The sequence below is a fragment of the Benincasa hispida genome, chromosome 4 (genome assembly GCF_027475165.1).
Source record: "Benincasa hispida cultivar pf3 chromosome 4, pf3_genome.v1.1, whole genome shotgun sequence".
Taxonomy (NCBI): domain Eukaryota; kingdom Viridiplantae; phylum Streptophyta; class Magnoliopsida; order Cucurbitales; family Cucurbitaceae; genus Benincasa; species Benincasa hispida.
In genome coordinates, this window is record NC_143481.1 from 48,467,980 (window position 1) to 48,612,158 (window position 144,179).

General features: G+C 34.4%; 4 protein-coding genes across 7 annotated transcripts; 2 read left to right on the forward strand and 2 right to left on the reverse strand.

Annotated features, from left to right (window-relative positions):
* Positions 1–20,981: 20,981 nt before the first annotated feature.
* LOC120075206 (two-component response regulator ARR17-like) lies at positions 20,982–24,989 on the reverse strand. 2 transcript variants are annotated; one of them, XM_090312588.1, is made up of 5 exons: positions 24,559–24,989; positions 24,336–24,457; positions 23,465–23,542; positions 21,605–21,672; positions 20,982–21,464 (listed from the first exon to the last, which is right to left on the reverse strand). In XM_090312588.1, the coding sequence occupies exons 1-5, from the start codon at positions 24,668–24,670 to the stop codon at positions 21,164–21,166; spliced, it is 681 nt and encodes a 226-aa protein (XP_090168714.1). In that variant the 5' UTR covers positions 24,671–24,989; the 3' UTR covers positions 20,982–21,163. The 2 variants fall into 2 exon arrangements, with proteins under 2 accessions (XP_090168714.1, XP_090168713.1); XM_090312587.1 differs by having other exon boundaries at positions 24,336–24,460; positions 24,559–24,807.
* Positions 24,990–46,584: 21,595 nt separating this feature from the next.
* LOC150036773 (uncharacterized) lies at positions 46,585–50,471 on the forward strand. Its single transcript, XM_090313230.1, has 2 exons — positions 46,585–47,197; positions 50,383–50,471. The coding sequence occupies exons 1-2, from the start codon at positions 46,585–46,587 to the stop codon at positions 50,469–50,471; spliced, it is 702 nt and encodes a 233-aa protein (XP_090169356.1).
* Positions 50,472–78,525: 28,054 nt separating this feature from the next.
* HEMB2 (Aldolase superfamily protein) lies at positions 78,526–85,598 on the forward strand. 3 transcript variants are annotated; one of them, XR_016529301.1, is made up of 5 exons: positions 78,554–78,767; positions 79,731–79,891; positions 81,881–82,045; positions 84,737–85,063; positions 85,130–85,598. XR_016529301.1 is itself a non-coding variant. In XM_039029286.2 (3 exons), exons 1-3 carry the CDS (start codon positions 78,648–78,650, stop codon positions 84,812–84,814), a joined length of 363 nt encoding a protein of 120 aa, XP_038885214.1. In that variant the 5' UTR covers positions 78,526–78,647; the 3' UTR covers positions 84,815–84,876. The 3 variants fall into 3 exon arrangements, 1 of the variants encoding a protein (XP_038885214.1); XR_005481381.2 differs by lacking the exons at positions 84,737–85,063; positions 85,130–85,598 and adding an exon at positions 83,276–83,774; XM_039029286.2 differs by lacking the exons at positions 79,731–79,891; positions 85,130–85,598 and having other exon boundaries at positions 78,526–78,767; positions 84,737–84,876.
* Positions 82,931–90,269, reverse strand: ILL6 (IAA-amino acid hydrolase ILR1-like 6). The gene is made up of 5 exons (XM_039029285.2): positions 89,525–90,269; positions 87,578–87,703; positions 85,000–85,380; positions 84,779–84,907; positions 82,931–83,623 (listed from the first exon to the last, which is right to left on the reverse strand). The coding sequence occupies exons 1-5, from the start codon at positions 89,996–89,998 to the stop codon at positions 83,255–83,257; spliced, it is 1,479 nt and encodes a 492-aa protein (XP_038885213.2). The 5' UTR covers positions 89,999–90,269; the 3' UTR covers positions 82,931–83,254.
* Positions 90,270–144,179: the final 53,910 nt, after the last annotated feature.

Sequence of the window (144,179 nt, forward strand, 5' to 3'; positions counted from 1 at the left end):
ATCGTTTACATGATTGTTCCTGCGGTCTTGTCCTCTAACCAAGTCCACACATAACCCATATTTTTGGATTCTCACACCGAAAATACCAAGGTAGCCATTGTAGTGGTGTCGTACTCAACTCTACATTGTCGAGGTTTTGTGGAGGCCGTTCGTTGAGTTCGCGGTGTTCATGTGGTGGTTGCTGATTGATCGTGATCTTGAAGATCGTTATATTCGTGGTTGCTGTGATTGTGCAGTGTAGCGGTCGTAGTGTTCAAGCGTTTGTGATTGCCATCTTGCTGTGAACGAGCATTCGTGATCAAGGGTGTTGAAGATGAGTCTTCAAATGTATGATAATTCTATCCCTTAATCTATATAAAGGCATGCTGTAATTTTGTTTCATGCATGACAGCTTAGTTTCCATTTCTTTATTATAATTGTTAATATTCATATACGAATAAAATTTGGAACGATCCTTCCGTTACTCATGGAAATCCTCATTTTTTATTTCTTTCAATTGGTATCAGAGCCAGGTTGTTCTGATATTCCAAATTTCACTTCTATTTTGAAACTCTTTTACAGCCGTGGTGGGTCTTTCTGCATTGCGTTTAATTGTTAAATGCGTTTGTGGATGCCGTTGATGAATGTTTACGGGTTAATTGCCTCTGTTTAAAGCTTTCTTTAAATTACAAAGTGTTAATTTGTAAGGGCCCCTGTTTTTTTGGGCATAATTAACATGCTATCAAGTCTGTAATTCAGAGAGTTTGAGTTAGTCGAGTTGTTCGTGATGAAGTTTTGAACCATGGTGATGCGGTTTTCAACGAAGAAGAAGACCAAGAGTTGGTCATGTCGTATAGCCTCAGGTAAACGATCGTTGGGATTTGACTAAACAATCGTGTAGATATTTCTACGTGATCGTGTAGTATTTACTAAATGATCGTTTAGTTAATGCTAAACGATGGGGTAAATCGTTACTCTATCACGTAGCGTTGGTTGCCCGATCGCGTAGACACTGGAGGTAGACGATTGAGTGGGAGCATTTGATGCTCATCATTTAGAAGAATGTGCACGTTAAACGATCGTGTAGTCAGCATGCTCATCGCATAGTCACTGACTACATGATCACGCGATATACGATACAAAGGAACTCGCTCAGCGATCGTTTAGACAATATTGCTTCACCGCATTGTTGTCGTTTAGACGATCGTATAAAGCTTGCGTTGTGGAGCACGCTGCACAATCGCGTACCTCGTGCTTCATCGCATAGTAAAAGCTACACGATGGTTGCTAAACGATCGTTTAGCTTTGGAAGCATAGGTAAACGATTGAGTAAAGCGTTTACTCTTTTGTATAGACGATCGCAAAGAATTTTTTGTACATGATGAGTGGAGACACGGAGTTCGCTCAGACAATTCAAGATCCGGTTCGCCTGTTTGAACTGGTGACTCTTTGCTTTTGTAATAGTTAGCTTTTAGTTTTGAGGATTTGAGGCAATTCTTCCCCGTTCATTAACATTTGTTTTATATACATGAGATGTTTGACATATAGATTTTAAACCCACCTTAGGTTGTGCAATTATTCATGCATCATGTATTATAAATGTTATAATATGGCATGAAGAAATTACATAAAAGCATGCGCATGCATCATGAAATATAAGAGTTATATTTTTGCATAGCAATAAGCATGCGAAAATTGGTCAAAGACTCCTTAAAGAGTTTAATGGATGATGATCAAAAGTTGTTTAACTATCCAAGGTAATAGTTACACTTAGGCAAACCTAAACAACCACTTAGTTAAAATTCTTAGCCGTGTTTTTTCTAAGTAAACTAAACCCTAGGTTATAAAACACTCAATGGGAGAAAGAGATGTATCTAATATATCAATGATTCCACTCACTTTTCTCCCTGAATGTTCATGCCTGAGATTCATGCTTGGCCTCGTGGTGCCCTAGGAGCATCCCCCTTCGTGGGTCAATATCAAGGTGGATGGAGAGAGTGTTTATAGTAAGTAGATGAAGGGTCTGTGTCAACAAGTCTTGCGATCTCTTTCATTAGTTCGCACCGTGAGATCATTCTTGCATTCCTTCGTGGCGTCCTGGGAGCGTCTCCACTTCGGATGGGTATTGTGCAGTTGGTCAATATCAAGGTGAACTCTAGAAATGGATAGGGTCACTTTAGTTTTTGCCCCAATCGGATTTTTTCCCTTTAGATTAGCTGTTTAGGGCGGATCTCTAGGGCCTAAAATGGCGGGTCACACTTACAGGAGATTGTTAAGTTAATGATCTCTTGACCAAATCAATGATGGCTAGTTGTTATAGGAGCAAGAGTTGTTCTAGTATTAATGACTGGTTGAGAATTTCTCAATTTAGATGAGGGATAATTGACCTCTATTCGGCAACTTTTGTCCTAAACCTTTGAAACGTCATGTCCCATGGGGTTCATGTTAGTTTTGCTAAACCTTATTGGATGTTGTATGTTTTTTCAATAGGTATTTGCTTAAAACCTAACGTAGGTAAATGTGTTTTTATTTTCAGCAACGTGTATGTATTTCCGTGTAATGCCTCTAATTTGACCAATTACATATAGTGGAAAGAGTCTTGTAAAACGTATTTCGTAGTAAACGACCTCGATTTTGTCATGGTTGAGGAATGTCCTCAAGTCTCGATCCTTGATGCACCGCGAAGTGTTCACAATGCATATGAGATGTAGATGAAGGCTAATTCATTGGCTCGACTTCACATATTAGCTAGCATACCTGATGTTTTGGCCAAAAGGGTTGAGAACATGGTCATTGCATGCGAGATCATAGACTCGTTGCAAGAATTGTTTGAACGTCAGTTCTTACTTTTTAAGCACAAAGGGATGGATGACAAAACCAGTAATGTCAGTTCCCAAGTTAAACTCCAGGAAGAGGAAGCAATTGTTGCTGTCTTTGTTGAAGTTCATAGAAGAGAAGTGTTCTCTGACATGGAACTTGGAGATTATTTAGGTTCTGATATAAATCCCACTACTCTCCAAAAGAGGAGGATGTCTAAAGACAGTAAATATGATTTATTGGTTTGAGAGACTTGTTTGGTAGAGAATGATAATTCTGCCTAGATGATTCGAGTGCTAAGTTTCTCTTACCAAGGATTCAGTTCCTGGAAAACGTTGCCACAGGGAGAGATGACTCTTCGAGTCAGTACTTGTTACTAGATAATGTTTTCATAGTTTCTCATATCAAGAGGAACTTAATCTCGGTTTCTTGTCTCATTGAACAGGGTTATACCATCTTCTTTTCTGAGAATAAAGTTTTTATTTTCAAGAATGGAATGGGGATTGGTTTTGGTTCAATGGAAAGTAACTTATATGTACTAAGGTTGTTAGTCATAAAAGCCTTGTTTAATACTAAAATGTTTAGTACGACAACAATAGTTAAAAGACCAAAGGTTTCTCCTAAGGAAAATGCCCATCTTTGGCATCTAAGGTGTTAAGGTTGATGCCCTAAAATCTCGTGTCTTGTAGTTTGTAAACAGTTTGTATGAATGCTTTTGTTGTATAATATATGATATTTACTTCACATCTTGTTTTTTGCTCAGTTGCATGTTTTATTTACTTTACCACAAACCAATAAACATAAAATCTCTGGTTATATGTATGTAACTTAAGCATATATGTGGTGGCATACAAGTGGATCATATCTTGAGGGATAACCAAAATGGTCTGTAGTATATGGATATAGAAGGAAAACCTTATCCTGGTAACGTTAAGGATGCAGCCCGCTTTGTGGAATGGTCACAAGTGTTGTGGCTTGTCACAGATGGTCTGATCCTAATCATTCGTGTAAGGGACATGCGAGTAGGGGCGTCCTCTACAAAGAGTTTGTATAAGACCTGACCACAAAGTGTTAACGTCTCATTATATAACACCGTTCATGGCAGAGACTTCACTTCACTAGGATGACCATAGGTAACATGATCTCAATCCTGAGTGAGTTGGGAACTCCTGCCACTAAGGGCGATCCTTTGATTTGTATGGGTGCGAGTGGCCAGGTCGCCGATTCAAACCTACCATTTTGGGAATTTGTCTGATTTAGGAGCTGGGAACTCAGCTATACAAGATGAAATTCACTCCTTCCCCGAAGTAGGGGTAAGTAAATAGATAGCTCTCTTAAGGACTGATTCTAGGGCTTGAATGATGTGGCGCCACACACCTTCTCTTGGCTCAAGAGGTGTTCACACATAGTTGGACTATGTTGTATTGTTCATTAGAGGAATCAGTGGTACTTAAGAAGTGAGATGTAACTACAAGGGCAAAATGGTAAATTGGCTCAACTGTACTTATGAGCATCTGTAAAGTGTCATCGTACTCATGATTGGTTATATCCGATGGACACAGAAGTATATCTGTGGTAAGAAGAGTTCAACTGTTGGTCTTTAGTAGAATGCCTAACAGGTAACAGATGGTGGATCTCGTGGCTAAAGAGTTTAATCAGCTATTCACATACCATTGAGGCTTCGAGCCACAGGTCCATTAGGTCCCTTGGGTAGCTTGGATAAAGTTGAGAATCAGTGTTTGGGTCAGTTTGAAATGTTCAAATTGACAAGAGGGAGTTCAATTATATATGATATAATTGAACTGGTTAATTATATATGATATAATTGAATAAATGTATGAGATACATTATTATGGAGAAAATTAGATACAAATATGATTTATATGAAGTAGAGGAGAAATTACTATAGTAGATATATGATATCAAACTATAGGGTAAGAATATAGTATGATTATATTCATTAATTATTAAATTGGTTAATTATATGATAATTGGCCTAAGACTTCTCTCGGTCGTGCGTTAGTGGGTGCAGTCGCATTCAGTTATGGTAACCGATGAATAAAATGAAATTTTGTTTCATTTTGCAATGGTTTGAAAAAATTGGCATCAGTGTGAAAACGAACAATCGCATAGTTTGAGAGCCTATACGATAGTCGCTCATCGCCAAAACAATCGCACGCTAGTCTCTAAACGATCGCTTAGCTTTCTTAAACAATCGCATAGTGTGCTGCGTTTTTTAAACGATCGTCTACCATTTACTAAACGATTGCTTAATAAAACCTACACGATCGTGTAGCTTCTTCTAGACGATAAGTAAGTGGTAAAGCAAATAAAACATGCAACTGAGCAAAAAACAAGATGTGAAGTAAATATCATATATTATACAACATAAGCGTTTGTACAAACTGTTTACAAACTACAGGACACAAGACTTTAGGGCATCAACTCTAATAATCTCCCACTTGTCCTAAAGTAAAGTGGGGTGAACATAAAACTAGTACAAAACAATAAACTAGGGCATAAAAGCCTAGTACAAGAAAATTGGTAAGGTTAGGTCACATCAACCTCAATAGGATTGAGCAATTAGTGAAAAGTGGACTTTTAAAGAGTTTAGAAGAAAAATCCTTGTCAGTGTGTGAATCATGCCTCGAAGTCAAGATTACCAAACGACCTTTTACTGGAAAAGGTTACAGAGCCAAGGAAGCCTTGGAGCTTGTATATTCAGACCTCTAAGGTCCGATGACTATTAGGGCTCGAGGTGGACATGAATATTTCATCTCTTTCATAGATTATTATTCAAAGTATAGGTATCTATACCTAATGCAACGTAATTCTGAAGCCCTTGACAAGTTCAAGGAGTATAAGGCTGAAGTTGAAAACTTATTAGGTAAGAAGATAAAAACACTACGATCTGATTGTGGTAGAGAGTATATAGACTTCCAATTCTAGAACTATATGATAGAACATGGGATTACATTCCAACTCTCGGCCCTAGGTACACCTCAAGAGAATGATGTATCAGAAAGGAGAAATAGAACCTTGTTGGGCATGGTTCGGTCTATGATGAGTTATGCTCATCTTTCAGACTCGTTTTAGGGTTTTATAGTTGAGACTGCATGCTACATTCTAAACAACGTCCCCTCAAAAAGCATTTCTGAAACACCTAAAGGTAGTTTATGCCACTTAAGGATTTGGGGATTTTCGGCCCATGTGTTTTTGACTAACCCAAAGAAGTTGGAGCTGCATTCGAAACCTTGCCCTTTTGTAGGCTACCCCAAGGAAACAAGGGGCGGATACTTCTATGATCCGAGTGATAACAAAGTGTTTGTTTCTATAAATGTTATCTTCTTGAAAGAAGACCACATAAGGGATCATAAGCCACGAAGTAAGCTCGTTTTACGTGAGTTTTCTAGTGAGACTAAGACTATTGAGGGTTTAACAAGAGTTGTTGAACAGACTGACAGATCAACAGGAGTTGTTGGGGTTGGTACATCTAGTCAACCAGCTCAAGAGTTGAGAATTTCTCGACATAGTGGGAGGGTTATGAACCCACCGGATCATTACATGGGTTTGAATGAAGCCCAAAACATCATTTCTAATGATGGGGTCAAGTATCCATTGTCTTTTAAGAAAGCAATGGAGGATGTTGACAAGGATGAATGGATTAAAGCCATGAACCATGAGATGGAGTCTATGTATTTTAATAACATATGAGAGCTTGTGGATCCGCCTGATGGGGTAAGACCTATAGGGTGTAAGTGGATCTATAAGCGAAAGAGAGGTGTAGATGGAAAGGTGCAAACCTTTAAGGATAGACTCGTAGCAAAGGGTTATACCCAGGTTGAGAGAGTTGACTATGAGGAAACTTTCTCACCTGTTGTCATGCTGAAGTCTATCAGGATACTCTTGTCCATAGCCACATTTTATGATTATGAGATATGGCAAATGGACGTCAAGACTGCGTTTCTTAATGTTAATCTTGAGGAGACCATCTACATGGCTCAACCAGAGGGGTTCGTAGTTCCAAATCAAGAGCAAAGAGTTTACAAGCTTAATAGGTCCATTTATGGGCTGAAACAAGCGTCTAAATCATGGAACATTAGATTTGACACTACGATCAAGTTGTTTGGCTTTGATCAGAACGTTGATGAGCCTTGTGTTTACAAGAAGGTCATCAACAACTTAGTAGCTTTCCTGGTACTGTATGTGGATGATATCCTACTTATTGGGAATGATGTAGGGTTGACTAACATTAAAATGTGGCTAGCTACCCAGTTCCAAATGAAAGATTTGAGTGAGGCACAGTATGTTCTAGGGATCCAGATCATTCAGGATTGTAAGAACAAAAGGTTAGCCCTATCTTGGACATCATACAATGATCAAATGTTGATCAGGTAAAGGATGCAAGATTCCAAGAGGGGTTTGGTACCCTTCAGGAATGGAATCGTTTTGTTTAAGGATCAATGTCCTAAGACACCTCAAGAGATTGAAGAGATGAGATGTATTTCTTATGCCTCAGCTGTTGAAAGCTTAATGTATGCAATGTTGTATACCAGACCCAACATTTGCTATGCAGTAATGATTGTCAGTCATTATCAATCCAATCCAGAATTTGATCACTAGATGGCGGTCAAGACGATCCTCAAGTATCTTCGAAGAACGAGGGACTATATGCTCGTGTATGGAGATAAGGATCTGATCCTTACAGGATACACAGACTCTGACTTTCAAACTGATAGAGATTCTCACAAATCGACATCGGGGTTAGTGTTCACTCTGAATGGAGGGGCTGTAGTGTGGCAAAGCATAAAGCAAGAATGCATCGCAGACTCCACTATGGAAGCCGAATATGTAGCCACTTGTGAAGCAGCTAATGAGGCTGTTTAGCTAAGAAAATTCTTTACAGATTTAGAAGTTGTTCCAAATATGGATTTGCCGATCACTCTTTATTGTGATAACAGTGGGGCTGTAGCAAATTCGAAGAAACTCGGAGTCATCGTCAAGGCAAGCATATAGAGCGAAAATACCACTTGATCAGGGAAATTGTGCATCGCAGTGATGTGATAGTCACGAAGATTGCATCGGAGCACAATGTTGTTGATCCCTTTACAAAGACTCTCACGACTAAAGTGTTCGATACCTAGAGAGTCTGGGTCTGCGGGACATGCGACATCTTATCTAAGGCAAGTAGGAGATGATGTTGGGGTATGCCCTAGTTTATTGTATATTGTACATGTCTTTATCATGTATTGTACATTAGTCTCCCGAGTCATTAGAACAAGTGAGAGATTGTTGGGATTGGTGTCCTAATTCTCCCGGAGTCTCGTTGTTTTTAATATATACACGTTGTTATGAATAAAATAAGAGTTATTTTATCTGGCATTTACTCATATCCAATAAACAACGCTCTATGGTTATCGTATGTATATGAGATATACAAGTGGATCATGCCTTAAGTGATAACCTAAATAGATCTGTAGTATAAGGATTAAAGAGGAATTCCTGATCCTGGTGACACTATAGATATGACTCGCTTTGTAAAGGTTTGCAAGTGTTGTGAACTACTACATATGGTAGATCCTGACCATTCATGTGGAAACATGCAAGCGGAGGTGTCCTATACAAAGAGTTTGCATGGGAACCTCGTGATAATACTTGTGATCTGTAAAAGACTTGTGTTTGTAATACCATTCACTGAGCTTTGAAAAGCTCATGGTTTGTTTCTGTGTTTTTCTTGCAGGTAGCTGAATAGTCTAGGTTGCGGTGTTGGTCAAGGTCTGCCACAAGTTTAGAAGTAGTATTAAATGAGATGGGTAGTCGGGGTAGTGTCTCCCTTGTAAATGTAACTTGAATGTGTAAACTAGTTTTAAATAAAGCATGTAAGACATTTCCGCTGCTGTATGTAAATAGGGTTATAAAAAGAAACCAGTAAGATAATGTCAATAAGTGGTAGCTTTAGTTAATATCATTCCTCTCCTCAGGCTCGGTGGTGCGGGTCCGGCACAGGTGTGACAATACCGTCGCACTTTATTATCTAAACGATCATTTACCTTTTTCCTAAATGATCGTTTAACTCCCGGTATTTACTAAACGATCGCTTAGCTTTTCCTACGCGATCGTTCGGACGATCGCTCACCCTTTTCCTACACAATCATTTATAGGATCGCGGACCTTTTCCTACACGATCGTTTAGACGATCACTTACTTTTCCTACACGATCGTATACTTCGCCTAAACGATCAAGCATCCTGTCTATGTGATAGATGACCTCTTCTCCCACTTGCTTGATCATTGTGTACGGTCTCTCTTCCTCCTTCCCTCTACCAAATCTGAACAACACCACACTTTGGATTCTCACTCGAAGAATACTGAGGGCTCTGAATGGTTTTGTCTTCTCCGTTTCCTTCTATTCGAGTGGTGATTGTTCGAGGTAGACTGTTAGTTTTCAGACTCGCTATGAAGGAGAAATCCTCATCTGGTATGATTTCTTGATCTCTTTAGCATTATGAATGCATATTAGTATGTTTTGAATGTATATGCGATAATTCTGTCACAATGAATTGGAAAGATCCACTTCTGCTCGTAGGTACTCTTGAATAAGAGTTCCTTCAAATAGACCTAAGAATATATTTCTAATAAGATTAGAAATCTTAGTTTAATCTTTTAGTCGGTTTAATAGGATTAAATTGGTTCTTAATAAAAGATTAAATATGTAACAAATGTATCTATAAGGGACATTTTGTCTAAGGCGGGTTCTTATTGAGTTGGTGTCCTAATTCTCCCTGAGTCTCGTTGTTTTGTAAAGATACACATTGTTTATGAGTAAAATAAGTGTTATTTAATTCTAGTATTTACTCATATCCAATAAACAAAGCTCCTTGGTTATCTTATGTGAACTTAAGCATGTATATGTGATATACAAGTGGATCATGTCTTAAGTGATAACCTAAATAGGTCTGTAGTATAAGGATTAAGGTGGGATACCTGATCCTAGTGACACTACGGATACGGCCCGCTTTGTAGAGGTTTGCAAATCTTGTAAACTACTATAGATGGTAGACCCTGACCATTCGTGTGGAGACGTGCGAGCGGGGGTGTCCTATACAAAGAGTTTGTATAAGACCAGACCATGAGATGATTTTTCTCTGTATATAATGTCATTGATACTGGAGACTTACATCTCACCTAAACGACCATAGGTGACATGAACTCAATCTTAAGTGTTTTATGAACTCCTACCTTTGAGGGCGGTCCTTTGATTAGTATGGGTGAGAGTGGCCAGATTGCCAACTCAACATGCCTACCTTTTTAGGGATTCGTCTAATTTAGGAGCTGGGAGCTCAGTTATACAAGATGGAATTCACTTCTTCCCCGAAGCAGGGGTAAGTAAATTGATTTCTCCCTTAAGGACTAATTTCGAGGCTTGAACATAGAGGCCATAGCTTCTCTTTGGAAAAGAGAACTCAGTCATAGTAGGACTATGACTTATGTTCATTAGAGAGATCAGTGGTACTGAAGGAGTTAGATGTAACTACAGGGGCATAACGGTCATTGGCCCAACTGTACTTACAAGCAATCTGTGAAGGGTTATCGCACTGTTGATTGGTTGATATGGACACATAATATATATATAGGAAGGAGAGTTCAGCTGTTGGTCTTTAGTGGAGTGCCTAGCAGTTAATGGATGGTGGATTCCGTGAATAAAGAGTTTAGTCAGTTATTCATATACCATTAGAGCTTCGAGCTATAGGTCCATAAGGTCCCCTTGGTAACTTAATGGATCCAAGTTGAAAATCAATTCTTGGTGTTGATTTAAAATTTTCAAATTGACAAAACGAAAATTCGATTATATATGATATGATCAGTGTAATGTATGAGATATATCAAGTAGAGCATTAATGTAATTGAGATTTACATTAAGTGCCATGGAATAGAAAAAGAGCTATAGTTTATATGTTTCATGAGATGAAATATTAAAACTATAGGTTATAAATATAATATGGTAAGTTAGTTACCATATATATTTATAATAATATGAATTATTAGATAATTATCTCTTTTTCTCTAATAACCAATTTAGTAGGAGGTTATTAGTAGTTTCATGGTAACCGTGAAATAAAAGAAATTTTTTTTCCCTAAATTTAGTAGTTTGTTTTTAGTGTTTTTATTCTAAAAAAGTTCTCACGGTGGCTGTCAAGTGAATGAGATTCACTAAACGATAGCTAAAGAGAGACTAAACGACCGTGGAGTGTTTATATACGTTAGTCACTCAGCTGGCCGATTAGCTAAACGATCATGGAGCTTTTGCTAATTGATCATGCAGCTTCTTCTAAACAATTGGCATTGTCTATACGATAAACTTTGTCATCTCCCACTTGCTCAATCGTTTACACGATTGTTCTTTCGATCTCATCCTCTAACCAAGTCCACACAGAGCACACACTTCTGGATTCTCACACTGAGAATACCAAGGTAGCCATTGTGGTGGTGTCATACTCAACTCGACATTGTCGAGGTTTTGTGGAGGTCGTTCATTGAGTTTGCGGTGTTTGTGTGGTGGTTACTGATTGTTCGTGATCTTGGAGATTGATGTGTTTGTGGTTGCTGTGATCGTGCAGTGTAGCAGTCGTAGTGATCGAGCGTTCGGGATTCCCGTCTTGCTGTGAATGAGCGTTCGTGATCAAGGGTATTGAAGATAAGTCTTTAAAGGTATGATAATTCTATCCCTTGATCTATATAAAAGCATGTTGTAATTTCCTTATATGCATGTTTTTGTTTCTTGATTGTAATTGTTAATGTTCATATACGAATAAAATTTGGAACAATCCTTTCGCTGCTCATGGAAATCCTCATGCACGACTTCCTTCACTATAGTATATGGATAAGGTTGGATACCTTATCCTGGTGACTCTACGAGTATGGCATGCTTTATAGGTATTACAAATATTGTAAAGTGCTACAAATGATTTGATTCTAATCATTCATGTATTAGACATGCGAGGGGGATATTCTATACAAAGGAGTTTGTATAAGAACAGACCACGAAATGTTTAGTCTCGTTATATAACGCCATTCATAATTGTGATTTTCATTTCACTAGGATGACCATAGGTAACATGACCTTAATCCTGAGTGAGTTATGAACTCCTGCCAATAAGAACAGTCCTTTGATTTACATGGGTGAGAGTGGCCAGATCGCCGACTCAACAAGCCTACCATTTTGGGATCCGTCTGATTGAGGAGCTAGAAACTCAACTACACAAGATAGAATTTACTCCTTCCCAGAAGCAGGGGTAAGTAGATAAATTGCACTCTTAAAGGCTGATTCTGGGGCTTGAACAATGTGGCGCCACACCCTCTCTTGGCCCAGGAGGGGTATAGTCATAGTGGGACTATGATCTATTGTTCATTAGAGGAATCAATGGTACTTAAGGAGATAGATGTTACTATAAGGGAAAAACGATAAATTGGCCCAGCTATACTTACGAGCGATTCATGAAGAATCATCGTACTATTGATTCACATAAATATATCTGTAGTGCGAAGAGTGCAGTTGTCGGTGCCTGACAGTTAACGGAGTGGATAAGTAAAGAGTTTAGTTAGTTATTCACGTACAGTTGGAGCTTTAAACTATAGGTCTATAAGGTTCCCTTGGTAGCTTAGTGGATTCAAGTTGAGAATAAGTTTTTGGGTTAATTTGAAATGTTCAAATTAATAAGAGGAAATTTGATTATATATGATATAATAAAATTAATTCAATTATATATGATATAATTGATATAATGTATTTGATACATTATTATTTGATTGGAGGAACTAGTGTTTGAATATAATTCAAATATTATTTCTATGAATTAGATTCATACTTATTAAATTTAATATAAATATGATTTATACTAAATGTCATAAAATAAAGAAAAAGAACTATGGTTTATGTATTGTATATGATGCAATATAAAACTATAGGTTATAAACATTAAGTTAGTTAACATATTTATTTATAATTTATTAATTTTTTGATAATTAAATTTATTTTTCTCAACCACCCTTAATGGGTAGTTGTATAGTTTTATGGAAATTGAGGGATAAAATGAAAACAGTTTTCTAATGTTCCCACAAGTTATCAGATTTACTATCAAGTGACTACACGATTGCATTGAGTTTACTATTCGATAGTGCTCTTATCTACACGATCGAGTATCCAGTCTATGCGATAGACTTCTATCTTCTGCACGATACGTTCATTCATTTACTCGATCGTCTCCTCCTCCACTCTAAACCTTCCCTCTGTCCAAAATAAGCTAGAGCCCACCACTCCTAGATTCTCACACCGAGAATATCAAGGTAATCTAGTGGTTGTGTCCGGATTTGTTCAAGGATTGAGTTGATACTCGTTACTATTCAAGGGAGTTTGAGTTGCTCGTTGCCTTCAAGTTTGATCGAGGGATACACTTGAAGAAAGGTTCTTCAAAGGTATTGTTTTTTTATCCTTTGTATTTAATTCAATGCATGCTGTAATTTATGATTTAATGTATAATCTGTTTAGTATGATTATGAATATATGTTCTTTCACAATGAAATTTGGACAATCCGCTTCCACTCATAGGTCCTCTGTAATTAGAGTTCCTTTAGATGTATTTAATTAATTTTGGGTGTTGCAAATTAAAATGATATAGATGGAAAATTGAGAGGTCTTACGACAGCTTTAATTTTGAAGTGATACTTCCATCTGAGTGTAGTCCGTATGGTAGTGAGTATTTTCTTCTTGGATTTTAGGCTTCTCTTGTTGTTTATTCCAGGTTATCGTGTTATGGTACTGGAATCAAATAGTTCATGTTGGGCTATTTGCAAAAGATTTATAGCACGATTTTAAGGCCCTTTTCAATCTTGATTGTAGTAGAACCTACAATTGCAGGAGATTGGACGTAGTCCCGAGTTTGGGACGAACTAATATTTTTTCGGTGTCATTCACTTCTTTCATTCTCTTATTTATTTTCTATTTTATGATCGTTAACCTTCTTTACTCTAACCTGTGAAGTAAGAATTTTAGATATAATTTAGTTATGCATTTATTTACATCTAGCATAAATTTTCTGTTGGGATTGGTGTCCTAATTCTCTCGAAGTCTCGTAGTTTGTAAACATTATACACATTGTTATGAATAATATAAGAGTTATTTTATTTGCATTTACTCATATCCAATAAACAAAGCTCCATGGTTATTGTATGTAAACTTAAGCATGTATATGAGATATATAAGTGGATCATGCCTTAAGTGATAACATAAAAAGGTCTATAGTATAAGGATTAAGGAGGGATACCTGATCCTGGTGACACTATGGATATGACCCGTTTTGTAGAGGTTTACAAGTGTTGTGAACTACTACAGATGGTTGGTCCTAACCATTCATGTGGAAACATGCGAGCGGGGGTGTCCTATACAAAGAGTTTGTATAAGACCAGACCACGAGATGATTCGTCTCTTTATATAACGTCGTTGATACTTGAGACTTACATCTCACCTAAATGATCATAGGTGACATAACTTTAATCCTAAGTGTTTTGGGAACTCCTGCCTTTAAGGGCGGTCCTTTGATTAGTATGGGTGAGAGTCGCCAGATTGCCAACTCAACAAACCTACCTTTTTGGGGATTTGTCTGATTTATGAGCTGAGAACTGAGCTGAGAACTCAGTTACAAAAGATGAAATTCACTCCTTCCTCGAAGAAGAGGTAAGCAGATAGATTGCTCCCTTAAAGACTGGTTCCGGGTCTTGAACATAGTTTCCAAAGCCTCTCTTTAGAAGAGAGGCTCAGTCATAGTAAGACTATGACTTATGTTCATTAGAGAGATCAGTGGTACTTAAGGAGTTAGATGTAACTACAGGAGCAAAACGATAAATTAGCCTAACTATATTTACGAGCGATCTGTGAAGGGTTATCACATTGTTGATTGGTTGATATGGACACAAAAATATATTTGTAGTGAAGAGAGTACAGCTATCGGTCTTTAGTGGAGTGCCTGGTAGTTAACGGATGGTGGATCCCATGAATAAAGAGTTAAGTTAGTTATTCACGTACCGTTGGAGCTTCAAGCTACAGGTCCATAAGGTCCTCTTGATAGCTCAATAGATTCAAGTTGAGAATCAGTTCTTGGGGATGATTTGAAATGTTCAAATTAACAAGAGAAAATTCAATTATATATGATATGATTGGTGTGATGTATGAGATACATCAAGTGGAGGATTAATGTAAATATGATTTACATTAAGTACCATAAAATAGAAAAAGAACTATGGTTTATATGTTTCATGAGATGAAATATTAAAACTATAGGTTATAAATATAATATGGTAAGTTGATTATCATATTTATTTATAATAATATTAATTATTTTATAATTATCTTTTTTCTCTAATAACTAATTGAGTGGGAGATTATTGGTAGTTTTATGGTAACCATGAGATAAAAGGAAAAGCTTTTCCTAAATTTAGAAGACTTGATTCAGAAAGAAACTCAAGGCAAGGCTATCAAGTGAAATCGTTTCACTAAACGATAGCTAGTAGAGAGACTAAACTATCGTGGAGCGTCACTATATGTTAGTTCACTCAGCTAGTCGTAGCTAAACAATCGCAGGGCATTGTCTATATGATAGGCTGCCATCTTCTACACGATTGAGCACATCATTTATACGATAAACTGTGCCATCTCCTACTTGCTCGATCGTCTACACGATTATTATTTCTCTAGTATCTTTCTCTAACCGAGATCATACAGAGTCCACAACTCCTGGATTCTCACACCGAGAATACCAAGTTAACCATTGTGGTGGTGTCCTTACTCAACTTGATTGAGTTCGAGGTTTTGGAGGTCGTTCGTTGGGTTCGTGTTGTTCATGTGGTGTTTGCTGTGGATTGTGTTGTTGTACTGGTCGTTATGTTCGAGCGTTCGTGTATTGCTGTCTTGGAGACTGGTCGAGTGTTCGTGATCAAGGAAGTTTGAAGAATAAGTCATGTACACTTTATCCCTTGATCTCATCTTAAAGCATGTTGTAATTTCGTATTGTGCATGACCTTTTAATTTCCATTTTGTGACTGTAATTATTTATGTTCAATTTCGAATGGAATTTGGAACGATCATTCCGCTACTCATGGAAATCTTTATGTCTGATTTTCTTCAATTGGTATTAGAGCCAAGTTGTTTTGATATTCCAAATTTCACTTCTGTTTTGGACTTCTTTTACAATCGTGGTGGGTTTTTAATGCATTTGTGGATGATGTTGATGAATGTTTATGGGTTAATTGCCTTTTATTAAAGCTTTCTTTTTAATTACAAAGTGTTAATTTGTAAGGGCCCCTGTGTTTTTTAGCTTAATTAACAAGCAATCGAGTCTGTAATTCAAAGTGTTTGAGTTTGTTGAGCCGTTCGTATTGGAGTTTCGAAGCATGGAGATGCGGTTCTCAGTGAGGAAGAAGACCAAGACTTGGTCGTATCGTGTAGCATAAGGTAAACGATTGTTGAAATTTGGCTAAATGATCGTGTAGATTTTTCTATGTGATCGTATAGTATTTACTAAACAATCATTTAGCTAATGCTAAACGATGGGTAAAGTGTTTACTCTATCGCATAGTGTTGGTTACTCGATCGCATAGACGTTGGAGGTAGACGATCACTTAGAGCATTTGATGCTCATCATTTAATAAAAGGCGCGTGCATTAAACGATCGTGTAATTAGCATGCCTTATCGCATAGTCACTGACTACACGATCAAGCGGTATACGATAAATTGACGCTCACTTAGCGATCGTTTAGACGATTGTGCTTCACCGCATCGTTGTCGTTTAAATGATCGTTTAAGGCTTGCGTTGGACATGCTTGCTTCACGATCACGTGCTTTCATGCTTCATCGCATAGTAAAGGTACACAATCATTGCTAAACGATCGTTTAGCTCAGGAAGTGTTGGTAAACGATTGAGTAAAGTGTTTACTTTTTTGTGTAGGCGATCATTAGGTTTTTGGTACACGATCAAGGAGACGCGTTTCTTCGTCCAGACGGTTCAAGACTCGGTTCGCCAATTTGAACCGGTGACTCTTTGCTATTTGTAATAGTTAGTTTTAGTTTTTTAGGATTTTGAGGCAAATTATCCCAGTTCATCAACTTTTATTTAATATACATGAGATGTATGTGGATTATATAGCATAGTATATGACATATAGATTTAAAACCCACCTTAGGTTGTGCAATTATTCATGCATCATGTATTACAAGTGTTATAATATGGCATGATAAAATTACAAGAGAGCATGTGCATGCATCAGAAATATAAGAGTTATATTTATGCATGCAGTAAGCATATTCATGCATCATCTTTATATTATAAGTGTTATAGTATAAGAGTGAATGGAAGCATGTTTGTTTGGTTCGTTGCTTATTTGTATAAGAGATATATAAAAGTAGCAATGAATGAATAATGCATGGATTATGACACTTAGGCCTGTTTATAAAAGTTATGAATGCTTTGTATGTGTTTGCTTTGCGTTGCAAATGGTTTTGGTTGTTTCTGTTATAAGCGTTATAATGAAAATTAGAACTAAAATCAATAAGAAAGAGTTGCATACGAACTTAGGCGAACTCATGTTTTAAAAGGGCTTTAAAATTGGATTGAGATAGACCTAAGTTCAAGATTCTAATAGGATTAGCAACCTAAATTTTAATCTTTTTAAATCGGTTTAATAGGATTAAATTGATTGGCATAAAAGATTAAAATTGTATTAAATCTATCTATAAGGGACCTTTTGTCTAAGGTGAGTTCTATCTAGGCTGTGGTACTTAAGCTGATTGAAACGGAACACCTCTACCTGGGAACCTACTTGGAAAGGTGAATTAGATAGATTTTCTACAAGCATGCGACAGTTGGTCAAGAATTGTTTGAAAACTATAAGTTATAAATATAATATGATAAGTTGGTTATCATATTTATTTATAATAATATTAATTATTGGATAATTATCTCTTTTTCTCTAATAACCAATTGAGTGGGAGGTTATTGGTAGTTTTATGATAACCGTGAGGTCAAAGGAAAAACTTTTCCTAAATTTAGAAGACTTGATTCGGAAAGAAACTCAAGGCAAGGCTATCAAGTGAAATCGTTTCACTAAACGATAGCTAGTAGAGAGACTAAACGATTGTGAAGTGTCACTATATGTTAGTTCACTCAGTTTGTCTAGCTAAACGATCGCAGGGCATTGTCTATATGATAGGCTACCATCTTCTACACGATTGAGCACATCATCTATACGATAGACTATGTCATCTCCTACTTGTTCAATCGTCTACACGATTGTTATTCCTCTAGTCTCTTCCTCTAACCGAGATCATACAGAGCCCACAACTCCTGGATTCTCACACCGAGAATACCAAGGTAACCATTGTGGTGGTGTCCTTACTCAACTCAATTGAGTTCAAGGTTTTGGAGGCCGTTCGTTGGGTTCGTGTGGTGTTTGCTGTGGATCGTGCTGTTGTACTGGTCATTGTGTTCGAGCGTTCGTGATCAAGGGAGTTTGAAGAATGAGTCTTCAAAGGTATGTACACTTTATCCTTTGATCTCATCATAAAGCATGTTGTAATTTCGTATTGTGTATGACCTGTTAGTTTTTGTTTTGTGACTGTAATTATTTATATTCAATTTCGAATGAAATTTGGAATGATCATTCCCCTGCTCATGGAAATTCTCATATCTAATTTCCTTCATTTCCAACATGGGATTTCACCAGATGGGTCGCAGTCGAAGATGCTGCCATTAGGGAAGAATTGTTGCGTGGAGGGCTATGCCGAAGGATGGTTGAGGAAGGGAGGGGTAGAGTTGCTCTTCTTTTCCTTCATTTTAGGGTTTTATTTAATTAAGGGCAAAATTGACATTTATATCTCATTGTCCCAATATCTTCTTTTTACAAATTGATCCCAAAAATCTTTAACCCTCTAACATGTATCCTATTTTTTACAATTTCCCATTTATTAGGATATTTGATTTAAGTTTAGATGTTATTTTGAAATACTTTCTTATGAGAATTAGGGAACATCTTTTGGGAGGTAAATGAATCATAATATTGAGTACCACAACGATAATTGACATGTACTTGTCTCTTGAGATTTGGAGATTCAATTTCTTCCTTTATATTTGTACTAGAAATTCAAATACAAACCATTCGAGCATTACTTTTTGTGCGTGTGTGTAAATAATAATAATATATTATAATCTTAATCTTATATATATAACATATTATAATCTCAGTTCGGTAAAAAACCGACTCTGATTGACTAATTATTGCTTTTATTATAAAAGGATATTATCATAGCTAAATCTGTCTATCAATTAAAAGTGTGACGTAATTAAATATTATATTATTTAAATTTTGTAAAATGTTTGGGATTTCAACTATCTGTTTAATTAATACAAATTGTTACTTGAATTTCAATGTTTCGATTTCATCCAGTAGTGATACAAGAGCCTTAATTAAGAGCATTTTGAGGTTGTTTTGAAATTGTTAAAATTAATTTTAATATTTATAAAATAATTTTTAAATATATTTTTAATTAATTTTAATGATATGAAAATTGCATTTAAAATGTAAAATCAAATATTAAATAAATTGTCAAACATGCTTTTAATTAATTAAAATTAATTTTGATGATATGAAAATTACATCTAAAAATGTAAAATTAAGTATTAAATTTATTGTCAAATTAAACACAGCTCAATTGACATTCCAATCATAAAGAGTCAAATTTATAATTTAACCATATCTTCGTTCCATTTATTAACCCTATTTATTTATTAGTTTTAAACTTTGAATTGTTATACATTCTTAACAAATTATTTTTCCATGTCTATTAGCTTGTTTGAATTAGTCCTCTGATGTGAGAGTGCCCATATTAGGATGTTTGTTCTCTCTACGCGGACTCGCTCTCTTAGGGGTAGAGATTCCTCGTTAAAAAATTTCATAAGTTCTAAATAAAAATGAAGAATGTATTTCCGTCTCCGTCTTCGTCCTGTTTACCTCTTTTTAAATTTATTATAATAATTTATTATTATGTTATTATTTTTATTATATAAATATTATATTTAAGTTTGAAGTTTTATTAATTGATAAGATAATGAATATGTTTAAATTGAACGTTTAAATCTATTGATAAATAAATATTTCCTTCTACTAAAAATTTGAGTATTTTCTCTTAAATTTAAATTTTCCATAAGTGAGAAATTTAACTATTTAATTAAAACTTTAGTGATTTAAAAAAGCTAAATCGGAAAAAATGCTCATGTAGGAACTCGATTCCTACGTATTCTTCGAGGGAATCCCCACTCTAATTCCCCTATAAAAATTTGCAGGGATAAGGAATGAAATAGAAACATAGATGGTGAAGCCATCTCGGTCTTGCCCTATCCCGTGGACATCTCTATTTGTGACGATATGTAAGTTTTGACTTTTTTTTTACTCTTAATTTTAAATTAATTAATATTTTAATGATAACAAATTTAGATAAACTTTTCAAATAATTTTGATTATTTTGAAATATCTATTGCATGGAGTTCGAAAAACGATTCAAAGCACTTGATTGGGGTCCAAATAAAGAAATTATATACTTCGTTAAGCCAAAAACTAACCACAGGATAAATCCTCATTAAGAATAGAGGACACCAACTAGGGTAAACAACATCCCAACACCCCTGTTTGATAAACAATTTCTAATTTTTGAATTTTGAAAACTAACCTTACAATAACTACTTCCACCACTAACTTTGAATATTTTATCATTCACTCATTTAACATGTTTAAGTAGTTTCAAAAATGTAATTTTTGTTTTTAAAATGTGATTAAGAATTCATCCGTTACTTTAAAATAGATAAAAACATAACAAAAAATTTAAAAGAAAATAAAGATAAATCTAAAAATAGAAAACATTAAAAAAAATGAGATCATTACCAAACGAACTCTTCATTACGTCAAAAAGAGCATAGATAGCTCAACTGATATAAAGCATATATTATCAACCTCGACGTCAACGTCAGGTTCGATCCCTCTCTCGCGTTGTAAAGAAAAAATTGATATTTAAATTAGAATTATTAACCGATTGGCCTCCAAAAACATCCCAATTTTGGGAGATTTTCCTCCATCTTCATCCATCTAACAACACAAAAGGTATTCATTATCAAAGACCACCAAAGAAATTACAAAATAACAATCCATTTTACATCTCCAAATTCCCCTTTTTCCACCTGAAAATCTCTCTCTATATATCAATACGCCGCTGTAACTCCAAATTATTTCAGCAAAGGTGTTCGACGAAATGCCAATGCCCCCATTTCTTCATACTCCAGCTTGCAATTCTTTCAGTTTTGGCCGTCTTTCTTCACAATGTTCTGGAGTCGCTGCCTTTCTCTTGCTCAAACTATTATTAATGCTATTTTCATTCTTCTTACTCCCTTCTAATTTCGAGTTATTTTCGTCGTCGGTGATTCCAATTTCGATTGCGAGTGTTGTTTCTTCTTCTTTGACTTGATCTGCAGAACAAAGAGTGAGGGATTTTTGAAGGTGAGGCTCAAGTTTCTTGACATCTGATAGTTGAAGAGGCTTTAGAAGGAATTCCTCTGCTCCTTCTTCCAAACACCTGTAAGTTCAAATTTTGTTCATATGTTTGAGAAGTTTATAGATTAAAATTAGTATCATTATGATTGTTTTTAATTTGTGTAATATTAGAAAGTGAATTTTAATGAGAAAATTTAATGTGAGAGTTAGCATATATTTTACATATTGATTCTTGAAGGCTCATTCTCTGATGACATCACAACAACAGGAATATCCTTCCAATAAGATCCCTGCAAATGCACCAATTACTGTTAATAACACTCATCTCATTATATTACTTTAATCTATGTGGTTATGGTTTTATGTTCGTTTCTTTCTATTTTCTCTTTTTTATTATGGTTGAATTTATAGTGAAATTTTATAAATAAAAATGAATCTTATCATTTAATAACTATTTAGTTTTTAATTTTCTTCTCTTCAAACCAAAATTTGAAAACTAACCAAAGTATTTTTAAAAAACTTGATTTTGTTTTGAAATTTGACTTAAGAATTCAAATGTGTTTTTTAAGGAAAATAAATTTGAGGAAACAAATATACTTTTTTAAAAGGGAAAAACCGATGATTAATCTAAGCCTACTTTTTTTTAGTTTTCAAAATTTATTTATCTTTTTTTTTTTTTAATATTGGTAGAGAATGGATAGCAAAACAAAGGAATTTATAAATAGAAATAGGATTTATAAACTTAGTTCTAAAAAATTTAAAAAAATGAAAAATAATTATCGAACGTCCTTGATTTAGCAAAAAGAGAAAGTGGAAACTATTCATGATTACAATAGAGTCATGTCCACCAATATCTATATAATCGACATATGGTTTCTTTTCTTTCTTCGAAGTAAATTAGAGGTAGAGAGATTCAAACTACAAATATCTTAGTTACTAACACATATTATATGTCGGTTGACTTATGTTCATTTTGAAAAAAATGTCGATTAAGAAAAAAAAAAAAGTAAGAATAAGTTTAATTTCAAATATGCCTGCTATCTCTTATACCTTTCAAATTTGGGCTATTTGATTTCATTCAAGCAATTTGAATTATTTTTTTTGATAAAATAGAAACAAAGTTGGTCCTGAGAAAGCTACAGAATAATGCAGTTTATACATATATTGACAAAGTCGAATTTTGCAAAATTTGGGTGCCTGGACTTCCTATATACAGGTAAAGTTTTTTTGTCCATTATTATCATTGTTTACTGACTTGGAATCCATTCTACTTTTTTTTTTTTTCTTTAATATATTATACTTATCTTTCATTCTAATTTAGATATCTTGCTTTCTTATTTGTAAAGAAATAATATTAAGATGAATCCATACTCTAATCATATATAAAAACAATAAAATAATAAAAATTTGTCGCATGACAAATTATATTTAGTCAAATTGGGTGAGTATAGTTAGGATATACTTAAGTATTTTTAATTTATAAACTTAAATCCTATTTTTGTCTCAGAATGTTGAATTTTGTTCTATTTTGATTCCCAATCTCTTGAAAACATTCGTTTTAGTCACTGAACTATTAAAAAGTATTCATCTTTGTCTTGCAGTTAAAATTTTGTTAAAAATTAAATGGAAATATGAGGCAACATATATTTTTGGGTTTTAAATGTATTGAGTAAGATGAAAATGAAGTTAAATATCCACTACCAATACGCCAAAATAGTGAACAATCAAAATCTTGAACTAAAAATGACTTTCAAGCTATCCCATACTCGCTTTACCATCTTATTCAAGATTGAAACCGTAGATTTTTTTAGTGTAGTTAACTTATTTAGTAGCTCAGTCATAACACAAGCAATCTAGTTAGAATAATATAAACCAAAGTAAACATCTTTAAAACAATATTCAAAGTTGGAAGATTAAAATAGAATTTAAACGAATAAATTTATAAATAGAGTTCTCATTTTTAATTGTCATTTTGAATTAGTTAGCTAAAATAAAGAATTATATAATATATAACCGAAAATTTAGGTGGAAAAAAAACGGGATTAATTGTTGCATGTATGAAAGGGTGATAGTGGAATTGACCTTGAGTCGTTTGAGTAGATCATAACCACTCATCCCAGGCATACAATAATCTGTCATGATTAGGTTGACTTTGACTTCCTGTAATGAAAAATCAAGATCTAAATGATTTACAATATTTAAAATAAATCAGGGTATTTAAAAAAAAAGGAGGAAAAAAAAAAACATAGGGGTCCCCCTGTCTAAAATATATTCCACAGAAAATCTTCATCAATTCCCGGCTGATTGAATGCACAGTTGGAAAAAGTTATATTAATTTTAATTCTACTCAAAATTTTCTTCACATGGTGATGCACAAATTTTCAAGAAATATTACTCTTTTTTTTTCGTTTTTTTTTAATTTTTTAATCTCATCCTCCTTGGTGGGAGATAATCAATCTATAAGAGTTGGTTTAATTTGAAATACCTTTTAATTTAAATACTTTTGAAAAAAAATAATTATTTTAAATGATAAAACTATTAAAAATATTTTTAAATATAACAAAATGTCCTATCTATCCCAAAACAATATTTTCAATAAAAATGTTATTATACCAATTTGTTTAAGGATAACATATTTAACATGTTTTTATTTATTACTACATTTTTTTTAAGATGGTTTAAATACTTAATTACCCTTCTTTTTTATAATCCACTTTGGATAATCTAAAATCTAGACTAAAAACACACCTTAAATTATTAAAAATTCCAAACATTTTTTCTTCTAAAGTCATTCCAAAGACATTATGATAATTCATCATCCATCAGTTCTTCTAACACATAATTCAAATTTGTTCATGTTTGAATTTGATTGTCTTTCTTTAAGCATGCATTGAAGAAAAGAGATGAGAGAGAAAGAGAGAGAAGAAAAATAAAATTAATGAAAATTAATTACCTGTTGTTGGGAGAGTTGTGAGGAAGAAAAAGAATTAGCAGCAGCAGAAGAAGAAAATTTATCAAGATCATCAAGAAGACCCAAATATCTAAGAGCTTTATCACCAGACTCCACACAAGTAACTGCTAGGGGTATTATTGGAAAGAAAAAATCAGTTTTTTTTAAAAAATTAGGAATAAATATAGATATATATATATATATATATATAATTTTAATTAATTACCTTCACATGAAGAAATTGTTAAGAGCTTTTCCAAAAGCTTTCTATCTATAAGACTATCATCCACAGCCAATACATGGAAATGGTGTTGTACTTCCCTTACTTCTGTTTCCATTTCTCCTCAAGAAGCCTCTTGAAAGATCAAGAAAGATGATTTTGATTTATATTTTTCAAAATCTCACAATAATAATGGTAACTTTGACATTATAGAGGAAGAGAAGGAAGCAAAAATGGGAGGGGTGGTGGGTGTGGTAATATTGGAGGATTTTATGAACAAGTGGGTGAGGAGAGAAAAAAAAGAAAAGGAAGCTAAAGAATAGTTAGAGAAGAAGTATAGTAGATGTCATGTGTGTGTGTTGAGAGGGTTTGTATTTTCTCTCATGCTTGAGATCTTTCTATAGATTCTCTATACCCCATTGGTACAACAACCACTTATCTCTCTCTTTCAACTCTCTCTCCTTAAATAGCTTTTTAGTCCCTCTACTTCCCCAAAATTTACTATACTACAATAGTATCGATCTCCACTTATATGTCATGTCAACACGCTTGTATAAATAAAGTGGGACTCGTTAATATTGATGTGGGGTTCATGAAAATTTATGAAGACAAATTTTATGTATGAACAAATTGAATTAAATTTTTGTCAACATGTCAGATATCTTCATAGATTTGATATCAATATGAGGAGTGAATCGGTATTTTTATTATATCGTATAAAAAATATATGGAACATTAAAAGTAAGTAATAAAATATCAGTAATGTAGATATAATAGGAATAATTTTTACTTGCTTAAAAAGCATAAAAATATTTATTTTATTTTTTATGTGTTTATTTCTAAAATATCTATCGATGTCGACATTTTGTTGACATTTTCATAAAATTGAGACATTGATATTTTCATTTGCCGACATTTTAAATTTTCTTTCATTAAATCTTAAATTTAGTCATTCAAAGTCGATAATAATTTTCAAGCAAGTAAAGACCCGAAAGGTATGTTTAGCCCAATGATCGAGAAGTACGAGTTGAGTATTAGGAGTTGTGAACTCCACTTTTTCTTTGGTCCAAGAAGTTTATGTGTCGCACTAATAAAAAAAAAACAATTTTATATCTTATCAATTTCTTATACTGTGGGTCCTAAGAGTTCAAAACTCACTATTAAACTTCTTGCCTCAAATACTCCAGAGAGATTGTTAATGGAGATTAAATTATGTTTTTGAAGAAAAATCAATAATAAACAAATAGTTAGGGCAAATTTTAAAATTTATTTAAAATATGTAGACTAAAATAAGATATTTGAAAGTAAATTGATCAAAAAAAGAAAACGAAACTAAAAGTATAAGGAGAAAATGGTATTTTAACTTCTTTTTTTTTTTTTTTTATCTTTTCTTTTCTTTCCTTTGCTACACTTTTTCCCTTTTACTTTCTTGGTTAAGATTTTGTTTGATTGCCAAGAAAAAATCCCGAGATCTTTGTTGCCATTCGGTCATCATGATGATGGAAAAGAGTTGATTTTGGGTGTTAGTTGGATTTGATTCAATTAATTAATTAATTAAAGACTTTTATGATATTAATTAGAAGAGAGTACTTAACTAATTAATCAAACTATCATTAAATTGGATTCTCCTCTCTCCATTTTTCCCATGGTTTTGTCCCTCTTATTTCTTTTTCTTTTTTTTTTCTTTTTCTTTTTTTAAAATTGTATTAATGCAATATTAATTACTGGCAATTAGGAAGGAAGGTTGGCTTCTCTAATTTCTAGACTTATTAGAGAATTTCATTTTAACTTAATTTAATAGATAATCCTTTACCTGTATTCTCAGCATCTTTTCTAACCTTTTATTGGCCTCCATTCTCACAGCATCTTCCCCAAACCATCTGGGAATGATAGATGTGACCTATTTTAGGAGCTATTTTACATTATCAAGTGTCACTATTACCATCTTTATTTTCTTTTATTAGCCAAAATTATGGTTATTGTCAAAGTGAACTCGATAGTAATTGATGTATATTCATTTCTTTGAACTTAGAGATTCAAATCTACATTCTCATTTTTTGTAGTAAAATTAATCATGGTTGTTTGTTTGTTGTTTTTAATATCAAACACTAACAACTGGGTACTAGTGTGTTTATTTTGTTTCTATCATCTTTGTACAAGGATGCACTAGGTAAGGCTTTGATCCATGGATAGACTCAAGTCTAAAGGTTGTCAATGGTTTGTATATCCTTCAATAAAAAGTCAAAGCCTTAAGTGTTTGGTTAGCATAGCTAAATTCGTCTTATATCACAAAAAAGGTAATAGATAAACTAAACTCACTAGCTGAAAAACTGCAATCTCAGGAACTACACTAAAGCTGTTAATATTGCATATGTCCTAGGATGCTACACTATTGGACTCTATAAATAATTCTCATTCCTCCATCTCAAAGAGGATAAACAATATTTTGAGTGCTTAGTTAAACTAAATACTTCTTGTGCTAATTTAAGCTTCAAGTTGCATTCAGTTCGACGTTATACCAATGTGAGTCTTTTTATAGGACAATCCAGATGCATTCTCAAATTAAAGGAGCTCTATTTATAGATCAAAGACCTAAATGAGATATGCATGCCAACCATCTTCTAATATGTTCTACCAATTTTAACTTTCTAAATGTGAAATACAATTAATATTTTAGGTATAATTACTTACTCGATTTTTTTCAAAGATGGGCAAAAACAAAATTGTAAAAGAAGATACTTGAATAATCTCTATCATACACATATACATATGGTAAATGTATTATAACCGTAACTTTAGTCTTTAATAGGCAATAACTTCACAAGCGGTGTGAAATTAAAACCATCAATTTTATTTCCTTAAGGAAAAAAAAAAACTTATAAATATGTCAAGAAAAAAAATCTTCATAAGCTTTATGACAACCAGAACAAAATCTACACCATATCAATCTGTGAAGTTGACTTTAAAGACAATCTTTTCGTGTCAAAAAATTCTAGAAGGGGTTTACTTAAATGACATCCCAAATCTTAATGGAAAAAAGATTTAAATTAACCTATTACCTACCTTAGGCCGTTGCCCCATTATTGGAGTTGATGGCTTAAACTACAAGCAAAGATTCTATTTTTGAAATTTAAAAAAATTAGGGTGAAAAATAATTGAAATCATTGACAAAAGTGCTTGCCTTCAATTAATGACAACTACTATTTAAAACTCAATTGGTCTTCCAAATTATCAATCCCAATCTTACAAAAATTCATAATAATAACTCAACTCAAATAATTGTCCCATTTTCAATCATTTTTCTAATAAATAAATCTTTTTCCATTTTTTTTTCATCAAGAGATAAAGAATTTTAGCCATGTTTTGGACAGACAAATTCACGAACACCCAACATAATTATTAGAATTTTGAGTACTGAAAAGGCAAAGGAAAAAAAAAAGACGAAGAAGAAAGGACAGTTATTAAGAATGATGTGTGTATTTTTATTTTTTATTTTTTGAGAATTAATGATATGTGTATTTTTATTTTGTATATATATATATAAATAAATAAATAATATAAGGCAATAAAGAGACAGAGCGTGGAAGGGAGCTGAGACGGTAAGAGAGACGGAGACATGAAATAAATAAAGGTAATTTTTGGGGGTGGGAGTGGGACCCACTCCACCTCACTCTTACCCTATGTTGCAATTCCTTCACCAATTTGGTTTTCCCTTTTTTTTATGAAAAATCTCTTGTGGGTCCACTTCTCTAGATCTTTGGTGGGTCCCACTATTTCCTTCTCTGTCTTTTTCTTTTCCTTTTAGAATTGGGTGAAAATTATTTTTTCAAATATAAAAAAGGATGGTACTAAATATAACCATCAGATCTAAAGTATTTGTAAATATAACATCATACAAAAAAGTTTGCAGATATAGTAAAATCTAAAAATTTTATTCGAAGTTTATCAGCGATAGATCATATCGCTAGTAAGGATATATTAGCAATAGATCATATCACTAATAGAAATCTATTAGCGATAGAGTCTATAATTGATAGATTTGACTATATTTTAAATTTTTTAAAATATTTTATACACTTAACTATTATCCCTAAGGGGCTATTGGGGAACTGAAATGTAATCAGAAATATTGGAAATCAGAAGAGTGTTGGAATAAGTGAGGGATCGAGGGTGGAACGAAAATGAGATCGTAAAGCATAAAAACGGTAGAAAAGAGGGTTGGATTGAAAACTATCGGGATGAAATTAGGTTTGTAGTAAATCGAGCCCAAAATGCTTAATCCAAATATGAGTTTTGGATTACATTACATTGTAAATCGTTCTATTACAGTTCCCCAAACAATTTTTAAAGATGCTACCCAATGCACTTATCCTATAAAAAATTCCATTTCATTTATAGTATTAAATTTTGAGGGACATTTTCACATACTTGTAGATTCGACATCCGTTAAGTTGATGATTTTGATACCAATAAAATATTTGAAAATGATAACACAATGTAACCTAATGATATTATAATTTATGGCAATTGTTTATAAATATTCAAAAAGGTAAAATATTTATTTATTGATTTTATATATATATTTAAAAAATTATAGATACCTTGATTGATATTTAATTTTTCGAAAATTGAGACATCGACATTCTCATCGACATTGACATTTCTAATAAGGAAAAAAAATCTCTTGATATGTCAGACATTTTTATATTTCTTTAGGTTCGACATCGATATGAATAGTGAAATGATATTTTTATTATATCGTAAAAAAATAATGTAACAAAATATCACTAATATAAATATAATATAAATATTAAACAATATTTATTTAGTAATCTAAATAATTTTCAATTCTCGAAATTTTATAACTGTTTTGAAATGCCTAGCAATATGGACATTTTTACGAAATTGGGATATCGAAATTATTTTTTTTAAGAAAAAAATAATAAAATTCTCACGCTGCGAATTGTGGGTTCCCCGTTCTTGTCTGCCACGTGTTACTGTTGCCATGTGTTGTTCCTCAATCATACGTCTGTCAGCCAGTAATTGGCTGTCTGACGTGGAGCGATCTCAATGGCTGAATATTATCCTCCTTTCTTCTTCTCAATATACTATTCCGTACACCCAACTTTTTTTTCTTTAAATGGAAGTTTTAAAAAAAAAAATTTTAACCCATGAACATTTATCGAGTAATGATTTGTAATTTTCAAAAAGCAATTTGTATCGATTTAATATTTATAATTTTAAATTTTTAATAATATGATCTTTTAAACCGTATTGAACAATAATAGTCAAAATTAGTATAATTGTAATGAGATTCTATTAATTGATCAATTATAATAGGTCTCAATTCTATCCGTAATTAGATTGCTTTTGATAATGGGTTGTAGACATTTTGCAAACATAATCTTATTATAATTAAGATTGTTTACTTTGTATTTTTAATTGAATAAATAACGTAATCTTATAGTAATTTTTACGATTTTGGGTCAAACGATAAAGTACATGTAACGATAAAGATAATTGTGAAGGATGCATAATGCTCCTATTGCAACGGTAATGGTATTTGAGAATCAAAATTGGAAAATCATTTAAGAGTAATTAACTAAAAAATTAGTGGGTCTTATGTAATTTTCAAATGCAATCAGATTGATAACTCTTAGGTCACAATTGAATTGTGTTTGTCAATTACAGATTTCGTAGCATGCCCTGTATTTCACTATAGTTATAGAACACGGGTAAATAACAATAAATGTAATCAAATGAAGCTCACTTTTCATATTACCATTGATAGATTACATACTTAGTAATAAAAATGACCTTTGTTCTTATCGTGGAAAATCTAGTCAAACTTAATTGTCATATTTAGTTATGTAACAACTTAGACCCAATTTGATAACTATTTAATTTTTTTATTTTTATTTATTTGAAAATTTAATTCTATGATCATTTATTCCACCCTTAAATTTATTATCTACTTTCTACAATTTTTTTTTTTTAAAAAAACCAAGCTAAGTTTTGAAAACTTAAAAAAGTAGTTTTTTCCCTATAATTTGGTTAAAAATTCAGATCTTTTATTTAAAAAAGATGGAAGCCATGGTAAGAAATGGAAAGAAATGGACTTAATTTTTAAAAACTAAAAACTAAAAACCAAATGACTACAAAACGAAGCTTTAATCTTTATAATTTATAAACAAACTTGAGTTTTAATCATTTTATCAATCTACATGTGTAAGAAAATCCTCTCTAAGACTAACACAAATTGTAAAGTATAGACTAAATTGATATTTTTTTTAACATCAAATTGATACTTATTAAGGTTCATAGATTAAATTGTTATAAATTTGGAAATAAAGAGATTAAATCGTGACAAACTAAAGGTCAAAAGTCTAAAATGAATACTTCAAAGTTCAGGACCAAAGTAATTATTAAAAAAAAAAAAAAAAAACCCTATAATAATAATAATAAGAGAAAAAAAAATTAGATTAAATTACAAATTTAGCCATAAATCTTCTAATAAGTACTTAAAATATTAATACATTCTTAAAATTTCATTATTATATTTTCATCTTATAGATAACTTACATATTCAACCTTTTAAGAATTCACAAATATATTAAATATAAATTGAATCTTGTATCTAATAAAGCTCATGACTTTCAATTTTGTGTCTAAATGGTTTGTAAATTAAATTCTATAAATGTTTTCTTGAGCATAAAGTACACCATAAGACTTAGAGATTGCATGAATTAACCTAAGATTCAGTTAGTCATAGAAATATAGGACTTACTACTTAGGCTATTAAAAAAACTTGTAAAACAAGATTGAATAGGAGTATTTCTTGGTTCATAATTGGTTGATGTTGACTTGATGCGGTAGCGTAAGGCAAGGTATATTATCTGTAGGTTAATACTTGACCTCCAATCCTTGTTGTCTCTTATTGCTTACTTGAATATTTAGTAACCAACCACAAAGTTACTTATTTCGTTAGTTACCCTCGATTTCACATTGTAAGTATTGTCTTAAAAAGAATTGACCTACGTGGGATATGATTCTTGGAATTCATCATAGTTTACCATTTGGGACAATGTATGCTTGCATTAGACCTTACATATTTATCATTATAACGCTCATGCACATTTTGGTCATCACTGTCCACCTTAGCTTCATCCTCCGAGATCAGGGTCGATCAATGACTTCAAGGCTGATCTCGACCTATGGCAACTCCACGGGGCTTGACCTTTTATAGGTTCTTGACTCATTCCCTATTTGATTGACCCAATTCGACCTTTCGCCCGAATCCAATCCAAAAGGGCATTGGGAAAGCATTATGTTTTCCCCCTTATTAAGTAACAATTATAGCTTCGGAAATTCATCTTCTTTTCCAAGAAGTTTGCTATCATCTACACTCTAGATTGATTTTAAGCATCAAATATCTATGGCAAACACCACACTGATGAACAACTCTTTGTCTTTTACATGTCTCCTCATCCTTAGGCCGTCTCATTCTAGGTTGCCTCAACTCAGATCATCTCAGTTCACACCACCTCTTTTTCTAAATTACAAATTCACTGCGTAAAAATCAAAGGGTTTTTTCTTAGTTGTTTTGCTATTAACAAAAATGAAAATAAGATTATATAATTATAATATTAAAACAACTTATGCATGTATACTCATTCTTTAAAGTAATCTATTTCAAATATAAATTGGAATTTGACGTCAGCTCTTTTTAGTACAACAAATATATTAGTTTGACATTGTTTTGGACCCTACACTACACAAGCGGATCTAAAGTTGGTGATCTCAAACTACTAAAACAAAACAAATAATTTGTCTTAATTAATTAATAACATTGGTTAATTTTTTTTTTCCAAGGTGTTGATAATTAAGGAAAAAGAAAAGGGACCCCATTTGTACATAAAATCAGGATCTTATTGACCAATATTTTCCTAATAAGGTCATCCAAGAATCATATTCACAGATTTTACTCCATCTACTTTATTGGGACTACTCTTTTCTTTTCCTTTTTTTTTTTTTTAATAAATTATTATTATTTAACTTTTTTTTTTCTAGTCTTCACCATTCCTAACATTTACATTTGGTGGTCCAAAGAGCTCCCTTTCTTGGTCAATGTTACTAAAGATAACAACGACGTCGTTTTCCAATATTAATTCGATGTTGTTGTGTATACCCTAAATCGGTGAAAGAATAAATTATTTACGTTTAGTTGTTGAATTTTTCTAAATTTTTGTTTGATTCATTTATAAGCTTTCAAATATTTTGTGTATTTAGAATTGTCTTATTAATTTTTTAATTTTCAATATGTGTTTGATGTGAAGTGAATATATTCATGTTTTTAATAATTAGAAGGCCTATCAAACATAAATTTGACTCTTGTATCTAGGATATCTTGACCTTTTAATTTTTTGTCTCATAAAATATGATTGTTAAAAATATTGAATATCTATTAGACAATTTTGAAAATAAGGGACCTAACAAAAAACATAAATTCAAAGTTTAAGAATCCTATGAAACACAAACCTACATTTATTTTCTTATAAAATTTAAGAATAATGTATCAAATTAAAATTTTGAAAAAAGTGAGCAAAACCACGATGGAATCAAAATAGTACAATAAATTAATGATAACATCAGGTATACTACTCAACAACAATTTACTAAAATCCTATTGCATAATTATTTTATTTTTTTTAAAAAAAAATTCAGTCTATAGACGCTACTTCCAACTCCAAATTTTTTTCTTTATTATCTACTTTTTACTAATGATTTAAAAAACTAAGACAAAATTGAAAACTAAAAAAAAAAAAGTAGTTTCGAAAAACTCGTTTTTGTTTTCGAAATTTGGCTAAGAATTCAACAATCGTATTTAAAAAGACCCAAATCATTGTAAGAAATGAGAAAAAATAGATTTAATTAAAAAAAAAAAGAATGGTTATCAAACGGGTCTTAATTTTTTTTGTTCTTTGTTTAAGAAAATTAAGCATATAAATGCTCCTTTTACCCTTAAATTTCTTACTTAATTATCTACTTTTTTACCAATATTTTCTGAAATCAAGCCAAATTTAGAAAACAAAAAACGGTAGTTTTTTAATTTTTTTTTTATAATTTGGCTAAAAATTGTACTTAACAAAGATGCAAATTATTGTAAAAAAATTGAGAGAAAATAAACTTAATTTTCAAAACCAAAACAAAAAACGAAGTTCCCATTTGGTAACCATTTGATTTTTTGTTTTTGTTTTTTAAAATTATGCCTATATCACCCACATTTTTTACCATGATTTTCATATTTCTTAAGTACAATGGTTGAATTGTTAGCCAAATTCCAAATTCCAAATTCTAAAAAAAAAAATTGAAAACTATTTTTTTTCCTCAAAATTAGGCTTGGTTTTTTAGATCATTAGTTAAAAGTAGATAATAAATGAAGAAATTTGGAAGTGGAAGTAATGTTCAAAGACTTAGTTTTCAAAAATAAAAACAAAAAATAAAATGGTTACCAAACGAGACTGAAATGATCACTAATAAATACTAATTAGGGTATCCTCAATTTGACTATTATGACATCATGTATTGTCATAACTTCAAAATTCAATAAAGATCTATGCATTGTAAATTTGCTCGAAAGAAACAATCTCAATAAGATATATACAACCTCAAATCTATTAATTGCAAACTTTTCATGTGTGAGATATTTTTTTGATATCTTAAATTCAAAATAAGATTAGAGAATAAGGAGAAAGAAGAATTAGAAATGAAAGCATGGGAGAAAAGATGTTTGACAAAATGGCAAAGTCACTATAATCAATTGGGAGTGTGTCATAGAAAATTGAAGAAGAAAAGGTAAGAGGTGAGGGAAAAAGGCAAAAGCCAAACCTAAAGTATGAAAACCGTGCAAGGAGAAGACCGACTTTAAATCAAATCAATATTTAATTCTTTTACGCTTTTATATATATATATTTTTTATTTTTTCAAAAAATAAAAATTAAGGCATGATGATCACAGAAGATTTCATGGTTGACAAAACATTAAAAAGAGCCCATCACTTTGTCTTCTCTAATCAATCTATGATGAATCTTAATCTAAGTGTGGTCCTTTTATTTCCACGTTTGGTAGCCCACAGATACCACTTTTTCCATAATTAATCTTACCTTTAAATTAGAAGAATTACAATGTAACTTGTAAGTTTACTTTAATGCTCGTTTTTTTTACCGTGGTTAAAAAAAATGTGAATATTCAAATAATGGTACATGTTTATCCCATATCAATTTCAGTTTAAGTTATGTTTACATCCGTTAAAAAGTAATCCATCAATGGTAATGTAAAAGTAGGTCCTAATTAATTACTTTTGTTGTTGTTTCCTGCTTTTCGTAATTGTAATGAGATGTGGGCCTACTTTAAAATTTGTAATCAAATCGTGTAATTTGATTGAGGAATAAGAGATGTTCAATATGATTGTAGTTAAAAATTATGTGGATCCACGACCTTTACCATTACCGTTACAAATACTGTTATTGTAACAGTTGAAAATTATGAATTTACCACATTTATTGTTACCTCTACGATTATCACTATTTTTATTGTTACCGTTACCGTTGCTAATGGTAACAATAACAGTAAAATGTGACAGATTCATAATTCTATGCGATTAAAAATAATCTAAATGTGTATGCAATCTAATACAATTCATCTCTCAATGAAACCTGATTCCTATTACACCAATTTTATTACGGTTTGGTAAACGTAGTCTTAATTCGATTAAATTGTGTCGTGTCATAAAGGAGTGCAATTAAAAGTTGTCATGTTTGTAGGATGATATAGGATTCTTTCTTAATTATTATTATAACAATTATGGGATAGGAGATTGAACCTCCAACCTCTAGAGTGATAAATCATGTCAGTTATTGTTGAGTTAATTAAATCCATTTTCGCTAGATTGATATATGTTGAACCAATCAAAATGTATCATGCATATTTTAATTATATGAATTGATCAAATCAAATTATATCACAAGTATCTAATGACGTAGGTCAATCAAACCACAGTGCTATATGTATATAATAACACAAATTGGTCAAATTGGAATTGTCACTTGGTGACATGTTTACATTAAACCATGTGTGTTTTCATGACATAAAATTAGTCCAATTAGATAGTGACACCTGGTAGTGGGCTTATAATCACATAAACCCAATCCCTTCTTAAGTCTTTGTAAATAGAGAATGTCATCCCTTAGATAAGATCTTTGATGTTAAAGATACTTGAAGCGTACAAGACTGTAGTTTTCTAATCCATTTTTCAAGAAGATCAACAAACGAAATATCAATTCAAGAAGAAAGACCAAAGTGAAGCGACAATCCAAGAAGAATAACAAAGCACGGGTCAATTCAAGAATATCAATAAGGGGGCAATTGTGCCTCCACCTTGATTTGGGTGAAGTGGGTTTGGGTTATTAGCCTACTCAATGTTTGGACGTCTCATTGTAGTAGTTGAATTTTCCAATTATTCTATGTAATGTCTTGAGATTAGGAGGAGAACATGAATGAACCTAGATTACATTCGAATAAGAGGAATTCTGAGGATATGAAAGTATGGTTAAGAAAAGTTTAAAAGAATTGAAAGTTACTACATATACAAAATAAAGTGCACTTTCCCTTTCGGTGACTCAATAACAAGAACTCCAAAGTTAAACGTGCTTAGCTTGGATCAATTCAATGTTGGACGACTTCCTAAGAATTTTCTTATGAAGTATTTGAACGAGGATAAAGCAAGCTGAAAGGACTCGTGTTGGTTTGTGGGGGACAACTTTTACTCTTAGAAGCATCAAGACAAGCAAAGATGATATTGTCAAGTCGCAAGGGATGTAGGAGAATGTTGGACCATCAATTGCCGAATTCGGATTCTGAATCCTAGGCTTGGGACATTACATTCTAATTCACACTTGGCTACAATTAAACTATTTGAAAACCTCGATGTGAACTATTTTGTAACTGTCTAACTCTCTTCTTATTTGTAATCCAGACTAAAATTGTACGACAAATATAAACTATTATGACTCATACTAAAATAGTTTGTACCAAAAAGCAGAAACTATTATAATTCATTGACTATAATAATCAGTCCAACATTTCAAATTGTTCCTAAATGTGTTCGAGAACAAATTGAATCCTAGGAGATAATTTTATATTTGAGAAAAAAAAAAAGAAGGAATATAATAGAGATAGTGTCAATCAACATAAATATAATAACTAATATAAATTTATTTTTAAATAATGTGAAGACATCTCTTTACAATTTTGCTAAGTAATGAAATTGTCTAATTTACCCCATCAAAGTAATATCTTCAAGTCTCTAAGAAAAAAGTAGTAATATCTTCAAGTGGCGATTTGAGTTTTAATTGCCCCTTAAATAGATATTAGGCGATGTGGATTGCTATACTAGGAACTAGAAGTCATCCCTTCAAAACAAAGATTTTGAGTAGAAAAACGCTGATTTAATTTCGATTAGGAATGATTTAAGCTAAGCTATTTGAATGACTTAAAAAAATGTTTTTAAAAAATAAAATAATTTTGATAAAAATTCTTTAAAATAAAAATATTTATATGTTTGGCAACTCTTTTTTAAAAGTATTTTTATATTTGGTTTGTTATATATTAAAAGTATTTTTATTAATGTCAGATTATTACGAAGAAATTTTCCAACGGTGGTGGTGACTGGAAGTAGCCAATGACGGTTATCGGAGGTGTGGCCAAAAGCGGCCAACGATAGTCACGGGAGGATGTGGTTGGATGTCCACCAGTGGCGGTCTCTGACGATGACCACTAGTGGCAGTTGCCAAAAGTGGTGATCGGAGATTTTTCGGAGCTTACAGCCGAAGTTTATCAAATTAGGGAGAAATTAACCATTAGTCAAAATTTATTTTTCTAAAAGTTGGTTTCGAGTGTTTATCGTAAACCAATTTATTTTGTAAACTCATTTTTCCAAAATATGACTGGTTGGTAAACACTTGAATTGTTTTAAAATGACTGATTTTTTAAATTAATCACTTCAAAATGTATTCCTAACACGCTAAAAATAGAGGTTAAAATATAAACTCTTAGGAGTCACGAGTTAATAGGTTGAAGTTGGTAAAATTGTATTTGGAGTGTAGAGTTGTAGGGTTAAGTTTCTAAATAAATGTAAAATGTAGAGAAAGAGAAAAGTGTGAAGTTACTAAATAAATGTTAAAAGTAAATATAGATGAAGAAATGAAGTTTCTCGATAAATGTGAAATCAAACAAAAAAAGATAAAATTATTCGATAAATGCACAAACTTCAATAGTGCTTACTATTGAAGTTGAGTTGTTTGCATTTTATACCAACTTAAAAAATTTATGGGTCAAACAACTCCTAATTTTATGTTTAATATATATATATATATATATTTGTAAAAAAGGAAAAATTCACTTCCATTAATTCATTAATTTAACATATACACAAAAATTAGTATTTGTGATATAAAGTACTTCAAAGGTAGTACTTCAAAGGGTTCAAAATTTTACAATCAATATATCACTATGTCAATGACATACTAATAGAATTAACACACCAAATACTTATTCAACACAATAGAATCAAAATGCATGGACATGCAAGAAATTCTTTAAAAGTATAAGTGTCGTATATACTTGAACCTTTGAAATTTCAAACAATTATTATTGTTATTTTTCTTAAGAAAAATCAATTTATATCCATAAATTTTGAAGATTGCATCAATTAAAACTCCAAACTAATAACTGTATTAATTAAAACTCAAATTTTTAAAAATGAATCAATTTAGACCATCAATTTAAATTTTATTGTTAAATCACAAAATTGTCACATGATTAACTAAATACTAGAGAAAAAGTAATAACTTTCGTTAGTATTTGTTGGGAATGCGACCAAAATCCTACATTGGTTAGATAAGAGGAGGATCATGGGTATATAAGTGAGAATGGCTATCTCCACTAGAATGAGACCTTTTGGGGTGAAACAAAAAACAAAGCCATGAAGCTTTATCCCTAACGTGGGAATAAAGATGTTGTATAGTGGAGCCTTGGAAGTAGTCATAGTGTGATCCGTGGTTGAACTCATGTGGTATGGGTTCGGTGGTCCTTACCAAAGTTCCACATCATTGTGGAGATAGTTTGAGAGTATTTGTCCCTATCAGTATTAAAGAACTCTATTAGATATGTGAAAATAGTTATAATTCTCTAATGGATGATCAAGAATGATTCACTCATAAAAAGTTTAAGGCTTAAATTGATTTTGAATTTAATTGTCACCATCCAAATTTAGAGGTATAATTTGATTCTTTTATAATAATTTATTTAGATAGACAATATTAATAGAATCAAACTAAAGTAGCTTTTAAAGATTTTTTTTTAATTTTTAAATTTAGCTAAGAATTCAATATTTATATTTAAAGATGTAAATTAAAAAGAAATAATTACCAAATGGGTCGTAAGTTTGTAATTTAATTTTGAATATAAAATATAGCCCCACATGGCACAAGTACTATGATTATTTCTAGGTATCAAATTGTCTAGAAACTATGTGTTTCTTAATCATTTGAGGACTACAATTCGAGATTTAAATGTTCGGTTTGTTTATGTTTCAACTTTGTGGGTAACGCCGGTGATCAGCAGATGATATGCGTGTCCATGACACCTCATGCTGGTCCATTCTACTTAAAATTAACGTGGTTTCTTTTTCCTTATTTTAAGGTAAAAGCAATTTTTTTATAAAAAAAATTCTTGACAAATATAATTGGAGTCTAGAATTTTGAGCTTTTGATAAATTCTTTATTCCTAACACCACTTTAATCGTTGGGTTGTCACTTCGGATTCTTATTCAAATTTTCGGTTAACTAGATTAGTTGTAGGGAAGACTGCACTTTTTTAATCAATATTTATATATTTAGTTCATGTTTATCATCGATTCAAGAGGTCGGAGGTTCGAATACTAAGTGTTACTAAAAAAAAATCAATACTTTTAATAGTTTTGATTAGAAAAATATGAACATAACTCGACTGATATAAACGTTATACTATTGTTCTCAAGGTCAGAGGTTCAAGTCATTCATCCTTTATTATATATATATAAAAAAAAGGTCATATAATGTAGTTCATTTTTTTTTTAAAGGAAATTCATAAAAGCCACCTCAAAGGGCAACAACAAAAGCAAGCCACCATCAATGAAATTCCTCGTAGAAGCATGTGAACGCTATGCTAATGACATTCAATTTTTAAAAACTCAAAATATAGAGAAGCAAAACAATGGAAACTAAGGATAAACAACAATTAAGCATGCTTTGATAGAGGGGAAGAGAGAAGAAAGTAAACTTATCCTTGTAGAACTTTATTCTTCACGAAATTCCTATCCACGACTTAATCTCCTCAATAAGCACGAACATCTCTGCAAATCTTCCTCCAAGAACATGAATATAAGAAAACATTGGCTTATCTAGATATTACTACTTAGAGTCCTCACTATCCTCAGACAAGCAATGAGATGGTGGATCTCTTTTGTATTTTGGGGAGGAAAAAGGGGATTGTAGAGAAAATTGAGAGAGAGATTCTTCTATGCCAATTATTTTTCACGTCTGTATCTTGAATAACAGATGAAGAGGATGAGGGAGGGGAGTTACCGTAACTCCCCACTCACATGAAATTAATAACTCCCTAGTCATGGGGAATTAAGATAATATTATATCAATATAATATAACTAAAATGATTAATTAACTAACTGTTAATTAATCAATTATACAATATACATTTTAACACATTAAATACAAATCTCTTTTACAAGCTATAGTTTTAATATGAATCTTATTCATATTAAATTTTAACCTATAGTACTTATATGAATCTCATTCATATAATTAATATATGAATCTTATTCAAATATTTATCTCTCACGTACTATATAGTTTAGTTATGAATCATATTTATAATTAACTATAAACTATAATGTATCACTATACATTATACTTTATATTAATCATACTATTAATATCTTTAATTCCGTTAAATAATTTGAACAATTCAAATTACTCCAAACCGATTTATTCTTTGTTTTATCCTTAATAAGCTAGCAAGAGAATCTTATGGACCTATAGATTAGAAGCTCCAATGATACAAGATTAATTAATTAAAATCTTTACTTAGATTAATCAATATTCATTAACTGCAAGTCACTCTACTAAAGACCTATACTTGCACTCCTTGCATTGTAGATATATTTCTGTGTCCACAGATATAACCAATCATCAGTAAGTCGACCATTCCCAAATTGATCGTAACTACAATTCTGGGTCAAAATACCATTTTATCCCTGTAGTTACTTCTAACTTCTTAAATACCACTGATTCTTCTAATGAACAAATAGTTTATAGTCCAATTATAAACTAATCCCTTTCAGGCCGAGGGGGTGAAACCTCATTATTTAAGACCCAGAATCAGATATTAAGAGAGAAATTCATCTGCTTACCCTCAAGATAGGAAGGAGTGAATTCCTTATAGCTGTGTTCCCAACTTCCTACTCAGACAAATTCCCAAAATGGTAGGTTTATTGAGTCGGCGTATTTGGCCACTCTCACCCATATAGATCAAAGGATCACCCTCATAGACAGAAGTTTACAATTCACTCAGGATTAAGGCCAAGTCACCTATGGTCATCCTATTGAAATGTTAATCTATTTAAGTAACTGCGTTATAAAGAGAGACTAATCATTTCACGGTTTGGTTTTATACAAATTCTTCGTATAGGATACCTCCACTCACATGTCTCTACATGAACCATTAGGATCAAGTCATTTGTAATAATACTTTACAACTATTGAAATAATTATAAAGTGGACCTTATCCGTAGTGTCACAAGGAAAAGGTACCCAACTTTATCCATATACTACAGATCATTTAAGTTATTATTTAAACATGATTCACTTGTATGTTAATCACATACATGTTTAAGTTATATAAAAATAACCTTGATCTTATTTTATTGGATTGAGTTAATGCAAGCTAAATTTTGAATAAAATAATATCTTATATTATTAAATAAATAATTCGTGTACAAAAATTTATAAACAATGAGACCCACAAGATTTAGGACACCAATCCCAACAATTTTAACGTGGCGGAGATGAACGAGACTGTCATTGACTCAAGTTAGCTTTATTTGGAAATCTCCGTTGGAGAGTTTCCTGTAGTTCTGTAGTAATGATGTTATGAACAAGCTAGACTACACCTTCACCACCCTCCTAAATGAGCTACAAACTTATGAGTCCCTGATAAAAGTCCAAGGACAAAAAGGAAAGGAAAATGTTGCCATTTCATCTAAAAAATTTCACAAAGGTTCATCCTCTGGAATAAGTCTATGTCTTCTTCCTCTGGCACCAAGAAATGGAAGAAAAAGAAAGGAGTTAAGGGGAATAAAACTAATCCTGCTGCAACTCAGAAGGGCAAGAAGGCCAAGGTTGCCAATGGAAATTGTTTCCATTGCAATCAACAGGGGCATTGAAAACGGAATTGCCCCAAGTATTTGGTGGAGAAAAATAAGGTCAAACAAGGTAATATGATTACGAGATTTGGAAACTTGTTTAGTGGAGAATGATGATTCACATTGGATAATTTACTCAAGGACCACTAATCATGTTTGTTCTTCTTTTCAGAGAATTATTTTCTGGCAGTACCTTAGGACTGATGACCATGCGGGTTGAAACTGAGCAGGTTGTCTTAACAGTAGCAGTAGGAGGCATCAAATTACTCTTCTAGAAATCTTTTTTTTTTGTTAAAGGTGTTTATATGATTCCTAGTTTAAAAAGGAACCTAATTTCTATTAAATGTTTGTTAGAATAGACTTATTTGATCACATTTAATATAAATAAATCGTCTATTTATAAAAATGGTGTTCAAATTTGTTATGTAAACTTAGAGAGTAATTTATATGTGTTAAGGCCGTTAGCATCTAAAGCACTTCTAAATAATGAAATGTTCAGAACTACAACAACTCAAAATAAAAAACAAAAGATTTCTCCTAACAAAGATGACCATATTTGGTATCTAAGGTTAGGTCATAGAAATCTCAGTAGGATTGGAAGCCTGGTTAAGAGTGGATTTCTAAGTGAGTTAGAAGAAAACTCTTTACCTGTGTGTGAGTCATATTTTGAAGGCAATATGACAAAAAGACCTTTTATTGGAAAAGATTATAGAGCCAAAGAGCCCTTATAACTTGTACATTCAGATTTTTGTAGTTCTGATGAATATTAAGGCAAGAGAAGAGTATGAATACTTCATTTCTTTCATAGATGGTTATTCGTATGAATATCTTTACTTAATGCAACAAAAGTCTGAAGCTCTTGAAAAGTTTAAAGAGTGTACTCTTTGATAGATGATTTTTCAAGATATGAGTATCTTATTTTTTAAGAGACTAGTTAGTTGGGATTGATGCCTTAAATCTTGTGGGTTTCGTAGTTCATAAATTATTTGTGCATAAATGATTTTTTTTAATAAAATAAAGTGATATTTTATTTGACATTTAGTGCATTAACCCAATCCAATAAACTAAGATCCAAGGTTATTTAATGTAACTTAAGCAAGTATGTAGTTGATATACAAGTGGATCATGTTTAAGTAATAACTCGAATGGTCTGTAGTATATAGATAAAGCTGTGTATCTTATCTTGGTAACACTATGGATACAACCCACTTTGTAATTGTTACAATAGTTGTAAAGTATTACAAATGATCTAATCCTGATAATTCGTGTGTAGACATGTGAGTGGAGGAATCCTATATAAAGAGTTTGTATAAGACTAGACCGCGGAATGATTAGTCTCTCTTTATAATACTGTTATTTGAAGAGACTTATATTTCACTAGAATGACCATAGATAACTTGACCTTAATCTTGAGTAATTCATGAACTTCTACCTATGAAGGCAATCCTTTGACCTATATGGGTAAGAGTGACTAGCTTCGTCGACTCAATAAGTCTACCATTTTGGGGATTTTTCTGAGTGGGAAGCTGATAACACAACTACATAAGATAGAATTCACTCATTCTCGTCTTGAGAAAAAGTAAATGAATTGCTCCTTTAAGGGCTGATTTCGAATCTTGAACAATGAGGCACCTCACCCCTCTCACTGGCTAAAGAGGGATCTAGTTTATAGTTGAACTATAACTAATTGTTCATTAAAGGGATCAGTGGTACTCAAAGAGTTAGATGTAACTACAAGGGTAAATTGGTAATTTGACCAAACTATAGTTACAAGCAATTTGTGAAGGGTCAACTTACTGTTGATTGGTTTTATTCATAGACACATAAATATATCTATAGTGCGAAAAGTGCAGCTGTGTGTCTTTAGTGGAGTGATCTGGACTTAATGAATATTGATTAATTTAATTAAAGAGTTTAGTTAATTAATCTCATATCATTGATTTTAATATGTAGGTCCATATGGTCCCCTTACTAGCTCATTAAGGTTAAATACAAATCAATTAATTTTGGGTTATTTTGAATTGTTCAAATTACATAAGGGAATTAATTGTATAAGATACCATTAACATAATGTATATAGATACATTATAATATAAGGTTAGTTTTGAATGAGATTCAAACTTATACTTTATTATATGAGAGAGATGAATATTTGAATAAGATAACAAATGTTATTTATATGAATATGATTCACGTAAAACTATAGGTTATGTGAGAGAAAATTATTTGAATATAATTTAAATTAAATTAAATATGTGATATTTAATTTATTAATTATTAATTAATTGATCTTATTTATTTAATTATAAATTAAATATGATTTAATATATATTTTTAATTAAATGAATATTATTAATTTAATTATATTAAATTAGATTTATTAATATTAAAAATAACTCCTAGAAGTTATTCTATAGTATGAGTGGGGAGTTATTAAGAAATAACTTCCCGCTTTTCTCTAAAAAATAACGTAATCATGTTCGGGGTATAAGGAGGACACTTAGAGCACATAGAGTTTTCACTACAAGAATTTTGGGCTTTAATTGTTAGACATATTTAAATAATAATATGTTTAATTAAAGCTTAGGCTATGTATGTGGATTAATAATTTATCACATTGGGTTATTTTATTAGATTGGGCCCTATTATGTGATCTAATTAATTAAGGCCCTAGATTCCTAATTGAGTATGAACTTAATGGGTAGAAGTCCATTCCTAGTTAATTAGGGTTTAATGGGAACCCTAATTGAACTACTATATAAAGAGACCTTAGGCTATGGTCCCCGATATACCAAAACAACAAGCACTCAGTCTTTCTTGAATCCGAGATCCCACTAAGGGCATTCGGAGTTTTGGTTGAGGAAGACCATGGTCATCCATCATCATCTTGAAGCTATCATCAATTTTGCAATGGAATCCGGTATGTTATTCTTGACAATTTGACATGAATGATCCTAGGGTTTATCTATTCAATATAGATATAAAGAATTTATGCTATCAAGTGGTATCATAGCATAAATTTCATGTTGGATTGTTAGTTTATGCATTTTTCATTAGCATTGTTGATTAAATTTTGGTTTCGGTAAAGAATTTAAAGATTTTTTTTTAAACAAATGGTTGGGTTACTATAGCAGCATTGTAAACTCATCGACGAGATGGAAATCTCGGTGGTCATTTTTTTTTTTTGGAAATATGTCTTCTTGCAACCCGTATTCTTGTCTGTGGTATTTGGCATATCCATCACCGATTATGAATGATGTGCTAGTGGTGGATTAAAGTGATTTTTTTTTTGGTTGATTATTTTGATTGAACGTGGTTTCCTAAAGTTTTATTTAAGAAAAAAAAAACCTTAGTTCTATTATTGTCAAAATTAAGGATGTTCAGTTCAACATTCTTGACAAAAGTCCACCAATGTGATGAAATCCACTGGAAAAAAGTTAAAGACCGATCGAAGGAGTTAGGTCTTTAGTTGCTACAAGTTTTACCCATTAAGACTTTCGGTTAATGACTGACTGGAGTTGCCGTTGGGCGAAGGTATCGGTCAATTACCGATTAAAGTCTTGCCGGCGGTTCTTGGTTTTAATTATCAGTTTTTTTCTTTAATTCTTAATGGATGACTTTATGAGTTCGGTTTTAAATTTGATTAGTAATGGAAAAGTTAATGTTGTTGCTGCTTTTTTCTTTTTTCTTTTTTTTTTCTTTTTAACTGAAAAGTTATGTTAATACTTAATTGATGAATATGAGTTTCAAAAAAAAAAAAAAGATTGAATTTATTGAATCTAAGTTTTATTTATTAATAACTTGATGAAATTCATGAAAAGGGTTCTTAGTTCTTGATTAATAAGTTTGTGAATTAAAATCTACAATTTGATTGTTTTTTGTGATATTCACATGTTTATGTTACTTTAATTGTATTATGTGTATGCAATTATTAAGTGAATTTCCTCCTATATTATTATTATATTATTGTATCTTATATTTTATATTGAATTGGTCAAAAATAATATGTTACCAAAGTAGCCTCTATTATCTAGATCGTTTTAATTATGAAATATAAGATGTGCATATTCATGAATATATGCGGATAGTTATCGGCCCAAATGAAGATAATTATTTGGCTAAATTGTGGGTATGCATGTGGTAATAAGTATGTGGCAATTATAAGGATTGCTCATGTGAAAAATAGTCAGTCCAAAGAAAGGCTATTTTTTTATAGAGTTAATTGTCAGTACTTTGATTACTACGTTGAGAGTACCATTTATAGTTGGTGTTTTTTGCCCAAAGGCTGGACATCAATGTTGTGCTAGGTATCTTGTTAAAGGGGCCCACCACATATGTAAAATTATTTTGTTATGTTTTAATTGTGAGCATATGTTTTGTTGTTTATTATTTCAGTTGGTCTTACTCAAAAATCTGGAAATCTAAGTTCAACCCCTAAGTTGAATGGATGAACTTCAAGATTTGGAAAGAAAACCTAGAGATACTTCTTGGGTGTATGGATTTGGACCTTGCATTAAGGATCGATAAACCTACTTCTACTGAGGAACAACCAAATACGGCTAATTTCGAGAAGTGGAAACAGTCAAATCACATGTGTCTGATGATCATTAGGCACTCCATTCCGGAGTCTTTTCGGGGCTCTATCACGAAAAGAGAAAATGTCAATAAGTTCCTTGCTCAAATTGAGAAATATTTTGCTAAAAATGAGAAAAGAGAAACAAGTAGTCTTTTGACTTCTTTAACTTCTATGAGGTATAAGGACAATGGAAACATAAGGGAGTACATTATGGAAATGTCCAATCTCGCAAGTAAATTAAAGGCACTTGATATCAAAATAAATGAAAATTTACTCGTGCATCTGGTACTTATCTCTCTTCCTGCAAAATTCACTCAGTTTAAGATAAGCTATAATACTCAGAAAGATAAATGGAGTATTAATGAGCTTATCTCACAATGTGTGCAAGAAGAAGATAGGATTAAGAGAGAAAGGACAAAAAGTACTCATTTGGCAATAGGCTCTCATGATAAGAAGAAAAGAAGAATTATGGATGCTGCAGAAGGGACATCTCAGCAGAATAAAAACAAGAAACAAGCTACTGAAAATCCTTGTTTTTCCTGCAAAAAGAAAGGTCACTTCAAGAAAGATTGTCCCAAGTAGGCCTAATGAAAGAAAATTGGACTCAAGAACTATTAGTTACTATTTTGTTGGGTATTCTGAGCATTCTTGAGGTTTCAAGTTTTATGATCCCACTTCTAGATCATTGTTTGAGATAGGAAATGCTAGATTCCTTGAGGATGTTGAGTTTGGGGGGAAGATAACATAAGGAAAGTTGTCTTTGAAGAGGAATTGATTTCTTTTCCTCATGTGATTATAAATGATGTTCAGGCTCTAATTCCTGACTTCATTATTGAACCAATTATAGAACAAGACAACATTGAAGTCCCTGTTGTTGAATCTGAAGTTCCAACTCAACAACCTCAAGAAGTGCCACTAAGAAGATCTACTAGAGAGAGAAGAAGTGCAATTTCAGATGATTATATTGTGTTTCTTCAAGAACATTAGGATGATGTGGGCATAATGGAAGATGATTCAATCAACTTCAAACAAGCTTTACAAAGTTCTAACTTTAAAAAATAGATAAGTGCTATGGAAGAGGAAATAAAATCCATGAAAGACAATGACGTTTGGGAACTTGTCGAACTGCCATCAGGAGTGAAACCTATAGGTTGTAAATGGATATTTAAAACCAAAAGGGATTCACATGGCAATATCGAAAGATATAAGGCTCGTCTTGTTGCAAAGAGTTTTACTCAAAAGGAAGGCATTGATTACAAAAAGACTTTCTCTCCGGTTTCATTGAAAGACTCTTTTAGAGTAATCATGGCACTGGTAGCTCACTTTGATTTAGAGCTACACCAGATGGATGTAAAAACTGCGTTTCTCAATGGGAACATTGATGAGACGATTTATATGGTGCAACTAGAAAACTTTGTGTCTGATAATTCAAAGTCTATGGTGTGCAAATTAAAGAAATCTATCTACAGTCTCAAGCAAACCTCTCGTCAATGGTATCACAAATTCCATGAAGTGATAACCTCATTTGGTTTTGAGGTGAACATTGTGGAAGATTGTGTATATTACAAGTTCAGTGGGAGTAAATCAATCTTTCTAGTGTTATATGTTGATGACATACACATAGCTAGTAATGATGTAGGTTTATTGCATGACACTAAAAGATTTCTCAAAAGAAATTTTGAGATGAAGGATCTTGGTGATGTTTCTTTTGTATTAGGAATTGAAATACTGCGAGATCGTTCTCAAGGTATTTTAAGATTGTCACAAAAGAACTACGTTGAAAAGATCTTGAGTAGATTTGGCATGAAAGATTGTGCGTTGGGAGATACCCCGATCGCTAAAAGTGATAAATTTCATTTAGGTCAATGCCCCAAGACCACATTCGAGACTAAGGAGATGCAAAAGGTTCCCTATGCATCGACCATTGGAAGTCTAATGTATGCTCAAGTATGTACGCGTCCAGATATTGCGTTCATAGTTGGAGTGTTAGGTAGATATTTGAGTAATCCGGGGATGGATCATTGGAAAGCAGCCAAACGGGTTATGAGGTATTTACAGAGAACAAAAGATTATATGCTCACTTATCAGAAATCAGAAAATTATTTTGTGACAATAAGTCGGCTGTGATGTATTCCAACAACAACAGAAGCAATACGAAGTCAAAGCATGTAGACGTGAAGTTTCTGGTTGTTAAAGAAAGAGTTCATAATGGTCAAATTTCGATAAAACACATAGGAACAAACTTTATGGTGGCAGATCCATTGACTAAAGATTTACCACCTAAAGTTTTTCATGAGTATGTTACTCATATGGGTGTTAGTCACTTTTCTAATTCCATGGTTTAGTGGGAGTTTGTTATTGAGGATGTTCTTTCACCTTATTTTGTTTTTTTTCTATATAGAATAAAGTTGATGGTTTATGTTTTATTATTTGAACTTTTTTATCATGCATGCAGTTTAGCATAAAATTTTTTAGAATGATCTCATTAAGAAATTTGGACCAGTTGGAAACAGGCATGATCTTGATCACTTTGCATGTATTTTCCATGCTATCCATTCATACTTGATCTATGTCATTGAATGTATTGGAATTGGTGATCAAGGAAGGTTTAGTTACAAGGGTAGTGACAAAAGCCGCCTTGATTCCGTGCTAATATAGGACATGGACCAGATTGAACTAAAGGGGAATTCTATTATTGAAATAACTTGTTTATGCGCGCTTAAGGTTTATGTGATTTAATTATATTAGGTACATAGACATAGCCCAAGTGGGAGATTGTTAGACATATTTAAATAATAATATGTTTAATTAAAGTATGGGCTATGTATGTGGATTAATAATTTATTACATTGGGTTATTTTATTAGATTGAGCCCTATTATGTGATCTAATTAATTAAGGCCCTAGATTCCTAATTGAGTATGGACTTAATGGGTAGAAGCCCATTCCTAGTTAATTAGGGTTTAATGGGAATCCTAATTGAACTAGTATATAAAGAGACCTTAGGCTATGGTCCTCGATATACCAAAACAATAAGCACTCAGTCTTTCTTGAATCCCATCTAGAAAGAGATCCCAGTAAAGGCATTCAGAGTTTTGGTTGAGGAAGACTATAGTCATCCATCATCATCTTGAAGCTATCATCAATTTTGCAATGAAATCCAATATGTTATTTTTTACAATTTGACATGAATGATCCTAGGGTTTATCTATTCAATATAGATGTAAAGAATTTATGCTAACATTAATGTCGGTTGAAAAAAGTGAAATCGGATGTAAAATGTCGGTATTTTTATATATATAAAAAAGATCTCTTTCTAGATGTCGGTATTTTTAATGTCGATTTTAAACCGACATTAAAGAGAGGCTACAATCTCGGTTTAAAATCGACATTAAAGATCCCAATTTATTTTTTTTAACTTTAATAAAAAATCTCTCTCTTTCATTTCACTACCTTTCTTCTCCCTCCTTTCTTACTTCTCTCTTACAAACCCTCTCTTTCCCTTAACCATACCAATCATCTCCGGTGTTCATGGGTTGTCATCGTGCCATTCGCGTGTAAATCCGGCGTTCGTGGGTTGTCATCGTGTCGTTCGCGTGCAGATCCGGTGTTCGTGTGCAAATCACGTTTCCTGTGTAGATACGGCCGTGTAGATCGTGTTTCGTGCACAGCTCTGACGTTCGTGTGTAGATCTGACTTTTCAGATCTGGTCGTGCAGATCTGACGTTCATAGTTGTCGTCGTCGGCATTACAAGCTCGGTTGTGTTGGGTAAGTCGTCTGACCATCAGATCTGTTCTAATCTTTAAGCTCCGGTTCAGATCTTTTCAAGCTTGTGGGTTGTTTGAGTTATTTGCTTGGAAATGTAAAATTTTCTTTTCATGTATATTCTCAATTTAGTAATTTAAAGTTATTTCATTCATTTATTTTTATTCTAATGATTAAGCTTCTTGAAATTTTGAAATATTGGAATTAAATTAGTTCAAGAATATATACTTGGTTGGTAGTCTTGCTTGGTGTGGTTCAAGTGTATATTAAAACCATTTTGTTTCAATTATATATAAACTAATTTGGTCTTATTTGGTTGATTAAGCTTACTTGGTGTGGTTCAAGTGTTATTTTACTCATTTTATTTTTATTCTAATGATTAAGTTTCTTGAAACTTTGAAATATTGAAATGAAATTAGTTCAAGAATATGTACTTGGTTGATAGTCTTGCTTGGTGTAGTAGTTTATTAGTTTATTGTTTACTACTTTTTTCATTGTGCAGATGTCGTTCGATGTGGACTCTTAGTCCAAATATGGTATACATATGTCTGTATCTAGAAAGTTTCGAACTTTTAAGACCATATTGACTTAGAAGTTCATACTTCCATTTAAAGATGAACCGTCGGTCTTGCAATTTCCTCCTCAACAATATTCTCATATTGATCAAGAACAATGGGCATCATTTGTTAATGAATGATTAAGTGAAGAATGAGATGTAAGTCATTTTAAATAAATGTCAATATTATCATTGTTTTGCTAGGTAACTTAAACTAATTGGTTGTATAGAAAATCAACCGTCTTCAGAGAGAAAGAAGGTCAAAATGTGTATATAATCATCACATTTCTCATAAGGGATATATGAATTTTGCCCAAGAATTAGTAAGTTTTTAAATTAAATATTTTATTCTAATATGTTTATGCTAATTAAATATGTATGTTCACGTACAACATATTGAGTGATCCTTCTTATCGTTCGACACGATACCATCAAGCTCTTGAATGGACATGTCATACATAACATGAACAATATAGACATGATTTGTATCAATTTGAACGATAACATATTTGGAAGAGGAAAATTTATTTATTTAAGCCGTGATGATCTGATTCATTATTGTAGTATGGTTGAAATTGGTCATATGTGCATATTGACATACATTTGATAGGTATTATTCATCTTGATTCACAATCTTCATATATATTTTTTCATGTTTAAATAATAATTTTTGCTTTATTTAGGTATCTTTGGGATGAATGTGACTGTGATATTACCAAGAAATTTTTTTATAAATGAGAAGTAAAAATATCGCCACATGTGAAGTCTTTAGATCTTTGATCTAAAATTGGCTAATTTAGACCAGTTAGTTCTTATTCCATATAAACAGGGTAAGTAAATACAAGTTCTTTATTTATTTTTAATTTGCATTATATGCGTACTAATTTTTCAAAATTGTTGCTTATTATAGTTATCATTAGATATTGATTGTAATCAATCTTCAAGAAAATTGTGTTTATGTTTTGGACTCTAGTAGAAGTAAGGTTCAAGAAAATTTCATGGAGTTATAAATATGTAAGTGTAATTGAACTTTCTTAGCTCTTAATTTAAGTATGTATGTTTGATTAATGTTTTCAAACTATTTAGTAGATTGAAAACATGGCAAGCCAAACACAATCTCCAATATCAATGGTTTTCACCAAAATGGAAATCTATAAAGGTAAATTTACATTCATATTTTAATGAATTATGTTCATTCAAACATAAGAATAATTGTTTTCAATTTCTTCACATGCAGTACCCCTGTCAATTAGATTCTGTAGGATGTGAGTACTATGTGCAAAAGTATATACATGAAATAGTGCATAATCCTACTACTCCCATTACTAGCCTCGTATGCAAATTATTTAATTTTTATATACTAGCATTTATTTAATAAATGATGTAAACTTATATTGAGTTTATCTTTTTTTTTTTTTTCTTTTTGTAGTCAATACAAAAAATGCATATCCCCAAGGAGAGATTGACGTAATTCAAACAAAATAGGTAAGTTTTGTTGGCCGATTTGTGTAAGGATGTACTTATTGTTTTTTTTTCCTCAATAGATGTAAATACTAGCTTAGAATGAATCTTGATGAGTTTTGAGTAAAATACGCATGTTTAGAATGAATCTCAAGTACGAATTGTTGGTTTGTGGATAGAGGAATTATTATCTAACCATGATCTTTTTATTGGAAGATTTATGTATATTTTTTTTTTTGTTTATGGGTATTTAGAATAAGTACTCATGAAAGTACTAATTGATATCTGTGAAGAGGAGAAATGATTATTAATATTATAGAAGTGGTTTGGTATTTCTGATTGTAGTTTTGGAGAAGTGGGTGGCTCCATATGAGTGTTGAATATGATAATTTTAATTATTGTTCTATGGAAGTGTGTTGTCGATATACAAATGTTGGTTAATGTGTTGTTGATATGATAGTACTCTTAATGTAGTCATTGAATCTTCTGTACCAGCATCTAGGAGACTGCTTAAGACCATAGATGGACTTATTTAAAAGACAGTAGAGGTCCTCTTTTCCCTTTTATTCAAAACCCTTTGGTTGAACCATGTAAATAGTCTCATCTAGCCATGTAAGAAAGTTGTCTTTACATCTAGTTCGTCTAATTCAAGGTTGTATTGAGCAACTAAGGATAATAAGAGTCTAATTGAGGTTTGCTTTACTATAGGTGAAAAAATCTCAGAATAGTCAATACCTTCCCTTTGTGTGAATTTTTTAACCACTAATCTTGCCTTATATCTAGGCTTTTCTTATTTAGAAGTGTCTTCCTTCAGTTTATAGATCCATTTAGATGCTATTGGCTTGCATCCTTTAGGAAGAGGACCTAGGGTCCAAGTGTTATTAACACTTAGTGATTGCATTTCGTCACACATAGCTTCAATCCAATTCCTAGCATCAGGGCAGTTTACTGCCTCTTTAAAGTTAGCTGGTTCTTGGTCATTTGGGACTATAATTGCATTTAAAACTAGGTTCAAGCTTCAGTATGTTCTATCAGTTTTCCTGTAGTTTCCTTTTCCTCTTCTGAATCATTAGGAGGATCATGATTAGTGGACTTATCTTTAGAAGCCTCCATCTCAATTCTAGTAGTATGACTTTTAGGCATCTCAATTGTAGTCTTCTATTTCTGCATAATCATTTCATTTTATCTAAAAATGACATCTCTGCTGACCACAAATCTTTTCTCAATAGAATTCCACATTTTAAAGCCCTTTACACCTTCGGTGAACCCTACAAACATACATTTCACAACCCTAGACTTAAGTTTTCCCTGATTTTGATGTATGTATCCAACACATCCAAATACCATTAGGTCATGGAGGATGTTTGGACCATTTTTCTTCAAGAGTTAAGAAGTTTAGGGATGTATGTGGGCACCTATTTAAGGTGTACACTATATAGCTTGCAACTTCAGCCTAGTACTTTTCATTGAGAATGACATCTGAGAGTAAACATATGACATTTTCCATAATAGTCCTATTAAGCCTCTTTGCTACCCCATTCTGTTGGGGTGTATATTTGACTGTTCTGTGCCTAGTTATGCCCGATTCTTTACAAAATTTATTGAATTCTCACTACAAAATTCCAGCCCATTATCTGTGTAAGCCCTTGTCCCTTTTTCTTTTGTTTATGCTTAGCATCAACCGAGATAAGTTAGCTTATGTACCTAAATGAATAACTTGGATTGTAGACCTAAGAAAATTCTAATTCTAAGTGTTGGAATTAAAGTTGGAAATTACTTAACAAATACAAGTTCTTTTAGAAATGTATTAATACATGTTATTATTGAAACAATTTTTCATGATTGGACACTTGTATAGTGAACATGACTTGTTATTAGCTAAGGGTTACAAGGAAAGAAAGAACAAATTTTGTAGGAAATGCAAGTTGGCCAAGAGGGGTGTTGGAGTTGTTTGATTTTAAAAAAACATTTTTGGATTAATTTGCTAAAATATAAAATTATTTTAACTTGATAATTCTTGTAAGGCTACAAAGGATAAAAATCCACGTAGTAAGGCAAACAAGCTGCTGGGTGGAGGACTTTGATTGGAGTAAAAAGTGTGCAGCTTCGGCCAGAAACTTAGGGTCTGAAGAATACGATGGTTCTCCCAAAATTCTCGTGCAAAAGCTTCCATATTTAAACCAGATTAAAGCTTATTGAGTTTTGAGTCTATTCTAGGGTTTTGCAAGTGATTTGGGATCAAAAAACTGGAGAAATCGTGAAGATAGTGAAGGTTGCTCGAAAAATTGGAAAATCCGAGTAAGGTGTAGTCCAGGAAAGATTATGAGTACTAGAATACGAGTTAAGAGCTGTAATTTTGAGGTTAGTTATTTAAAGGTTTATTAACATATTTTATGAAGGATGTACAAATTTTTGTTTTAAGTTGAGTTAAAAGTTGGTTAAAATAAAACCAGTATTTTCTCGAACAGGGTAGCAGCAGGCCATCCACCCCCTAAGGCTACCAGCCCCACCAGTGCGCCTCCTGTCGTGTTGGTGCCCCTCAGCACGCCTTAGTCAATCCAACCCTACCCACCCACGGCCAGCCTCACCCACCCACGCCCACAGCCCGCGCCCATGCCCATTTTTATTGCCCAATTGCTTGTTTACTTTTAGCATTTTGGGTGTTGGTGAACATTTTTGAATCCCAATTAAGTTTTTCTTGTTATTTTGACCCTAAAATGAATACTTTTGGATTTAAAACTAATTTTTGGGCCATTATGGGTAATGTGAGGAAAATGAACTTAAGGAGCAAAATATGAATGTTTAGGTGTTAAAATGAGTCAAAGTCGTTATATTGAATCACTATGGGCTGTTTAGGGTTGATTTGACCTCTTGTGAGTGTCTAGTAATCTTAGGACTTTATTTCAGGCCAAACTGAGGTTGGAAAGGCTTACAACCCAAAGAGCTCGTGCCAGTGATAGTGAGTGGTTTACTTTTGAATGTTTTGATATAGAAACTAATTATATATTATAGTATGTTATGATTTATGAAATGTGATGGCATGATCTGTTTTACTTGACTGATATTTCAAAAATGTTTAAAGCATGATTTCTAAACTCTTGATAGTTTTATACGATCTTGATTTATCAAAATATAGTTTGAAATAAGAGTTTACATACTTGTGATTTGTATGATTTTTATGAAAAGCCTCTTGATGGTGGAATCAAGGTTGCGAAAATGGTTTTAAACTACTGATTCTTGTACCGAGAGATGGTTAGTTTCCCGTGCTACTTGAATGTGTTTCAGAAGCATTGCTAAGGCGATTAAGGGCCTATCAGGGTCAGATGTGGCCAGAGTATACCGGAAATTCCAGAGGAACCTGCGCCTGTAGCGCCACCCAGGCTATCAGGGGGTTACCACCGGGGTCAGATGTGGCCAGAGTATACCGAGGAGTCCAAAGTAACCTGGGTCTGTGGTGTGTATCTATGCTTAGCCTTGAAGCAGCTATGCTTGCACGTATGACCTTGTGATTTGGTTTACACCGTGGGGGGCATTCTTTATCCAGAGTAATCCGCCGTTGTAAACAAGTATTTGGGTACAGAGTGGTGTGGTATTCTGATAACGACTGAATGTTTTATAATATGCTTATGAGAGTTGATCATGCCACTGTTTTACCAGCACATGTTCGAGATGTTGTTGAATCTTTTATACTTGGCCAATGTTTTATTGAATGATTTAATTACTTTTATTGATGATTTAGAAAGCGATAACTTCCGTTTATATTAAATTACTACTCAATGGGCATTAGCTCATGCTTTCGATATTTTATGTTTTTCCCCCAAGTAGCGTTAAAGTTCCGAAAACACGCTGAGCTGTTTACTGCCACACGACAAGAGTCTCCTGCTACACTGTAGTCCCCGCACTGTTGTAAATAGATTGCATATCACAAACCTTACGTGTCATGGTTTTGGGAGTATGGGACAAGTGGAGTTTTTTGGTTGTGTAATGTTTAAAAGTGTTTCTATTGTGTCTAAACTTTGTTCATGGTTTGTATATAACAGGAGATGGAAAGTTTATAAAACTTGTTTGTGGATATCGTAATATGGAAAATGTTGAATAGAAATTAAATGTACTAAAGGATTATTGTGTAACTGTTCAGACTTAAGCACGGGTTAAGTTGGTTAGTAAGATGCTAAATGTCATTAGGGGAGGTGATGTTAAGCATCTTTACACCCCTTTCTAGATTAAGTGGGTAATCTGGGAGGGAGTGTGACAATCTATTCTTAGGTATTTGATTTTCTTAGAGATTTGCTTCTCAATAATTAATTTTCATTCTTTAAATTTGTCAAACACTTGGTCTTTTGATTTAAAAAAGAAAACCCAACTTTTCCTTGAGAAGTCATCTATAAAGGAAAGTAAGTACCCCGAGCCACTTTGGCTAGTTGTTGGAGCTAGTCCCCAAAGATCTGAGTGGATGTAGCCAGAAATTGCTTTTGTTGAATGTTGTGCTTTGGTAAAGCTATGTCTGGTTGCTTTCTCCAAAACACAATGTTTATGAAAGGTTAAATTGTCTGAAATTCCCTTGGGTAGAATTCCCTGTTTAGACAAAGCTTCCAGCCTTTTAGCACTTATATGAGACAGCCTTTTGTGCCATATGTCAGCCTCTATCATATCATTTGATGTGGCAACATATACCTCTGTCATCATTTCAACACCTCTGACCACAAACAAGTCATTAACTTTCTCCCAAAAAACGACCACCTTTGAGTCTTTTAGAACCTCAAGTGTTCCACCCTTACCCTTGTACTCACACCTAATTGCATCAAGCATTCCTAAGGAAATTAAGTTCCTCTTGGGTAGTGGAACATGTCTCACATTTTTTAGTAGTTTAACAGTCCCATCCTTGGGTTTCATAGAGACAGAGCCAATGCCTTCAATTTTACAGCCTTGGTTGTTCCCCCTGTAAACCATTTCTCCATCAATTTTCTTATAGGTGTTAAACTAGGGTCTCATAGGTATCATGTGGTAGGTGCATCTTGAATCCAAGACCCAATCATGTTTCCCAAGGGGGTTAACATGATTGGCCAAGTCAAGTGTTGAGGCTAGTGCATTAGAGTAGATGTAGAAGCCTTTTACAATAGAGGCTTCTGGCTACTTGCCTTTGGACTCTTTTTCTTTCTCCTGATTCTTTCTCTTAAGAATGAAGCAGTTTTTAATCAAATACCCTTTTTTTTTGCAATATTTTCATTTAACTTTCTATTTTGGCCTGTTTTCTTCTGAATGTTGTTGTTTTCTGTCCTTTGACTAGTTTGGTTTGAAGTTTCCCTTCACAAACAACCCTTCACCACTTGGTTGTTCCTTTTTAACTGTTTGCAGCTCAATTTCTCTTGTTCTTAGGGCAGAGATAATTGCATCAGTAGACATACTGTCCCTTCCCTTCAATGCATTATTTATTTCCCTATAGGATTCTGGTAAGGAATTTAAAAGCACGTATGCCTCATTCTCATCTACTATTTTCTCCGCAAGATTCTTAAATTCAGCAACAATTCTTTTGAATTCATCTAGATTATCAGAAAGTGGTTTTGATGAATCCATTTTAAGAGTGAAAAATCTCTCCCTAAGGTACATTTTATTAGGAAGATCTTTAGTAGAATAAAGTCTTCCCATTTTGTCCAAATCCTATATACTGTATCATGATGAAGGACTTGCCTTAAAACATTATCACTTAGGTTTAGGACTAACGTACCATAGGTTGCTAGCTCTCAGTCTTCTGTCTCCCGAGCTATAACATTGTTTGGTAGAGTGGATAAATCAAGAAGAGCCTTGGGAGTCTTCTGTTGACCAAGAATGACTCTAATTTTAGCTTTCTAAAGGCCAAAGTCTCCATTGCCATCGAATTTCTCCACCTCAAATCTTGCTACTGCCATTTGAGTATGAATCTTGAATATTGATTCTCTAAGAACTGAAATCTTTAAGTATTTTTTGCTCTGATACCAATTTGTTGGGCCAACTTATTATTTTGAGGCCCAAACAAAGAGGATAGATTAATCCAATTTGGTGTGGTAGGTGAAATGCAAGGCTGAGGAATGACCACACTTACCAGCTCTAATTGCCACACGTGGAGAAACCACTTACTTGGATTTAAGGCTGATGGAGAAAACGTCAGGTTAAATAAAACTCTCTCTCTCTAAGCACTCGATTTCAGAAATGTTCTCACCTCTCTCTAACCCTTCAATGTTCTTGACAAAATTTACAGAGAGTGAAAAGGAGATTCAAGCATGCAATGGAGTTAAGATGAAGAGGAAGAAGAGTGCAACACAAGCATGTACGTGGTTCGACAAGGTGATGCCTACATCCACGAGAAGGGAGCTAATTCATTTGTTGAAGACTACAAAGATAAGTTTTCTATCTTCTATTACAGATTTTGTACAAAACAGAAGTGAAAATCTATAAATGATTTTAATTAACACTTATATATATGATTACAAGTCTGTTAAAGAAAGAAAAAGTAGTCGTTGAGCTGTTGAGATTATTTTTCTTCAGGCACTTAGATTTATTGCTTTAATGTTGATTAAATTTGTAAGGGCTCGTTGTTTTGGGCATTTAATCTTGCTATCGAGTCTGTAAGTCCGTGTCTAGGTTGTTGGCAAGAGTTGCTAAGCATGGAGATTAAGTTTGGAGCAAAACAGACAAAAGATCGAAGCAGGGTATTGTATTCTATGTTGGAGCATAACGCACAGGGTTGCAGCATTATGCTTTATCTACGGTATAGAAGCCTATTAGCCGAGATTTTAAATCATTGTCACCTACAATTTTCTGACGAAACAAATGATATGTCTTTAACGAGCCTAAAACCTATACTAAAATGGGTAGTACAAGCAGTAAGTACAGGGTCAAGTCCACAGGGAAACTACGAACTAGCAAGGTCAATTGAAAAATTCTATGCAATAGGGATTTTGTTGTGAAAGTAACAAATTAAAAGAAAGCATGCAATATATGTAAAGTTCGAGACGAAAACAGACTACGAAATTGAATTGAATTTATCAATAAAAAGGCTCTTGGGAATAGCTCGTTAGATTCAAATTCTTTCATTAGATAGAGAAAGAAATGCAAACTCGTTGAACTGCATAACCTATTAGTGATACCCAATAGCTTGATTAATCAATTATGGATTTTAATCCAATTGACCCTAAACTAGTCTTAAACACTTCCTTCTAAGCGAGATTCATGTTTAGTACTAATTCGCATTAAGAATTGGGTTACTTTTCTGTGACATCCTATGAATTGGAAAGTCTAGACTCATAGCATGATTAATTAAGTGAAATTAAACTAGAGCAAACAAGTGTGACTTCAGAAAAAGTCTTAGCGAACAAAAACATTTCTAATTCTCGCAACCTATTTTACACTTACACAAAGACGCCGTGCAAAATTCACATAGAAGAATCTAATAAACTTTATTTGTTAGATCAATTCTATCAAATTCCATTCAAGATAAACACAAATCACACCCAAGAGTTCATAGAGTTGAATATAAACAATTTAACATCCTCAAGAATTTGAACTAAACTATTATTCCCAAGATAGAAGGATTATCTAGCCTTGAATCATCTTTGATCAACAATAAAAGTTTGAGAAATTGAAAGCAATAATAAAAGTAATTGAAGGAAGAAAGAAAGAATAATGTAAAACAAATGAAAAACTCTCTAATTCGCTCCCAATTGTGGCTCAAAATTGTCCTCCTCTCAGCTAGAAAAGGAAAATTCTTTTTATATCAGGATAGCAGCGTTGCAACGCTTCCAAGAGCGTTGTGACACCCTTGTCCATGTAGACCCCAAGCATTGAGGTAGAGGTGCGGCACTAGCACAACACTGCATTGCGCGCACGCGAAAGCTCCATGTCTATTAGAAGTCGTAGCGTTGCAACGCCCTAGCCAGCATTGCCGCTGGCCAGTTTCGATTACTTTTGTTTATAGCGATGTGTTTGAGCGTTGTAATGGCGTCACAATGCTTTGTGCTTGTCCCAAAAGGAGTGCCTATTGCCTTTCAACGTCACGTAAGTGACGAGGGAGGGTTGCAACGTTACCCTTGATGTCTGACTTGTAATTTTTCTGACTTCTTTCAACTTGATGCATCTAACTCCCATTTTTACTCCATTTTGGCCGGTTCTACATATGAATGAAATCTTTATTCCTCGGGATTGACTTACCTACAAAATAGACAATTTATGCATAAGAACCACTTAATAATAGCGGAAATAAGGATAGAATATTAGCTTTATTTGAGAGTTAACAAAGCCCCAATATTGCAATACTCGATAACAACATTGCAACACTGCAAAGAGCGTAGCATTACGCTACAACAATTTCCCAGACCAACGTTGCTACACTCAGGCGGAGCATTGCAACGTTCCAAACATTAGACGCGCGGGTACAAACGGTTCCAAGGTCATGGGTTCGTCCTCAGAGCGGTTTTTTGGAGCAATTTTTGAATTAATTTTGAATTTTTGTTATTTTTTGTTGTAACTAATTAAATTAATATAAATGCTATGTTGTTTTAATTATTTTTTTAGGATTGCCAAAATTTGGTTTATTTTCGCTATTTATTTAATTTCATATGTGATGTATGATTAAATTTATATGTTACATAATGTATGTCATATAGTTTTATAATCCCACCTTAGGATAAACATTAATCACGCATCATATTTGATGTAAATGTTATATTGTATAGTTGCGTGATACTATAAGTATGCACATGCATCTTGATTAATATAAATGATAGCATATTTTATTAAGTATATTCATGCATCATACTTTATTATAAATGTTATATATTTTTTGTGGATATGTTTCATTTTCATTAGTGAATAATATAAGAGTTATATTTTATACGATGAAAATGAAATTACATTGAGCATGAGATTACTTAATAAATATAATTGTTATATTTAATTAATGTAATTAGATGCATTATTATAGTTTTTAATATTTCATTTTTTTAAAAGTTATAAGTTTAATGAATTAGATTAAAATCTAAAATCAAGTGTTACATGCAAACAAAGATTTTAATTAATTTTAAATGATTTAAAATTAATTCACTTAGACTTATGTTAAAAATATTTCTAATATGATTAAAAAGAGGTTAATCTTTTACTCTTCTTTTAGTAGGATTAATTGGAAAGAATAAAAGATTAAATGTATAGAATAATTGTCTAAAAGAGACCTTTGTCTAAGGAAGGTTTTGTCTAGGATTGGGGTATGTAAGTTGATGGAAACAGAATACCTTTACCTGGAAACTGACCTAAAAGGTGAATTAGACAAATCTTTAATAAGCATCTGATACATGATTTAGTTTATTAACGTGTTTAATAAGCAAGAATCATATAGTATTAAACTATCCAATATAAGAGTTATATTAGGCCAATTTAATAATGGATTTAGATAAATTATTAGCCTAATTTACTTAAGTAAAGAACTCTAGGTCTAAAACACTTCGTAGGAGGAAAATTGATATATGATATGTCAATTTTCTTCACAGTCTCCTTAAAAATTCACATCGAGAGATCTATGCTTGGCATCAAGACACCGTTTGCACGTGTCTCCCATTAGGAAGGTGTTTGTATAGATCAATACCAAGGTGAATGGAGAAAGTGTTTATAGTAAGTGGAAGAGTGACGTGTGTCAACACATCCCACAGTCTCTTTCATAGTTTATTGTGAAGTTTCTGCTTGGTTTCGTGGTACCATTTGCTTGTGTTCTCCTTCAAAAAGTGTTTGCATGAGATTGATCACAAACTCCAGAAATGGATAAGATTTCTTTAGTTTTTGTCTGAATCGGTTTTTCCATTTAGTTGGCTCATTGGGGCGAAACTCTAAGGTCTAAAATGAAGGGTTATACTTACAAGAAATTTTAAGCAAGTTAACAATTTCTTGACCGAACAATAGTGACTAATCATTAAAGGAACAAGAGTTAGTTTGATATAACGATTAGTTGAGAATGTCTCAATTCAGTGAAGGGATAATTGATCACCTTTTGGTGACTTTTACTCTAACTCACTAATATAAAATTATATGTCACATAAGATACATTAAAATTTTGCTAAAATTGATTGGTTTTAATGGGTTTTTTCATATAACTAATATAAATAATTTGTATGATTTCGGCAAAGTTCAATTATGACTAACACTACTGTCAATCTTCTAAGTGTTGATAAACTAACTGGTGATAACTACACTAGTCGGAAAAACACAATCAATATTGAACTCATCATTGATGACCTGAGATTTGTCTTACTTGAGGATTGTCCTCAAGTTTTCGCTCCAAATGCACCTCAAAATGTTAGGAATGCATATGAGAGGTGGATGAAGGAAAATAAAAAGACCAGAGTGTATATTTTTGCCTATTTATTTGAAGCTTGGCAAAGAAACATGAATTTATGTTCATTGCATGCAAAATTATGGATTAATTGCGAGAGAGGTTTGGACAACCGTTTTTACAGATCAAGCACAACGCTCTAAAGTTCATTTTTAACGCCTGGATGCAAGAAGACACATAAGTTCAAGAACATGTTAACATAAGTTTATTTAAAGTTCATTTTTAACACTTCCACTAAGAAGTTCCATAAAAGTGAGGCTAGGGGAAGAAAGCTAACCCTGTTGCAAACCAGAAGGGCAAGAAAGTCGAGGTTTCCAAAGAAAACTGTTTCTACTGCAACCAGGAGAGACACTGGAAATAGAATTGTCCTAAGTATTTGGCGAAAAAAAGAAGGTCAAGCAAGGTGATGGAGTAATCATGCAATTAGCAGAAGTAATTAGGATCTTAAGCACTTTAATTCCATCAATTTTAGCATAGAAACATGCATGTTCATAATAAGAAAAATAGGGTTTTAAGATTATCTTTGTTAAACTCTTCAATTCAACAACTCTAGCTGGAATTTCCTTTTCAAAAGGTTGTGAACCACCACTTGATCTTCTCTACTATTCTCTAGGACCTTAGATTGAGTGGTAGGACCAAAAATGAAGTTGAATTAAGGAAGATAGGAGAGGATTTCTGGTGTTAGGAGAAGAACTTGAGAACAACCCTTGTTTTTTGCTCAAAACCAAATTGTATGTCTCAGAAAACTAAGTCCTTTCTTGGTTTTTGTCTTATCATACAACTAAGTATATGTGCTTTGAGTGGAATTGTTGGTGGATTAAATGAAAAAAATCCCACTTAATCAAAGGATTTTTATCAATTTAATATTTTAATTTAATTTTCAAAAGAATCAAATTAAAACAAAATTGATTTTAAATATTTGAATTTTCATAAAATTCAAAAAAAAACAATTTTAAATAGAACTAATTCAAACAATTAATTTTAAATAAAATTTAATTAAATAATTAAATTAAAAATAATTTAATATCCAATATTAAATTATTAAATCACCAATTCCACAATCATGAATCCTTATTCATGCAATTAATATTTAAATCAAATTTAAATATTATGTAATTCTTCAATTTTGTTTAATTCAATAATTAAACGTGTGATTATAACGTATATAATTAGAGATTCCTTTAATTTGAATTTGAACGTTTAAAATTCTCTCATCATGCTATTCTAAGGTTTAATCCGTTTGTGAGCTAGTAGGGGGACTTAAGGGACATACAGATCATAGGCTCCAAAGATCCAAGATTAATTCACTAAACTCTTTAAACCGAATTAATCAACATTCGTTAACTATCGGTCACTCTACTAAAGCCTAGTAGTTGCACTTCCCTCACTGTAGATATATTTCTGTCCATTTGATTTAATCATAATCAGCAAGTCAACCTTTCATAGGTTGTTCGTAATAATGACTGGGTCAAGAGTTGTTTTACTCTCGAGATTACATCTTGTTCCTTAAGTCCCACTGATCCTCTAATGAACAATTGGTTTGTGATCTAATCACCAAACCGAGTCCCTCTCAGACTAATGAGAGGGTGGGACTCCTTATTCAAGACCCGAAGTCAACACTTAAGGGAACACGTTCTCTACTATCCCTAAAACGGGTAGGAGTGAACTCCATCTTGTAGCTTATGTTCCCAACTATCTACCCAATCTTACCCTTGAAATGGGATGCTCATTGAGCCGACGCTGTTGAGCCAACCTTCAGCCATGAAAATATAAGGATAATCTCGAATAAACAAGAGTTCATAGTTAGCTCAGAATTAAGGTCAAGTTACCTTGGTCATCACTTTGAAATAGCCAGTTTTAAACAGTAAACAGTATTATAAACTAAGAGTGACTTATTTTTTGTCCGATCTTATATAAGCTTTTTGTATAGGACGCCTCCACTCACATGTCTCCACATGAACAATTCAGGATCACATTGTTTGTATTAAATACAAAGTGGGCCACATCCGATAGTGTTTCCAAAATAAGGTACCAAACCTTATCCGTATATTTATAGACCATTTTGACTATCTACTTGAACTTGATCCACTCTTATGTCTCCACATAAAGTTCAAGTACCCATGTAACAACTATGAATCTTAGTTTATCGAATTTAGTGCAATTTACATATTCAATAACAGTTTTATTGAACAAAACAACAATAATATCTTTATTGTGAATAGAATATGTTTACTTTTACAAACATTTTGAAATTCAATTTGAACACTTCAAATTGAAATTGGCTTTTCTTGTTGTAGTGTAACGCTACACTGTTCATAGCATTGCTACGCTAGACATCAATGTCGCAACGCTATGTACCGCAGCGTAAAGCACAACGTAGCTACACTATGTGTTACATTCCAGCACAAAATGTTATCCTCTGCATCGAACATCATTCAATTTGCTTTGATCTTACTCTTATTCATCAGTAACACTTGCTAGTCAACAAGACACGGACTTACAAACTCGATAATAGAATTTCAGTGCCCAAAACAATGGGTCCTTACAATTTTGATCTCATCAAAAAGTAAACTAGGGTGCAAAATTTCAAAAACATCTATTTCGCAATCCCAACATTTATAATGTAGAAATTCACCCACCTTTTCTCTTATTTTTTTTTCAAAATTGAAAATCAAAAGAACAACCTAACTTTGATGCCAATTGAAGGAATAAAATTCCTCATGGAAGTGTGTGAACGTCATACCAATGACATTGAAAAAGTCAAAATACAGAGAAGCAAAAGAACAAAAGTACAGGATAAACAATTGCAATTAAGCATGCTTAGATAGAGAGGAAGAGAGAAGAAAGTAAACTTAACCTTGTTGACAAAAACAAATAAGACTTTAGGGGGTGTTTGATAAATGGGTATAAGTTGTTGGGTTGGGTGGGTATTTATTACCCATGTTTGTTAAGCCCATAAAGAAAAACTGTGGGTTATCACATTTTTTACCTTCTCAAAACTAACCCTAAAAACCAGTGATATTTTCATTTTCTTCACTCTTCTCTCATCTTTGCCATTTGGATTCTCCCCCAGATTTTATTTTTTTTAATTTTTTTTAAATTTTTTATTTTTTTTTTAAATTGTCAAACCTTTGGAATGTCATTTTACAAAAATTTTACAAAAAATTGATATGATGATTTGGTTCATTGTTTTTGTTAGATTTTTCCAAGGACCGATCTTATTTATGTTATGTTCTATATGAGGCCCTCACTGTGTTATATTATAAGTATAAAAAAGAACATATATTTTGTGATTTTTTTTTTTGGAAACAGCCACATGTTCGGTTATTTCATATTATTTTTGTGATCGTATGAAAAATGTTACTGTACTACATCATAATCTCACCATCATAATGAAATAAAAGGTAATTATCCTATGTACAATTTCAATTCTACATAAACTATCCATATTATATAAAAATAAACTGTATGATATGTGAAATAATAATGTTAGTTAGCAAGATTCAATATATACATACAATATACCAATTAATAATTTGGATAATTACCTTCAATATATATACATACATTCAATATATATACGTACAATATACAATATACCAATTAATTGAGCAGCAATATAAAATGTATTTTGTTGGTATGTTTTACAGATTGAAGAGAATTAGAATTATTACAGTTTTTGAAAAGAATATATGAAAAATAATCTATTATATTCTACAAATTGAGAAAAAAAAATTGAGATTATCCAGTTTATGTCATAAATGATTTGAGAAAATACGTGTATATTTGAAAATTAATCAACAATAGCAAAGCATAAAACTAAAAAATAAAAGAATGAAAAATAAACAGAATATATTAGAACTAATCTCATTCACAAAAAAACTACATCAGATCTTCCAACTCAACTCAACTCAACTCTGCACAACAAACACAGACAATAATTACCAACTCAACTCAACTCTGCAAACAAATACAGACAATTTAACTCCCCAGATAATTTAACTCTCCAGATAATAATTACCAACTCAACTCAACTCGACTCTCTACTTTTATCACATACCAAACACACCCTAAGTCTCTTTCAAGTCTAGAACTTCTCAATCGGAAAGTTGAATCCCATAGAGCCCCCTTTCTCTTCGATCCACAGAGACATAATGGAGGACTGGTGACAACAGTTCATCATGGAAGAAAGGATTCACTAAACCGAGATCACTAACTAATACTAATCTAATACTAATAGAATAGAAAGTAACTGTCTTTTCTATTTATGTTCCCCAATTTCGTTGCTACCACGGGCTTTACGCAATAAATCAGATCATATAGATATCCCTTCAACATAACATACGTCATTGAAAGGATCTCAGATACCTATCAAAGCATAAAAGCCAAAATCTTTCAAAAAGTGGATTCCTATTCAAGGAGTGCATAACCACATGGATAAGCTCACAATAACCCGTCAATTTTGGATCTTGGATGCAATACATTGGAATCCTGAAGCACCACCACAAACCCTATCGCGTATTCACCTATGGTGTAATAGGGCACTAGACAGTTGTGGCAGCAGCCAACCCTAGTGTGTCAACTTAGTTTTCCTCATCAAGCCACTTACTTAATGTCTAGCTTCCCAATAGGTATGTAGGATTGGTATGCCAACCCTAGAGGAAGTGAATAAGGTTTCTTAAAACTAATTAGAACTTTTTCACTAAGTGGGCCCAATTAAGTTAATTAATAAACTTTTTGCTAGAAAGTAATTTAAACAATAAATTTAATTCAAAATAATTAATAAATTAATAATACTACTTTAAAGCACCCAAGTTGATTCTAATAACAAGATTGATAATTGATATAGAAATTCAAGAACAACCTATCAAAATAATCCAATATGAGCAATTAATTTCAAGAACAAAAATTGCAATTAATTTCAAATAATAAAATATAATAACAAATTAATTACAAAATTAAATAGGAGAGGAATAGAGAAATCGACATCGAGAATTTTAGTGGTTCAACACAACTAGCCTACATTCACTTCCCAAGCTCCTCTTGGGTATATCACTACGAACTTGACTCTTTCCACGACTTAGAATCGAACCACTATAACATTCCTTTTACGGGCGCAAGAACAAACTTGATCGTTTCCACGGTTGAGGATCAAACCGTTATAAAATTTGTGTTATGGCTTCAAGAGTAATCCTTTAGATAGATTTAGAAATGAAGAACAAGATGAGAGAAACTCTTTAAAAGAGTGGATTTACAAATTGTAGCACTCAACAAATTAATCCTCACAATACAATAAATCTTTCAAGAATAAGATGAAAAGAAAAATTTAAAAGCTTTGAGAGAATAATAATGGTGTAGTTATTGTACAAATATGGAGAAGATGAAGCTTTTAAAAAGAGAAAAAAGTTGTTGGAAACCACATTTAATTTGAACCATTAGATCTTGAAAAAGAATAATCAATGGTGGAGATTTTTCCTTTTTTGTTCAACTGTCGTTAGACACAAACAAAAAATAATATTAAATTCATTTTCTTTTTAAAAATCCATCGAAAAGAAAAAGCAATCGTGTGTCAAAATACTAGCCGTTAGACACAAACATTAAATAATATTAAATTCATTTTCTTTTTAAAACAAATCCAAAAATCAAAAGCCCACCATGTGTCATTTATTTTATGCTCCAAATGTCACCTTTTAATTGGTCTACTTTGATGAGAAAAATTATGCCACATCATTAGCTCGATATTTTTCCATTAAGCTTGTTTCAACCATATTTCTTCATTTGAGCTTCGATTTGAGTGATTCAAATTGCGTTAAAATCGCTATTCTAAGCTCTATGCAATGGACACTTCAAAACACTCTAATTATTAAAGAATAAAAGCATATTTGTTATCATCAAAATATTAATTAATAATTAATTAAGATTAATGGCCAAAAAACCAACAACCTCCCCCTTTTTATGATGACAAACAACAAACAAAAAAAAAAAAAATCAAAGAGGTACGTGACATGAAATATATACTTGAATAACAATCAATACTCATACATATTTTCAATTCACTTGAAAACAATTGTTATTTCATTAATAACACTCTATCTGGTTGTCTCGATGATCTCTTTCTTGTATTGCTGACTACTCTCATTGAACGAAGCAATTCCTCTACGCCCATGTATGTGCTTGTGTGATGAGTTTTGTATTACTTATTTTTTTTCTATTACCTATTTCTCGATGCATGACCTCTTCTTTGATCCTTTAGCTGCTTCTCCTGGTTGACTTCTGGCTTTTCTTCCTTTCCTAGTATCTTTTGAAGTCTATTCTTGGGTTGATGCTCAATCTGTTGGGGATGATGCCCTAAACTCTCGTTGGGTCTTGTAGTTTATAAACACTATTTTGAATAAATGCTTGTGATGTAATAATATATGATATTTTCTTCAGTGTTGTCTATGAAACATGAGATGTTTTATTTGTTTTACCACAAACCAATAAACTAAGATCCTTGGTTGTCGTTGTAACTTAAGCATGTATGTGGAGACATACAGGTAGATCATGCCTTAAGTGATAACCAAAATGGTCTGTAGTATATGGATATAGGAGGGAAACCTTATCTTGGGGACACTACGGATGTGACCCGCTTTATAGAAGAGTTACAAGTGTTGTGACTTGCTACAGATGGTCTGATCCTAATCATTCATGTGAAGACATGCAAGCGGGGGCGTCCTATACAAAGGAGTTTGTATAAGATCGGACCACAAAGTGTTATAGTCTCGTTATATAGTGTCGTTCATGACAAAGACTTCACTTCACTAGGATGACCATAGGTAACATCACCTCAATCCTGAGTCAGTTGGGAATTCCTGCCTTTGAAAGCGATCTTTTGATTTGCATGGGTGCGAGTGGCCAGATTGCCAACTCAAACCTACCACGTTGAGGATTCGTCTAATTTGGGAGCTGGGAACTTAACTATACAAGATGGAATTCACTTATTTCCCGAAGCAGGGGTAAGTAGATAGATTGCTCCCTTAAGGGCTGATTTTGGGGCTTGAACAATGTGGCGCCACACACCTTCTCATGGCCCAAGAGGTGTCCACCATATTAGGACTATATTATATTGTTCATTAGAGGGATTAGTGGTACTTAAGAAGTTAGATGTAACTATAGGGGCAAAATAGTAAATTGGCTCAGTTCTACTTACGAGTATCTGTGAAGGGTTATCGTACTGTTGACTGGTTATATCGATGGAAACAGAAATATATTTGTGGTGAGAAAGGCATAGTTGTCGGTCTTTAATGGAGTGTCTGGTAGTTAACGAATGGTGGATCTCATGGTTAAAGAGTTTAGTCAGCTATTCACGTATCGTTGGAGCTTCAAGCCACAGGTCCATAAGGTCCCCTTGGTAGCTCAATGGATTTAAGTTGAGAATCAGTTTTTGGGTCAGCTTGAAGTGTTCAAATTGACAAGAGGGAGTTTGATTATATATGATATAGTTGACATGATGTATGAGATACATTAATTGGAGGAAAATGATATAAATATGATTTATATCTAATGGAGGAGAAAAGGACTATGGTTTATATGTTGCATATGATGTATATTAAAACTATAGGTTATAAATATAATATGATTATATTTATTTATAATTAAATAATTATGAGATAATTATTGGTAGTTTTTTCTCCATAATCGTACGTGAAAGTGGGAGGTTGCATTCAGTTTTCATAACTGAAGGATAAAATAAAAATAGTTTTCATTTTTCAAAGAGATCGGATAATCGCCTTAGATTTATACACTGCTCATCGTCTAGTTAATGAGAGCCTACACGATAGCTCAAGTTTTCCTAAACGATCTTGTACACGCGTAGTCGACCTAAACGATCGTGTAGCTTTTACAAAGTGATTGCGCGCGAGAGCGATATCACCTAAATGATTGTCTAAACGATCAGACCCAATTTACTAAACGATTGTGCACCTATTTCTAAATGATCAAGCACCCGTCTATACGATAGACTCCAAATCTCTCCCATTTGCTTGGTTGTTGAATACGATCGTAGTTTCCTTCTCCCCTCTACCAAATCCAACAGAGCCCACACCTCCTGGATTCTCACACCGAGAATACCAAGGTCACTGAGTGGTGGTGTCCTCCTTGCTGCTTGTTCGTATAGAAGACCGTTCGGTGGTGAGCGATGGCGAGATTTGGTGGACAATTAACTTAGTGATCACAATGACAGTGAGAGTTGTTGATATTGACGAGAGCGAGAGATAAAGGGAAGAAAAATTCTTCAAAGGTAAGTATCTTGTTCCTTTGTTATTTATTATTAAAAGCATGTCGTAGTTTGTTAGTAGATGCATAACTTGTTGTATGTTTGTGAATGCGGTATTTCTGTCACAATGAATTTGGAACGATCTTGCTTCCACCCATAGGTACTCTTTGATAAGAGTTCCTTCAATTGGTATCAAAGCCAGGTTCTGATATTCCAAATCCATTGTTTGTACAGAATAACATTTACACTCTTGGTCGATGAAGCATGTATGCACTCTGTTTAAATGTTAAATAATTTTGTGGATGTGGATTAATGGAGTTTTCTGGGATGATGCCTCTGATTATTTAATTCTTTTACATTCAAAGTTAATTGTAAGGGCCCCTGTGTTTTTTGGCATATTAACTTGCTATCGAGTCTGTAATTCAAAGAGTTTGAGTCACTGTAAGTCACTCGTGATGAGGCTTTAAGGCAAGAAGTTGCACTGTACTTCGAGGATGAAGACGACCAAGCATTGGTTAGGTCGTGTAAACGATGGGGTAAGCGATCGTTGAGTATGTGATACTCGGCAACATATTGACGCGCACGCACTAGACGATTGTGTAGCTCAGGAAGCTTCATCGCTTAGTTACTAACTATACGATCGCGGAGTAAATTGTTACTTAAACACTTGTTCTATGATCGTCTAGACGATCGTGCTTCACGTCTAAATGATCGTTTAGACTTGTGTGTTTGAGTTTGGTGCGCTAAACTATCAAGTGCATCATGCTTCATCGCATTGTAAATGGTACTCGATCGTAGCTAAACAATCGTGGATACCTGACCAGTTTACTAAACGATCAGGGAGGCTTCACTCAAGTGGTTCAAAACCCAATTTACTTGTGAACCGGTTTGCTTGATGGAGTTAATGTAATAGATAGAATTTTATTTCCGGGCCCATTAGTCTTTTGTGAATGTACATAGGATGTATGTTTGATTATATGTCATATGGTATGCCATATAGTTGAAATCCCACCTTAGGTTATGCTTTGGTCATGCGTCATCTCTATATTGTAAGAGTTATGATTAGAGTTTGCATGATTTAAATTACATAAGAGCATGCTCATGTATCTTATAATATATAGGTTATATTTATGCATGCATTAAGCATCAACATGCATCATCTTTATATTATAAGTGTCATAGTATAAGGGTGTATGAAAGCATGTTTGCTTTGTTCATTACAAGTATATAAGAGTTATATATAGTAATGAATGGACATTGCATGAAGCATGACACATAGGTTAAATTTATAAGAGTTATAAATATCTAGTTGTGCATGACAAATGTGTATGGGTTTTGGTTGTTTCTTTTATAAGAGTTATAAGGAAATTAAAACTAAAATCTATAAGAAAGACATGCATGCAAACTTAGGCTTGAATCATAGTTTTAAAAGTGTTTTAAAACTTGGTGGAGATAGACCTAAGATCACGGTTCTAATGAGATTAGCAACCTAAGGTTTAATCTTTTAATCAATTTAATAGGATTAAATTGACTAATAAAAGATTAAATATGTAGCAAATCTATCTATAAGGGACCTTTTTTCTAAGGCGGGTTCTGTCTAGGCTGGGGTATATTTAAGTTAACAAAATGAAACACCCCTACCTGGGAACCTACCTAGAAAGGTGAATTAGATAGATTTGATGCATGCATGCAAATTTGAGGACAATCTATTAAAGAATTTAATGGGCCTACTTAAACTTGTTTAATTTCAAAGACAATAGTTGTTTTTGAACAAATTAAACTGACTTAGATAAAATCAGTAGCCAGATGGTCTAAGTTAATGAACCCCTAGGTAGAACATTCAGTGGGAGGTACTTAGGATATATGATACTTCATTTAAACCTCTTCGCATTTCTCCCTTTATGTTCACACTGTGAGATCTATCCTCAGCCTCGTGACACCTTGGGAGTGTCCCTCTAAAGAATGGTGTTTGGGTAGGTCAATATCAAGGTGAATGGAGAGAATGTTCATAGTAAGTGGGAGCGGGACATGCGATAGCATATCCCACGGTCTCTCTCATTAGGTTGGATAACGTTTCTGTGCATCGCCTCGAAGCACCTTTGGAGTATCCTCTTATAAGATGGCAGTTTTGTACAATTCTTTATTTGATCTCCTATATAGGATAAGGTCGTTATAGTCTCTTATCCTAATATACTTTTTCCCTATGGTGGGCGCATTAGGGCGGGACTTTAGGGCCGAAAATGAAGGGTTACACTTACGCGAAATTGTTAAGGGCTAACAGTTCTGGACCGAAAAATGGTGACTGTTAGGGTCAGTTACAAGAGTTGTTTCTGCCTAATGGTTGAGAGAGTCTCATCCCAGCGAAGAGGCATCTGATCATCCCACCGGTGACGTTTTTTTTGCCTCGCTGGGGCATCATTACAAAATAAAAGTCTTTTCACTAAGAGTACTTGGAAACTATTTTGTTAAAACTAAAATTGGTGTTAAAATGTGGTATTGCATAGACTTATTAAACTTGCTCTGTTTTCAGCAACGTAATTATGGCTACAGCCACATTAGCTCTATTAAGCGCCGATAAGCTGATTGGCGAAAACTATGCTAGTTGGAAACACACGATCACAACCATATTAATCATCAATGACCTGAAGTTCATCCTAACGGAAGAGTATCCCCCTATTCCACCTCAGAATGCCACTCAAAATATTCGGGAGGCATATAAGTGTTGGACACGAGCGAACGAGAAGGCTCGAGCCAATATCTTAGCTAGTCTTAATGACGTTTTGGCCAAAAAACATGAGTCTATGGTCTCAGCGCGTGAGATCATGGAGTCCCTGCGGGGAATGTTCGGATAACCGTCTAGACAGCTCAAACATGAGGCTCTGAAATGCATTTTCAACTCTAAAATGGAAGAAGACACCTCTATTCATGAACATGTGTTGAATATGATGGTCCACTTCAACATAGCGAAGATGAATGGGTCACGCATCGATGAGGGCAGTCAGGTTAGTATAATCCTACATTCGTTTTCGGATAGCTTCTTGCACTTTGTCAGTAATGCGATTCTGAACAAAGTGGACTATACCCTTACAACTCTCCTCAACGAGTTGCAGAAAATCCTTGCTGAAAATTAAGGAGAAGAAGGTTGATGAGGCAAATGTTGTCTCGTCATCAAAGAAGTTCCATAAAGGTTCGACCTTAGGAACGAAGTCTACGCCTTTTACTTCTAACACTTCCAAGTGGAAGAAGAAGAATGGTGGTAAAGGAAAGGGGAAGGCACCTGCTAACCCACAACCTTTCGCCCAATGGGGAAGGTGACCAATGCCTGGAGACAAAGGAAAGTGTTTCTATTGTAACCAGGATGGGCACTGGAAGAGGAATTGTCCTCACTAGATCAAGGAGAAGAAGAATTTTAAAGCCAAGGCAAAACAAGGTAAATCTGATTTACTAGTTTTGGAAACCTGTTTAGTGGAGAATGATGATTCTACTTGGATTATTGACTCTGGGACCACTAATCATGTTTATTCTTCTTTTCAGGGGATTAGATCCTAGCGACAACTTGAGGCTAGAGAGATGACGATGCGAGTAGGCACCAGGCACATCGTCTCAACTATGGTAGTGGGAGGGCTCTAGTTGACTTTATAGAAGAAGTTTATCATTTTGAATGATGTTTATGTGGTTCACGAGTTAAAGAGGAACTTAATTTCATTAAAATGCCAGATTCAGTGTAATTATACTCTTAATTTTAATTTGAATAAAATGTTTATTCATAAAGATGGAGTTGAAATCTGTTTAGAAATCTGGAAAATAACTTGTATGTGCTAAGGTCGTTAGCAATGTGTTCCCTCTATAACATAGAGATGTTTAAAACTATCGTAACTCAAAATAAACGACAAAAGTTTTCTCCAAAAGAAAATGCCTAACTTTGGCACCTTCGATTAGGGTACATCAATCTCAATAGGATTGTGAGGTTGGTAAAGAATGGACTTCTAAGCGAGTTAGAGGAAAATTCTTTACCGGTGTGTGAATCTTGCCTTGTGGGTAAGATGACTAAAAGACCTTTTACTAGAAAAGATTATCGAACCAAAGAGCCTCTAGAGTTAGTGCATTCTGACCTTTGTGGTCTGATGAATGTGCGAGCCAGGGGAGGATATAAGTATTTCATCACTTTTAGTGATGATTACTCTCGGTATGGGTATGTTTATTTGATGCAATGGAAGTCTGAATCCTTTGAAAAGTTCAGAGAGTTCAAGGTTAAAGTTGAAAACGCATTGGATAGAGGGATTAAAACACTTTGGTCAGATCGAGGTGGAGAGTTTTTGGATTCGGGGTTCCAGAACTATTTGATAGAACATGAATCGTTTCTTAAATATCAGTGTCAGGTACACCTTAACAGATTGGTGTAGCAGAGAGGAGAAACAGAACCTTGTTGGACATGGTTTGGTCGATGATGAGTTACGCTTCCTTATCGGACTCGTTTTGGAGTTTTGCATTGGAGATTGCGGTGTATATCCTTAACTGTGTTCCTTCCAAGAGTGTTGTGATAACACCTTTGGAGTTGTGGAATGGGCGTAAAGCTAGTTTGCGTTACTTCTGCATATGGGATTGCCTAGCAAATGTGCTTGAGGCTAATCCAAAGAAATTGGAACCATGGTTGAGGTTTTGCCTCTTTGTAGGCTACCTCAAATGTACACGAGGGAGTTACTTTTATGATCTATGGAAAACAGAGTGTTTGTGTCAATGAATGCTACCTTCCTGGAGGAGAATCATATGAGGGAGCACAGTCCACGTAGTAAGATCGTGTTACGTGAGCTTTCCAACAAAACTACTGAAACTTCAACAAGAGTTGTTGAAGGGCCTACTTCATCAGCAAGAGTTGTTGATGATAGTTCATTTGGTAGGTTAATTCCACTTTAAGAGTTAAGGGAACCTTGATGTAGAGGGAGGGTTGCAAACCTACTTGTTCGCTATATGAGTTTCACGAAACTCTTAGCTATGGTAGTGGATGGTGACATTGACGATCCGTTTTCTTATCAGAAGAAAATTGAGGATGTTGACCGAGATGAATGGGTCAAAGCCATGGATCTCGAGATGGAGTCGATGTACTTCAACTCAGTATGGGATCTTATAGATCAACCTGATGGGGTAAAACCTATAGGTTGCAAATGGATCTACAAGAGGAAACGAGGTGCTGATGGGAAGGTGCAAACCTTCAAGGCTACACTTGTGCCAAAGGGTTATATCCAGATGGAGGGAGTCGACTATGAGGAGACTTTATCGCCTGTTGCCATGTTAAAGTCTATCCGCATCCTCCTGTCCATTGCAACATTTTATAACTATGAGATATGGCAAATGGACGTCAAGATTGCATTTCTGAATGGAAATCTCGAGGATACCATTTATATGGTGCAACCCAAGGGATTCATAGCTCAAGGTCAAGAGTAAAAGGTTTGCAAACTGAATTGGTCCATTTATAGGCTGAAACAGACGTCTCGATCTTGGAACATTCGGTTTGATACTGCGATCAAATTGTACGACTTTGACCAAAATGTTGATGAGCCTATAACCCTGCTCACTTTTGCTTGGTTTTCTTGGCCTTGGCTTGGACTCTTCGACTCAATCTACATCATTGATTCTAGTCTATAACCCTGCTCACTTTTGCTTGGCATGGCTTCACGTTACTTCGTTCTTATGAAATTTTTTAGACTGCCTTTTTCTCAGGCCAGGGTTATTTTTTACTTCTTGTTCTCTATGAGTGGTGGTCTTTGCCTGATTCATCTTTGTCCATGTTCCTGTTATTGTCTATCTTACTTATATTTTGCAAGATATGAAGATCATTGGTAAAAAACTTTCTTTCCCACAAATGGCGCCAACTGTTATCCAAATTTCAGCCAAGGGAAAACATACTTGGCCTCCACGTGACAGCAATTGTAAATTTGTAATTAAGGAAAAAAAAGGACCCGCAAAGTAAAGAAAAATGGCTCTGATGCCTAAGTCAGTATTAGAAATAAGATTTATAGGAGAAATCGGAACTTCTAAGTTACCTTTCTTAATGTTTTTCTCTCTTATCTATAGACTTCTCTGGTTTGATTTTTCCTATCCTTATTCCCATTTGGAGTGGGATGCTTTCCTCCAGCTTTTCCAAGAATGGTTTCCTTAGGCTCGGCTCAGCTTGACCCAAACCGAGGCTAAGTAATGTGGTATGGGCTTGACCCATACCACTTTTCCTCCTTTTCCTCCCTTAACTCTTTTCATTCCTCTTTTAACCTTTAAATCCGGTCTACTATATGTTAAAGGTCTTTTTTGTCTTTTTGTCCAATTTATCCGATAACAATGGAAAAGTGGAAAAAGAAAAACCTAGTTCTTAAGAGTAAGAGTAGCAAAAGTGAGATATCAACTCACATGCACAATGTTCCATTTTGATAACATGTGATTCAAAAATATATTTTTTAGAGAAAAATACGTTGTTGTCGCTAGGTTTAGAATTTAGTTATCATTTGGTCCTTGGTTTCAAAATATTATACTTTTGAATCCTTAAATTTTGAGTTTGATTTAATTTCAATCTTGAGGTTTCAAAATATTACAATTCTACCCTTCACATTTGAGCCTTGTTTGAATGGCCCATAAGTATCAAGATTTACATTTATATTTTTGGTTTTTCACTAAATATTCAATTTTTGATTAATTAATTTAGAAGAATTAAAAGAATTATAATCAATTAAGTTTTACTATTTTTTCACAATTATTAAAATTTCACTTCATAATTATTTTAAGTTAATTGATAGACATTAATGTCAAACAACTAAAGTGTGATTTAGTGAAAAATTGAGATCAAGTGTATAGATCTTGAAACATAAAAGACTATTGAATAAAATCAAATCTCAACACTAACATTGAAACATTTTGAAGCTTATGGACTAAATTGAAATTAAACTCAAAATTTACGGACTAAAAGTATAACATTTTAAAATTTATAAGATAAAAACAAAACTCAAAATCTAGAGATAAAAAAATTATTATGAAGGAGGAAAATTTATCTTGCCTTCTAAAATGGGAGAAATGATCAGAAACAACCCTCTTCAAATTTTAGTTTTCATGACTAGCATTCTTTTTTAAAATTCGTTAAAATAGTTTTTCTTAGTCGAGAATGACACCAAAATTTGAATAAAAAAGAAATTTCATGTTATATTCAACTATCGTTTTTTTCTTTTGGATTTTCTCGGGCTAATTTTACTCCGGATGAATACCAAGGTCACGCTTTCTCGATGAAATTTATGTTCTCACGAATTTCCAATTTGATTTTTAAATTTCTCCCGACTCTATAATATTTGACAATGTGATTTAATATTTTGAAAGATAAAAAAAATTATGTAAGATTTAGAAAAATTATATGAATTCGATCTACGAAAGCAGACTAATTATGAAATGTGAAACTTAAAAAGAATTATTTTCTACCATTTCCCTAAAATGGGTCGTCCTAAAAAACCCGTTAAAATCTGGTCCATGTATGAGATCCCACACGATTTTACGGTCAATTTGGGCAACGAGAGATTGAAGGCCCGTTTCCATTGCTACAATCATTCATTCTCCAACTCCCAATGCTTCAGCTTCAGCGAGCTCGGAGTTCCGGTGAGATCTCTGATAACATTTCGATTGAGCAGAGCTGCATCACTGTTCAGCTTAAACATTGGTGGATTTGGAACCTTCCATTGCGTCAGGTGAGTAACTTTTGCCCTTTGTTTGCCATTTCATCGCTAACGATACCTAAATTTGTCCAAGTCCAATCTCCTTCCGCTTTAACAAATCTTCGTAAAAAATTACCACCTCTTCGATAGCAGTGTATCTTGAATCCTGATTGTTTCTTCAGTGAACCTAACCAATTACTCATCAATTGCAGAGAAGAGATTATTTCATTAATCAGTTGCATTTTTAGAAAGTACAAACTGCGTATCTGTGCGTATGCATCCTTGATTGTATAAGTTTGGCTTCAAATCTGTAACGATGCCGAAATACAGACCGAAAAAAATGCAACGGACCATCAGTGAAATTACAAGTAAAATCTGGGTAGTGTGGTACTTCCCACAATTCCTCTATGCCTTGAACGAACTTACCTCTAAAGTCATAATAATGTATTATGAAATTTTGACCCATGGCGTCCATATCAGGATTTTCGAGTCACATTGAGTTAATTACTGAGCCAAATGGGTGCATTTATTTAACATGCTCCGTTCATCAAATGGGAGGTTTGGCCTCGGCTTCATCCTTGCCCAAGGTTGAGTCCGAGGAGGTTATTTGGGCTTTTAATCCATAGGCCATAACATGTCTCATTCATCAAACGGAGAGAGTCGGTCTCGGCCTCATCCTAGGCCAAGGATGAGCCGAGCAGATTTGTTTGGGCCTTGGCCAAAACTTCCATCTTCCCATGTTTAGTTGGGCCCTAGAGTGTGGTTTTTTTTATTCGAGTCTTGCCATAAAGTCAGATTATGCCGTTAGTCCAAATCTGCCCATAAAGAAACTTGAATGTACATGATCACATGTGGAAGAAAATGTGCATCATAGAGTATTTTATGCCTGAATTGCTTTGTAATGATATATAATAAGTGGATTTCCTTGCTGAACTTTCCTAAAAGTAAACCCCATTTTCTGATGTGTAATATTGACAACCGCCCTAATTACTTTAGGGGAAATGCCAGCAGAGGCTCCTATTGGGACACTTGAAATTCAATATGATAGAATTTCATAGCCATTGGCCTTTTTTTGTTCCAGTGTTGAACAATGATACCAATTACCATTCATCAGTATATATGGTTACAGAGTTTATTTCAAACAAGCTGTCTCCCAGGTAATTTCTCGAGATCTTTGTCTATCTAAATTCAACCCTTGAATTCTATTAATTCATATTCCATCTATGAAGTACGTGGGACTGTAATTATGCATAACTATCTTTCCGCATTTATCATGTGATCAAACTGTCTTGGTTTTGAAGTTTAGCGTGTCATGTTGCTTATAAGCTTTTAAGGAGATGGGTGGATTTTGCCTTTGTAGAGTGGGATATCATACACTGGCATTCATTATTTACCTTACAAGCTTCTTCCCGCTCATACACGGCATCAGCATCTTTCCAAATGTGTCCTATAACCAGAAAATTATTGGTTTATTTTATGGCTTACTTCCGTTGGATCACTAGGCCAGTGCTGGGGTAAGCACAATTAGAAGGGCTCTTGATGCTGAAAGCTTTTATCATGTCTCCATCGAGTCTTACTTGACAAAGTAATTTATCATCATCCATTTCACATTTTCTTTCCTTTTTGCTTTCTTTTCTTAGCCGCTGAACATGTAAATGCAGTTTTAACTTGGACTATATATGCTCGAAGTTTGAACTGCTGGTTGTTAAAATAAAAGTGAAATGATGTTTAATCCTAGATGCTTTAAAAAGCTGAGTTACAATGGTTGTGTTCTTGGGACTTGTGAGCTTAGATCATGTAGTAGCCTGCATAAAAGAATTATTAGATGTTTCAATCATCCTTTGCCTCTAATATGTTAAAAAAATGGGAAGTATATTGTAATGAGCTATATTTTGCCTATATGATTCGGTTACATATTGACCCTTGCAACTAAGTTAATGTTTCTGTAAGATACCTGATGCTGTATTATCTTTGATTCCTTCCATGTGGATCAAATCTTTTGTTTGAATACTAGTTAGGGATATATGGGTAAGATTAGTATGGTATTAGTAAGGGCAATGGGTTAATTAGCTATGGGTGTTTTGGTTATATATAGAGGGTGTTAGGGACCTTATAAAGGTGTGAAGAATTTTGGTAGTGTCCATGGTTGAACTTGAGAGGGAGATAGTCCTCTCGAAAGGCTATTATATTGTAATTGTGATTTCTTTATTGATATTACAACATAGTTATGCTTAGTGTTTTCTTGGTTCCTACACACTAGATTGAATCATTTTTGCATGCTTGATGTCTGATAACAAGGGTGATGCTTAGAGAAAATGGAGACTTAAAAAACTAGAATGAATGCAAATTCAGATTACATAGGCCAAAGTGAACTTACATAATTGACATGAACTCATTTCATTGAGCTCAGTGGTTCAAATTTTCATACCCCACTTGTTGTACTAGAAAAAAAAAATGTATTAATATACATTGAGGGCTTGCTTGAAAATGAGGTTTAAAAATTCATTTTTGATATGAAAATCAAGTGGTTAACATTTGATTGATGATCAGGGAGTATCTCCTTCACCCGTCTTTCAAAGAGAAAGGACGTTTTCTTTGGTTTACGAGGTGTGTGCTTTATTATGGGATCTGTGGGGAGAGAGAAACGGTAGAATGTTTAGGGGTGTGGAGAGGGACCCTACTCAGGTTTGGTCTTTGATGATGTTTCTCTTTGGACTTCAATTTTGAAGGCTTTTTGCAATTACAATTATACTCTAGGCAATATCTTAACTAGTTGGAAACCGTTTCTTTAATGAAGTTTTTATGAGCTTGCTTGTTTGTATGACATTATATTCTTTCCTTCTTTCTCAATGAAAGCAGTTATTTCTACCAAAAATGACAATCTAGTGGTTAGAAATAGCATTTTTTTTTTCGTGTTCAAATTCACTGTTTCTCAAGTCATGGTTAGTTTTTCCTACAATATCTCTGATTATTATTTACACAGAAGATTTAGATTTACAACGCATTTGATTCTTTTGTTTTCCGTAATTACACAACTCATTTGAATTTCCATATTATAGAAATGATAACTAGTGATCAGAATGTACATGTCTACATCATCTATATACATCAGTAATATTTTCAAACGACTTTACGCTTTTGATTAGGTTTCGGGCGAATCCTTGACGATCAAGGTTAGAGGGGTTCTCAATTTGATTGATGAAGAAAAGGTCATAATGGAGTGCCTCATGTGTCTCCTCCAACGTGCAGGAGCAGGCATAATCCTCACATATTTTGCTCTACATGCAGCTAGATCTTTCTGCGGTGAGGAGGTGAGTCTTGTTTAACTCTATGCTGCTGTAGAGAGAATTTGTAATTTGTCAAAATTTGATCTCTATGTTCTGGAAAAACTTCAAATTTAGTCTCTATGATTTAAAACGTTAGAATTTAACTCCTATAATTTGATAAAACTTCATAAATAACTTCATAAATAGTCTCTACTGTAGGCACTATTTAGGAGGATTTTATCAACCATAGGGAAACTATTTGTTAATTAAAAAAATTGTCTCGTTTGAAAATCATTTTGGCCTCGTTTGGTAATCACTTCGTTTTTGTTTTTGGTTTTTGAAAATTAAACCTATTTTTTCTCCATTTCTTATAATGATTTGCATATTTTTTAAATACAATGTTTGAATTCTTAGGCAAATTCCAAAAACAAAAACAAGTTTTTAAATTTTTTTTTTTTTTTTTTTTTCAAAATGTGCTTGGTTTTTTAACCTATTGGTAAAAGTAAATAGCAAAAAAATAAATTTGGATGCCGAAGTATTGTCTATAAACTTAATTTTCAAAAATAAAAAACAAAAAACAAATGGTTATTACACGGGACCTTAATTTTTTGTTTTTGAAAATTAAACCTATAAATAATGCTCTCACCTATCGGTTTGTTTGTACTATTATCTACATTTTAAGAGTGTTTTGAAACCTAAGCAATTTTTGTTTTTATTATTATTATTTTTTGTAATATGACTAAAATTTTTGTTTAAGAACTGGTAGAAAACAATGACATTTTTCACAAATTGAATTTGAATGGAACATTAACATTTTAAAAACTTGTTTTTGTTTTTAAAATTTGGCTATGAATTCGGATTTTCCTTTAAAAATATGAAAATCATTTTAAAAAAACCAGCAAAACAAACACAATTTCAAAAACTAAATGGTTATCAAATGAGCCTTTAATCATTCCCTTTGCTTTTTGAGAAGTTCAATTTAAGTTGTTGAAGATTACATGGTCATATAACGCCATGATCCAAAACAAAATACACTAAAAAATCATTAAAAAATATATCGTGTAGCAGTAGCTACAACGTCCCGTGTCTCCTAATCATATACAAGAAGGCAGGGTAGGGCACGAACCAACTTTCCCTTCACAACCCCACGTAACGTAGTCCCAAAACTTGCTAGAGGTGATCACATCTTTGGTTTAGAACATTTTTCGAAGTGACGAGAGCCATGGAAACTGGTTGCTGGAACTTGTATGCTTCTCATTCTCCATGCTCGTATAGGTACCTCTCGGCGATGGTTGCATGAGTTGCAGCGCCGATCGGGAGGACATTTTCGTCGATCATGAAGTAGGGAGAGTGGCCTGTGTGGATCGAGCCTAATGTTTCGTTCCTGACTCCTATGTAATAGAAGGCTGCAGGAACAAACTCCGAGTAGAAGGAAAAGTCCTCGGCTCCCATCATTGGTTGGACAAGCCTGAAATTTTGTGAACCATGAAGATCAATTGCTACTTTCTTCACATGTTCATACATTCTTTCGTCATTTACAGTTGGTGGGTAGATGGTGTATTCTTTTTCAAAGAAATCCACCATTGCTGAGCATCTGTAAACACTGGCCTGCTCCACAATTACCTGTAAGGGTAGGGTAGGATTGTCCATGACCCAAAATTAGTTTAGAATTAAGTTTAATTTGGGATGGTTTTATTAAAAAATAATCGTTTCTTTTTCTGGGAAGAAACGTTGGTTTAAAATAATATTTTAGTTTGTTTTTGTTGGATTTTAATTTCTATACTTTCAATAGTTTAATTTTAGTTAATGTATTTTCAATAAATTTTAAATTTAGTCTGTCAAAATCAATTTTTATTGAAATCAATACGAATTTAAGAATGAGGACTAATTTTAATATTTATTGAAAATATCGTAATTAAAATTAGACAATTGAAAATATAGGAACCAAAATGGAAAAAAAAAAAAAAATTGAAATGCAAGACCAAAATGGTATTTTAATCCAAAGTTAATTTAGCATTATGTTTTTAAAGAGTGCTTTTTAAGTTATGTATTTCTTTGAGTACCTTTGGAAGAATTGTCAATTAAGTGAATTTCTTCTCTTAAAAGCAAGTGGTGAAAATTTTTCAAAGGTGTTTTAATAGGGGTAGTAATGCAGTATAATTTAGGTTGTACTTAATTTCATGCCTTACTTTTATCGCAAAGCAAAAATAATAATAATAATAATTTAAGTTTTTCATTTTAAAAAATTACCATGGCAGAGTTTTATTGGGTATTGTCCTCAAGACTATATCCAAGTTTTTTTAATGGGTTAAAAACACTCATTTATACCATATTTGATAACTATATGGCTTTGGATTTTTTGTTTTATAAAATTGTGCTTGTTTTTTTTCCACAATTTTCTTTATTCTAATTTTTATTTTTCTTACGAAAACATTCAGAATTAATATCAAATTTCAAAAAGATAAACATGCTAAAAACTACTCATTGTCGTTTTTAAAATTTAATTTGGATTTTGAAAAACATTACTAAACAATAGATAACAAAATAATAAATTTATAGGTGAAAATAGTTATATATAAACTTAATTTTCAAAAACCAAAATGTGGTTAGCAATGCCCTACGGTGTTCAGTTTTTATTTATTATTTATTTTTATTTTGAATGCTGAGTTTTTAACTCCTTGTAAAAGTTTTTAAATATAGTTTATCGTTTTAAAACTATGTCGGGTGAGTTTCCAGATGGAAATGGAATGGCAGAGCTTGAAACTTTTATGGACAAACCTCCTCTATTCTTTGAAGAACTTGGTAGAAACTTGAGTTGGAGAAAGCCCTGAAGGTCCCTCCAATAACGACAGTGTCCGGAATCATATCCAGATTATTCCCTCCATTGAACGATGTCACTGACACAACCTGAGTGAAGAAAAATCCCAACGGATCCACGATTTTCAATATAGTAAAACTCAACAGCAGCAAAATCACAAAACAAGAAAAAAAGTCAGCACCTGCGAATCTAAAGGATTTGCTTCACGAGACACAATTCCCTGCAAACTGACAACGGCGGCGGAGGCAGCCAGAACCGGATCAACGGACCGGTGTGGCGAACCGGCACGGCCTTTGACAACGGCGGCGGAGGCAGCCAGAACCGGATCAACGGACCGGTGTGGCGAACCGGCACGGCCTTTCTTCCCGGTAATCACGGCCCTGAAGAAGCCACAGCCGGCAAGCAGAGGACCGGGGCGGGACCCGATAACGGCTGTGGGGTGTTCATGAGAAACATGAACTGCAAAAATGGCTTGAACGTCTCTTAAAGCCCCATCTCCAATCATTCTCTTGGCGCCATTGCCGGCCTCCTCAGCTGGCTGAAATAGCAGAATCACCGTCCCCTGTAAAACAGTTGAATCAATTTCCAATTAGAAATTTGGTATGAGGGGTAAATACCTTAGGATACTTTTTCATTTATTTTTATATTTTATTAATAATGTATTTTTTTCTTCATTCTCGGCTCTTGCATCCTCATCTCTTCAAGAGGAGTGTGTTTTAAAGAGACGGGGATGCTAAAAATATACTAAACAATGGCACTTGGCTTAAACCCCCAGGTTCACAGGGAAGCGTGCAAACCACTACAGCCAAATGTCAGTTTTGATATTTTTTTAACATCAAGAGACGAGGATGGATGAAAAGTTATACATCATATCTTCAATAAGAGATAAGACTCAAATCACATTATTATTAATACATTCAGATGTCAATTGAACTTAGTACATCATCTCTAGAATAAGCGAAAATGAATAGAACTATTCTATTTCAATAATGAGTTTCAAAACAACCCTATATTTCTAATAAATTTTAAAAAACAATATAAATAAAAAAAACCCAACTAACTTATGACAGGTGGCATGTTTTAGCATACCCCACAAGATAAAAGAATAAAGATAAACATTAGATCGCAGCCTCAGCCTAGTCTACATATTTGACGAGTTGATTATATTCATGAAAATTGGATAACCTTTTGGAAAAAAAAAAATAATAATAATCTGCTCGTGCTAAATTACGAGTAAAAGAGAACAAAAGTTGGCTATTGATTGTAGTCAAAAGCCATATATATATATATATATATATTTATTTATTTATTTATTTCATTTTTGTCACGTGGTTGAAATTAATGGTTGAAATTAAGAGGGAAAAGAAAAGATCAGATGTCAAAAGTTTTACACACACAAGGGTGGTAAAACGCAACTAAGTGGTTGTTCGGGAATCGTTTTCAAGAAGCGATTTTACTGTTTCTCCTTTTGTTGTTTTAGCTCCTTTTTACGTATGACTTGATGTACTTCCTTCATTTAAGTTAATGAGGGTGTAAATTGTTATTTTAAAAATAATTTTAATTTTTGTAAAGGTTTAATGGCTGTTTAAAAGAAAATAAAAGTTTTCTAAAAAAATGGAGATATTATTTCGGAAGACGGTGACAATTTTATATCATTTGATGCACGACTGAGAAATTGAAGGAAAAAAAATTATGAATCTACCTGTTTATCAACCATTTGATTTTTTAATTTTTAATTTTTTAAAATTAAATCTATAAACACCAATTACACCACTCAATTTCATGTTATATTATCTACTTTCTAACAATGTTTTAAAAAATCAAATCAAAATTTAAAAACTAAGAAAAGTAGTTTTTACAACCTTATTATTGTGAATCTGAAATTAGGCTAAGAATTCAATTTTTATACTGAAAAAGAAAAAAATTATGGTAAAAGAAAATAGACTTAATTTTAAAAAAATGAAATAATTATCAAAAGTGACCTTAATTTTTTACTCAAATATTTTGAAAATTAAACCTATAAACACCTCTTCCCCCCCTAAATTTATTATTTTGTTATCATACTAACTACTAATGTTAGTCAAATTTTAAAAATGATTTTTTTTTTTTAGTTTTAAGAAAAAGTAGTTTTTATTTTTGGAATTGACTCTTTTATTTAAGAAATATAGAAATTCACGGTAAGAAATTAAGAGAAAATAAACATAATTTTAAAAATCGAAAATTAAATACTAAATACATATCAAATGGGGTAGTTGATTTTGAAATCCAAGCCATGACTGAATAATTATTCGTTAAAGGTCTTCCAAGGAAGCCAAATTGTTCATATAAAACCAAGGCCAAATTAAATTCGTCTCGAAATCGATAGTGTATTGGTTTGTACCAATACCGAGAAGACTTCAAGAATATTAAATTGATGTACTTATAATGGTTATTGACCATTTCTAGTAGTCTATATTATAAATTTCTGCAACTGTATTTTAAAATAATAATAATAATAAAGTTCTGCAACAGTATAATAGTCAATTTGCATAATTGATCTAAAAAATTGCCTAACTTATTGTTATTTATTTTGCAAAAATAATTCGTCTACCATTTTAACAAAGTAAATAAATCAAATCGTTACAAATTTGAGAATAGATGAATTAAATTGTTACCAACTAAAGTTCAAGGACTAAAAATATTTTTTATACTATCGATTTTCGTTTAAATTCCATTTTTCTAGAAATTAAAAAAAGAAATGAGGGTGGTGTTTGGCAAACCTTCAAGAGATGTTCACGCTCCTTTAAAATCTTGGCAGCACCAAGAAGCATTGTAACGTGAGCGTCGTGCCCACAAGCATGCATCTTGCCTGGGACTCTGCTTTTATGCTCCCATTCCACAGCTTCCTGCACCAATGTTACATATGCTCATTTTTTTAATATATATGTTCTTTTTGACATTTTCCAGTCTCATAAATAATGCTATGTACGCTCATTCATCTTCTCACTACTCGTATTTAAAGATTCTAATAAAAGTAAACTATACAACAAAGTTAAAAATGACAAAAATTAAGACTGAGATTGGAGAAATTATTTCGCGATTAGACCGCTACAATATGGTGGATAGGTTTTTATAGTGAGATATATGAACTATAGAGAGTTGTGAACTCCTAGGACCTCCGGTGTAAGGGATTGAAAAAATTCTCCATTTGGTCCTCAAGTTTTGAAGAATGTGTGTTTAGCCCGTGAGTTTAAAAAATATACTTTTTCAATCCTCATGTTTATAAGAATAGACCGGTTGGATAGTTTTCAAAATATACCTTTTTAATTCATGAGTTTATAAAATAGGTTTAAAAAGTTCCTCAAATAGCTTTATACTTTTTATTTTGAATAACTATGTTAGGTTTTAAAGTAGAATAATAATTTTTTTTAAAAAAAAATTACCTCCTCTCTAAAACTATTTTTTTCTAATTTTAAATATCATATAATTATTTTTAAAAAATAAAACAAAAATTACTTCAATCAGTGACTAAATAGACCTAATTTTATAAAATTGAGAACTAAAAAGGTACATTTTTAAAAACTCAAGAGCACATGTTTTTCAAAGCTTTGGGACTGAAAAGACAAATTTTTCTAAGATAAAAAATTGATATTTTTTTTACTAGTGAGACCACCAACTCGTTGAGCCAAACATGGATGGAGTTCATAACTCTTACCCCAAACTCCTTCTCAATTCTTTCGGCCAAATACACCTAAGGAAATAGGTGTTTGGAAAAGAGTTAGTAAAGTGAAGTATCCTTGGTTGGTCAATCGAGTTCTGGACCCTACAACTTATTAATATCAATTCTATGAAATTAGTTTTGACCTCAAAATATTTCCCAAGGATTTCATACATATTATGTCCCACCTCAACCTCAAGTGTGAGAAGCCATGCTCCCACTTGCACTTATCCTTTATGAAGGAAAATTCATGGAGATAAGGATTGTACTGACTTTTTCTAGAGAAAAACACAATTAATAATAATAATAAAATACTATATTTGTAAACCATGTTCTTTAAAACCCATTTATTCTTTCTCTAGAAGTTAGATTATTTTATTTAATATTAAAGAAGAGATTTAAACACGTGAGAAAAATAATAAAGCGAGCAACAGAGAATTAGAAATCAAACAGAACACAGAACACAGTAGATCACTACTATTTATGCCCTGACACAGTCACTGACGCCATATTAATCCAAACAAACTCTATGATTTCTTCGAGAATGATGCTTACTTTTTTTCTTTGTTTAAAATCTAATTTCACTGTAGAAGAAAATTGACTAAAATGCAATTTAACGATGTGTTCTCAACACACAATCTAAAAATTAGCGTAAACGAAAAAGGAAATATGATATTACTCTTCTGAAAAAGATTGATATGTCTAAGAAGCTGTGAATCGAAGAAGTGAGATCGTTGAAATTTCTGTTATGGAATATATTTGAAAGCAAATTCTATCTGGATTTTGAAAGAAAATAAGTAAAAACCATTGCAAGAACTCGTTTCCGCCAGAAATAGCTTTAAGAACAGAGTTTAGGTTGTTTTTTTAGTTTCAATCTCTGTTTTCCGCTCAATTTCAAGGCACAACAGATCAACAGAATCATCAAGGCAATCGATCGATCGTAAATGTGAAAGAAAACGAAAAGTAATGATCAAAAGCATAAACACGATATCTGATTTTTTAGAAGAACCTGGATTGGAAGAGCATCCATATCAGCCCTGAGAGCAACAAAAGGCGGTCCGCCAGTTCCGATCCAAGCACGAACGCCAGTTTTAGCCAACGGATGCTCGTAACTGATATCCATCCGATCCAACTCATCGCGAATCAACTGACTAGTTTCGAATTCTTCAAACGCGAGCTCCGGATTCTCATGGATTCTTCTCCTTACCTTCTTCAACCAATCAACAACCTCAGTCCGCTTCGCCAAGGTCAGGATCGCCTCAGAACAGGCCTCCGTCCAAACCTCGCAACTCTGAGATTCCAATCGAAACGCTCCAATACTCTGATTCTTGAGAGAATTAGAAACCCGCAGCGGTTGTAAGCCGCAGCCGGCGCCTATTAGAGGAGAACCGCCGTGATCACCGCCGACGGGAGAGGATGAGGAGAGTGAGAAGGTGTGAATGACGATGAAAAAAATTATGAAAAAATTTGCTGAGGAGATCATTGTGAGGAAGAGATGACGGAATGGAGGAGAAGGAGAGGGAGAGATTCTGGCGGCGGCGGCGGAGGAAATGGAAGAAGAAAGGGAGAAAAAGGGAAAGGGGGCGGTGGGGAGAAGTGAGAAGAGAGGGGGAGAGAGGGAGGATTTTAAGCACGTGGGAGTGGAAAGAGGTTAGGGAAAAAGGGCCAGGCGAATTTGGCGCACGTGGTAGAATATGATGTGTTACAGACGGTGAGGTGAGAGAGGGCGTCGAATCGAAGCTGATAGGACCACCACTTTTATTTCAAATGTTAGTTCTAATTTTATCTAGCTTGTAGTTATCTTTTTATAATATTGTTTTGAAAAATTCAAAAATATCTTTTTTTTAAAAAAAAACGAAATAAAATACCGTCGAATAATTAAGTGGACGGCAATATATATATATATATAATATGATGCACTTAAGTATTTTTTTTATCATTTAGAATATATTTAATTTTAGTAAAATTAAAAAATATATAAATTGTCTTTTGTTAGAAAATATATCCTAAATTTTAGGAGCAAAACGATGTACCACGACAATACGAATATCGAAAAATTATAATATTAAAATAAATAAATACATATATAAAATTAATAACTAAAATTTAGAAAATAAAAACATAGGAAATTAAAGTGGAGATTTTCTTTGAAATTTTTTTTATTTCTCGCCAATATGCACACTTTTGCAAAATCCACATATGACCATTATTTATAAGGATTTATTCAACTAGGATGTGACACATTTGAACACTAAATATAGGTTGTTGTATGGTACATGAGATAATAGAAAAATGATACTTGGTCGGTTAGACACAAGCTTGGGCATCTATAACACACCTATTTTATAATATCTATAATAAAATATAGTTTTTTCGAAGTTGCAATATTTATATCTTTGACATCTTTTATCACATTTTAAAACTCTTCGTTGAGTAGAAATCTGAATATTATGAATGAAAATTAGGTCATGGTAAAGTATGGTGGTTATTGAGAGTGGTTTGGTAGTATTTGAGTTCTAATTTAACTTACAAGTCATTGTCTTTTTGTAATCTCGCTTTAATTATCTTTTTGAAATCTCACTTCAATTCAAAATTACCATTTTAAAAAAGGCAAAAAAGAAAAGAAAAAGGAAAAAGTTCGTTGAGTAGTAAAATATGATTGAATAATGAAGTAGACTGCAAAAAGAAAAAAAGATGGATGTAATGCATGATGCTATATTTTCCCTTTATTCCTCCTTATTCCTTTTTAGAATATATATTAATTTAGGTGAAGTTAAAAAATTTAAACATTGCCTTCTTTTTTTAAATAAAAATATCCTTATATATATTTTTTAAAAGTTACAATATATCTTTTATGACCTATCAAAACTATCATCGGATAGAAACTCGAATGTTATGGATGAAAATTAAGATATGATATGAGTTTAGTAGTTATCTAGAATGGTTTGGTAGTGTTTGAGTTCCAATTTAACCTACGAGTGATTTTTACTCTTTTAAAAGTTTAAATTTTTGCCTAAAATTTTAATGAATTTACAATCAATGATAGTTTTGAAAAATGTATGTATTTAAAGTTGAAAGATATATTTTTGTAATTAAACATGGTTAGAGAATTTTATATTTGTCTTTGTATTTTTACATTTATATTAATTTTATTATTATTTTTTTAAAATCAATTTTATCCGTGCAGTTTGACTATTCAATTCAATGGTCTCTATCTTTTATCATGTTAATATATCAAGTTAGTCTATATCAACTCAACGCCTGTAAGTCAATAGCGGTCGAAAATGAACTAATAAATATTAATAATAATAATTAAAAGAAAACTTTTATAAAGTAGAGAGAATAAATTGAGATAAATCATATATAAAAGTACATCATACAGTACAATCAATTTGTGGTACAAACAAAGAGAGAGGATTGTTTGCACACGCCTTCAATTTGATTGTTGTTATTTCCTTTTACATAATTTTCAAATTACTTTTAGGAAGGAGAAATTATAATGGAATTTCGCATACTAGTATGAAGATTCTTCTTCAATAACTTTACTATATATATATATATATACATAACTTGTTCATGCAAAAGCTTGGTATCAACTATAAATTTGTAATTTTTGGAAGATCAAACAAATGTCTTACAAAATAGAGAAACTCGTACCGGTGGGGTTCTTGGCCACCAACACCCTGACGATCAAATAAATAATAGTTTAAGAGAGCTGGAGAGTAGAGAGTTTAGAATGTATTTCAGCGTAGTTCAAATGTCATAAGCCCTCTCAATTATATAAAAGTAGGTTTCGTAACAATTATTCGCCAATTAATTCATTGGGTAATTAATCAAGCCATTACTAACTGTTGTGAATCATTTGATTTATTCACCAATAACCCAAGCATGTGCAAAATTACAATACTTAGGCATATTCTTTGTCTTCATAGGGTGAACCTCCTAAAGCTGGTCGTCCCTATGGGTTGGCCTCCATACTTAGACATTACAGCTTGATGACCAACTCAAATCAACTTATGGTTGTAACGAAGAACAACAAATCAAAGAGAACGGAAGGTGGAAACAAGAGAAAATATTGCACGAGGGGTCAAATGTTTCAATTGAATTCTACATTCATTTAAATGGAAACAATACAAGTATTTATAGGAAAAATAAGAAACTACTCACTAATGCATTATCCTTAAATTTCTACCACTAACCTAGAAAAACTCTCTTAATCAATCCACTAAACCATTATGTCACTATCTTCCAATTTAGGAGGCACTACCCAAAATAAAAACCATTAACTTCAATTAAAAAAAATTCCTAAGTTAATAACTTACAAAATAAGTTTGCATTAATTTTTAACATCTCCCTTTAGTGCAAATAAACAACCAACAACACCAAATGCACTCCTGAATTCTTCAAACTTGACTTTACCAAGAGTCTTGATAAATATATCAACAACTTGCTTCTTGGAATGTATCTTCTCCAATCGAATATCTCGCGTCAAGACTTTCTCTCGAAAAAAGTGAAAACTTGATTGCACGTTCATTATCACAAAAAATGGATGGACAGTTTAAACTCGAAGATATTTCTCCTATAAATATTTTTTTAGCCAAATACACTCCTGGGTAGCCATAGTAGCTGCTACATATTCTGCTTCACAACTTGAAAGAACAATAAAGCATTGCTTCTTACTACACCACGAAATAGCTCCAGAACTTGTATTAAAACAGTATCATGTTGTGGAATGCCTTCCTTTATGTACAACCCAATTTGCATCAACAAAACCACTTAAAAAAAAATAGCTTGTTTATATAACAAGCCAAAACATAGAGTGTTCTTTACATATAGTAGAATCCTCTCTGTTGTAATTAAATGAGCTTCACATAGCTTATCCATAAATTAAGCAACAACACCAATAGAGTAAGAAATGTCTGGCATTGTGATAGTTAAATAAATTAAGCTACCAACAAGTTGTCAATAAGGTGTTGCATCAACCAAAAGTTTTGCTTCTTCCTTAATCGACTTCAAGGATGGCTCCATAGGAGTAGTCATTAGTTTTGACTAACTCATGTCAAAACAATCCAATAAACTCACTGCATATCCTTTATTTGAGACAAAGTATTCATCTTAACTTTCAACCTCCAAGCCAAGAAAATATCTTGCTTCACCCAAAATTTTTGAAAAAGCAAAAGGATGACTCTCCCCTCGAAATACGGATGTTAAAGGGAAAGCACTGACAAGCACTATAACAACAAAAAAATACTAATAGCAAGTAAACAAATAAAGACACATAATAGTTGGTAACCCAGTTCAGTGATAATCCATCTATGTCTGGGGTGTAATGTGCCCAAGAAAGATAATCCACTAATATTAAAGAGTTAAATAGTTTAAGTTTGATAATATTAGTGTTCAACACTTTGGCTTTTAACAGTCTTAAGCTCACTCTAAAACTGAGAATCTGGATCCCCAGAAAATGGAGAACTCCTTCTCCGCAGCTGAGTCTTAAGCTCCCTCTAAGATTGAGAATCTCTTCTCTGGCAGCAATGACTTATGTAACGCCCCAGGCTCAGGATTCTTATGATTGAGCCACCGAAAAGGAAGGTGCACCTTGTTGGTATAGGTAGTGACTTTCAATTATTTTAAGTCTTTTTTAACCATACTTTTATGTCCTCAGGATCCCTCTCAATCGGATGTGATATCGGTTCATTCATGTACCCCTCATGAACTCAGGTCGTTACAACTTATAATCCCTTTAAGACCATGATTTATGTCAAAGTGTTACACTTCAATGAATGAAGAACTTGCATAGTGGAATTGTGAGCAACGAACAAGAACACAATGTAGAAACAATCGATTGTTGAACAGAAATTGTCTTGCTTAATAAAAAAATACGGCTGACTTAAATGGACAACATGATTCTCTTTAAATAATCGAATCAAAGAAAGGAAACAAATCGCCATTTGGAATAGGAAGGTCGTATTCAACTATGAAAAATATCTGAGAAATATTACATCCAATTTTTTTTTTCAAATAAGGAAAATATTTTGCAGGAAAAATACTCTTTGATGTAAATAGATGTTAAGACTTTATTTGAAACAACTACAAAAACCACCGCCTTATTAAAAATATAAAGCTAATTAAAAAAATCTCCAACAAACTCCTCATTTGGTTTATACTTTTTCTTCAACTTTTTATTATTATTATAATTGTTTTATAGGCAAAACAAAAGCAAGCAACCATTCAATAACAAAATAAAGATATCTGAAATAAAGGTTTGACAAAAAAGAATAACATCATCGGTAATTGTATAAAAGCCCAAACAGCAAGGACTTTCAGAACAAAACCAAACCATAAACCAAGTAGCACCAATTTAAACACAAGAACAGATTTAACAAAGTATCAAATAGAAAAACTTGAAGTAGAACTAAACACAAAAACACCTCCAAATACTCCTCCTTTTCGGCTATAAAAAAGTCAACTCCTCTATTGATAAGAGGAAACTCTTTCATCCTTGGACAAGATAGACTGCATTATCTATAGTACCTCATCAACCTCGGTTTTTCTCATTATCTATAGTACCTCATCAACCTCGGTTTTTCTCTTCTAAAGTCTGTGCATCAAGGCCTCAAGATCATGAGATTTGTTTGATAGCAGGTGAATGATATGTCTACCAAAAGAAGACTCAATTAAAGCTCTACTTGGACCATGAAAATGATGAATCATGGTGGTAGTGTCCAGGTTAGAAACTTGGTGTCCTTGCAGAAGCTTTGGGTTGATGGAAAAGAGACTTGGAGAGGGCCCAATAGGTTTTGTAGAGGAGAGAAGATTAGGCTTCTGGGAGAGCAAAATATTACAAGTAAGGCGGAAAAAAAATAGGTAATTTAATAGTTGTGGACCCAATATGCCTTTTAATCTGGTTCAGCACAGACACGTCATAATCGAACTGTGCTTGAGTCTTTATCTAATACAGCGAGGTGACAAGAACAATGGATAAGCCCGATTTAGAAGAAGAGAGGCACTAATTATAAATGTCGATCTTGTGCAGAAAGGCATAGTCAACACTCAAAATAGTTGTAGACAATTGACTCCTTCGTGGCCATGTAGAATAGGCTCCTCCAATCAATTCAAATACTAAATCTCTAAGGGAAGGACTGAAGAAACTCTTATTCAAGAGTACCTAAGAGCGGAAGCGGATCTTTCCAATTCATTATGACAAAATTTTCACATATACATTCAAACATACAGATATGCATTCACATTGCAAATTACTGGCATGCTTAAAGGATCAATAAATAAGAGACCGAGAGATCATACCAGTTGAAGACTTTTCTTTACAGCAAATCTCGCTTTCATTGAAACGACAAGCTATCGTTCAGCAACTCCCAATGGTCTACCTCGAACAATCTCCACATGAACAAAAGAAAACGGGGACGACACCACCACTCAGAGCCCTCAGTATTCTTGGAGTGAGAATCCAAAGGGTGGGCTTTGTTCGGATTTGGTAGAGGGGAGGAGGAAGAGAGATCGTATACAACGATCAAGCAAGTGGAAGAAAGGCTCGTCTATCGTACAGACAAAATACTTGATCGTTTAAATGAAGTATACAATCGTATAGGAAAAGGTAAGCGAGCGTCTATATGATCGTTTAGAAAAACTCAGGCACTAAACGATCGTTTAGTAAATAGCGCACGTGGGTGTAAACGTTAAGCGATCATTCAGCACAATCGTATAGGTAAGTGATCGTTCAGCACTATCGTATAGGCTCTGATTTTACTAAATGATGACACACTTCAACACTATCCGCACATCCAATGCTTAACACACTGTGAGCTATTCGAGCGTCTCAAAACGATTCTTTATCTTACTCATCCGTTATGAAAACGAAAGAGATGTCGGCCAATTATCCTATAACTGTCCAATTAATAGATAATAAATATAATCACATTATATTCATAACCTATTGATAGCGGGCAAAAATGCACGTTATCATAGTGCTAAGTTCTTAAACAATGTTGGCTTGCGTTGATAAAATATGTTAAATTGCGTCCAAAAAACATTAAGTTTATTATATTGCGGCCGCATACGTTCATCGCATAGGAACAGTTGATTTTTGTTTTTATGCAGAATATGCGTTGACACAAGGTGAAAATTGCGATCATAGGAAATCATTGGTCGAGCGCAGCATTACCGCAAGGCTTTGCGGTGATCGTGTTCGCAAACATTCGTCCAAGAAGGATTGCCGCAACTTGGTCGGCACAACATGGTGGGCGCATCTGGGTAAAAGGCTAATTAATCGCGATGGGACAGAAAGTTGATGATAGCCGAAAGCGAATTAAGTTGACAGCCACTAACGATACAAGTACATTTAGCTTTTTGTGACAAATATTCGGTGCATCAGTCAGGGGAATTAAAGCCTTCCCATCAGTGCAATCATGAGAAAGAAGCCACCGTTCACCCTGGATGTTCTATAAATACCAAAGGCAACCTTCAGAAAAGGGGTTCACGAGTTGAAAAATTCATATGTTCAGAACGCACGTCTTTGTTCATAGTTTTCCTTTCGTTTTAAGGCGAACACGAGAAAGGAAGGTTGTGCTGACAGATCGTTCCGGTAAGCTTAGGAGAGCGCCGAAAGCTTCAAGGACAGAGAGAGGGCCGACGCCTGCAGAAGTAGGAACATCTTTGGAACCAAATAGAGATTTACAGTGTAAAAGCCTCAGTCGGCAAGGAATTGCTACCAGGCTCTTTATCTTTAACTTCCATTGTTATTTTGTACACCACTTATTTATCGAAATGAAATCTATTTCTCTATATCTGTTCACTCTCTGTTTTTTACGCATGAGTAGCTAAATTAGTTGAATGAGTTGAAAAGAATTTAGCTAGCACAACTAGAGAATCTTCACTTTATGCTATTATCTTGTATTATGTATGCTTCATTCGTCCATTAGAGATACTCGAGAGGGTAGTCTAAGGACAGGATCTATGCTTGGAAAGGTCATGTTAGAATCTAGGCTCGGGAGAGTCAGATTAGAACACATAATCAAGAGATAGTAGCTTAGGAATAAGCACTATTTGCTATTAACATATTGCATACATTCTAGAGATAGGATATGATTGTATGCGGTCACCTTACCTTTATGCATTTTGTATCATTGCATAGGAAAAGAGTAGAGAATTAGGAATAAGCTCTATGGACACTTTTGCATTCAATGCATGCGTCCTAGACTTAGGAACATCGCATTTGCATTGGAAAATGACTTGTTGTGCATGGTTGTAGCATGATCGCATAGTCTGAAGCATTCCCAAGTAATGCTAGCTAAAGATCTTCTCAACCCGTTCATCCGCATACTTAGTGCATCTATCACACAACTGACTTTTCTCAAATTCGCTGCATTTGTTTATTTTTTATTAACACAATCAACAACAAACCAACAATTAATTGAGTTACTGGTTACCACAAAGTTTTCCTAAAAATTACCAATGCAACCTGTTTTCACAAGTCCCTGAGTTCGACCCTGGACTTACCAGGAAACTCAGTGGAGTTTACACTTGGATTTCATTGAGGAAACTTGAGTGCTCAATGCAATCTCACCATCGCATATCATCCCATAATCCACTTCCTAAAAACAAGCATCACCTATGGCTTAATATCATATATTAACCATAGTATTTTTCCTCCACTAGATATAAATCATATTTATATCCAATTTCCTCCAAATTAATTGTATCTCATACATAAAGTTAATTATATCATATATAATTAACTAATTCAATTATATCATATATAATCGAACTCCTTCTTGTCAATTTGAACATTTCAAACTGACCCAAAACTGATTCTCAACTTGTATCCAAGCTACCAAGGGGACCTTATGAACGTATGGCTTGAAGCTCCAATGGTACGTGAATAACTGACTAAACTCTTTAGCCACGATATCCACCATCCGTTAACTTTCAGGCATTCCACTAAAGACCGACAGCTGAACTCTTCTTACCATAGATATATTTCTATATCCATTGGATATAACCAATCATCAGTACGCTGACTCTTCACAGATGCTCGTAAGTACAACTGAGCCAATTTACCGTTTTGCCCCTGTAGTTACATCTTACTCCTTAAGTACCACTGATCCATCTAAGAACAATACAACATAGTCCTACTATGTGTGAACACCTCTCAGGCTATGAGAAGATGTGTGGCATCATATCGTTCAAGCCCCAGGATCAGCCCTTAAGGGAGCAATCTATCTACTTACCCCTGCTTCGGGGAAGGAATGAACTCTATCTTGTGAAACTGAGTTCCCAACTCCCAAATCAGACGAATCCCCAAAGTGGTCGGTTTGAGTGGGCCTTCTGCCCACTCGCACCCATGCAAATCAAAGGTCTGCCCTCAATGGTAAGAGTTCACAACTCACTCAGGATTGAGGTCATGTTACCTATGGTCATCCTAGTGAAGTGAAGTCTCTGTCATGAACGGAGTTATATGACGAGACGTTAATACTTCGTGTCAGATCTTATACAAACTCTTTGTATAGGACGCCCCCACTCGCATGTCCCCTACACGAATGATCAGGATCAGACCATTTGTGACAAGTCACAACACTTGTAAATATTCCACAAAGTGGGCCACATCCGTAGTATTACCAAGTTAAGGTTTCCCTCATATATCCATATACTACAGACCATTTTAGTTATCACTTAAGACATGATCCACTTGTATGTTACTACATACATGCTTAAGTTACATAAAGACAACCAGGGATGTTAAGTTTATTGGTTTGTGGTAAAACAAATAAAACATCTGAATGTGCAAAGTCAAGAAGTGAAGTAAATATCATATATTGTAAATCATAAGCATTTGTACAAAAGTGTTTACAAACTACAGGACATGAGACTTTAGGGCATCAACCCCAACAAGGACGTTGTTCCCTCACATTCTCAGTCAGTTTAAACACTTAATTGATCAAAGAAGTAGAGAAAATAAATGAATGATGCCTAATATGCACCCTTTGGTAACCTGGGTTAGCTGAATCTAAAAAACCAAAGGGAAGATTCATAATAAACTCATGAACAAGCTGGGGATAGTAGGGTCTCAAGCTCAAAACAGCCCGTTCAAGGCCAGCAAGCTCAAAACAGCCCCTCCAAGGCCAACATGAATAAACTTAATAAGCTCAATACACTCTTGAGTACGACTAGATAACTCTTTCTCATCCACAAATTTGCACTTAATAACATATTTCCACAGGCTAGTATCCTCCTCAGAGTGGAAGCAAACACCATCTGAAGGCATAAAGGTAACGTTGGAAGTAACTAACTATTTTCTTTTAGCCTAGAACCAGTATCTTCATTGTTCAAGTTGTTCTTGAATCCCCAGTCTGAAGCTTCCTCAGAAGTAGTTTTCTCAGATTCCATTTGATCACGGGTAGAAATGCATGTTATTACAGTGCTAAGTTATTAAACAATGAAGGTTTGCATTGATAAAATATGTTAAATTGTATCCAAAAAGCATTAATTTCATAACATTGCGGTCGTATGCGTTCATCGCATAAAAACAGTTAAACTTTGATATTTTTATGCAGAATATGCATTAACGCAAGGCGGAAAGCGCGATCACAAGAAATCAAGGGTTGAGTGCAGCGTTACCGCAAGGCCTTGCGGTGATTTGTGCTCGCATACATTTTCTCAAGAGGGATTGCCGCATAGAGCCGACGCAACTTGGTGGGCGCATCTGGGTGAAAAGCATAATTAATCATGATGGGATAGGAAACTGATGACGGTCGAATCCGAATTAAGTTGACAAGCCGCTAACGATAACAAGTACACTCAAATGTTCGGTGACAAATATTTGGTGCATTAGTCAGAGAATTAAAGCCATCTCATCTGTGAAATCATAAGAGAGAAGCCGCCTTTCACCCAGAAGGCTTTATAAATACCGAAGGCAACCATTAGAAGAGGATTTCAGATAATTAGTGAATTTTTCCTTAGAGAGAATAACCTTGTTCTTAGTTTTTCTTTTATTTTAAGGCGGAGCGAGAGAAGGGAAGAAACGCCAGAAGATTGCTCAGGGCAACTCGAGAGAGAACCCGGAGGCATGAAAAGTAGAGAGCAGGCCGACTCTCGCAAGAGCGAGACTATCTTTTGAACAGAGTAGAAAAGACAGTGTAAAAGCCTTGGGAAGAAAGAGATTGCTACCAAGCTCTTTATTCTCATCTTATATTGTTATTTTGTAATTCAACTCTATATCTATACAATGAAATTTCTTTATCTACATCTGTTCACTCTCTTGAAAGCACGCATGAGTAACTAAATTTATCGAATGGGTTGAGAAGAACTAAGCTAACATGACCTAGGATCTTCATCACATGCGATTATCTTGTTTTATCCTGTGCCTAACACCCCTTTAGAGCTACTCGAGAGAGATCTAAAGAAAGAGCCTAAGACTTGAGAGAGCTAGGTTAGAATCTAGACTCGAGAGAGCAAGATTAGATCTGCATAAGCAAGAGATAGGGACTTAGAGATAAGCTCTATTTGCCAACTTGCATCGCATGCACCTTAGAGACAGGTTATGATATTAGGTGGTCGCCTTATTTGTGTGTGTGTCATTTTTTCATCGCATAAATAAGAATAGAGGCTTATGTGTAGGTCCTATAGACTCATCGCATATATCGCATGTATTCTAGTATTAGAAGCCGTAGCATTTGCGTCGAGAGATGGTTTGCTATTGTATATGTGTTGCATGATCGCATAACATGAATGCATCCTAGAAGGTGTTAGTTGAACCCCTTCTCAACCCGTTCACCGCATACTCATTGCATCTTCCATATTATCAACTCTTTTCGAAACTCCATCGTATTCGTTTATCTTATTACCGCAAACAACAACACGAAACAACTATTTGAGTTACCAGTTACCGCAAAGTCTTTTGGAAAATTATCACCGCATACCGTTTTCCTTAGTCCCTGAGTTCGACCTTAGACTTACCAGGAAACTCTGTGGGGTTTATACTTGGATTCCACTGAGAAAAATTGTTGCTCAATGCATTTCCATCACCACATTTCATTCCATAATTTTACCTCATAAAATAACGCATCAAGTTTTTGGCGCCGTTGCCGGGGACTTCGACAAATCAGTATGCTAACGGTAATTTTCCTGATTTCTTTGCAGCTCTTAATCTCTGGCGAATTACGACCCGAAGATTGAGAGGACATTCAGAAGGAGATTAAGAGACAGCCGCCAACAGCAACAACTAGATAAAGACGATATGGCGGAGCAGCCTGGAAATGGAGCACCAAACGAAAACAATGTCATGGCGAATCCGATCCTACTGGAAAATGATCGTAATAGGCCCATTAGGGACTATGCATTGCCAAACCTCTACGATTTCTCTCCAGGAATCATGCCATTGCCAAACCTCTACGATTTCTCTCCAGGATTCATGAGGCTTGCCCTTGATGGAAGCCGATTCGAAATGTAACTGATGATGCTGCAGATGATCCAGATTGCAGACATTTCGGAGGAAGGCGTGGCGAGGACCTGCACGTCCACCTCTGTAGCTTTATAGAAATCTGCAACACTTTTGTATTCTCGAACATCTCTACTAAAGAAGTTCGACTAACTTTGTTTTTGTTTTCTCTATGTGATCAGGCATGAAAATGGGCGTATTCCCTCAAGCTGGGAGAGATCACTTCCTGAGAACATGTCGTAGAGAAGTTTATGAAGAAATATTTTCCACCTACTGAGAATGCTAGAAGGAAACTAATAAATAATTTTGAACAAGACATGGACGAATCACTCAGCGATACCTGGGCGAGGTTTAAGAGTCTGGTCAGGGACTGTCCACACAACGGATTACTAAACTGCCTACAAATGGAAATCTTTTATCATGGTTTAAATCCCGCTTCGTAGACCACTGCCAATGCGGTAGCCGCTGGTGGTCTGCTAGACAAAACTTATGATGAGGCTAAGAACATCCTAGATCGCATCTCTAAAAATCACGAGGACTGGAGAGAGAGCGATCAGAGACTAAGAATAAAGGATAACGACGTAAGCAATGGTGCTATTGCTTCACTTTAGAGTTAGATGATCGCAATGATGAACCTAATTTAATGAATCACAATCAACAGCAAAATTTCCAATCTGTGGCGTAAAAAGAAGGGCCACCCAGATTCTTCCCGCGAAATAACGGTCAGACGAGTAGTCAAGCCAGTAGTTCGCAACCGCTACAATCTTCCTCCTTGGAAAGTTTGTTGAAGAAGTATATCGAGAAGAATGAAATTGTGCTTCAAAACCAGGCAATGTTCATCCGCAACATGGAGTTACAGATGGGCCAGATTGCGAGCGAGCTAAAGAACAGACCGCAAGGGCCCCTGCCGAGTTCAACAGAACTCCCACGTAACCCAGGGGGATCAGGTAAAGAGCAATGTCAAGTCGTGACATTGCGGAGTGGAAAAACTGTGGAGGGAGAGAGGAAGAAGCCTAGTCGGATGGCTCTAATTATGCTGGAACCTGAGATTGCGGTGACTCAAGAAGAAGAAGGAGAAAAAGAAATGATAAGAGCCAGAAATTGCGTCCACCTCAAAGCTGACAGAAAAGGGGATCGTGAAAGTACAGTTGTCACCTTTCCCGTAGAGACTCAGAAAGAAGAAGAATGACGAGGTATAGTACCAACGCTTCATGACTATGTTAAAACAATTGCATATTAATATTCCGTTCAGTGAAGCGATAGAGGAGATGCCTGCTTATGCAAAGTTTCTGAAGGATATGATAACCAAGAAGAGAGGCACTGATAAGTTTGCCACGGTGGCTTTAACGCAGAGCTCGAAATCAATAATTCCACCAAAGATGAGTGATCCTGGGAGCTTTACTATACCTTGCTCCATTGGAGGACTGTACATCGGGCAAGCATTGTATGACCTTGGAGCCAGCATCAACTTGATGCCTCTGTCAACCTTTAAACAGCTGAATATGGGGAAACTTGCGCCCATGACTGTGACTCTTCAACTAGCAGATAGACCTCTGGTGCATCCAAAGGGGAAGGTGAGGGATGTACTGGTTACAATCGACAAATTTATATTACCAACCAACTTCATCGTCTTAAATTACGAAGCCGACAAAGATGTGCCCATCATCCTGGGGTGACCATTTTTATCAACAGGTCGTGCCCAGATTAATGTGCACAAAGGAAAGATCACCTTGAGCGTGAATGGACAGAAGCTCAAGTTCAACATCATCCGTGCCATGAAGTTTCCTGACGAAGAAGACTTGCATGAATCTGACAACGACCAGAATTTGACAGAAGAAGAAAAGCCTGATGATAAAAATGAAGAAGAGGATGCAAGTACATCCATTGCTGTATATAATGCGATCATAAAAAAAACAACCAAGGAAGTTGAGGTGATCGCAACCCAAGAAGAAGAGTCAACAGAAAATGAAGAAAGAAAAATAACTCAACCGTCCTTAAAAGAACCACCAATAATAGAGCTGAAGACCCTGCCGAATCACCTAAAGTATGCATTTTTGGGGTAGAATGAAAAGCTGCCTGTAATTATTTCCTCGGAACTTAATGAAGACCAGAAGAATGTGTTGATGAGCATTCTGAGAAAACATGTGCGAGCGATTGGCTGGACACTCACAGACATTCGAGGAATTAGCCCCGCATACTATATGCACCGAATTCATTTCGATACGGCAATAATATCTAAATTCCTGAAGAAAAACATTTTCACTCGTTTTGGCACTCCACGTGGCATAATAAGTGATGAAGGGACCCATTTTGTCAATCATACTATCAAAGAATTGCTGCGCAAATATAACATCCTCCATAAAGTGGCTACCGCATACCATCCGCAGACGAATGGTCAAGCCGAAGTGTCCAATCGAGAGATCAAGCTGATACTGGAGAAGGTGGTAAAGCCTTCGCGAAAGGATTGGGCAACAAAGCTTGACGATGCGTTGTGGGCATACCGGACTGCCTATAAGACACCCATAGGTATATCCCTGTATGCGTTGGTATTTGGTAAAGCATGTCATTTGCCATTTGAGTTGGAACACAAAGCGCTATGGGCAGTGAAGAAGCTAAACTTTGATTTGAAGATAACAGGAGAAGCGAGAAAACTTCAATTGGTCGAGCTGGAAGAATGGAGTGCGCAAATGTCTATGTACAAACGCATATGAGAACGCAAAGATCTACAAGGAGTGCGCAAAGTGCTGACACGACAAACACATCGTGGCAAGAACCTCCAAGTCGGGCAGAGGGTCTTACTATTCAACTCACGACTACGGCTCTTCCTTAGGAAATTAAAGTCACGTTGGCCCGGACCATTCATAGTCAAAGAGGTATTCCCGCATAGTGCAGTCGAGTTATCTAATGATGATGGAACCAACATATTCAAAGTTAATGGACAATGAGTAAAACTGTATCACGGAAAAAGCTGGCATCGCCAAGTCGACTCCGTGGAACTAAGAAACTCTGAATAAGGAAGAAGTGGGTGGTCCCTGCGCTTTCAGACGATCGAAATTCATCAGGGATGCAAGTCATGTGAAGTACCCATTGGAATCATGAAATCTTCAACTTTTCTCTACCCCTCAGTATTTTCATTTCACTATATTTTTTTAGTCCTTAAAAAAAAAATTGCGGTGAGTGATTTTGTTAACTTTGTTTTTTTTAATATTTGACCCTCTCAATGTTTTTCTTGCAACTATCGAGGTGAACGAGTGCGGAGGCGCCACACGAAGACGCAACTACTTTATTCTGTCACCACAATCCAAAAGAAGAAGATCGCCGCAAAGCAGGATGCGTCAAACAATGTGGTCGACAACGCAAATTTTGGGATTGTATTCTTCCTTGACTTTATTGCAACTTTTGCACTATCGCATCGCATTTTAATTCTAAAAATCTTATCACCACATCCTCTTTGATTACCGCAATCATTTAACATTGATAAATTTAGTAAATCACCACATGCTTTCTCTTTGCCAATTATGATTTCAATGATGAAACACATGCTTCTATTTTTTTCATATATACTAGAGTCAACTTAATTTTAGGATATTCATCTCATGAAATATTTCTAGAAGTTAATGGTCTGTTAGCTTTCTTCCAAACTGACTCTTTACGTAGCTTCCTAAGAACATCACATGACTTCTTTCAATCTTTTGGCAATGAGGACATTGCCGCATTTTAAATTTGGGGGTGAGGTATTTACTTTCGACCTTGCTATTTTTTTAGCTCTAAAAAAAAAGAGGAAAAATTCTGAGAATAACAACTCCACAGTCAGTGCAATGGAGAAATCCATGTTGATAAGAGTCAAGTTGTGAAGGGCACTTACATGTAGTTAGATGTCCGCATGACACATGTGGGGCAAGCCAAAATGAAAGTAAGTCGCCAGGATCAGCGCATAAATAAATGACCGCAACTCTACTGCCAAGTAGGTATGAGTTTAGTCTAAGAAAGTGCGCCTTGCTCGTAGTTGGATGTCCGCATGACACACATGAGGGCAAGCCAAAACGAAGGCGAGTCACTTGGATCAGCATAAGGTAAAAAAAAATAATAATATAAAAAATATGCAAGGATAAAAAATCATTTGACACCCCAGTGAAAAAAAAAGTTTTTTTTTGAAAAAAATCATGCGATGACATGGAATCTAGTAAAGTCTTTTTGAAGGTTAAACTTGCGGTCCCTAGGTCTTAGAAATATTTTAAGAAGAGACTTGAATAAAAATTAAGGAAATTCTGGTGTATAGGATTTGATTGAAGTATCCTTGAGAAATCTAGGAAAAGAGATTGCGGTCGACTTTCTAAAAGAAATCTTTAGCTTATGCTTGAGGACAAGCATTGTTTAAATTTGAGGGTGTGATAACGAGCAGAAATGCACGTTATTACAGTGCTAAGTTATTAAACAATGAAGGTTTACGTTGATAAATATGTTAGATTGTGTTCAAAAAGCATTAAGTTCATGACATTGCGGTCGCATGCGTTCATCGCATAAAAACAGTTAACTTTGGTATTTTTATGTAGAATATGCATTAACGTAAGGTAGAAAGCATGATCACAAGAAATCAACGGTCGAGCGCAGCATTATTGCAAGGCCTTGGGTGATTTGTGCTCGCATACATCTGCTCAAGAGGGACTGCCGCATAGAGCTGGCGCAACTTGGTGGGCACATCTGGGTGAATAGCATAATTAATCACGATGGGACAGAAAACTGATGATGGTCGAATCCAAATTAAGTTGACAAGCCGCTAACGATAACAAGTACGCTTAGATTTTCGGTGTATTTGGCGCATTAGTCAGAGAATTAAAGCCATCCCATCTATGCAATCATAAGAGAGAAGCCGCCTTTCACCTCGAAGGCTCTATAAATACCGAAGGCAACCGTCGAAGAGGAGTTCAGATAGTTAGAGAATTTTCCCTTAGAGACAATAACCTTTTTCTTAGTTTTTCTTTTATTTTAAGGCGGAGTGAGAGAAGGGAAGAGACATCAGAAGATCGCTCAGGGCAACTCGAGAGTGAGACTATCTTTTGAACAGAGTAGAAAAGATAGTGTAAAAGCCTTGGGAAGCAAAAGATTGCTACCAAGCTCTTTATTCTCATCTTGCATTGTTATTTTGTATTTCAACTCTATATCTATACAATGGAATTTCTTTATCTACATCTGTTTACTCTCTTAAAAGCACGCATTAGTAGCTAAATTTATCGAATGGGTTGAGAAGAACTAAGCTAACATGACCTAGGATCTTCATCGCATGTGATGATCTTGTTTTATGCTGTGCCTAACACCCCTTTAGAGAAACTCGAGAGAGAGTCTAAAGAAAGAGCCTAAGACTTGAGAGAGCTAGGTTAGAATCTAGATTCAAGAGAGCAAGATTAGATCTACATAAGCAAGAGATAGGGATTTAGAGATAATCTCTGTTTGCCAACCTGCATCGAATGCACCCTAGAGATAGGTTATGATATTATGTAGTCACCTTATTTGTGTGTATGTCATTTTGTCATCGCATAAATAAGAAAAAAGGCTTATATGTAGGTCTTATAGACTCACCGCATATATCGCATGTGTTATAATATTAGAAGCCGTAGCATTTGCGTCGAGAGATGGTTTGCTATTATATGTGTGTTGCATGATCGCATAACATGAATGCATCTTAGGAAGTGTTAGCTAAACCCCTTGTCAACCCGTTCACCGCATACTCATCGCATCTTCCGTATTATCAACTCTTTTCGAAACTCCGCTGTATTCATTTATCTTATTACCACAAACAACAACACCAAACAACTATTTGAGTTACCAGTTACCGCAAAGTTTTTTGAAAAATTATCACCACATACCATTTTCCTTAGACCCCGAGTTCGACCCTGGATTTACCAGGAAACTCCGTGGGGTTTATACATGGATTCCACTGAGAAAACTTGTTGCTCAACGCATTTCCATGACCACATTTCATTTCATAATTTTGCCTCATAAAATAACGCATCACCATTTCAGAAGTCTGAAAGAAGACATCAACAACAACATTAACAACATCAGAGACACCAACATTAACAACAATTTTTCTTGATTGAAGCTCTGTAATAGTAATATTGTCTTCATCGTCTTTGTCATCACAATGAGTAGAGTGAGGAAAATTCACATGACTTTGATCGCTGCAGTGGCATCATCAGATAAAAAAACATTTTTCACATTCTTTGAAATCTCAGTAGTCAACAAATCATCAATCACAAGTCTTTGATTCGGTAAAGGGGAAGACTCAACCAGAGTCTTGACATTATCTTCAAAGTTGAACCTTTTCACTAGTCCCATATTATCCACAATCGAAATGGCAGGAGCATTTTGTGAATCAATAGCATCAAGTACAGAAGATGCAGAAACAATATTCTCAACAACAGACTTTAAGTCATTTTCTTCAGAGACATTCACACCTTCAGTTTCTTATAATTCTGTAGTAGTCTCAACAATAGTCTCGATAGGTAAAGACAATTTACCAAACTCAAAACTTTTAGGAATAACAACATTTTCTCCCAAAAACAGTATCAGAAATATGAACAATAGAATCAATAGGTCTAGAATCAAGTGCAAGATTATCATTAGCAACTAATCTACTCTAAAAACCCTAGCTTCTACTTGAATATTGACAAATGGTTTGAAAATTTCCTTAGGGTTTCTAGGTAATTCTATAAAACCATGCATGTGATCGGAAGAATCACTTGAAATAGATTTTTCAATATTTGAACAAAATTCTATCCCAGGTCCAATCAGATCATACAACGTCAAGGAGGGGAGTTAACCTTTTCCTTTTCTTTTGTTTCGTCAATCAATCATGCACCAGAGCATCTCCATTTTGTTGAGGGAGGAAGAACATTGATTTCATTTTGTTGAGTACGGAGTCCATGCACACGAACTTCATATTTGTTGATTGAAGTGGGAGGAACATCCTTAGAAACATGCAACTTTCGCTTGGCCTTCTCCTTTTATCTCACCATTTTTCTGTCAAAAGTGTGAATTCCTTGACGAGTATTCACCATTAGAGGAGACTTAGTATGACAAGAAAACACACAAATTTTGTAAAGAGGCGCTGAGAGAAGAATGAACCCACAACACAGCAAGGAAGCCTATCACGACTAAACTACCAATGATTCAGTCAGAAAGAAATCTGAACATAAAACACAGTTAAACATCCTTGAACTCACAACAACCGCAATTAAGGTGGTTATTTGCATAAAAAACTTCACAGGATTGCACGTTTGATGGGCTGAGATCCTCAGCTACACAACCCACAAATTTAATTGCTATGCCTTTAAGACACAAATACCTAAAGCTGCCCCCAGGGCATCAATTCGACCAACGTCTAAAGCCTTGGTAAAAATGTCTACTAATTTATTTTTAGTGTTGACATGCTTTAACATGATCTAATTACTTTCCACAAGTTCATGAATAAAGTGGTTTCTAATGTAAATATGTTTTGTATGCTTGTGTTGAACTGGATTTTTTAATATATTAATCGCATTCATATTGTCACAGTAAAGAGTCATGACATCTTGTGGGACATCATACTTTAGTAACATTTGTTTCATCCAAACCAATTGAATACAACTACTCTCTGCTGCAATGTATTCAACTTCAGCCATTGACAGGAAAACACAATTTTGTTTCTTGCTGAACCACGAAATCAAATTATTTCCTAAGAAGAAACAACCTCTAGAAGTACACTTTCTGTCCTTTGAGCTTCATGCCAAATCATCATCATAATAGTCACTAATGACGTATGCAATAAACCATATTCACTTGTTCCATTTATGTATTTGATTATCCTTTCTGCACTAAGAAAATGACTGTTTGATTATAATATAGGCAATATTTAGCTTGCTGGCTATTAAATAGGACAAGCTCCCAATGATGCTCCTATATAGACTCTTATCAACTTGAGTTTCATTAGTCTTTTGATATTTTCAACAAAAGCTCCTTTAACACTGGTAGTTTCAAGGCCAAATTTCTTCATTAAATTCTTGGCATATTTTCTTTGAGAAATAAAGATTCCCTCATTCAGTTGCTTTATTTGAAATTCCAAAAAATAGGATAGTTCTCCTAACATGGTCATCTCGGATTCTTCCTACATTTGTTTCACAAAGAGCTCAACCATCTCTTGTGACATCTTTCCGAATACAATGTCATCAACATAAATTTGGACAATCATAAAATTCTCGCAATATTTTTTTCCCAAAAATAGTTGGTAAAACTATTCTTTGACTATACACATTGTTGATAAGAAATTGGGCTAAACGTTCATACCAGGATCTGAGTACCTGTTTGAGGCCATGAAGGGCCTTGCTGAGTTATATACATGATCAGGGTGAGAAGGTTCCATAAATACTTTAGGTTGAGCAACGTACACTTCCTCATTTAGAAATCTGTTTAGGAAAGCACTCTTCATATCCATTTGATATTCTTTGAATTTTAGAAGACAAGAAATACCGTGTAAGAGTCTGATAGCTTAAAGCTTGAAATAGAAGCGAAGGTTTCATCAAAATCCAGGTCTTCTATTTGAGTATACCCATGAGCCACTAATCTAAATTTGTTTATAGTGACATTTTCATTCTCATAAGTCTTGTTCTTAAAAATCCACTTTGTGCCAATTATATTCACAAATTCAAGCCTAGGAACAATAGTCTAGACATCATTTCTTACAAATTTCTCAAGTTTTTCTTGCGTGGTATTGATCCAACATTCATCTTCAAGAGCTTCTTTGACATTTGTTGGTTCAACAGGGGAAGTGAAGCAAATATTACTAATTATCTCAAGATAATTGACTTTATCTTTCTTTCTAGTCATCACCCCTTCTTCAAGATGACCAATTATGTTACTAGAGGGAAGACTTTACAAACCCTGCTGGGAGGTTGCCTTTTACTAGCTTCCGCCTACTCAAAAGTATTCTAGTTGACCTCCACAGGGATTTCTTAATTTATTTTAGAAGACATGTCAGACGAGATGTTAGGAACATCAGTATTTACAAATGGAGTAGTTCTGGAATCTTCTACTTCTATAAAAGTAGATCTAAAAGAGGTTGCATCATCATTGATCACAACATCAATAGACTCCATTACAATACAAGTTCGTTTATTGTAGACATCGTAAGCTCAACTATTTGTGGAATATTCAAGAAAAATCACTTCATCCAATTTGGAATCCCATTTTCGTTTAGCCTTTCTGTCAACAAGAATGAAACAAGTACTTCTAAAGACGTGGAAGTATTTCACTATCGGTTTTCTCCCTCTCCATATTTCATAAATTTTGCTCGAGATGTTTGGTCGTAAAACAACTCTATTGAGAATATGACATGTTGTGTTTAGTGCTTTCATCTGAAACTAGAATGGTAGATGTTTTGCATGTAACATCGCTCGAGCCATCTCTTGTAGTGTCCGATTTTTCCTCTCCACAACTATGTTCTGTTGGGGAGTAATAAGGGCTAGGAATTTATGGTGAATTCCAACTGACTGGCAGAACTTAGTAAATTTAGAGTTTTCAAACTCACTACCATGATCACTTTTAATCATATCAAATTCAAATCTTTCTCTCGGTGTAATTGAAGGCAGAGAGCTTGAAAAGTAGTAAATGTATATGATTTTTCATGAAAAAAATGAACCTGTGTGTATCTTGAGAAGTTATCAACAATAATTAAAATATATCGTTTGCTTCCTAGACTCTCAGATTGCATGGGACCCATAAGGTCCATATGAAGAAATTCTAATATATGGGTTGAACCCAAATAACCTACTTGTTTGTGTGAAGAATGAGTTTGTTTTCCTGATTGATAATCTCCACAAATAATTCCAGTGGAGGCAAGTAATGAGGGGAGTCCAAATATAGCATTTTTGGCAAGGGCCTTTTGTATAGTCTTCATGCTCACATGCCCAGGGCGTTTATGCCACTGATTGACTTCATTTTGTCTAGAGAGATGACAAATATGCAAAGTATTCTCAAAACTCCATAAATAATAATTATCAGAAGAACATATACCTATCATGAAAAAAGCTTTGACATCATCTGTGAAAACACATTTGTCTTTAGTAAAACTCATGTTTAGACCTTAATCACATAGCTGACTGATGCTAATAAGATAAACAAGAAGCCATTTAACCAACATTACATCATTGAATGTTGGAAGACCTGGGCAATTAAGTTTTCCTTTCCCAATGATCTTACCACAAGTACTATCTCCAAAAGTGACTTTTCTTGAGTTTATAGATTTGAGATTAGATAAATAACTCTTTTCACCAATTATATGTCAAGAGTTTCCACTATCTAAGTACCAATCTTCTTTAGCAAAAGATCTGAGGGATGTCAATACAACATTATATTTATTCTTAACATTATTCTCTCCCCAGACCTATTTTATTTTTTACTGTCTTGAATGGTAATTCTAAGGGAAGTAGGGAGGCCTTATGGGATAAGAGGGTATGTGAATAATTTTCAATAATTGATAGTAAAAAAGATGTTTATGGCTCGTTTTGTCACAATAATGAAAATTTCATCTTGGTCTGAATGAAAGGTTGCCTTTCCATATAGAATTATTGAAGGAAGTGTCTGTAAAACCATAGGACTCTAGATCTTGAGCTCTAACAAACTCAATATTTTGCTTCCCTTTGGAATTTGATTGATTATTATGCCAACTTCCACTCTTTGAAAGACCAAGCCCAGAGTTATCACCAGCAGTCTTTCCTTTTAAATTTATCTGTAGAGACTCAATACAAGAGTTCAACATTATGACATTCTTGAACACTGAATTCTTTCCAGCTTCAACTTGAGAAAGTTCATGCTTCAAATCTGTAGTAGTAGACATAAGTCTATGATTGTTAGCTACCAAAGTCTCAATTCTTTCTTTTTGCACATTATGAGTTTTCTAATCATCTTGCCATTTGAGAAAAAGAGCATGAAAAAAAGGATCTGCAGACTCATGACTTGCAAGATCGTTGATCAACCAAATGTATTTGAGGGATGAAAATGAGAATAAATATAGTCTAAGCGTAAGCATACACTAACGATGAAGTAATAAACTCAGAGCACTCTAAGTATCGAATCCCATAGGACTAGATTGCTTTTTAAGTTAATTATGACTATGAATCAATTTGACCAAGGTAACTAAATAGCAAATTTGAAATTAATGAAGGAATTTTAAAAGGTAATAAATAACAGTAATCAAATAGGGGCTAACTGTTGGGATTGGTGTCCTAATTCTCCCGGAATCTCGTAGTTTGTAATCTATACACATTGCTATGAATAAAATAAGAGTTATTTTATCTGGCATTTACTCATATCCAATAAACAAAGCTCCATGGTTATTGTATGTAAACTTAAGCATGTATATGAGATATATAAGTGAATCATGCCTTAAGAGATAACCTAAATAGGTTTGTAGTATAAGGATTAAGGAGGGATATATGATCCTGGTGACACTACGGATACGACCCGCTTTATAGAGGTTTACAAGTATTGTGAACTACTACAGATGGTAGATCCTGACCATTCATGTGAAGACATGTGAGCGAGGGTGTCCTATACAAAAAGTTTGTATAAGACCGGACCATGAGTTGATTTGTCTTTGTATATAATGTCGTTGATACTAGAGACTTCCATCTCACCTAAACGACCATAGGTGACATGACCTTAATCCTGAGTATTTTGGGAACTCCTGCCTTTGAGGGAGTCATTTGATTAGTATGGGTGATAGTGGCTAGATTGCCAACACAACATGCCTACCTTTTTGGGGATTTGTCTGATTTGGGAGCTGAGAACTTAGTTACACAAGATGGAATTCACTCTTTCTCCGAAGCAGGGGTAAATAGATATATTGCTCCCTCAAGAGCTGATTCTGGGTCTTAAACATAGTGGCCACAATTTCTCTTTGGAAGAGAGGACTCAATCATAGTAGGACTATGACTTATGTTCATTAGAGGGATCGGTGGTACTTAAAGAGTTAGATGTAACTACAGGGGCATAACAGTTATTGGCCCAACTGTACTTATGAGTGATCTGTGAAGGGTTATTGCACTGTTGATTGGTTGACATGGACACATAATATATCTATAGTAAGGAGAGTTCAGCTGACGGTTTTTAGCGGAGTACCTGACAGTTAACGGATGGTGAATTCCGTGACTAAAGAGTTTAGTCAGTTATTCACGTATTATTGGAGCTTCAAGTTAAGGTCCATAATAAGGTCCCCTTAGTAGCTCAATGAATTCAAGTTGAGAATCTTGGTGTTGATTTGAAATGTTTAAATTGACAAGAGATAATTCGATTATATATGATATGATCAGTGTACATCAAGTGGAGGATTAATGTAAATGAGATTTACATTAAGTACCATGAAATAGAAAAAAAAACTATGGTTTATATATTTCATGAGATGAAATATTAAAACTATAGGTTATAAATATAGTATGGTAAGTTGGTTATCATATATATTTATAATAATACTAAATATTGTATAATTATCTCTTTTTCTCTAATAACAAAGTGAGTGGGAGGTTATTGGTAGTTTCATGGTAATCGTGAGATAAAAGAAAATTTTTTTTTCCTAAATTTAGTAGTGGTTGTGAGAGATTCTATTCTCGAAAAAAGTTCTCATGGAAAAGCTGTCAAGTGAATAGGATTCACTAAACGATAATTGAATAGAGACTAACAATCCTGGAGGGACACTACACGATAGTTTACTCAACTGGCCATTAATTAAACGATTGTGATACTTTTGCTAAATGATCGTAGAGCATTTTCTAAACGATTGGGCATCATCTACACGACAGACCTTTGTCATCTCCCACTTGCTCATCGTTTTATACGATTGTTATTCCTCCGATCTCTTCCTCTAACCAAGTCCACATAGAGCCACACTTATGGATTCTTACACCGAGAATACCGAGGTAGCCATTGTGGTGGTGTCATACTCAACTCGACTAAGTCGAGGTTTTTGGAGGTCGTTCACTGTGTTCGTGATCTTGGAGATCGCTGAGTTCGTGGTCGCTGTGATCGTGTTGTGGTGTGGTCGAAGTGTTTGAGCATTCGTGATTGTTGTCTTGTTGTCTGAACGAGCGTTCGTGATCGAGGGTGTTTAAAGATGAGTCTTCAAAGGTATGTCTTGTTATCCCTTGATCTCTTGTGAAAGCATGTTGTAATTTCGTATTGTGCATAGCTTGTAAGTTTCAGTTTCTTGATTGTAAGTGTGTATGTTCAAATACAAATGAAATTTGGAATGATTATTTCGCTGCTCATGGAAATCCTCATGTCCGATTTCCTTCACTAACAATGTTTCAGCCTTTTGTGTTTTATGTTAAAAGTGATGTCGCGCATACCAAGACAGTGAAGTATGCATGGCTAGAAATCTACACCTATTTGGTTTGGTACAACATCCAGTTCCTTTAGAAGTTCTAAGTAGCTACTATTAGATGTTCCCATGGGTATCTAAATCTTAGATAATTAAAGTCCAGTTTCTTTACCCTATAGTATCCCTTATTCATAAGGCAACATGACCCTTCTATTTCTAGGCTCTGAGTCCCATATCTCATTGCCTTCTCAGTACTAAAGCTCCATAAGATTGTTAAATTAAGTTACCAATTCTAGCTTTAATTTCAACAAAGAGAATATATAATTCAAATGGGTGTGAGTGCAACATTGCTTAAGCCATAAAAACCCCAGGGTATCCATATCGTTGAACCCCTAGAAGAATTTAGCTCATGGCAAGTGAAAAAATAAGTATCTTTATTAGACCATAAACCATAACTACAAGATAGTGTTTGATTGGGAAAATAAAGTAACCACAATGAATGAATGAAATGAAAATGCTGAAAAAGAAAAACAACTCAAGGGGGGATCTTTGGACAAACCCTCAACTCCTTAATTTTTCCTTAGGGCGATTCCTCTTTTCCAAGGTGGAATCGTGCCTCACCGCACGTTTTCATGAGGTGAAGGACCTACAGGCACTACGCCTTAGAGGAACTTTCGTTCTTAAGGCTACTAACTTGAGAAGTTGAGAAAATGTGTGTTGAAAGTGATATAAATGCTTAAAAGACCGTGATGAATTCGAAGGTGGAGAGTTGTTGAAATGAATGTCTTCTCCATCTTATATAGGCCCCAAAATGGTTGGGAAGGATCGAATTCTATGCTTAGAGGGTTTACCAGGTGAAATCAGGGCTACCAAACTGTTTAAAATGTGAAAATCGCAACAACTTTCACTGGGTCGAATTTTGGGAAATTAGAGCTTACTGATACAACCATAGTGTTCTTAGTGATGCACCTACATCAGACAAAAATCAGCAGTCTGGCCTAAATTTCCTAAAAAAATTCTCAAGAATAACTCTAAATTAGAGAATATATCATTTAAGCTCAATCAGACCCTCATAAGATCATTTTAACCAAATAAGACTAAATTTAGGGGAAAACACATGCAAGAGTCAATTTTAACCCGGAAAAGTGCACAAACAAAAGCCTAAAAATATGCATTTCATCGCATGTGTCACATCTCCAAACCTAAATCTTTTCTTGTCCTTAAGAGAACACCATAAAAATCAATTCCCAAAGCTCAAAACACACATGCTTAGATTGATAAATGCAAAGAGTAGCAACTTTCAGAAGGAGTCTCCAATCTAAGTTCCCTGCATATGTTCAATCTCCCAAAGAATCCTCATAAGGATTTTACCTGACCATCGGCTCAACAACCCATAACTCTCCACCTAAACATACCCTACTATCCGAGCTCTTAATTATCGAACCTAGTGAAATCATAACACACTGCAACTTTACCCATTACCAAATCTCATGACATACATAATTTTCACACACCCCTCAAACTTATACTTTTGCAAAGGCTCATTTTCAATGCTATATTCTTCTTTTTCTTTCCTAGGACAAACCTATCATGCCATCCTCAGCTTTGTTCTAGCTTATCCACACGGGTGTCATGCAAGATATCTGACTACAAGCAAGGCTCACACTTAAGGTTCCATTCACTTCCCTAACAAACTGTTTTGCTACAAAAGAAAGCACATATGTCATGCTCACCCTTGGCTACTTTGGTTTGTTTGGGAAAGAGGAGTGTCATCCTACAAAAAAAAAAAATACTAGCCTTACTTGCAAAAAGTAACTAAAGAAAAAATAATCTGAGTTATGAATTTATAGAGGAAAACAAGAGAAGGAACATGATATTGTCCTACTGCGTTGGAGCATCATCAATAACTTCAGGATCATCATTGATGTTGAGATCTAATTCCTTATTAACAGGGTTCTGAAGGATATGATCTATGATACTACCCTAATTCATTGGAGCATTATAAAAAACTTTCGGATCATCATTGATGTCGAGATCTAGTTGCTCCTTAACAGGGTTCTGAAGGATATGATCTGGAAAAGCAGGAATGGTAGGGTAAAAACCAAGGCAGGAAAAACTAAGAAAATGCCTAAGTGTATCATCTCTCTACTTAGCATAAATACAGTAACCATGGGTTTGCTTCATAAATCTCTCCAAATAGTCAATCATGCAACCTACCACAGTGGTAGCATAATTTGATGGGGCATTGGCACCATACAACTGATGAGAAGGTCCTGTCATTGCACCATCAGCCATAGAAGCAAGGGGTACAATAGAAGGGGCAGTAGGAGGGGAAAACACTTGACTTGGTGAGGCAAGAGTGAAGACTAGATCCTTCTGATGATCAGATATTTGAGCCTCATGGTCTTTTTCAGGCCAGGAGAAAGTGGCATCTTTTAGAGTAGGGTGTCTCGAACTCCCTGATGGAGTTGTATTAAGAGTAGCCGTGATAGGGACTTTGTGGCCTTGCTTTTTCGAATTGCCTTTTCCTTGCAACCTCCTAATTAAGCCAAGATGAATGGCTAGTTTTACCTTGTAGCACTCCTTGGTTTGATCAACTGTTACTCCTTCTCGGGCATACAACCTCCCAATGAGAGATGAAAAAAACAAACGCCCTTTAGTTCTAGGGTCAACTCGATCATCTCCTAATTGATAATTCCTCCCAGTTTGATAGGATGGATCTTCCAAATGCTATAAAGGAGCATGATTCGCTCCAAAAAGATGGTTGTGACATGGGTAGTAGGCATAATTCGATGCTCGATGAAGTAAAGCCATATCGCCAATTAGTCCTCAATGTTTCCAAGTCTTAGAGTGCAGCATCCTATGGAAGAGAATACCCATTCAACTTCAAGAGCTTCGACCATTCTTAATGCGTCATTAGCTTGCTTCTCAGATGGAACATACATTTTCATAAAACTCTCTTTCTCATGTTCATCAGGCACTCGGTAGATGGAATCAATAACCAAAGGAGAAAAATCTACCTCCATCTCTCTCACTACAAAAATGCTTCTCTTAGGAAGAATTCCCAAGTAGAATTCTTGAACAAGAGCATTGTTGGTCGGGATGGTGGTAACTCACCAAACCTCGTAGAGAATCTGTTTTCCTAAAAAACTTATCTTCTCTTAAGGACCTCCATTCTTCTGGCCAACTCCTTCTCTTCTTCATCCTCAACCTCATCACTAGATAAAATTACGATTCTCGAGGCATTTTCATTCTCGACCACTTTGCTTTAGACTTTTCTTCCATCTTCTCAACCAAAGCTTGGCTCAAAACTCTCCCAGCCTCTTCATATTGCTTATCAGCCAAATATTTCTAGCGACATTCCTCTACCGTGTGCACAACTTGCCTCATTACTTCTCTCCATAAGTCCTCAGATAATATAGAACTAGAGGGGCTTCCTTCTTTCTGGGTTTTCACATTAGAAAAAATGAAGGATGAAAGGGCTTTGATCCACTACCTTTTTCAACCAGAATAATAACCTCCAATTGTGATCGACAGACTTATTTCTCATCTAGAGCTCGCTACCGCTCAACATCCATCTACTGAATTTCTCTTCACCAGGCCCTAGAACGAATCTGTGTTCTTTGGGTTCATGCATGGCTAATCAAGAGGATGATTCTTCACTCGAGTTGTTTGCTCTTGGCATTGAATGGGTGCTCATGACCTACAAGGATTGTTCCGTCGTAATTAAAGATTGTGGAGGAGGAGACATTGTTGTGTTGCACACCGAAAGGATTCAGATGGTGAATATATTCTTGAAAATGTGTGGGTCTTTACTGAATGTAGGTTCTTTGCACTAACAACTAACAGTCCTTCTTTGTTGCACTCACGAGATTCTTTATTGTTAGAAAGAATAGAGGAACGGAATCTGAGAAGAAAGAAGAGAACTTGGATGGAAGGGGAAGAAACTACCGACGATCAAGAGAGGATGATTGTGGACTCTTTTGGGTAGGTTAAACTGTGAGTGTAAAATTAATGAGGCTAGGTCAACCTATTTATAGGTGAGTCTATCCCACCAATTTTAAATGACTTCAGCTCTTCTAGACATTTCCTTCTGATGCGGCCACATCACTTTATTGATGCAGGCGCATCATCCTTTTCATTTTCATTTTTTCCATTTGCACACTTAATTGAAAAATTTAGAATGCTCATTGATAATGGGCAGAAATGCACGTTATTATAGCGTAAAGATATAAAACAATGAAGGATTACGACGGTAAAAACATATAAAATTGCGTCCAAAAGAAATAAGTTAATAACATTGAGACCTCATGCGTCCATCGCATTAAAACATCTAACTTATATATTTTGTGCAGAAAATGTGTTGGCGCAAGGCGAAATTGCGATCTAAGGAATTAAGAGTCCGGGCGAATTAAGAGATTGTGATTGCAAGGCTATGCGATCATATGCGTTCGCGAAGATCTGCTCAAGAAGATGGTCGCATAGAGCCGGCGCATCAAGGTAAAAGCTTAATAAATCAGGATGGGACAGAAAGTTGATGACGATCGAATCCGAATTTAGTTGACAAGTCGTTAACTACACACCGTAGCAAGTACACTCAAATTTTCGATGAAAATTATTCGGTGTATCAGACAGAGAATTAATGATATCCCATCAGTACAATCATTCGAGTGAAAAAGCTCTTCACCTTGAAGCTTTATAAATATCGAAGGCCACCTTCGTTAAAAGGGTTTGGTTGTTATTCCAGATGAGCCATATAGAAGATAGTGAGCCTTTGTTCATAATTTCTTTATACTTAGAAGGTGGAGGCGAGAGAAGAGAGCAGTCATCGAAAGATTGTCCTGGTCAGCTCGAGAGAGTGCCAGGGAGCATGGAAAATAGAGAGACGGCCGACTCTTGCAAAAGCAAGAATATTCTTTGAACAGAGTAGAGAAAACAGTGTAAAAGCCTTGTGAAGCAAGAAATTGCTACCGGGTTCCTTATCTTTATTTCACATATTCATTCTGTATTTCGATTTCATTTATAGAATGGAACCTGCATTTTTACATCTGTTCACTCTTTTTACAATATGCATGAGTAACTAAACTTTTGAATGGGTTGAGAAGTACTTAGCTAACATGATCTAGGATCTTCATTGCATGCGATCGTCTTGTCTTATGTTGCATCCATCACCCCTTTAAAGCTACTCGAGAGAGAGTCTAAAGAAAGAACCTAAGACTTGAGAAAGCTAGATTAGAATCTAGACTTGAGAAAGCAAGATTAGATCTGCATAAGTAAGAGATAGAGACTTAGAGATAAGCTCTATTTGCCAACATGTATCACATGCACCCTAGAAATAGGTTATGGTAGTTTGTGATCACCTTGTGTATGTATATCATTCATCATTGCATAGATAAAAATAGAGGCTTAAACATAAGTCCTATAGACATCATCACATACATCGCATGCATTCTAAGAGTGGAGCTATAACATTTGCATTGAGAGATGACTTGCTGTGGTATGTGTGTAGCATGATCGCATTACATGAACGCATTCTTAGGAAGTGTTGGCTATATCCTCTCAACCTGTTACCTTGCATACTTATTGTACTGTTGGGATAATTTAGGGACGCGTTTTGTTTTGTTTTGTTTTTATCATTTAAGGACCGATGGGTTTGAACATGAAATCATGCGTTAGACATAACTAATGCATTTGCTCCCATGCATCTGAGGTCATGCGTCGGAATGATGATGCGTTAATCTTAGCATGCAATGATCACGCGTTCCTTTCACAAGTTTTCTTACGCTTACGCCAAGTATAACACAAACGCAAGTTTCTTGGGTAATCCGAGGTCGAACACGGGGACTTGTCACTCAATAATATTTGTGAAGTGATGCGTTTGAGGCGATGAATAAGAATAAAAATAAAGCGAAGAAGGTTTAAATGTTTTACACACTACTCCTACTCCTAACTAAACAGATTGAGAAATAGAAGACTTGCAATGAGAATAAGTAGAGACATAATAACCAATAACGCATAGTAATGTTTACTATCTTAAATCTCCCTAGAAATCCCAGCTCGTTGTACTAATGCATCACACCTCTCGGTAGTTAGCCACATGACTATATCTCTATAGTAAATGGTTGCGTCGAGCATAAGATTGTGCCTATCTCTAGGAACAATACGAACCTTGTTTAGTGCGTTCCATCCCTTACCTTCTCAGGTAGTTAGACGTGGCTACTTAACTTATAGACAAGCAAAGCAGCATCCCACAGACAGGCATGCCACAACCTTTCACCAAGCAAAGAAGATTAACTCACTATACTCAAACAACGCACACCTCTCGGTGGGTTACTACATGCGTCCTATCTCTAGGCTACACGATTAAGCATGCGATTGACTTTGATAAATAAACGCTGAAGATAAACTATGATAGAGATGAAGATGATGAAGAAGACGGTAATGAAAGAATTAAGATTTGCATTGATCACAAAATATCTTAATGTCTCAAGCTAAAATGTAATACAAAATAGAGATTAGAAGGGAGATGAAGGACTCTGCGTCAAGGCTGTCGGTGGTGCCATGGTTGAATGGTGGAGATGTCTCTCTCGAGCTCTATCTCCGACGAATGCTCCGTTTCTAAATGCTTAGAATTTGGCACGGAATAACGCATAATATTGGGTCAGTGAGGTTTTAGGTGCTTATCGACGCAAAACTCAAATTTTCACAAATTATAAGTATTATCACTGCGTTTTCTACCTGTTATCCCTCATAATTCTAAATAAAAGACTTATAATAACTGGCATTTCTGCCAGTTATCATGTACTTTCATGTTATTAACTCTTTTCTCAATTCCGCCATATAGACTTCATACCTTAAACAACATACGAACCAACGTATTGTTTTATTTGTCACCGCAAAGATAACTGAAATTACCATCGCATACTGTTTCCATAGTCCCCGTGTTCGACCCTGGGCTTATCAGGCAACTTAGTAGGGTTTATACTTGGATCTTGCTAAGAAAACTTGCATGCACAACGCATATTCCACCATCGCATTCTACACTAATATTTCATCGCATTAACCATGCATCACTCATCCAATTGGATAAACTCCCAGGTAGGTTTTCAAGTTGAGGTGTTTATTCATAGAGCAAATACAGACTCAGTACTTTTTTTTTTTTACAAAATAAAAATAATGTACCTGTACATTGAGGCTCATACTAATTCCAATTTTACAGGGGAAACAAAAGCCTTTCTTATTCACTATTTCTCCCCAATATGCCTTCACTCTTTGTCAATTGACTTTGAAGATACGATCATTGTCTTACAGTTCCATAGAACTATGCGGGAATATTTTATGGATTGTGAATGGTCCCGACCATCTAGATTTCAACTTCCCGAAAAAAGTCTTAACTTGGAGTTGAATAAAAAACCTGTTGTCCTTCATCGAAATTAGTTGTCTTGATCTTATGGTCATGGTACCTCTTTACTTAACTTAGTGTTCTCGTAAGCCTGATAACAAACTTCTTCCAATTCATTCAACTACAACATTCTTCTATCCTTTGCTTGTCTTAAATTCAGGTTTAACTTCCTAATTGCCCAGTAGGCCTTGTCCTTCAACTTTAATGAAAAGTGACATGCTTTACCAAATATGATCCGATATGACGACATTTTGAACGGGGCATTGAAAGGTTTTTTGTGGGCTCAGAACGCTTCATCAAGTCTCAGTGATCAGTCTTTTCTTGATCGATCTATAGACTTTTGTAGAATACTCTTTGATTTCTCTATTCGATAGTTTGGCCAGACCATTAGTTTGGGGGCGATATGTTATAGCTATTTGATGTTTCACATTGTATTTTTGTAGCAAACTTGCCATCATCCGGTTCATGAAGTGGGTTCCCTCATCATTGATTAGAGCCTTAGGCGTTCCATATCTAGAGAAAATGTTCTTCAAAAGGAACTCTTTTACCACTTTTGCATCGTTAGATGCAGTCGCCACTGCCTGGATCCATTTTGAGATGAAATTTACTGCCAACAAGATGTAGAAATTCCCAAATAACAGTGGGAATGGCCCTATAAAGTCAATTGCCCAAATATCAAATATCTCTACTTCAAGAATGTAGTTCGTTGACATTTCACTGCGAGTTGATAAATTTCCCGTTCTCTAGCATTTATCACATTTATTAGCAAAGTTATGAGCATTTTGAATAACATCAATCAAAAGTATCCACTTTACAACACCTTTTTTGCTGTTTTCGTTTCTACAAAATGGCCTCCATACGGGGCCTGGTGACATGCTTTAAGGATATCGACTATTTCCTCGTCTACAACAAAACACCTCAAAATCTGATCAGGCCCCAAACTTGAACAAATACGAGTCATCCCAAAAAATCTTGTTTAATGTTGTGAAATAACTTTTTCAACTTCTAATTTATCGCTTTGGACGATATAATTCTAGTTGCTAAATAGTTAGCAAAAAAATCTGCATACAATAGGCTTTTGTCAACTGCCAGCAACTGTTCATCGATAAAAATGCCATCAGTGTGACGAACCTTGCCTGATTGCTTTGCCTTTCCTTTCAGGCGGGAGAGATGGTCGGAAACTTGATTCTCTTTTTCTTTTCAGTTAGATCTCCACATCAAATTATTGTAACAGTAGAATCCACCTGATTAATCTGGGTTTTGCATCTTTCTTTGCCAATAAGTACTTTATTGTGGAATGATTAGTGTGGATGATAACTTTGGTCCCCAATATATATGATTTGAACTTCTAAAACCCAAAAACAACTGCTAGTAGCTCATTTTCTATTGTGATATAATTTTTTTGGGCATCATTCATTGTCTTACTTGCATAACAAATCAGATGAATAACCTTACCTTTCTTTTGAGCGAGCACTGCATCGAGGACAAATTCGTTGGCATCACAAATCAATTTGAATGGGGATGACCAATCTAGTTCCACCATGATAGGCATAGTTATCAGAGCCTTTTTCTGCATCTTGAATGCTTCCTTACATTCTTGATCAAACATAAATGGCCTGTCTACTCTTTGCAGTCTACATAAAGGTCTAAAGATGTGTGAAAAGTTCTTTATAAAACATCTGTAGAAACCTGCATGTCCTAGGAAACTTCTGACATCTTTTACGGTTGTGGGAGCAGGGAACTTTGAGATAATCTTAACCTTAGCCTTGGCCACCTTTAGCCCTTGTTTTGATATTTTATGCCCTAATAGGATTCCTTCTATCACCATAAAGTGACATTATCCCCAATTTAACACTGGATTGGTTTTCTCGCAGTGCTCTAATACCTATTTCAAATTCTTTAAATAGTTGTGGAAAGTTTCATCATGCACCAAAAAATCATTCGTAAAAATCTCGATTGATCTCCATTAAGTCAAAAAATATCGCCATCACGCATCGTTGAAATGTTATTGGTGCGTTGCATAGCCCAAAGGGCATTTGTCGAAAGGCAAAGGTGCCATAGGGGCATGTGAACATGGTCTTACTCTGATCCTCTGACACAATCATGTTCTGATTGTACCCTGAGTACCCGTCAAGGAAATAATAGTACTCTTTGCCAACTAACCGATCTAATAGTTGATCGATGAAAGGAAACCAAAAGTGATCATTCTTAGTGACCTGGTTAAGCTTGTGGTAGTCCATGCAGACCTACCACCCCATTATTGTTTGCATCGGGATGAGCTCGTTGTTTACTTCGCCACTATAGTCATTCCGCCCTTTTTTGGAATGCACTATACTGGACTAGCCCATGCACTGTCTAAAATGGATAGATCATTTCAGCGTCTAGCCATATTATTATTTCTTTTTGGACAAGACTCTCAACTGAATTCCTTACTCCTTCTTATGCTATTAGACTTGTTATTCATGCTATTGCAGTAACTTGTATTGTTCCTTCAATCTTCTCTAGTATTTCTTTCTGTTCCTCCTTATGCATAATGTTATGCACAGTTGAAAACAAAGTATCAATAGCATCAATGAAAGAACACTCATCTAAATCTCCTGGATTTTTTTGTGCGTTTGACATATTAAACGTGATCTTCTAGTCATTGATTGTCATAGTCAATTCTCCCTTTTGCACATCGATTAACATTCTCTTAGTTGCCAAAAACGATCGTCCTAGAATTATCGACACTTTATTATTTGCTTCATAGTATAAAATTATGAAGTTCGTAGGAAACACAAACTTGTCTACTCTTAGCAATACATCCTTAATCTTTCCCACTGGCTTAGTGGTGGATTTGTCGGCTAACTACAGCGTCACCATGGTTGGCTTCACTTTCTCAATGCCAAGCTGAGTGAAGATGGAATAGGGCATCAAGTTAATGCTTGCTCTCAAGTCACACAATGCTCTGCCTAGACTCTGTCCTCCAATTGAGCATGGATAGTGAAGCTCCTAGGGTCTTTCAACTCAGGAGCAATCTTTCTACTAACCATCGCGTTGCAACATTCAGTTAATGCAATGGTTTCAAACTCCGAAAACTTTCTTTTCTTCGATAAAATATCCTTTAAGAACTTGACATAGTTCTGAAGGATCCCATATTGAAGGGCCCTTGAACATAAGCTGGAACGTCCCAAATCCCATTTTTACAGAGAAAGAAATTTTACAGAATAAACAAATAGATTATGCAATTATAAAATTTATTACAACATTCTCAAAACAAAAAGTTTAGGGGTTTGAAACTTTACATTTGAATACCTTCTTCAAGAAAATCAAGAAATCCCTTGATCTGCAAATCATGTACAAGGCCAAAAAGCCATTTAGGACACCACCAATTAGAGACCTTGGTATTCTCAGGTAGAGAATCTAGAAGTGGTGGTCTCTGGAAAATTTGGATTGTGGGAATGGAGGAGAACGTGAGTTTTAGATAAAGAGAGAATAGAGGAAATCAGAGAACCTTTCTCTGTAAAACAATGTTCTTCTTAGGTAAAAGATTATCAAAATCTAAAAACCACCCACTTACTTAGGGAAGAAGGGGGGGGGGGGGGGGGGGGGGGATCATCAGATTAATTAATTTTAAATAAAAAATATACAATTAATTTTCATTTAAATTACTTGTAAATATAGATATAAAATATGATAACAAACTTATCATACTAAATAGTATATATATAAAGATATATATATATATAATAATATATATAATTTAGATATATCAAATATAACATATAACTTATAGTTTTAATATTGTATCATATACATTATAATTTATAGTTTCTTTTCTCTCACATATGACATTTAATATAAATCACATTTATATTAAATTTAACAATTATGAATCCAATTCATATAATCAACATTTGAATCATATTCAAATATTTGCTTCCTCTCATAAATAATATAATGTTTCAAATACATTATAATAATTATATCACATATAATTAAAATAACTTAATTATATCATATATAATCAATTCTCTCAATTAATTTGAATAATTCAAATTAATCCAAATACTGATTCTCATTTAGTTCTATTAAGCTACCTAGGGGATTTCATGGACCTGTAGCTTGAAGCTCCAACGATATGTGTATAATTAATTATACTCTTTAATAAAATTATTCACCATCCGTTAACTGTCGAGCACTCCACTAAAGACCATAACTACACTCTTTGCACTATAAATATATTTATGTGTCCATTGGATATAACCAATCAACAGTAGGACGACCCTTCACAAATTGCTCATAAGTACAGCTAGGCCCCTCTAGTTATATCTAACTTCTTAAGTACCACTGACTAATGAATAATAAATCATAGTCCAACTATGATTGAACCCCTCTTGAGCCAGGAGAGGGTGTGACGTCACATGGTTCAAGCCTTGAAATAAGCCCTTAAGGGAGCAATTTATCTACTTACCCCGACCTCGAGGAAGAAGTTAATTCCTTCTTCTGTAGTTGTGTTCCAGTTCCCCAATTAGGCGAATCCCTAAAATGGTAGGCTTGTTGAGTCTGCGATCTGGTCACTCTCACCCATACAAATCAAAGGACTGCCTTCATAGGTAGGAGTTTATAACTCACTAAGGATTCAGGTCATGTTACCTATGGTCATCCTGGTGAAATGTAAGTCTCTATTATGAACGACGTTATATAATGAGACTAAACATTTCGTGGTTCGGTCTTATAGAAACCACTTTGTATAGAATATCCCAAGCTCACATGTCTTGACATGAATGATCAGGATCAGATCATTTGTAGCACTTTACAACAATTATAATATCTACAAAACGAGTCATACTCGTAGTGTCACCAGGATAAGGTATCCAACCTTATCCATCTACTATAGACCATTTAGGTTATCATTTAAACATGATCTACCCGTATGTCTCTACATACATGTTTAAGCTACAAGATAACCTTGGATGCTATTTTAGTGATTTGTGGTTAATGTAACTAATTTTGAAATAAAACATCAAATATTACATAAATAAAATGTTTGTACATTACAATTACAAACTATAGAACACTATGAAATTTAGGACATCAACCCCAATAATCTCCCACTTGACCTAAAGCTAGTAGGGTGTATAATGTAAAAGTCAAACTATAATACAAAGTACATAAAACAATAAACTAAGGCACAAACCCCCCCAGTACAAATCTCCCACTTGCCCTATCTAAACGTGGCCTGTTCCGTAGACTGATACTCTGTAGGTGACCCTCAAACACCTTAGCCATGAGGGCCTTTATAAATGGATAAGTAACATTGTGCTTCGATGCGTGAAAATCACGTCCCCTCGATGCACAATCTCTTGGATGAGATGATATTTTTGCTCTATGTGTTTGTTGTGCTTGTGACTCCTAGGCTCTCGGGAATTAGCCACAACACCACTATTATCACAATAAAGTGTAATGGGCTTTGACATGTCTGGAACAACTTTCAGATTTGTCAAGAATTTCCTGAGCCAAACAGCTTCCTTAGCAGTTTTACAAGTCTCTACATACTCAACCTTCATAGTGAAGTCAACAATGCACCCTTGCTTCGTGCTTCTCTAGACTACTGCCCCTTCGTTAAGAGTGAACACTACACCTGATGTGGATTTCCTAGAATCCTTATCTATCTGAAAATCAGAGTCCGTGTATCCAGTAAAGATCAGATCCTTAGAACCATACAGAGCATGTAATCCCTCGTTCTTCGCAGATACTTGAGGATATTTTAACGGAGGTCCAGTGATGAAATCCTAGATTAGACTAATATCTACTGACTATCCCCACTGTATAGCAAATGTCAAGTCTGATACATAACATGGCATACATCAGGCTGCCAACAGCCGATGCATAGGTGATCTGTCTCATCTCTTCAACCTCTTAAGTTGTCTTAGGACATTGTTCCTTAAACAATATCACTCCATGCCTGAAAGACAGTAAGCCTCTCTTGGAGTTCTACATTGAATATTTGACAAGTATTTTGTCAATGTACGATGCTTGAGATAAAGCTAGCATTTTATTATTTCGATCTTGAAAGATCTGTATTCCTAGAATAAACTAAGCCTCTCCCAAATCTTTCATTTGGAATTGGGTTGCTATCTAATTTTTAACTTCAATTAGTAGACTTACATCATTCCCAATGAGTAGGATATTGTCCACATATAACACTAAGAAAGTTACTGAATTGTTGATGATCTTTTTATGTACATAAGGCTCATCAACATTTTGATCAAAGCTATAAGATTTGATCGTAGTATCAAATCTTGTGTTCCAAGAACGAGAAGCTTGCTTCAGTCTATAAATGGATCGATTAAGCCTGCAAGCCTTTTGCTCGTGACCTTGGGTTATGAATCCCTCGGATTGCTCCATATAGATGATCTCCTCAAGATTGTCATTCAGAAAAGCATTCTTGACATCAATTTGCCAAATCTCATAGTCATAATATGAGGCAATGAATAAAAGGATTCAGAAAGTCTTCTTATAGTCAACTCCCTCAACCTGGGTATAACCCTTTGCCATCAATCTAGCCTTGATGGTTTGTACCTTCCCATCAGCATCCCGTTTTCTCTTGTAGATTTTGCAACCTATAAGTTTTAACCCATCAGGTTCATCTACAAGATCCCATATTGAATTGAAGAACATTGACTCCATTTCGAGTTCTATAGCTTTGATCCACTCATCTTTGTCAACATCCTTCATTGCTTTCTTGTAAGACAATGGATACTCAACATCTCCATTAGCTACCATAGCTAGGATTTCAGTTAAACCTTAATGGACATGTGGGTTTGCAACCCTCTCACTGTGTCTGTGTCGAAGTTCCCTCAACACTTGAGGTGGATTTAACCTACTAGATGATCCCACTTCAACAACTGAGGTGTTGGGTTCTTCAACAACACTTGTTAAAGGTTTAATAATTTGTTTGGAATGTTCATTCAACACAATTTGACTGCGGGGCCTGTGCTCCTTTATATGGTCTTCTTCAAGAAAAGTAGCGTTTGTTGACACACACTTTGTTTTCTTTAGGATCGAAGAAGTAACCACCTTTTGTTCCTTTGAGGTAGCCTACAAATAAGCACAATTTTGAATGGGCTTCCAATTTCTTAGGATTTTCCTCAAGCACATGTGTTGGGCAACCCTAAATTCTGAAATGGCGTAAACTAGCTTTACGACCATTCCATAACTTCAAAGGTGTTCTAATAACACTCTTGGACGAAACACAATTAAAAATATATGTTGTAGTCTCCACAACATAACCCCAAAACGAGTCAAGTAAGGAAGCATAACTCATCATAGACCGAACAATGTCCAACAAGGTTCGATTTCTCCTTTCTAATACACCATTCTACTAAGTTGTACCAGGTGCTGAGAATTGGGATACTATTCCATGTTTTATCAAATAGTTTTGGAATGTCAGATCCATAAACTCTCTACCTCGATCAGATTGAAATGTCTTTATTGTTTTACTTAATTCATTTTCAACTTCAACCTTGAATTCTTTGAACTTTTAAAAAGATTCAGACTTATGTTGCATTAAATAAACGTACCCATATCTTGAATAATCATCAGTAAAGGTGATGAACATTCGTAACCTCCCCTAGCTTTTACATTCATCGAACCACAGAGATCTGAATGTACTAGCTCTAAAGATTCTTTGGTCCTGTGACCTTTTCCAGTAAAGGATCTTTTAGTCATTTTGCCTTCAAGGCATGACTCACACACATGTAAAGAAATTTTTCTAACTTACTTTGAAGTCCATTCTTCACCAATCTTTCAATCTTATTGAGATTAATGTGTCCTAACCTCAAGTGCCAAAGTTGGACATTTTCTTTAGGAGAAATTTTAAGCCTTTTATGTTGAGTTAATGTAGTTTTAAACATTTCAGTGTTATGGAGTGCCTTAGTAGCTAACGGCCTTAGCACATAAAGGCTGTTTTTCAGTTTTGCAGAACAAATATCAATGCCATTTTTGAAAATAAACACTTTATTAATAATGAAGTTGATAGCATAACTTTGTTCAAGCAAACACTTTATAGAGGCAAAGTTCCTTTCTAAATCAGGAACTACATATACATTTACTAAGATAAGAAATTTACTCTGTAAAGTCAACTGGGGACCTCCCACTGCCATAGCCGAGACGACGTGTCCAGTTCCAACCCGCATCGCCATCTCACCAGCATCTAGTTTTTTCTATGAACTAATTCCTTGAAATGAATAACAAACGTGGTTAGTGGCCCTAGAATCTATAATCCAGGCAAAATCATCATTCTCCACTAAGAAGGTTTCCAATACATATAAATCATATTTACCTTGCTTGGTCTTCTTCTTTTCTGCCAAGTATTTGGGGCAGTTCCTTTTCCAATGACCATCCTGATTGCAATGGAAAAAAATTCCCTTTGCAGTCTTGACTGGCTTTCTGCCTCTTTGTTAGTAACTGCAGGGTTAGCTTTCCCCTTCCCACCTTTCTTCTTCTTCCACTTTTTTGTGCTGGAGGAAAAAGGTATAAACTTAGTTCCAGGTCGAACCTCTATGGAACTTCTTGAAAGACGAAGCAACATTTGCCTCGCCTTTCTTATCCTTGTTTTTATGCAAGGATTGGAAGGTCTGTAGCTTATGAAGTAAGGTGGTTAGGTTGTAGTCAATCCTGTTCAAAATAGCATTGCTATAAAAATGGAGGAAACTTTCAGGTAAAGATTCTAAAATAAAGCTAATCTGACTGGCATCATCGATGCTAGACCCATTCATTTCTGCCACGTTAAAGTGGACCATCATGTTGAGAACATGTTCCCGAACAGATGCCCCTTCTTGCATATGGGCATTGAAGATGTATTTCATGGCGTCATGCCTAAGCTATATGGACAGTTGTTTGAACATTCCCCTCAGGGACTCCATGATCTCATGGGCCATGAGCATGGGCTCATGCTTCTTGGCCACGACTTCGGTAAGACTAGCCAAGATATATGCATCGGCCTTTTCGTTCACCCTTGTCCAGCGCTCGTATGCCTCTTGAACATTTCGAGGAGCATTTGGAGCAGGAATGGGAGGACAATCTTCCATTAGGACGAATCGAAGATCATTAATGATCAAAATTGTATTGATCGTATTTTTCCAAGATGTATAGTTTTCGCTTGTTAATTTGTCAGTGGCTAGCAAGTTTAAAGTAGTGGTAGCCATTTTAATAAAAAAAATTCTAAAACCATACAAATTATTTATAATCAGTCTACTTGCATTAAACCACTAAGACAACTAATAAGATTTTAGCAAAGTATTCTAGTGCACCCTAAGTTACATCTCTTTTGCAATGATGTTTCAGTGAGGCAGGACAAAAGTCATTGTAGGGTGATCAAGTGTCCCTTCACAGAAATGAGATATTCTCAAACACCAGATAAAAACAACATCTTGACACTGTAACTAACAGTCACCCTTGTTCGGTCCGAAATTTGTTAACTTGCTTAAAAAATCTTGTAAGTGTGACCCCTCATTTTAGGTTCTAGAGTTCTGTCCCAATGAGCCAACTATAGGGAAAACCCGATTGGAACATGAAACTAAAGCAACTCTATCCATTTTTAGAGATTGAATAAAGCGTCATGCAAAAATGTCATCCTTTAGGGGGACACCCACGGTGCCACGAGGCCATGCATGGAACTTTACTTCAACCTAATGAGAGAGACTGAGGGATATGTTGTCACACATCCTGCTCTCACTTAGTATAAATACTCTCTCCATTCACCTTGATATTAATATATACAAATGTCACCCATAGGGGGACATCCATGGTGCCTCGAGGTCGAGTATAGACCTCATGATGTGAATTTTAAGGAGAAATGTGAAGAGGATAAAATGAAGTATCATATACCTCATTTTCTCCCACTGATTATTTTACCTGGGGTTAATTAACTTAAGAAAAATCCAGTTACTTATTTTATCTAAGTGTTTGTTTAATTTCCCGAAAAACAACGTTTGTCTTTTGATAATTAAACAATTTTTATCAAAATCTATTAAACTCTTTAATAAACTTTATTCAAACTTGCATGCATGTAACAAATCTATCTAATTCACTTTTCTAGGTAAGTTCCTAGGTAGGGGTGCGACATGTCCGTCATCTTAAGTGCCCCAGCCTAGACAGAACCCGCCTTAGATAAAAGGTCCCTTATAGATACATTTGTTACATATTTAATCTTTTATTAAGAGTCAATTTAAACTATTAAACTGATTATAAGATTAATCTAAGATTTCTAATCTTATTAGAAATGTGATCTTAGGTCTATCTCAATCATGTTTTAAAAACAATTTTAAAGGATGATTATAACCTATGGTTTGCATGAAACTCTTAATTATTGATTTTAATTCTAATTTCATTTAGTTATAACGATTATAAATAAATGAAAAAATTAAAATATTCATTGCATGCTTGACATACTTCAGTTAATCATAACATTTATAAATTAACGTAAGGTAATGCCATGCTTCATGCAATCTCAATTCATTACTAACATATATAACAATTATATAATAAAGTAATGAATCAAACTATAGCATACATCCATACATTCATTCAACCATATATTATAACAATTATAATATAAATGATGTATGGATATGTTGTAAATGCATGCATACATATACTATAACAATTATACTATATGATGTGCATGCTATATAATTTAAATCATGTATATACATATATTTTAACATTTATAATATAAAATAATGCATGAATATAAATACATAACCTATGGTGGGTTTTAAATCTATATGATATATAATATAACATATCATAAAAAACATACATCACATGTATATTTAAAAACTAACAGTTAATGAACCGGGATAGGACACCTAAAGGAATTTAAAAGCTAATTATTACAAGAATAAGAGCCATTCAGTTCGAAACAAGTGAACCGGGTCTTAAACCGCTCAAATCGAACCACCCACCATTGAACTCTCTGTAGCATTCGCGTAGCAAACATTGTAGTAAAAGCTACATGATCTTGCAGTAAAAAACTACACAATCTTGCTACACGATCTTTCTGTAAAAAGCTACACGATCTTGTTGCACGATCTTGTAGCAAAAGCTACACGATTTTATAGCAAAAGCTTTATTTCTCATCATAGAATTGCTTTGAATTTCATTCAAAACTCACTAGGAACAATATGGGCAACTCAAAACTTTAAATACAAACTCTATTGCATAAAAAATATGTGCAAAATAAGGGCCTTTATTTTGCATCACCCATGTTGCAAACCAATTTGTAAAAGAATAAAGCCTTAAAGCTAAGTATCCTATCCCGAAACATCCATCAACAATACTACATTCATCACAAGGCTATTCATGACACGAATCATGAACAGAATGCAGAAAGGAAAAACCCACTAGCACTATAAAATTTAATTTTAAAAAATTTTAAATTTGGGATCATAACCAATAGCTTTGATGCTGATTGAAGGATCCTATATTGAACGGCACTTGAGCAGAAGTGGGAACGTCCCGAATCCCATTTTTACAGAGAAAGAAATTTTACAGAATAAACAAATAGATTATGTAATTATAAAATTAACTATAGCATGCTCAACAACAAAAAGTTTAGGGGTTTATGAATCTTTAGCTTTGAAGAGAGAGGAAATCAGAGAACCTTTCTCTATAAAACAATGTTTTTCTTCTATCTCTTTTCTCTCACCGGTAAAAGATTATCAAATCCAAAAACCACCCACTTGCTTAGGTGGAGAGAAAAGAGGGGGAGGGAGTTGTAACTCCCTCCCTCATTTAATTTAAATTAATTTTAAAATAAAAAATAAAAATTAATTTATTTAAATTAAATTTTAATATATATATATATATAAATAAATATGATAACTAACTTATCATATAATATATACATTAAATTATATGTTATATCAAATATAACATATAACCTATAGTTTTAATATTGTATCATAGACAATATAACCTATAGTTTCTTTTCTCTCACATATGACATTTAATATAAATCACATTTATATTAAATTTAACAATTATGAATCCAATTCATATAATCAACATTTGAATCATATTCAAATATTTTCTTCCTCTCATAAATAATATAATGTATCAAATACATTATAATAATTATATCACATATAATTAAAATAACTTAATTATATCATATATAATCAATTCCCTAAATTAATTTAAACAATTAAAACTAATCCAAATACTGATTCTCATTTAGTTCTATTGAGCTACCAAGGGGATCTCATGAACCTGTAGCTTGAAGCTCTAACGGTACATGTATAATTAATTAAACTCTTTGATAAAATTATTCACCATCCGTTAACTTTCAGGCACTCCACTAAAGACTGTCAACTCCACTCTTCACACTACAAATATATTTATGTGTCCATTGGATATAACCAATCAACAGTACAACAACCTTTCACAAATTGCTCGTGAGTATAGCTAGGCCAAAATTACTGTTTTGTCCCTGTAGTTACATCTAACTCCTTGAGCACTACTGATCCCTCTAATGAACAATAAATCATAGTCCAACTATGATCAAACCCCTCTCGGTCCAGGAGAGGGTCTGGCTGTAGGATTGTATCAACAGCAGCGGAAGCACAAGAATCATCTAAGCATTCAAATTCACTAATTTTGGCAAAATATAAAGCATGCTTTTGCAGAAAAAGTGAGTTTCAAGACATACCTCTTGTAGAACTTCTTCAAAGCTCCTTCACCAGCTGCAATCTTCTCCAAATCTTATTATAGACCACCTCAAGATCTTCCCCACTATTCTCTTGGTGCTCTAGATTGAGTTGTGAGACTCAAAACAAGCTTGAATCAAGAGATGAAGGAGAAAATTTTACTGCTGCAACCTTGTTGAAGAACCTTTCTACAAACCAGTTTTTCTCTCAAAAACTCTATAGATTGCATGCGCGATTTTCACTCCAATATTTTCATTATATTGCAGATCAACATACAAAGAAAAGAGTTGCATGAGTTACAGCTCATGCTTGGAGAAGACAAAGGCAAGAAGATACAATATGTGTGAGCTACTTAGGTGATGGATAATAGAAAAATCCATTTTTCCATTTTGTATTTTTTATTTCCAATTTTCCAATTTTATCTAACAATCAAAATTTTATTTTATAAAATCTATTTTGATTTTAAAAATGAAAAATTAATTAATTTCATAAATTAATTATGAAATAAAACTTAATTAATTTAATATCAAATATTAAATTAATTTTAACACATATTCATCTTTATATTTTTAAATCATATTTAAATATACAAATTCTTCTATTCGGTTTAATTCTAAAATTAAACATATAATTCTATCTCATATAATTACTAATTCCCTTAATTCTAATTTGAACGTTTCAAATTAACTTATCACGCTATTCTAGAGCTAGTTCATTACGAGCTAGTAGGGGACCTCGCGGACCTATGGGCTCTAACGATCCGAGATTAATCGACTAAACTCATTAGACCAAATTAATCCCCATTCGTTAACTAATGGGTCACTCCACTAAAGTCCAAAGTTGCATTCCTCTCACTGTAGATATATTATGTCCACATGATTTAACCATAATCAGCAAGTTGATCCTTCACAGGTTGTTCGTAATAACGGCTGGGTCTAATATCTGTTTTACCTCCGAGATTATGTCTTATTCCTCAAGTCCCTACCGATCCTCTAATGAACAACTGTTTTGTGATCCAATCACCAAACCAAACTCTCTCAGCCAAGTGAGAGAGTAAAGCCCCTTGTTCAAGGCCTGGATTTAGTACTTGAGAGAACAACCTTTCTCCTATCCTTTAATCAGGTAGGTGTAAACTCTATCTTGCACCCTATGTCCCCAGCTATCTATCCGATCTTACCCCTGAAATGGGAGTCTTATTGAGCTGGCGCTGTTGAGCCAACCCTCAACTATGCGAATCTAAGGGCAATCCGGGATAAACAGGAGTTCATAGTTAGCTCAGGATTAAGATCGAGTTACCTAGGTCATCTAGGTGAAATAGTCAGTCTTAAATAGTAAACAACGTTATAAAGTAAGAGTGACTTATTTCTTGGTCCTGATCTTATGAAAACTCATTGTATAGGACGCCCCCACTCCTCATGTCATAACATGTACAAATTAGGATTACATCGTATGTAGCACTTTACAACTCTTTGTAACAACTACAGAGTAGGCCGCATCCAATGGTGTTACCAGAAGAAGCTACCCAACCTCATTCATGTACCATAGATCATTTTGACTATTTACTCGAACCCGATCCATTCTTATGTCTCCACATAAAGTTCAAGTACTCATACAATAGTCATGGGTCTTAGTTTATTGGATTTAGACTTTCATACAATTTATGAGATCAATAAAAGTATATTGATTATAGAAAATGTTTATCATTTTACAAACTGCGAGTTTTTAGGACATAAAACCCAACAATACTCCCACTTGGACTAAAACTCCAGTGGATCAATATAAGCTACGTTTATTTTTAAATATGTATGGATCATGATGATAAGAGTGGCGGTTGTGTGGGGACGTAGATTAAAAAAAATATATAAGTGGTCGCAAAAGATACCGACGTCATATTATGTAGTTACCGATTATTTGTTATTTTATAATTACCCATAATTCCTGATAATCCTTACCATGGTTTACCATTTAATATCCCATACACACCCCATGCATCTAAACCCATTCTCTCCCACCCCATAACCCCCAACAAACCCCACATTAAACGCCCAACCCAACCCATCCCCATAGCCACAACATGCACCAAACTACCGACCTACTACCTCCATCGTGACCCTCGAATACTTTAGCTGAGAGGGTCTTCGTAAATGGATCAACTATGTTTCTTTTGCTGATTCACTTACAGATACATACTCAGCTTTCATTGTGGAGTCCACAATACAACTCTGCTTGATGCTTCTCCACACAACTACTCCTCCGTTTAGAATGAATACTAACCTCAAAGTTAATTTCCTCGAATCAATATCGGTCTTAAAGTCAGAATCAATGTATCCAATAAGGATCAGATCCTTAGGACCATACACGAGCATATAATCTCTCATTCTCCGAAGATACTTGAGAATGTTTTTAATAGCAGTCCAATGGTCATGGTCAGGATTAGACTGAAATCTGCTGACAATTCCTACGGCATAGCATATGTCAGGACGAGTATACAACATTGCATACATCAAACTCCCAACTGCAGATGCATATGGAATTTGATTCATCTCCTCAACTTCTTGAGGTGTCTTAGGACTCTGCTCCTTAGACAAGTGAATTCATGCCTGAAAGGTAAAGATCCTTTCTAGGAATTTTGCATTTTATATCTAGACAACATCTTATCTATATAAGATGCTTGAGATAATGCCAATGTTTTGTTCTTGCAATTCCGAACTATTTAGATTTCAAGAACATATTGTGCTTCCCTAAAATCTTTCATTTAGAATTGTGAAGCCAGCCATCTCTTAATGTCAGCTAGATATTCTACCTCATTCCCAATGAGTAGAATATCATCAACATACAACACCAGAAAAGCGACAGTTTTGTTGACAGTTTTCTTGTATACACAAAGTTCGTCAACATTTTGTTCAAAGCCATAAGATTTGATCGCAGTGTTAAATCTCATATCCCAAGATCTAGAAACTTGTTTTAATCCATAAATGGATCGATTAAACATGCAAACCTTTTGCTCTTGACCCTTTTGGTTGAGACATATAGATACTCTCTTCAAGATAGCCATTCAGAAAAGTTGTTTTGACATCCATTTTCCATATTTCATAATCATAAAATATGGCTATGGAAAAGAGTATTCTAATAGAATTTATCATGGCAACTAGAGAGAAGGTTTCTTCAAAATCTAACCCCTCTCTTTGGGTAAACCCTTTTATCATTAGTCTAGCTTTGTAGGTCTGTACCTTACCAGCTTGGTCTCGTTTTCTCTTGTAGATCCATTTGCAACCGATGGGTTTTACCCCTTCTGGTTGATCTACAAGATCTCAAACAGAATTGAAATAGATTCCATTTCAAGGTCCATGGCTTTAATCCATTGGTCTTTGTCCACATTGTTCATTGCTTGATTAAAAGACAATGGATCCTCTAAACCATCATCAGGTATGATGACTTGAGTTTCAGTTAAACCCATGTACCGGTCAGGCTGTTGCACAACCCTCACACTACGACGAGGTATTTTCAACTCTTGAGAAGGATGTGAAGTATCAGTTTCATCAACAACTCTTGTTGAAGGACCTGCTCTATCAACGACTCTCGTTGAAGGACCTGCTCGATCAACAACTCTTGTTGATACATTTGTCATTTCTCTGGGCATTACTTCTATTACTAGCTTACTGCGAGGTTGATGGTTCTTTATATAATCTTCCTCTAAGAAGGTTGCATTTGTCGATACAAATATTTTATCTTCCTGAGGATCATAAAAGAGACCACCTTTAGTTTCTTTTGGGTAGCCTATAAATAGGCATACTTTTGAACGATGTTCCAGATTTTTAGGATTTTGCACCAGCACATGTGCTGAACAACCCCAAATTTTGAAGTGATAAAAATTTCCTTTACGTCCTCTCCAAAGCTCATAAGGTGTTTCAGAAACACTTTTCGAGGGAACTATGTTCAAAATATACACTGTAGTCCCAACTGCATGTCCTAAAAAAGAATTTGGTAATTGAACGTAACTCATCATGGAACGAACCATGTCCAACAAGGTTCTGTTTCTCCTCTTTGCCACACCATTCTGCTGAGGTGTGCCAGGGGCTGTGAGTTGAGATTGAATTCCATGTTCTATCAAATAGTTCTGGAATTCTATGTCCATATACTCACCCCTCGATCCGATCAAATTGTTTAAATCTTTTTACCTAATTGGTTTTCAACCTCAGCCTTCTTTGAACTTTTCAAAAGTTTCAGATGTCTGGCGCATTAGGTAAACATGCCCATACCTTGAATAATCATCTATAAAACTGATGAAATATTCAAACCCTCCTCTTGCTCTAAGGTGCATGGTAGATTGGAAGTCAAATTTAGTCGACAACCAAAATCCCATGGACGCATTATGCTATGCATGTTACTAAGATATGCGTTGATAGTCATGCATCAATGGTCATGTGTTGGAATGAAAATTGCGTTAACGAATGTATGCGATGACCACGCGTCCTGCCATCTTGCGTTCACACCAAGTATAACATGAATGCAAGTTTCTCGGGTAATCCACGGTCGAACACAGGGACTTGTAACTATATGTTTGCAGTGATGTGCATGCAACGGTATAAATAAAAGAATGGGCACAACATAAAACAAGATAAACGCATGAACTTGGTTGACACAAGGTTGTTACTATCTCTAGTGAACAACGCAAACATTGCTTAATGCGACCAACCACTTACCCTTCCGGACAGTTGGTTGTTGCTGACTTTACTCATAGGCAAGCATTGCGTTAGCCTATAGACAGGCGTTGTCGCAGCTTCACACTAAGCAAATAAGTTTACTCACACACTCACACAACGCATATCTCTCGGTAGGTTGTTACATGCTTTATATCCCTAATCCACATGACTAAGTATGCAATACCCAAGTAATCTCACTAAGTGTTGCAATGAAAGTAAAGATGCTAAGTAAAGAAGATGGAGATGGAGTCGAAGGAACAAAAAAATGCATTGAAAACAGATTGTATTAATTCCTTAATTCAAAATGTCATACAATACAATATAGAAAAGAAAGGAAAAAGAAATGATCTGCTGGAAGCAAAACTTTGCTTCCAGCGGATGTGCGTCAAGGTTGTCGGTGGTGCCTTAGATGGGCGGAGGAGCTGACTCTCTCAAGATCTAGCTCCGGTTGAAGGCTTCGGTCGTCACTTGGAATGGATGAAGGAGGTGGAGAACTCTTAGCCATCTTCTCACGCAGTTTGTTTGGATCGCGGGGAAAATCCTCGGTTCACAAGGATCATCCCCAGATGATTTGAATTTCAACTCGTCGGCTTCTATTTATAGAGTTTGGATCGCCGACAATATTAATTAGACTGCTCTGAGTCTGATGTTCAGCGCGTTTGTCCTTTTCTGAACCTCTGCCACCAATGGCGTGGTAGGTGAAACATCAACATCATCTTTTGGATTTTCTCGAGGTAGATGCGTTGATGCATTCATTCCACCAACCTTGCGTTGATCCCATTAGTTTGCGTTGTCGCGTAGCTTCAATCATTTAATGGCCACATTCGTTTAATACCGCAACTCTTCATGATGACCGCAATCGCCTAACGAGCGCAACTCCCATGCGATGGACGCATACGGGTGATTACCGCAACATCCATGCATTGATCGATGCGTTTGCCTTTGCGATGGAGTGTTTCTCCGTATGCGGTCGTCTATGCGATGGTCCAGTTTTCGCGTTTGCGTTCATTTCCTGCATTAGCTACAAAAATAGAACATTGAACGCATAATTAACGCAAAGTAACAGGTTAGCTGAGATTCATCATGCTGATCAATGCAAACTTTTTTCTCGTGAATTCCTATCATGATCGACACAATTTCTGCCTAACAACCTTCATAATTCTAAGTAAAAGGCCTAAGATGACATGCATTTTTGCATGTCATCACTCTAACATTTAGAGGGCCACAAAGGTCTGAGTGAATCAGCTCTAGGTTTTCTTTGGCTCTAAGACCTTTTCCAAAAAACTATCTTTTTGTCATTTTACCCTCAAGACAGGACTCACATGGTTGTAATCAATTGTCTTCCAACTTGTTTAAAAGGCCGTTCTTAACCAATCTCTCAATCTTGTTGAGATTTATGTGACCCAGTCTTAAGTGCCAAAGAGAGGTATTTGGAGAAATCTTCCTCTTCTTATGAGTCCCAGCAGTTTTAAATATCTCTATGTTCAACACAGCTTTGACCTTAGTTGGTTTTAACATGTATAAGTTATTTCCTAATTTTGCAGAGCAAATCTGTTTATTTTCCATATTGATGAACACTTCACCATTTTCAAAATAAACTTTATAATTTTTTTCTAGCAAACAAGAGACAGATATTAGATTCCTTTTCATAGAAGGAATATAATATACATTTTTCAAATAAGTGTATTTATCTCCTATAAATAACTTCATATCTCCCACTGATTAGGCCAAAACAATCTCCCCGGTCCCTACCTTAATGATTATTTCACCTTCTGTCAACTATCTCCAGGAACTTATTTCCTGTGAGATAGTACATACATGATTAGTGGCACCTTAATCAATTATCCAGATTTTATCATTTTCTACTAAACATGCTTCAATAACAAGTAAATCATATTTATCTTGTTCTTCGAATTTAACATCCTCATCTATATAATTCATAATTTTAAATGATGGGAGATAGAGGACAATCCTCTGTTAAAACTCTGTTAGTGTAATCAATTGCTAGTAATTTGTTTGTCGATCTGATTTTTCTGTTATGTACATCGGAAGCAAGTATTCTAGAATTTGACATGCTGATAAAATTCAAACAAATTTTAATTAGCAAATTGTAACTAAATCCACAATCAAGTTTTAGCAAAAAGTAATAATGTACCCATAACCATTATTTATTTGCAACGATATTTTTGTGAGTCGGAATATGTGCTACCGAGGGGCACTCATATACTCCTTCGCTAAAACAAACAATTTTGACCAAACACTATCTCTGGAATAACTCTTATTCCTATAGTCGTTTGGTTATCGTTTTCAGTCAAGATCTTTACTAACAACTTAGTAATTCTTGTAAGTGTGACCCGCGATTTTCAGATCCTATAGAACGGTATGAATTTGCCTCCGAAATAGAAGACAACATCCAAAACGAAACTATAAGACCCTATTCATTTTACTGAAGCCTGTGTTGTTCCGAATCCTATGTTACAACCCTCCGAGGGGATAACCGTCGCTAAAGGACTAGCAAAGGGCCGCCTAAAGCAAACCAGTAGGTGCAACATAGGAATCTCACAGTTCAGACTAATGGAGGAGACCGTAGGATATATTGACACATATCCTTCACCCACTTACTATGAAATACTTCCTCCGTTTACCTTGATATTGACTCATACAAAAAACTCTTCGAATGGAGGCCACTTCCAGAGTGACACGAAGCATCATATGAATCTCATGGTGTAAACTGGCAGTTGAAATCTATATATCGTATAATAGACTTATATTTGAACAACTTCCTCTTATTCACCAAAATCTGGATTTAAGCTCAAAAATACTTTCCGAATGGAGGACACTTCCAGGGTAACACGAAACATCACTTAAATCTGGATTGTGAACTCTTAGAGATGTGAGAGCTAAAAATAACATATCGTATATGTTATTAATTTCCCACCAAAGTTTTATAATAACTCTATCATATAGAAGTTATTAAACTACCACTCAAGTGTTCTATTTTGGGTAGATTTATATTTAGGTTCTTTTCGGCTAATAAAACAACCCTAAGTCTATGTGGTTTATCCAAATATAACTCTTATAATTGGATTGTAACCTACGATGTCTAGGTGATAAACCATTTTATTACCTCACATCACTCACGTATGCTCATAAAATCGGTTACCAATGCTCAATTATTCGCCATAATCCCTAAGTAGTCGGTGTTCCGTAACCCGTCAATTTAAGTACCCCTAGTCTTAGACAGGATTATATACCGGTTGAGTTTGTAACCTTGGTTTTATAAGTTTTAACAATTAAAATAGGTGGTCAACCTACGTGAGCATGCAGCTATTGTTTATGGATTTTAAATGTCCAACCCAATTTTATAACAACTTATAAAACTTTAGACATGCTAAACATCCATAACATATATGAGGCATTCAAATTTAATATAACATTTATATTAAATACAAGAAACCCTAACATGCATACTATATATTATAACAATTATAACATACTTTCAATGCATGTTACATGCTTCCTATGGTTAGATTTTAAATCTAAATGGCATACTATATGCACAAATAAGATTTATTTAATTATAACATACATCAAATGCATAAATAATTAAACACAGATTAATATGATTTTAGTTTTGGCAAAAAACAAGAAAACAAAACCTAATTATTACAAAACAACAAACAAAACTACATGTCATCGTTTAGTATCCACCATAGCTAAATGATCGCTTAGCTCCATCGTATAGAACATCATCACGTCGTTCAGCATCGTAGGTAAGCGATTTTTTTAGTTCCATCGCGTAGAAACTTCAAGCATCGCTTAGCACTTCGTTTACACGATCGCTTAGCTCCGCATCTAAACGATCGCTCAGCGCTATCGCCATAGCACTTCATCGCATCGCTTAGCACACATCTTTGCTAAACGATCGTATAGTACCATTGTATAGTAAATTCAATGTATCGTTTAGTTCCCACGCCAAAACTAATACGATCGCTTAATGCTATCGTATAGCAAATTGAACGCATCGTTTAGCTCCCACAGGTACACGATCGTCTAGCGTAGGATACCT

Bases quoted from the DNA above. Each gene is read 5' to 3' on its own strand.
- LOC120075206 (XM_090312587.1), bottom strand. From the start codon at position 24,670: ATGGAAACAGAAGTAAGGGAAGTACAACACCATTTCCATGTATTGGCT. The intron at 24,461-24,558 runs GTAATTAATTAA...TAATACCCCTAG, and splicing joins AACAATTTCTTCATGTGAAG to CAGTTACTTGTGTGGAGTCT. The intron at 21,673-23,464 runs GTCAATTCCACT...GTGCATTTGCAG, and splicing joins ATCTACTCAAACGACTCAAG to GGATCTTATTGGAAGGATAT.
- LOC150036773 (XM_090313230.1), top strand. From the start codon at position 46,585: ATGGATTTGGACCTTGCATTAAGGATCGATAAACCTACTTCTACTGAG. The intron at 47,198-50,382 runs GTTTTTCCTGCA...CTGGTCGTGCAG, and splicing joins ACAAGCTACTGAAAATCCTT to ATCTGACGTTCATAGTTGTC.
- HEMB2 (XM_039029286.2), top strand. From the start codon at position 78,648: ATGCTTCAGCTTCAGCGAGCTCGGAGTTCCGGTGAGATCTCTGATAAC. The intron at 78,768-81,880 runs GTGAGTAACTTT...GCTTTTGATTAG, and splicing joins GGAACCTTCCATTGCGTCAG to GTTTCGGGCGAATCCTTGAC. The intron at 82,046-84,736 runs GTGAGTCTTGTT...GTGAGTTTCCAG, and splicing joins GATCTTTCTGCGGTGAGGAG to ATGGAAATGGAATGGCAGAG.
- ILL6 (XM_039029285.2), bottom strand. From the start codon at position 89,998: ATGATCTCCTCAGCAAATTTTTTCATAATTTTTTTCATCGTCATTCAC. The intron at 85,381-87,577 runs GTTTGCCAAACA...ACTGTTTTACAG, and splicing joins AGCGTGAACATCTCTTGAAG to GGGACGGTGATTCTGCTATT. The intron at 83,624-84,778 runs GTTTGTCCATAA...CTACCCTTACAG, and splicing joins TTCTTCAAAGAATAGAGGAG to GTAATTGTGGAGCAGGCCAG.